The sequence below is a fragment of the Poecilia latipinna genome, unplaced genomic scaffold (assembly GCF_001443285.1).
Source record: "Poecilia latipinna isolate Pla-1442-1.1 unplaced genomic scaffold, P_latipinna-1.0 Scaffold707, whole genome shotgun sequence".
Classification (NCBI taxonomy): domain Eukaryota; kingdom Metazoa; phylum Chordata; class Actinopteri; order Cyprinodontiformes; family Poeciliidae; genus Poecilia; species Poecilia latipinna.
The window spans coordinates 9685-127203 of NW_015113323.1; the positions used below are offsets into that span (position 1 = coordinate 9685).

Genomic DNA, 117519 nt, shown 5'->3' on the forward strand with positions numbered 1-117519 from the left:
ATAGAGCAAATCTAAGCCTTTGATCACCCGACTGAGTCGCCAAATCTGCTGGAAAATGTATGAATGAAGGTGTGTGATTATCTTTCTGTCTTTGTGGGGACCTTTTACATATTTAGATCATAAGTAAAGGACAGTTAGGTTTGGAAATAGAGGCTTGGAATGGAATGTGTCAATTTGAATGTTAAAATTATTTCTTACCTGTGCATCAGATTGCAAAATTAGAGATCCTAAAAGAAACTATTCACTTGGCCTAATATGATGTAATTTTTCTATTAACCTAAAAGGTGTTGTGAAACACAAAAACTCATAATTTCTTTAAAAATGTTATATCTTTATTTTATTTTTTACACTGGATTGAGGCAAGTTTCCTCAAAGTTTTCATGTGCCGTTACGTGAGATATCTGGTGAAACAAATAAAGGTGTTCGGTTTGTGATCCAAATAAAAACCAAGTGGAAGATAATGAAGGGATGTGTAAAGTGACAATGAAGCATCTTTAATTTTTGTGTAGCACACAATTATAATATATTTGTCAAAAATGTCTTGCTTGAGTTAGAAACTGGAGCTCCTTGCAATATCTGTTCTCATTTCCGGTTAGCATTTCCAAGCAGTGGCAGCACAAACACTAGTTTCTCTTCTTCCTATGTTTGGTTCCCTTCATCTTCATTTTCTATGTCGTTTCTGCATCGCATCGTTTTCCCCAATTCAAACTGACAGGGTTGAATGTTATTCATTGCAAAAAATTGCTGTTCTGGCTGGAAGGAGCTAGCATTGTAGCACCTAGCATACATCATCACCCAGGATGCATAGCAGCATAGACAATATGGCAACAACTGTGCAACATTTTAATTCAATTTATAAAAAATAAGTAATTACAGTATTTTTTCTGTACTGTTTTATGTATATTGTTACAAATAATCAAAGATCCCTTTAAGTTTAGCTTAAGTAATTTTGACAACAAAAACGAAATGGAATGGAGAAAATAACCCTTTAGCAACAGTTCACATTCCATAATGGTTTATAAGCATAAATGTAATCTCAAAATAATTGGTTGCCTATTTTGTCCTAATTCATATAAAAGATAAAAGTCAAAATGAACAAATATGGTGTGTCAAATGTTGAGGCTACAGTGTCATCATAATACCCTTAATTGGTTATTAGTAGGAATTTTTTTGCTCTTCTGGTTGGTTGAAAATCTAAAAGTTTGATAAAACAGTAGTTTGTAGTATTATCAGTAGAGGTGAGGTTTGAAGTCTTTCCCATACTACCCACATGAGCACGCATCAAAATATCCAGCTTTACACCTTCATTGATTTTTAACAAATATGTTCAACAAAGTTGTGAGTTTGAGACACGCACCCAGAGAAAGAGAGAGAGACATTAAAAGCTCAAACATCATTTACACTCACAGATCATCAAAACTGAGGATTCGTCCCACTGAGTGACATACACTTACACACTGAATTTAAAAAGCTCACAGCGGCGCACTAAAATACACGCCGTTACCCAGATGCAGAGCCAGGAGCTCCACAGCTGCACTCCTTCAAGTCCCTGGAGGTGGTTGGCTGTTATTTATAGGCCCCACCCACAAGCAGAGAGCCTCCACCAGCTGAGGAGATGGATCATTTAAAGAAGCATGAATTACAAAACTGATTCTCAAATCCTGTCACAATGCACCCATGTCCGTGCACACACCGAGGAAGAGGCCCACATGGTTATAAATTTGAGCAGACGCAACCATCACACACCCGCATTTGTCATCCAAAGAGATCCTCCATCAATAATCAAGGAAGTCCTGCATTAAAGTTTCACCGCTTTATTTTTTAATGGTTGACAAAAGTCCTCAGATATTCATAATTTAGACGACAGTCGCTGTTTCTCGGATTACATTGGATACTCTTAAGTTAGCATGATGATGCAGAGTGAGAGATGAGGAGCTAGCACAGAAATAGCCCACAACCAGCTGGCTCCTGTCCCTGGATAGACCCTTCCCTTCCCTACGCTTTTTAAATGCTCCATAATCCGAGTTACTTGATTTATTTGTTAAAGTGCAGGAATGGTGTAAGACCAGGACGTTCATCAAGTGGAGAAGTTAAGTGACACATTTTATGAGTTACTAAAACTCATAAGATGAGTTTAAATCCACTTCAATCTCCAAATTGAGGTGGAGATTGAAGAGATTGAAACCATAACAACAATAATGATGGTGACCCAAAAAATGATGACCCTAATCTTGGGTCATGATTAAAAGAACAAGATCCTGCAAACACATGATTGAAATGAGCTAGGAGGGAGCTAAGTGTGAGCCACTGCTTCTCCACATCAAAAGGAGTCCACTATTGGACATTGGACCAAGACGCTCTCCCCATAACCCCCCAAATTTCTTCTTTTCTTTGCTAATGCGACTCAAATACATGTTTTTTTTCTTCCCAATTGTGACCTATATCCAGATTTTTCACTGCAGTGAAAAAGCCGGAGCCCGATTCTGAACTTTTCACCCTGAAAAGATACAATCTGTGCCACTTCTATATATGGTACTAATACAGATACGTATCAGATTGTTTTCAAAGTGTCTGCAGTCTGTCTGGTTATGTTGCATTTTATCCAGCTTTTAAGTCATTCGTGTGAGAGATGCATCATAATTCTGCTCCAGAAAAAGCCAGACATGGTAAATCTGGACGTAAACAATGCCTGGAAATTATGTTTATCAAATTATGAAAGAAGCATATGTCACTGAAGTGAATCACGTCACGATCCCACCACTCATGTTTCTGATTACACATCAAACAGACTTTGGGGATGTAAACTGTTCCCACAGAAGTCTCATTGTGATTGCATTTAATTAGTAGTATAAAAAACATGCAAAAAAAGTGGATTTCAGCAAAAGGATCAGAATTGGGCCACAAGATCTTTTGCGTGAAGGCATTCCATGTATTGAGCTGGTGTTCTGTATGTTTTATTGTACCTCATATAAAGTTGTTGGAATGTTTGAGAGGAAATGCCATCACTTAAATGAGGGGTCTTGGAGCAGGGACAGCTACCTGAAGGAGCCACTGGTCTGGAAAGATTTGGTCTAAGATGTTCTGGTTTGTGTTTCTCGTGTTGAGTTCTTTGCATCCTGGATTGATCTTGTTGGGAGTCTTTCTTGTCTCACTTCCATCCTATTGTGGATGTTCTAGTTTGATCTTCAGGTGTAATCCTTATAACCTGTTGTGATTAGATTTTCTTTCCCAGTGATTTTTTTTTTGGTCTTTTTCTCCCTTTATGTTCTGTCTTTTTTGCCATCTTTTCTCATTTTCTTGCCTTTTTTTTCCAACTCAATTTTCTCTTGCTTGATTTTATCAAGTTTGAGCTTGCAAATGTTTGATTTTCCTTTTCCTTTCAGCAGTTTTTACCCTCCCTTTCATGTTCTCTGCCTTTCTAGTCATCTTTTCATCTTCTGCTGTAACTCTTGCAGAACCAATCTCACTGTCTCTCACAAACACAGACACACACACATCAAGTACGTCCCTCCGACTGTTGAAAGCCTTTGTTATTTTTTGACGACGTGTAGCAGCACTCTACCTGTCGACGCTACCAGATTAAAACAAACACTGATCTGGCGGTGTATCCTCTTCTACTCATCACACTTTTTTATAATACTTCTTTTTTCTAAAGAAGACATCAGGAAGATACATTTGTTGTTGTTGATTTTCCCTTCTTTTAACAGTAATTGTGTGCCACTTTTTTCTCTCCCTTGTTGTGTCTCTTGCAATGTTTTTCCTCCTCACCCACCCATCTGTTTTCCCTCCTGTATTATTGATCCTCCCAGCAACCGTGTCAATACAAATCAGGCCTGTGGATCCACTTTTTGCCTGTATTGATTGGACTCAGCGGCCATGGTGCTCCTGAGCAAAAAGCGGCACCCCTCCACCACTCCTCGCCTCCCTCAGGGCTACGCATTCTCCTCCGTGGGAAACAGAGATCCTGATTGCCAACTGGAGCAAAGCTGCGCTTAGTTTCAGCCTCAGCTCACTGGGAATTGAGTGATGGCGGCTGATGCAATGATGTCATCAGCTCGCTCTGTGGACACAGCGGCCATATTTAATTTATGTTGCTTTAAAGTCTCATCTGATCCCCCTTTTGATCTCCAAACCTCTAGTTTGTGTCATTACAGCCCCTGGAATTTTTCTGCATACATATTCTAACCACCCTGCATAATTCAGTACATTGCAACATCATGTTTACATTAATTTTACTTGTTTTCAATTTGGCATTTGCCAGATCAAATAGAATATAACCCGTATAACTTTGTTTTACGAGGAGGATTTCAGGTGCAATCAAGTGCAATCAAAGGAGTTTTGTCTTAGTTCTTTTTAACCTTCTTATATTTTGTCACATTCACACAAAGGTAGATAACTTAAGGCTGTAATATTTAAAATAAATCAGTTAATTCAACTCCTGTATTATTAAACTGGGCTGAAATGAAATGAAGGCAAGTGGTTAAATTGGTTAATTATTAACTCAGCAGCAGGAATGAAATCTGGATCCAGAATATGTTTTAAGACAATCTGAGGCAACTTTAGTTATTAACTCTATGTCATTTAAAAACTCAAAAGACTTTTATTTATTCATTTATTATTTTCACATACAAAACACAAATTAAATTATGAATGTATTAAAGTCATAATTTAATTCAGCATATTCACATCCCACTCTCTGTTCAATAAACTTTGCAGGATTAAATCAACACAGAGAAATGCAATCATGCATACTCAGACTAAAGGGCAACATAGAGTAGTTGATTAACTTAATTAACATGGTTTTGGACTGTGCAGGACCTTCTTAATGCAAAATAATGGTACTATGCCACTTGCTTTTTTTTTTTTGCTTTTTTTTTTGGTATTTATAAAAAATGATCAAATTACTTCTTTGGGTACTGATTTAGAATGATTGAGAAAACCAGGAATCATTATCTCTCAGAGTTCTTTATTTCCTTCTAATAATTTCTAAACCAATCAAAACTTCTTCAACCTACATCCATTTTGGTCTTTTTTTGTCTTTGTCAATGTTGAAAAGATAATGCTGTTGCATTCAACTCATCGCAGATATCTTGCCTCTGCGCTTTTTATTTTTTCCTCCTTCGTTTCCACTCTAACCACAGAGTCCAACTCTAATTGAGTTTTTGTGTAGCTGTTCGCTCCTCCTACACGCCATCCTGAGAGCCCAGACGTCATTTTTGACTCGTTGTGGATTAGGTTAGTGGTCAGGAAGAGGGCACTCTGTACTAACACACACTGTGAAGCAATGACAGATTTTATTCTGTGTTATGTTCTGTAATATAAATTTTATATCAGTTTTGTTTCCATTTATTGCTATTTTAATTCAAGTGAAGTAAAAAAAGACCCAAAGGTATTGTTAATACTCTCACCACAGCTAGCTTAAAAATACAAATCAAGAAAAATTTGAAGTAGCTTTTTAAAACAGAAAATATAAGCCATGCAAAGAATGCAACAATCAAAAAAAACAAAATCAGCTGCTGATAAATATATATAAGAAATTATAAGATTACATTACCAATAAATTATATAAAAAAAGATACCAAACAGGTTAGTTGTTTTAGTTTATGACTAGGTTTATTTAGAAAGCCTGAGTGATGATGAGCAACAAGGTCAGCATCTCTGTTGCAGATTGGTTACAGTTCACCTGTTTCCACCTGCAAAGACATGCAAGGTCTTCCACTCTGTTTTGTCTAAATGAAATAAAGAACAATTAAAAAACTGATTGGGATTCTGTTTACCTTTTACCTTTGATGACTTTTAAATGGTTTTTATCCGATTTGCTTTTTGTGCTCAAAATTAGCTTTTTGTGCCTGACATTAGGAAAGTCAGGATGTGTAGGTGGTTATACTCTTAACATGTCAGCAGATTATAGCCCAAACATTTCTAATGGAGATAATGGAAAACTGAGGATTAAGAAAGGGAAATTTCTTAATCTTAATTTTTCAGGAAATTGTCTTTCCTGAAAAAAATTGATTTGATTTGCTAACTTTAGTAATTATTGCACATTAGTTGGTGTTTTGTACGTTCTGTTCCCAATAGGGACATTTATGGATTGATTTCTCAAATTCTTGTCATGTGTAATTCTCATCATTATCTGCCTTGTTATCTTAGCTCCAAACTCTCTCTCTCTTTCTGTCTCTTCTCCTTCCGTCACTGGTCTTCCTCTTTCATCCCTCTCTCTTCATCAGTAGTGAAAAATGGGGCTTAATTAACTGAGTGCCTGCAGGACTTTGGCTTTCTTCGCATGTGTGTGAGTGTGCTGAGGTAAAGTAGGCCATTCTATAAGGTGGTTAATTAGGATGCAGCAGGCCTCTGTCCACTGGCTCCAAGGGACCAGATGGAGAGCTGGGTTCACCAACAGAGGAGGGTTTGTTCAATGGGTTTGCTTTGACTTGATTGCAGAATGACAACATGGGCTTGAGATTCTTCTGCAGCACATATCTTCTCTTTTAGTTTGTTTTTACATATAACTATAATTTTCATGCTTAGCATAGGTTAGACATGAGCATACTTCTTTCAACTCAATTGTTGCATATACCAGCAGCCATTTGAACTCAGTAATAGCTCATTTTAACTTTCAAAGCAATCAGAATGGAATATAACATACTCTGATGCAAATGGATGGAATCCTTAGAAACATTTTCTTTATAAATTAGAAAAGCTTGGGTGGGAATTCAAACAGCTTAACAATTTATACATATTTACTAAAATGAAAACTAGAATGACTGGTTGTGTATGCAAAAGGTAAATAGACAGAAATTACATACCACAGCACAGTGACAGAAAGTTTAAAGATAAAATTATGTAAAGACTTTGGACGATAGTTGAGGCAAACATGTACCGTTGTGCTCAAGAAACAATAACTGTTTACTCCACTTCCCTCCATCCATCCAATTTATAATTAATTACACTTATTTGTTGTAAAATCAACTAGCAGACTTAGATTTAATCCAATCTTTTTATAATACCGGCACATTTCTTATTAATGTGAGTTTTATTTACATTACCTTTTAGGTTTGGAGCTCTTCACCAGAGATAGTTCATAATAATAAAAGTAGAAACAGATAAAAAGAGATTTGACTGCGGTATATTTTCTAATGATTTTCCAACAGGTTATAAGTAAATTTAGAAATGTAATTACATTGATTTTTAATCTTCTGTTTGCATTGTTTCACTTGAAATATGTTTTCCTATTTAAAGAAATGATTTGACAAAGCAGAAATCTATTTGAGGGAAATAATAAATTGTCTTAACATAAACAATCAAAGGCTGTCAGAAACTCTTCAATTTATCTGTTGAGCTCAGAATAGAAAATCTTGTTTTTTCCAACTCTTGGAAAAAAAGACATTGTGTCACATAAAGTAAAACATAGTTTTAGAAAGTTTTTAAGTCTTCACAAAAGAAAAATATCACAAACACAACAACACAAAGCTGGGGTGCATTCACATTCTGAAAACATAAGTTTTGTTGTCCTGGCAACCAGGCAGCAAGTCACCACAGAAATACATCCCACACTGTCAGTCGAACACGTGCAAGCACCAGCGGTCAAATACACATCAATGTGAGTATTTGCACTTATTAAGGGTAAAATGGATGGTGGCAGACATAGCAATAATAGTTGGGCCTTCACTCTGACAGAAACACAAGCTGAGTGTCATGCAGCTCGCTCTGATCCTTCTCCAGAGCCAACACAGCTGTGTCTCTGTTTGTGTCTAAAGTCACCTGATGCACACAAACAGCAGGCTTTTAAGGAGTACACTGATCTTTTGTCATTCTGTCAAGGAATAAAAACGCTGGCTGGTAATTTAAGTAAAAAATGATCCAAATTACGATAACAGTTATACCAATTTCTATTTTTTTGGCCATTTTTGATTATTGTGCAAAAATAAAAATGACAATCAAGGGGAAAAAGTGGAATAGGCAAATTAAGGGTATTCTCAAACCCACATAGTCATTTGACATTGTTCAATTTTGAATTGTGAAATGAACCAAACCCTTTGAAACACCTGTGCTGGTGCTGCACAAAGAACCAGTGAAGGAAACAAAACAAAAACCTGGAGAAGACACTGAGTGCAACTTCCTTCTTCATAAAAATATAAACAAAAATGGAGTGGCGTCAGATTTTAGCAGTTGCAGGATTTCACTTTTGTTGTTGGTAAAAGACCAAGAGCCATTTCAACCGCTAGCGCTAGACACACAAGTTTGTTTTGATTGCATTCACCCAGAATTCCCTGGACTATAGTCCACTTCCTACTTTGGAGCGTTTTACACTTAGTATTTACATGCATTTGAACCGGACAGAGTTCACTTAATAATTAATCTGAGACTTAGGTTTGTAAGTGAACCAGGGTTCGATTGTGCATTTACATCTCTGCAAACAAACTGAACTTTCTGGACAGATGAACCAGAGTTTGATCAAAGTGGTCTAAACGGGGCTGGTATGAATGCACCTTTAATGATCAAGATGAAAAAAAGCATTGCAAAGCAGCTACTTAGGTCAACCTTGGTGAAATCCAACTCTCACTGGAAACAAGTCTGACTTCCTGCCAGCAACAAGGACCAAACTCTGACAACGTTTGATCAGGGTGTGACTGTAAGAAGAGGCCTCGTCCACCCAGAGGACTGGCTGAGTGACATGGTCGAACGTCATCTCTACGTCCACAAAACACATGTAGACTGGTTGGGCGAACTCCCATGAAGCCTCTATTATCCTGTGGATGTAGAGTCTTTATGTTTGTTGAATAAAATATGCTGTAAAGACCTAAATCTGTTTCATTTTCACTTTTATATTTTAGGCCCAAAAGCCAAAGAGTTTTTAGGAGAATGAGATGACAGCGCTGCATTTAGCTTCGGTTCCTGCGCTCTTTGGCAGCTGATTGCAGAACTCTGTATTTTCTCTTCTTTGGAAATATTTTTACAGCAAATAACCTTTTATTTTTATTTTTCTCTTTTGAAGTCTTCAAAAAAACCAAAAAACAACTTGAATCTCGGAGTTTTGAGGGGGTCGTCATGCTGTTTCTGGTTTATGCTTGCTTTTTCCTTTTATGTGTTTTAGATCTTCTTGCACTTTCCTTCTCATCTTTAATGTCTCTTGCGCGTGCTGATCACAGATGTTTTTCTCCCCCTGTTGCGCTGCTTAGCAGGTTGCGACAAACAGGTTTGTTGAAAGCGCTTTATATATAAACTTGTCTTTCAATTGAATAAGTTTTCATCATCGGCTTTGTGACAACCTGTAGGCGTGACTGTATTTTAATTTAGTCCCCTACATCTTGTTTTCCTCCCCTCCCCTAATTGAGGCGAAGCACTCGCAGCAGAAGTGGTTTTCTATTTTTGAAGCCGCGTTGGTTGGCTGCCACATCTCCTCTTCACGCTAAATCCATCAGCTGCCATTCAAATCAGATACTCAGAGGAGAAAGACAGAAAATAGCTCCTCTCATTGTGTCTCTGTCCCCTCAATTCTGTTGCCTCCCGCTCCAATTCTCCAACGATGGTTGTAACTGATCCTCTGTGAAAAAAATGGAAATTAGAAGACAGCAGATTGGAGTTTGGCGTAAACAAAGCTCAATTCTCTCCCTTTTTTTAGCTTCGTTTTGCGGAACAAGGCGTGACACGCTTTGCATTGAGATTCAAATGAATAAGTGGTGGCTTAAGATGGACTTATCCGCACTTCACTGGGACTATTTATCCGCTTTTGTAAAGGATGTGTCATTCTCGACTCTTCCTGCGTAAAAGGCTAAAGACAAAACAGCGTTCTCTGTTCAGCCCATCTGACTGCGAGGAATTATTTCTGTTCAGAGCTTTATGAAACTTTATTGATCTCTCCCAGGAAGCTAGGCCATCCCCTCAGCTGAACTGATCTGGCAGATAAGCGGAGGACAATCAATTCACAATCAGAACACAGAGGAAAAGCTCAAATCTGAGCCAACAGTTATACACATCAGAGTGTTTGTTTCTTTTGAAATTGAGGAGGAATTGTTCCAAACACGAAGGCTGCAGAAATATTATAACAGCAGAGGACTGAGAGTGAGAGACAGATCAGGGATCGCAATAAGAGGATGAAGAGGAAAAAGATGAAGGGCTAAGTACAAGTTGGACCTAAAACACAGAAGAGAAACCAGATGGGTTCAACAAGTTTTACTCACAGAAAAGCAAATGTGTAATGTGAGCGGCTACTTCTTGGGTTCAACGCTCAGGCCAGACTCAAACTGGAAGTCATCAGGAAATGGAAGTCCGACTCTCTTCTGTAGAGACTTTTAACCTCAACAAACTTGAAACCTCAGGGATGAAACTATTATTTTCTTAAAATATTTAATCGTCTCCCTGTTATCAGTCATAATGTTTGACATTAGGTATGCATTGTGAAGAACTCTGAAGGCTTTATCCCTACATTTCAGTTGGCTTGAGTGACAGCACCTCGATGTGCCTCTTTTTGACTCATTTTGTTTCTTTTTATTAGGATAATAATGTTCATGTTGCTTGACCCATTTTGAGCCAGACATCCCCTGTTGGACATATGACCTTTGAGCCAACTCTAGAATGATTAATGCTGCGTAAAGAAAGGAAATGAGAGGCTGGTTCAATGACTGCAGGCTGATCAGGCGCCATCATTTAACCTCGCTGCCGTTCCTGACGATCTATTGGGACATTTGAAATGTTCCAAACATGGCAAAAAGTAAAAATGAAATTATAAAAATATATCAAATAAAGGAAAATAAACAAAAGTCTCGTGCTTTATGGCAACAGAACTGCCTGTGGTTTGACACGTTTGTGATTCCGTATTTTTCTCAAATTTCTCATCTCTTATGTCTCTCAGATGCATTGATCACCTTTTTGCATTGCTTATTTGTGGATTTTGTTCATCAGTGGCATTCCAGAATAACAGAGTGGTTCAAAGCCTCAATCTGTGTGGTATAGAGCTGCTTGATCAGTTAATTAACTGCAGTTAATTAGCTGCGCCTTCCTGCCCTTGACTCTCTTAATTGCAAGGGAAAGGCTGCAAGTATTTCTTTGACGCTGCTTCTTCATTTCAGTTTTGTTTGCTAAATAAATAGTGACACTGTGCAATATCATTTACTGTTTATCTCAGGTAGTATAAATGTAATATTATTTTTAAACCCTTGTGATGAATTAGAAATTAGTGCATATTAAGTTTGGTTTTATGGTGATTTACTTTGTTTTTCCACTAATTTGTGCCAGAACCTGCAACAACTTGATTTTGGCAAAAAGTTTACCTAACTTTTTATATGAAAACATTCAGTGATGCTGGAATGTAAAAGTGCAAATAGATTTTTTAATGCAACATCTTCCCATCTTCTCACCTACAATTAGCTTGTTTACAGAGTTTTTCCTCCTTCTGTTGTTGGGTTTTTCTGTTTATCTGCAATCAAATCTTTCTTTTCTTCACTCTTCATTGATGTACCTCCTCCTGGATTGTTTTTAAGAGACATGCTGCTGTGTGAAGCGTTTCCCCGCACCCCTCTAACCTAAAAACTGTGCTGCAGTTCAGTGCCAGGGAAAATGTAATCTCACCAATGAAAGGAACTTACTCCAAAACTCAGGGGGATATGAGTTAAAGCAGAGGGATGAAAGAAATCATGGATAAAAAGCTGAGCAGAACAAATTGAATCTCATTCTGAGGCATTTCTTCACGTGTTAGACAGTCCTGAAAGTCTGAGAAAACATCCTACAGCTGGTGTGGAGAATCTGGCTAACGAGAAAGTGAAAAAACTCACTTAAATAGCATCATTTTACACCTGAAATGAGGAAAAAGTTGGACACATTAAGCCATGCTTGAGATATCCATTCAGTGTGAAAAGTGATGCTGCGCGACCCGGGTTCTGCTCCTCCGGAGCCTTGGCACGCCTGTGTGTGTTCGTGAAGCTCTGGCTTCAGCTCAGCGCCTCACATCAGGGATCTCTGCAGCGTTCAAGCTGTGAAGTAAATTTTCTGTGCTGAGAGGGATAAGTGCAAGGATATGAAAGAGTGCTTCATTTAAGAGAAGCTAAACTCAGATGAGACGAATAGCTGTTAACACCTGAAGGCTAAATGGTGGTCTCCCTATTCAGCACAGACAAAAAACAAATCTATAAGACACAGCAAAATAGGTACATGTAATTAGAGCACAAAACCAAGTGAACCTGTTTTTAGGTAATTTTGTAACGCTTTCAGATGAAATTATTTATCTTCTACAGCTCTATCCTTCTGAAAAAGATGTTTTATATTTGCCAACGTGTTTTCATTACTGAATTTAATTAGATTGCAACTTTAATTTGGAGCAGAATTGCTTGCAAAAATTATTTTTAAATGAAGATTTTGATATTTTGCTTTAGTTGTCCTGGATGATGGATGTGGTGAGCAGCAACTGGATTAAATGTCTTACTTTGAGATGAATAAAGTATTCACTTTCCTTCATTCATTTGTACGTCCTTGTATTTATTCTTGCTGCAAACGTTAATATAACATTTTGGGTTTTAAGTGATAGACTGATAGTAGGTTGACATGTTGAAGTGGAAAATCAGGATACGTGGTTTCCAAAATCTTTGTTTTTAAATTCAGATTTAAAAAGTAGAGACACGTTTTTCATATATATCACGCCTTGCCACTGATCCTCAGTTGGTTATCGGACTGGCTTTGGCTAGACCACACAAACACACTGACAATTCAAACCAGATATTAAATATACCAAATAAGTAGACATATGCATATTTTGTCTCACTGTGTGAAGCTAAATCAGACCAAACTTCTCTTGTTAGTAATAACTAACCTAAAACCTTAGCCAAATGCCAGCAGAATTTCTTAGAGATTTTTTTTTACTTTCTTCAGATTTAGGTGTGTACAAACGTTTGGTCAGAATCAGGGATAATTGTCTCCTAACTTGTATGACTTGGGTCAAAGCTTTTGGGTTTCCTCCACACAGTTTGCTTCAGAGACAACTGAGTTCATCAATAATGATTGGTAGTTTCCTGTCAACAGTTTGTACCTGAACTGTGGATCACTGCAGCTCCTCCAGAGTTACCATGGACTTGTAGACTTGCAGTTTTCTCACCCTGTTTCCATTTTTAGGAAAGCTCTTAGAGATAATCCTTAAACTTCTCCGTAACTTTCTCTCTGACCTGCCTGCTGTGTTTCTTGGTTTTCATGATGTTTGTTCTCTAACAAACCCAGAGGCCTTGAAACAACAGCTGGATTTCACCACATGCACACATAAATTTTGCATCCTTAAAGCCCTGGCAACAAGACAGATAATCAATTCGCTTCCATCCTCTGAGTGATCAGGAACCCAGAATGCTTCACTGTCGATATGAAAGGGCGTCATTCTGTAATGACGTTCAGTGGTTCCCCATCCGGAGGGGGAAAAAGTCTTCACAAGTCATTATTCTGGTGTCAGTGACCTCTGATCTGCCTGGAGGCTTGGAGGAGGTTCTGCCAGCTCTGCCAGCTCCCAGATGTTTTGCTTTTTTAAAGTTTGCGCCTCGCCTGATGTCTGCTGTTGACCTGTGGTGCTGCATCTGAATGTGTTAATATTTATCATGATAATGGGACAGATTTCATTTCCCTTTCATACACGGGCCACAGCTTTGCGTATGCTAAACAACCAACAGGAATGGATGTGATTATTCTGGATTTTATGCTTTGACTGAAGAGCAATGATGCATACAGAAAACAGGAATGTGTGCCTCTTCCTTATTATCACTCTGTCCTCTTCTCCCACTGCTTTTAAGTTGATTTGTCCCCTTTAATCCACAACTAATATTTAAATGTCTGCTTTAATGTGACATTCTGTAGCATGTAGCACTATTTTCAGATGAAGATGGCCTTCTTGTTGCCATATGGGAGACTCTGTTATAGTTTAGGATGTTTTTCATGGGTATCAAGGACTTTAAAGAACCAGAGGGACTGAACATATACTGCAGCATCTAGTTTTTACTTAATTAAGACTGTTTCAGTTTTTCTCCCTTATTTATTTTTGTTTTCTTACATCTATTTCTTCCTTTGATATGTTGTTTCATATCCACTTTTTCCACTTTCGATATTGTTATCTGAGGATCAGTATTGGCTGATACCAATACGATACAGAAGAATCCTAACCCCAAATTAACTGAATTATAAATGTATTTGATAACTTTGCACCAGTAGAGCACACTTAAACACACCAATATCTTCACAACTCCGTCAAACTTAAAAAAAAAAAAAACACACACACACACAACTTGTAATTATAAGTATAACAGCCAATGTAAAAGAAATAATAAGGAAATTGAAACTGACAAAAATAATAGGTTTATCTTGGTCAAACATGCAACAATAAGCTAAACCTGATTCTAAACATAACTCAAAATAAATAATAAAGCAAAATGTTGCTCAAAGCAAAAATTATTGAATTCACAGATCAAAACTTTTTTTCAAAATTGGGTTCAATACAGATATTAATGTCGGATTGGTACATTTCTAGTTTCTTACCCATTAATTTCTTCTTCTTTAACTCTGACTCCCATCTCAGTGGATTGATGTGTCGAGGGACCTCTTCCTCCTCACCTCCTCATCATCCCCTTTGTCTCTCCCCTCCCTCTCCTGCTCTGTGTGTTGACACACCTTCAGAGGTGATATAAAAAGACAGAAAAAGACACCGTTGTGTTGGGTTGTCATCTCCTCTCCTCCTCTCCTGTCACCTGCTCATCCTTCCTTTCTTCTCTGCTTCCTCTGAAGTGAAGTTTCTTCTCTTGTCAGGCTGTTGTCTCCCGCGCTGCTGTGAAACGACCCAGGAGTCAAAACAACAGCGAAGCACCGAGGCACCCCCCAAACTGAACAAATCCCCCTTCAGAACCAGGCGACGTGAAATAATAAGAATAAAGATGGAGAGCAGAACCGTAGACATGACAAGCATGTGTGTTTTTAGTGGGCAGGTGGGAGCACCCGCTGTGCTCCTTCCTGTGTTTCCACTCTCAAAAGTTTTGTTTTATTTTGGAGGAGCTGCTTCTTTTTCTCCTTTTTCATCCCTTGCTCCTTGGTTCTTGTCTTCTCGTGCAGCAGGGTGGAGATGAAACACGGAGAAACATGAGAGATGTTGAAGAGAAATGTCACCTTGTCCCCTTTGGCTGAGAGCTGCTCCCCTTTTAGACCACTGCCTGAGCGAGTGGAGCGGGTTTAGCTAACGAGCTACGTTGTTGCAAAGCTGAGACAACAATAGCAGCACAGAAGCAGCAACCAAAATACACAAAATAGTTGCTTTACTCAAAGATATATAGATGTAACTTCTTCTATGGTGGATAATCAGGACAGAAGACAAAACAATTGAAAAAAATCAAGAAAAATCAGTTTAGCGTTCAGTTGTTCAAGTTTACAGACAACAATGTTATATTCTCATACTAAATGATTATCTTCTTCTTTCTTCTTTCTTTCCACATTCAGGTGATGAGTGGTACTTGTGCAGGTTGACTCTGAGCATGCCCAGTCAGGCTGACCTGCAGTGGGGGATGTTTCCGTCGCCTTACCTGGGCGCCGTGGGTCCTGATGCCACATCTGGCTCTGTGGTCTACCGGCTGTCAGCGAGACAACGAGACGGCGCGCTGGGACAAGCTCAGTTCCTCCTACTTGACGGTACATTCTCCTGATACGTTAGCAGAATTAGTTTTGCATTGCTGTTTAAGTCAGGATCATCAAATTAACTCAAAACGTGTGAAATGTATGAATGAACCCCCAGAACTAAAGCAAAAATATCTTATGAAGATGTTAGCTAAATCTGTTAAGAGAGAGTCATCATCTACAGTGAACATCGGCTGAAAAGCCACGTATAGAGGAAGAAGCCAACCAGATTTGCAACTACACTCATGGACAAAGACCTTAGTTATGGATTATCTATCTGTCTGTCCATCTGTTCATCAAGTAATGGGCACCACTAACTAAAATACTAGCTATGCTAACTAACTCCAAAGAACTAATCATAAACATTAGCTCAATTAATGCTATGCTAATGGTGTTAGCCTGCTAAAATGCTAAATTCAACCATTCAACTGTAGGTTTACAAAACAACCAACTAAATTAATGCCTTAGAAATTACTTGGGAAAATTAATTATGCAAATTTTCACAGTTAGCAAAAATGCTAAAGTGGTAAGCAAAATATCAGCTCTGCTATTAGCGCATTAGCATCTATCTATCTATCTATCTATCTATCTATCTATCTATCTATCTATCTATCTATCTATCTATCTATCTATCTATCTATCATCTTGCTTTGTATCTTTTTTCTTTTTTTACCTGTCACAGTCAAACCTTGTTTTCCCAGTCTATTTTTCTCTAAACCTGTCGTGTCTTTGCTTTTATCTCCTGCCTGTATCTGTAATTAGGTCCGCTCCTACTCTGCCAGGCACTCTGTGACAAACCTGTTTTGCTCAAAGGAGTGATTTATAAATAAAGATTGACTTGTTGGATTTCAATTACTGTCAAGAGGGAAATGGAGAAAAAAAGTGCATAAAAAGCACAGAGCTGCACTCTTAATCGCTCCCCGGGGCAAAGAAATGCGAATAATAGCAAAGTCTCAGGAGAGGAAGGTAGCGAGTGGGAGAGTTAAAGGGTGGGCGTACGGGTGCCGGTGGCTGTGGATTTTTATTTTTAATTATTATTATTTTTACATTTTATGAGAGAAGAAGAAGAGAAGAGGAGGAAGAAGAAGGAATGATATTTATAGAGCTAATTTTTAATGCTCCCATATTAAAAGCTTCCCTTTGGGATAATGTGAGCACGTGTGCACTGACGAATAATCCAGTAATTTCAGTTAAAATCTGCGTTTGGCATCATGTCAAAGTGAAAATGTGTAGCCAGTGTGTATGTGTAGCACGGACCTAATCAGTGGCAATAATAGGATTTTACCCAATGTGAACATCAAAAATTTACTGTTTATTATCGTGTTTTTTTTTCCTACTCGCCACCAAAACAAAATAACTTTTAGAACATCACACAAAAATTAGCCATAATGGTAGCTAGCTTTTATTACCAGTAGGATTTTTAGATTTACTTCACTTCTGCAGAAAGTCAAAAGTGATTGCTGGCTTTAAGAGAATCTATTTATGCTTTAAATTTGCTCAGTGCTATGTTTATTAACTAATTAGCAGTTAGTAAAATACAAGAAAGAGATTTTAGCATGTTTTACATTCAGTTAAGTTAAAGTACTTTCTCATCTGGTGACAGTAAGGAGATATGAAATAATGGAAAATCTGATCCACCTTCTACTTAAAAACACTAGAAAGAAACATCAAACATGAATTAAAACAATATAAACTTGTATCCTTATGGGTTTTTATATCTAAAGAACAGAAAGGACGCTCTCTACCTCCTGCTGTTCCTCTATTGCGTTGCACCACAGCACAAAACTCTGCTAACACCTTCAATGTTCCAGTTTTCTCAAAAGATTTGAGCTTACAACACACCTTCATGTCAAGTTGGAGAGGGTTTCACGTTAGCCTAATCAAAATGGATAGCAGCTTTTGAAAATAATGAAAGAGCAGAGCCGTAGGAGGAGATCAAACAGTTTAAGTATAGTTTTATCCCACTGGAGGTTGTTAATTTCGAAACCTTTCGTAATTAGTGACAGCTAATTGGAAACACAGAAAGAGACAATTAAAAAATAAAACATTTTTATAATTGAGACAATCAAATCTTTGAAGAACTTTAATGCTGATTTTTTTTCTCCTCTTGCACACACATTGTTTTTATAGAGACTGAAATGAATCTGTCACAGGAAAAATATCCAAGAAGGAGGAGATGATTGACAGTTGGGCTGCAGCTGCTGCTGCAGAACCCTCTGGTCAACAGCTGGGGATTCTTCTCCTTTTCTTCCCCTCGTCTTCGTTCTCATCTCCTTTTCCATTATTCCTCACTTCCTCCACATCTCTCACTTCCACTCTGCTGGCAGCTTTCCATCCTTCCTCTTCCTCCTTTTCTTCTTTCTTTATTCCTCATCTCTCCATCACTTACTTCCTCCTGCTTCCCGCTCTCTGTCTCATAAACCCAGAGGGACGTGAGTGAAAATGAGCCCACTCTTCTTTTTTTTTTCCTGCGTCTTCAGAGAGCGTTAACTAGCTCATAGAACACACATAAATAAACACACAGCCAGCATGCCTCCAGCATCAATTTGCCTCAATTGGCTTTTCATAATTGGACAGCTGGGACTCCGTCTCTTTATTTATACACAAGTGGACAAGTTGAAAGATGATTGTTTATGTGAAAAAAAAAAAAATCCACAAATGAATGTATTGTTTGAATAATGGCAACATTCATTAAATAGTTAGAGAACTGTAAAGGCAAGTTATTCATTAAAATGCTTTAAACTGAAAGCATGATCAAAAAAGAATAGCTCAGAGTTCAAAGTACAGAAGTAAATATGAAATTTAGTAATAATAGCAAACACCAGTCCTGTGTAAATACACAATGACAATTCAAGCAGGGAAAATTTACTGTATTTTCAGCATGTATATATATATCATTTTTTCTTTCTTTTTTAGGTGGTGAGGAGTGCTTTGAAGTGGACCGTCGCTCTGGGCTGATTAGGACCACAGGACGACCTCTGACCCCCAGCAGGGAGTACCATCTGCGGGTCCAGGCGGTGGACGGACGAGGCCGTAAAGGCCCACCAGCCACTGTTTCCATCCTTGCTGGATACCGACCGCCACAGTTTACCAACTCCACCTACAGCCTGAACGTGCTGGAAAACACGCCTGTTGGCCAACCGTGAGTCCCACCAACACAAATATTATCAGTACCTCTTATATAGATGGTCAAACAAGCCTGAAAATACAAGGCCTTGCATAAGTATTGATACTATTTGAGTTTTTCAACATATTCTTATGCAACACCCACAAGCTTTGATGGAATTTGTTGTAATAGAGCAGCATAAAGTTGCATGTTATGTACTTTTGTTAGTTTATAAATCACTGAATGACTTAACACCAAAATACAATACCGACCCAAACCAGAACCAAAACATGGAGAAGCAGCATTCAGCTTCTATGTGCCACAAATCTGGAACAAACTTCCAAAAAACTGCAAAACAGCCGAAACACTGAGTTCCTTTAAATCACAGCTGAAAACCCAACTGCTTAGAGTTGCCCTTGATTCATAATAAATGAAACATTGATCAAAACATTTGAAGTGTACCTGCTTGATGATTTTGATGATGGTATTTGACAAAATGTAATATTTATTGCTTGCTTGTACAATGTTGTTTTGATGTCAGACACTATGAACTGCATTGTTGCTAAAATGTGCTATACTATTAACTTAACGCGATCTATATTGTTAAGGGGAAGAAAAATGAGACATGTAAGTTTGGGGTTCATATATTTTCACGCCCCTTTTCTTCAACACCCCTAAATAAAATCCGGTTCAACCAACTGGCTTTGGAAGTTACCCGAGACATGGCCGTCCACCTAAACCTACAAGACAGGCAAGGAGATCATCAATCAGAGAAGCAGCCAGTACGGACACTTTCTAATCTCAAATTTGATAATTATGAAAGAGTGGAAAGAAGAACATTCAGTCAGAGCTACTATATTCATCTGTGGCCTAGTCAAAGTCCATGTCTAAATTCAAAGATATTCACAGGGGCTTCTCACTGGTTTTGAGGTATTATGTGAAGAGATTACAAACATTCTAGGGGCTTGTTGCATATTTTTAAAGGTGCTAATAAACAAATATAAATAAGTAAAAATGTCTTGTTATGGTATGGAGAACTATTGTTCAGAGTTTATACTGCATTCAGTGGGTATATACTGCATGCAAGCCACTGTGCACAACGCTATACTGGCATGATATCAATAAACGCTAAATTATAGAGCCATGAAAAGGTTATTAACCCAAATTTATGTTTTACCTTCCACATCTGCAATCCCATCATTTACATTCCAATGCCATAAAAAATGAATGGATTTTGCGAGTCTGCCTCTGTGAGGTTTTTTCTCGTGTGTGTGCTCGTTGTTGTGCTTTGCATGTCATGTGATGCATGAAAAGATGAGCCCCGAAGAGCGAGACAAAAGAAAAGAGGAAGAGGAAGGAAGAGGTAGACAAACAGAAGAGAGAAAATAGAAGAGAAGAAGAGGATGGGAGACAGAGGGATGAAGAGGAGGAGAAGGAAGGGGGTGGGATGGAGGAAGAGGGCCCAGATGTATGAGTGTGGCCTGAGGCTGAGAATTTGAAAGTGTGGCAAATTCAAATATTTATTAAAAGTGAGGTCTGGATAAACATGAAGGGGAGTGTGTGAGTGTGTTGAATCCCCCAGGGCTGCTGGCGCAAAGCACATTGTATTAATATCCAAGTATCCATGCCACCCTCTGAGCGCTGTGTGGGTGTAGCTCAGTATGGGTTTTTTCTGTGTCTCAGCCTTCCATTATATATGTTTTGCATGCCCTTGCGTGTGTCTGTGTGTACGTGTTTCTCTTTTAATCAAATTGATTAACCAGGTCTGAGCATGGCACCTTAGAGCTCAGAATAATCCATGAAGACTGCAGAGTTTAAGAGCAGCACCAGCGTGTCACCAAGTCTGTTTGGAGTCGTACATGAAGAGCAGCTTTCCTCTGACCTGTGCTCATGTTTACCCTGCATACAAGATGAAATAAATGAACAAACACAGCAACATTATCGTTTACTCACATATGAGGTACAGAGGTAACACATTAACACGTTTTAATGTTGGACTTTCTCATTGTCATTAAAATGACCTGAGTCAAAGTTTGTTAAATTAGGTACGCAACAACATTTCTACAGAAACTCAAAAGAATAAAGTCTAATTCTCTATGTTTTCTTGGGCTTTGCAGTGAGAGTATGGCAATGCAAGTTTATTTGTTTTGCAAATAAATTTCAACAATGTTGCATAAAGAAAACATTAAGCACAAAACATAAAAACCTGATGCTGCTTCTTCAGGTTTGCTTCTGGTTCTGGGGATGTAGAGTAGACTGGAGCTAGAAGATCTTATGTTGTTTATCAAATTCAACATTATATATTTTACTATGAATTAGACAGGGAAAATATGTTTTCATAAAGAGGGAAAGACTGACGCTCATCTCGGTGTAATCTCAGAGAGCTCCAGCAGAACCAGCCTACATGTGGTTCACAGAAATAAAATGTGAACCACATGTAGGTTATAATTATAATTTTTCTGGCTCATCTCGAACCTTTCTGTGTGTGTTTGTGGTCAGGGTTGCTGTGGTTCAGGCTGTCTCCTTCCAGAAGAAGAGTCTGTCCTACATGTTACTGATTAACCCCGGAAACCTGTTCAGCATCAACCAGGAAAGCGGCGCTCTGAGCCTCACCCGATCGGTCGACTACGAGAGCGGTCACAACCTGCACACCCTGCAGGTCCGAGCCTCTGAAAGCGACACCGGCCTCAGCGGCGTTGCAGAGGTACGCATCAATGCCATCAGATTTACTGAGTCCTGTTTGTACTGCTTCAGTAAGAAACATCCCAACAACTTCAGCAGAGCTAAATCTGAATAAATTGAGCATTAATTATGCCATGAATACCTTGAGAAGCCAGGGATGTGATGAAAATATTCCAGTCTACTCATGAAAAAAAGTGTATTTTTATCTAAACTTTTATATTGTAGACAAGCTTTTTTGGCTAAAAAATATCTGAGCTCAAAAGGACTTTGGATCAGAAATGTTTTTAATCTGAAGGAAGATTATTTTCATTGTCAACTCTCCCAGAACATAATTATAAGGTTGTAATTTTCCTTGTGTTCTTTGAATTACACGCCTCAAATTGTTGATAGAAGTAATGCATTCAACACTTTGTCATAATTGTGAAATCTGTGTTAAATGTGGCAATCAGTAGTTCCTGTAATGACTTTCAGGGAATCATGTTTTCCATTTCTGTCAGGTGTAAATGCACCGATACGTACTTTAATCCAGTAAAAACAATGAAAAAAACATTTGACTCTACAGTGGCACACACAGCTGCTTTTATTATCTTTCTCATGATGAGCCTGTCAATATATATAACACAACACATGTAATGGTTCATAACTAGTCTTACTATAACAAATCTTACTGTAATGTAAATTGTCCCAGAAGTTATCGCAATAAACAATATTATCTTTGTTTTGAGGCCAACATATGCACCACCTTTTTCATTTTTCTGCAAAAGCTTTTGAATATTCTTCAAAAGCAAACACATTCAAATGTCCGACACATTTTATTTTTAAACTTGCATCATGTTCCAGATGGAAACTACTTGTTTTCACTACCCAACGTGGTGAGTAACTTTCCCAGTGATTCCTCACTGTGACCTGAAGACCAGTGGTGTTCACCTTGTTAAGCGATCTGGTCATTTTGCAGCTCAGGACAAAATGTGAATGTTATCCAGGGACTCAGATGTCGCCATGACCTCTGTGTGTTGCGTATGCATTCACACCTGTAGCTGAGGCTGAGCCTGTGATCAAATCACCCCAGAGGCTCAACAACGTCAGGCGTGAACAAGGTCACAGTTTACTGACCTGTGATGACAGTCACTGTGAAGTGTTATTCTGTGAACGCAGTGTCCCGGCACACTTTGCCAAAGCGCATTCATTTCAATGCTTGACAACTAAACAGTATCACAATTAATTAGACACAAAAAGCTATTGATTCAATAAGTTACCAACTAATATTTTAAGTTAACATTGAAGAATATTGTCTTGCTTTTTCTACTTTCTAATCTATGTTGTAAACAGTGAATACCAAGCCAATAAAAAGAGAGGTTCACATAACAACAGCCAACTGGTTAAGGTTTGACAGAACTGTTTAAACTCGACGGTCTTTTAGCTGGTGTGCTATATAAATAAAAATTCACTACCATCACAACTTATCAACTCTCACTTTTAAAAAAGCATCTGAACGTGCTGACGCCTAACTGCTCTCAAGCTGCTCTCTGATGAAAACACGTTCATTTCTGAATCAGATGCAATGATGCAACCGTTGAAATTTATAACTTACTGAGCATACGTTACGCATACTTAAATTAGAAACAGCAGATTAAGCTTTTTTTATGAAAACCCTCAATTTCAACGCTGTATGCAAAAAAACTAAACATCCTGTCTACAAGCACAACTACAAACTACCTTTTCATCTTTTGGTAAGCTATGCAAATTATATGAAGCAAAGATCTACACCTTCCCGCTAATGCATATTAACATGCAGTGGATGCATGGCTTTTTGCTCCATAAACTCATACTGAAATTAGTGCAAGGACTTTTTTTCAGTTTGGAGTTTTTGTTCGATATTACAGGCTGATTGAAGTTTTAAGTTTCATATTTAGAAATAGTAGCTGTCATTGTTCATTAGTCTGTCAAAATCCAGACAAAATTTATACACGTTATGCTTAAATCTTAGCAACCGAAGACAGAAGGACTTTCCACTCATCACTCATTGGACTTGTGTTCACACCGAGCATCAGAAGCCAAAAGTTGCTCTTTATGATTTGCACCACATAATTTAATAATTGTATGGTAAAATTTGTCAGCTACTCGTGTTTTATGATGACAGTATTTCTTTAACAATTTAAAGAGTACAATTTCCACTTGAGAGCTTTTAAAAATCCAGTTCTTACAGTTACAGAAATAGTGGTGAGATCTAATGTCCTTCATTCAAGTTCCTACGGAAAACAAATATTTTGTTCCTAATGGGAACATATTTCTTTTACAAAGTCAAAAATTGTTACCATTTTCCTTCTCTTTAGAAAGAAATCACAAAACATCTCCTGCAGATAACACAAGGGTTTAATTATGCTTCAGGTAATTACTATTGACAGGTGATTACTGACTGTTCCACATCACTCAGGGTGATTTGTGCTTCACATTTTACCTACAAAGTAAACAGAATAAAGCCGTTTGTTTTCTTTTCTCCTTCAAATTAATCTTTTAAAGCAGAAATGTTCTTTTCTGGAAAAATCCTAAATTAAATGGCTTTAAAATGAAAAGAATACATTTTGTCCTTGTTTACACTAGTTTGTTTTCTATATGCTCTGTGCATACTTGCAGAGGCAGCCACACATCTAAATCCTCTCAGCCTCACCATTGCTGCCCTGCTGCCCAGACTAAACAGGTGGTGTGTTTGAGGTTCAGGACTGCAGAGGAAATCTGTGCTCAGGTGGTCACATCAGCAGCCTCACCAGTTAATTCAGCTTTTATGAGAATAAAAACAAACTATTATGCTTCAGTTCTGGCATGTTGGATGGGGGAACAGGAACAAAGGTGAGATAAAGACACAGAGAGGATTGAGATTTAAGGGCTTAAAGCACGGACAGACAAATGGTCATGAATTAGTTTCTCCTTAAGCATCAGATATACAGCTTTACAGTGGCATCTGTATCTGCAGTTTTTAACACTAGAACATCAAACAAACACCCTGATATCACTATAGAAGGTAGTGAGAAAATCATATTTGTCATTTACCACATCCCAGATGGATTAACAGACACCTAAAGCAGAATTTTGAATTTGTGATGTTTTTGTGGTTCTGTTTGATTTAAAACTATTTTATTTCATGGCCTGATCACAACACACACACAAACCTTTCTCCATATGGATGACAGAGAAAGATGAGTGGTTCTAGCTTTGCTTCTGACTGATCCTCTAGTTCATGGTGTTACTATGAAGATCCATACAATTATAGAAAAATACTTCACAGACAGAAATAACTAGGGATTAACAATATATCTGGATTATGATCAGAAACGGCACATTGGTGTCATTACAATAAGGAAAACTGGGCTTATATTATATGTTATCACAGTGCCAAAAGGGCAGTAAATTATATGTAATATTGGTTATTGGCCGAGGCAGTTTAATTAATATCAATATCGGCTCAGATTTCCACCCCGGTGCAGACGTTACCTGTATTTTTCTGATTGATCTGTGGATCCATACAGAGATGAGCATCTATTTGCATGAGAAACACTAAAACTAAATGAGCTTTTTCCTCCAGGTCATTGTCCACATAACGGATGAGAACGATTGCACACCAGAGTTTCTTCACTCCATCTACACCAGAGATAACATACCTGAGAGCGTCGCACCTGGAACCTCACTACTGCAAGGTAACACAAACTGATGAGTCTGCTGAAGTTTTAACACCATGCATCATGATGAGACCAGTTATTTCCCTTAATCCTGTTGTTTTTTTTCTTTTGTGTGTCCACATTTATAGGTTTTTCCTCCTGATTCCTTACATTCTTTCACTCTCGGTCCATTGTTGTTTTCCTTTTGCTGTGTTTCCATCGTTCTTTTTTCTTGGGATCTTCTCAGTTTTTTTTTTTCCTTTTCATCCCCTCACATATCCAAATCTCTTGTTTACAGGTTCCTCTTCTCTTTTGAGTGGCTTTCTACTTGTTTTCTTCTATCTCGTTCATCCACCTTCTTTTCTTTTTCCTCTCCTTTTGCTAACATAAATCCACATTCATTCCCTTTTAATTCCCTCATCTTTCTCCTTTCCACCTCATTTGTCTTCCTCCTTTAACGTCTTTCAGTTTTTTTCTTCTCCTGTCCTCAACTATTTCTTCTTTTAGATGTTTTTCACCACATTTCCTCTTTTTATTCCCATCAGTTCTGGCTCGCGACTGTGATTCCGGTGTGAACTCCGAGATCTCCTACTTCATCCCGAGTGGCGATTTTGACATCACATCCGGGGGTGTGGTCAGCCCTGCCCGTCGCCTGGACTATGAGCGGCCCAATCACATCTACGAGTTTGTAGTTGTCGCAGTGGATGCAGGGACGCCTCCTCGAACTGGGACAGCCTCTGTTCGTGTCCGTGTGGCTAACACCAACGATGAGGTGCCGGTCTTCTCCCAAAGCGTGTAAGAACCTCCGTCTGTTAGTATCTGATCATCTCAGTGTGGATTTTACTTTACTTAATAGTAAAGAAGTCAGATGTCAGCATCTCTCTTGTTTTTACTCCACAGAGACAATCTGCTAATTGAGGTGTTTTTTAAGTCAGAGTTTATTTTTATTTCTGCTTCCTCCATCTCTTTCTGTTTCATCTTCACTTCAATCAATCCAGGCTCTTTCCTTCACACTACTATGTGTAGTACATTTTTCCTTGCACTTCTTACTTTGTTACTTTATGCAACATCACATCCTACCTTTCCCAATGTCCTCCAGCACAGTTAAAGGTTGTTTCCCTCTTTCTTGCAGCTATAAAACCTTCCTCAGTGAGGATGCTGGTCCCGACACGCTGGTCGCCATTGTTCACGCCAATGACCCTGATGGGGACGGCGTCTCTTACGCCATCACAGGTGGCAATGAGGACAGCAACTTCCAGCTAGACAACCAAAAAGGTGAGATAAAAGCAACAGAGCTTTTGTCAAGTTGAACTTCTGCTGAAACAGAAGATCCAGATCAAGATTTTTGTCTGATGTTGTTCTACATCATTTAAATTTGGAGTGCTAATGAAGATGCTATGCAGAGGTGAAAGTGTGCCCCGCACTGCGTAGAACATTTCAGCAACAAGGTGGTTGAATTTTACATGAAAAAAATGTAACACAATAACCAATTATATTCAAAACAGAAAACAAGCAACAAACATTACATATTAGTCAAATAATTTACATTTTGCTGCACCTCTGTGCACCCTACTACATTTTAAGTTGTTGTCCTATAGATTAACACTTTAATTTTTATCCTTTTTTACGATATGACTGTCGTAATTCAACTACGTCTTTCATTGCATTTTTATTTTAAGGCTATATGAACAAAATGTTCAAAAAAGTTAATATTCTCACAAAAACTCAGACTACAATTGAAGGACATAAAAATAGACAGATTATAAAACTCCCAGAGTGCATCACACCAAACTATCACTCCTTTCTGCTGCTGGACATGTTCCCTCTGGTAACAGACAGCAAGTAAGGCATTGAAATAATATTCAAGTTGATTAAAAAATGCTTAAATTTGGTCTTGAAGAATGTAAATAGCTAACTCAAATTTAAAATGAATGTGAGCAGTAGATTAAGCATTTCTCTAGGCAGTAGATGGTTTTGTTCTGAAAACATTCCTCCTTTTCCAGCTCTGCCTCTAATGGGACAGTAATGAATGTCAACATATTGTTTTTTTCAGCAAGCAGAGCGCTCTGACACACACAAACAAGGGGAACAATCACTTTTACACATGTACACACACAACAGCAGTGTTCAGATCATTTACAATTACACACACACATGCACACAGCAAAGTGGTTGTTTCCATAGTAACAAGTATTTGGGGATAAAGCGTGATAGTATTAACGAGGCCAGTGTACCCCCTGGAAGACACACTCACCACAAACGCATAAATAAAAAAACAAACACATAAATAATCACTGTGTATGCGTGTGTGTGTGCACACACACACACGCATACACACACAAACACAGCTGTCCCTGATGTACTTCACTCATTTGAATATTTGTGCACCTATTTTTGTGAGGACCATTTTATCCTTTTGTGACTGAAAAATAAAAACTTGTTTATGTGCCAAACTAGACACGAAGTATGTGGAATGCACACTTTGCTTTTCCATTTTTCTCTCCAGTGTTTTAAGAGTGACAGTGACAACGGTTGCTGAAGGCATTTTGTTTTTTGGGCTGTGTATCTTTGCTGTTCGTCTCAGCAATGCTTTAAGGGATGCTTTAAAAAAATACAAACTTCTCAAATGTTCTGTTGGACTCCAGTGGCAGGAGCATCATTGTTTTAGCGTCTCTGCAGCATCATTCAGTGTCTTTCATGATGGCATTTTCAATGTTGCCAGTGTATACTTTCTTGCAACATGTATATCTTTTGACCATTTTTGAAAGCTGTTCATGTTGTTTTTCAGTGACTCGCAACAAAGTGTAAAGAAGAAGTGAGCAATGTTTCATGCTACAATGAACACTAGACAATATGCTCAATATACCTGGAAAATTTGGCCAATGAAGGTTTACTGCACCTGTTACAGTGGTCACTTTTATGCAATTGAACAAATAGTCCAAAAAAGGACAAAAATAACTATATAGAATTATCTGAAAGGTTAAATGAAGACAATTAGAGTGATGTTGAGATTCTCTCTCTCAAGCAGCTCTTATTATTTAGGTCATTGAGAAAGAACATCTGGAATTTGGGATCAATTTTCTTCTTCCCTGTTGATTGGAGGAATGAGGTTTGCCCTGATTCCCACAGAGTAGCCTGATCTCAATAGACTGGTTCCCAGTGTGAATTGATGGTGCACTTGACTTGTATTTGTAAGTCCTGAAACGTCTCTTTGATAAGTCAGAAATAAGAAAAAGCAAGATAAATAAATAAAAAAAATAGAGCGACCCCTGAAGCTGAGTTAAATTTTAGTGTGATTTTCAGCTTGATAAAACATTGAATAATAATGAGACATTAAACCAGTGCTGTGCACACTGTTGTCCTTGTACTTTGAAACAAGGCTCTGAATCCCATTGCAAACGACAGAGAGGAGACCGTTCTGGTTTTAATACATGTAAAGGAGAGAAATAAGATGTTTGTCAAGGGCTGCTAAGAACAGTTAGCACCACAAATGTGAGTAAATCCCTTCTATTTTCTGACATTCAACTAGAAATCACTAATTTCTGGTTGAAAAACCAGAAATTAGTGATCTGGGAGTTCAGATCACTCCCAGATCTGAACTTTGACATCCAAGACAATTCATTGCAGCATGACATTGACACACCAGACTCCGTTGTTAATATAGCATAGCTGCAGAAATGCTGCATGTGGGAGTCCACCTCTTGTTGCTCTAGCAGTGCCAATATGATGACTGGTGTCCTCCACACTTTTTTATTTTTGCATTCTGGTTTTCCTGCAGCTTGTTTTGTTTGACAAAATGTGTTTTTTCCTTGAAAATTACCTCAGTTTGTTCCTCCTACTGTTTCTCTCTTTCAAGCCTGGGAAAATGTTGGCACGGCGTTCTTTCATTACATCCCAGGGGTCATTCCAAAGAGAGCCAGCCACAGCGTCATCTCTTTTTACAGTGCAGGTGTTCGAGCTGTGGGCTCTGCTTGGCCTGATGAGCAACACAGGAGGATGTTTTGGTGAATTTTCCTCTGTATTGGAATTTGGAAAAACATGGTCTCTTTTTCTTCAAGGTGGCAGAAATAAAGCAGACAGAACAGACAGCCACAAAGTGGGTTTTCTCTAGAAAAATCTCGTCTTTCCACATAAATGATGTACTAAGACTCTCTCCCAGATGTCCATGTCATGTCAGCAAGAGTAGCAAATCAGCAATCATTAAGATGTTTTTTGGCAAAGGTGAGACAATCTCTCGTGTGGTTTTGGCCTTGAAACTCTTCCATGAATTATATTTTTGCTCAGGATCTCTTTCCTATTGTTGAATTATGAGAACAGACCTCAGGCAAGTGAAGTCTGCAGTGCTTAAGACACCGTCCTGTTTTGTATGGTCTTGTTTGGACATGAAATGTTAGTTTTTGCGATCTTTTAGCCCACTTTGTGTTATCAGACAGGTTCTGTTTAAATGTCTTTTTTTTATCCTATTCTTAAATTTGACAGTAAATCTGTGCAGGGACCTAAACTTTAAGGTGATGGCAGTGAGGCTTGGAGCTCCTTACCAAAAATAAATTGTCAAAATGTCAATAGAAACATAAAAAAAGTTGATTGCTGTCATACCAAAAAATACATTTGCAATGGTTGTTGAAAAAGGTATAAATAACTTTTGCCCTTTTTTCTATACAAATTTCTTTTGAATTGATAATCACTTTACATTATTTTAATATCTCTTAGGAGAGGATTTTATATCAAAAACATTTGCATCACTTTCGTCCCTGTTTAACTTTTTTCTGACTCTTCTTCTTTCCTCAGTCTTGAAGAAAGTTTGCACACAAGCCCAAAGCTTGGAAAAATAATATATACCCTGCTGCCAACCCACTTTTTGTTGGTCAGAGGAAATTAAATGCCGGTTAACTCTGAAGCCCTAGGTTCTGTTGTCCGTTCTTTTCTGCCACTTTAAACTTTATTTCCCCTGAGGCTCTGTTTGAGCATAACTTTTTTAAGGAGGGTCAAAGTTTTGGGGGTCAGTTCTTTGATGTAGCCACATGCACTGCTCCACTGTTCTCATGCATCCGTGCACAAAAAGAAATAAATGTGAACATTTGCACATAAATGTTGTATTAACGCTTTTTTTCACACACTCAGACACACCTCCACACACGCAGGCACACACTCATCTGCACTCATGCAGCAGATGGCCTTTGGCTTGCTCGGATGTTCTGCTTTGTCACTTCAAAGCGTTGTGAAGTATTTTCATGTAGATGTGATCGCGCCCTCTCAGCCTGCGTGTCTATATTCATGCTGCTACCAAAGCTGCTTGTTTGTTTGTTTGCGATGCCTCTCTGTTATGTTAATGCCGCAGCGATTGTTAGCGCAGAAAAATGGCATTTGTTTTACACCTGAGTTGGGATAATGTGAGGGTTTTTCGCACGCTGTTGCTTCAGTTGACAGTCGCTGCTGTTGTTGACCCACAGAGCAGGAAACATCACAGCGCCGCTTTTCATCTCCGGTGTTTTTTAAACTCAACACGTCCGCTGTTATTTATACTCACCAGCAGGATTTTCTTTGTGGATGCTGTGGCTCAGAAACAACCGCAGCAACTTGAGCAGTAGCTCCCGGGTGCTTTGTTATACTTTCTGTTTGCTGAAACATTTTTAATTTTCTTTTTCCTCTAGAGAAGTTTATGTATTGCCATCTGGCACACACAAAACAAACAAACAAACAAACAAACAATCTTGTGATGCTGCTGAACAGGATTTCTAAAGCAAAGACACTTTGTAACAAAAACAAATGATCAGTATTTTTAAAATTTTTGTGTCTAGGCATCATCAAGCTGCGACGGAGCCCACCGCCCAGACTCAGGGGCCCGCAATACGTCCTCAACATCACCGCCACAGATGACAATGCTTCTGGTGGTCCCTATCCACTCAGCAGCGCCGCACAGGTCATCGTTGGGATCAACGACATCAACAACAACAAGCCTGTGTTTGATGAGGTTCCACATTTTATCCCATATTATGGATAAAAACGCATCAACAGCTTTTTCATCTCCCTGACTGTAACGTTTGTTTCTGTCAGTGTCAGAACTACAATGCAGCGGTTCTGGAGAACCAGCCGCCAGGGACGTTCGTGCTCCGCGTGGAGGCTCACGACGCAGACATGGGGGTCAACGGAGAGGTCAAATATGGCATCATGCACAGAGACGGTGTGTCGTCTGGGTTTGATATTGATCCTCACACTGGTAAGCTCTAAAGAGGCACCTAATGTTCCAAAATAAACTAAGAATCAACCAGTTAGATAAAATTGTAATATATACAATGATATAAACTACCAATTATTTTAGTAAATGATTATTCTATCAATAATTTTGACAATCAGTTAAAAAAATGGCACATTCTGTAGATTTTCCATATAACCACAAACTTATTTTGTAAAATATTAGAAATAATTAAACAAATTTTAAAATAACAAAATAAACAGTTTGTTTTTGCCTAAAATGCTATAACATCATTCCTTTAGTGAATACTTAATCATTTGGAGCATCTGCTGCTAAAAATGCTTTCAACATATGAAAATCTCAGCCCTTTGTACTGTATTGACATCAATACAGCGTAGAGCTGATCTAGTGATCATTGTATTGATTAATCAATAAGTGGACAGCAAAAGGTACTAAATAGATCTTTTTTTTCTGAATTTGAAGAGAGTGAAGCTAAAACTACCACTTGAAGGATTCTAGGTTGAGCATAATTACACCTTAAATGGAACATGTATATATTTTGTACAGTTTTGGCTTAAATACTGATCTAACTATGTTGTTCTTTTAGTAAATGTCCTTTCTATTGGGTCTGTATAATCCAGTGACTATTTAATCAATCACTAAGTTAGTTGACATCTTCATCTGATTAATTGTTTTAGCCCTAACATAGTGTCTTGTGTAAATTGTGTCTTATTAGGTGTGATCGCCACAGCAGTGAGTTTTGACAGGGAGCGTCAGAGGGAATTCACGCTTTCTGTGACGGCCACCGATCAGGCTGAAGAGCCACTGATTGGCATCTGTCAGATCACGGTGCTGATCCTGGATCAGAACGACAACGACCCCAAGTTTGAAAACAGCCGCTACCAGTGTAAGTGCTGCTGCAAGACATTCTCTTTCCCAGCAGATGAGCTGGAGGACGTGTGTGGACTATTTGTCCATTTCCAGCTCAACACGAAGCATCATCTAGTCAAGAATGTTTACAGGAAAAAGGTGACGTGAAAGCCTCATGTTTGTTGTCACTGACGTCTGCTAATCTGCATCTTTGTAATCCTGGAAAGCTCTTCATACTGATGAAATATTCGCAGCGAGCCTCCATGGATCTGTGTTTGTTTACTGTCTGTGCAAATATGTGTTTTGATAAGCGTCTTGTCAGAAGTTCTCCGCGTCCGATTACAGAAACGCGCAGAGTGGCTCATTAACTATTTAAGAGGCAGATTTAAATGTTTCTGGGACATGAATTTATTTACCGCTGGTTAGTGAGTGTTTGCATGCTCTCCTGCCAGAAAGCACTTTTATTTAGTTGGCTTATTATTCATATTGTGGTCTTAATACACATGCAGCACCGTGCAAAGGTTCTGGGTTTCGGGGCGGCGATAAGCAGCTGGTGTGTGTTTTCTCCTTACTTTCTAATAGCTCTAACATATTCGGCACTTCCCTTTTCCTGCAGAGAAGTCTGTTTACTGTGAAGTATCCTCCGGCTGCAGAAACGACTTTCAGACATCTGTGAACATGAAAGTAATTCTAAACTTAGGATAGAAGTATAAAAATCCAGCACTTGCGTTAAAGTTTTGGATTTTGCTGCAAACATTAACAAATAGGAGAAGCAAAAACAGCCTCTGCCAAACTTATATTCAATGTTTGTGGCAACTCAAACTCAACTCAGTGTGGATTTGACTAGGCTAGTCCAGAACATGCACCTTGCTGTCTTTGCACCGTTTTTGTATCGTTTCAGCTGGATGCTTCAAGTTGTGGAAATAAATGTTCTCCAAAGCAGCAGATTTCCCAATGTTTTACTGGATAATCTACGACTTCTGACTTTGTACTTCAAATTCTGAATAAAAAGTCAAAATTTGGAGTAAAAAATTCTCCAAATTCTGACTTCTCCAAAGTCAGAATTTTGATTATTTTGATTAGCATTGTTCACCTCCAGTCTTCACAAGCCTTCCAGGGCTGCTGCTGAGAATCATCCCCACAGCATGATGCCACTACCACCATGCTTCATAGTGGTGATGGTGTGTTTGCTGTGACTTGGTGTCCACCAAAACCTGTACACATTGTGTCCAAGCCCAGTCCAACCCGGCTCATTAACTTCAATTATAGGTCTGAGGTAAAAGTGACATACCATTTTAATAAGATTATTTTTTAGACCTTAATTTGAGTAAGCAGTGCAAATTCTCCTGTTTTTAACATCTTCCAGTTCCAATTTGTCGCCTGATATAACCGCAGGTTGAGTCGAGTGCAAATCGTCTGGTATGTGTGATTGAAGGACCTGTACATTTATTGTGCTTGTTACTGTCTAATGAACTTCTGCACCTTACTTTCTTTTCTTCCTCTTCAGGATGAGCTGCCAAGTCCTCCATTAGACTAAATAAGTAGATTAACACAACTTATGCATTCTCGTGTTGTCAGGTGCTGCATGAATTGTACGTGCCATAGAAGACCAATTCCAAGAACTTTCTATTATTTTGTAGAAATCTCTTTTCACTTTGACATCAAGGGGATTATTTTGTCAAAAAGGCTACATTTTGTTGATCACAACTGATTTGTGAAAGCAGTAAAAAGGGTAAAACATCCAAGAAGGTGAATACTTTTCCTAGTATTCACCTTCTTGGTGACATTTTTGGTGCTATGGGGATCTACAGATTGCTTGGATAGAACACCTGCTTAGAAAATTACTATTTTTATCAACATTTCCTAAAAACAACTAAATTACAGTGGAGCCTCACAGTCCAAACTGTTTGTCACAGTGAAGGCTTAAATACTCTATTTTTTATTGGATTTCTCATTATATTTAGCAGAATATGAGGTGATTTTTCAATTGTAATGCTTTCACAGAGACTCCCAAATATGCAAAGGATGAAAAAGCAGCATTTCAGGGAGAAAATGCAGCAGTCGACATCCTTTCTTCTCGTTGTTTTGGTTCTGATCAGCACTGACACGCGCCGCAGTCAGCAGGATTTGAGGTTATATTCATAAATATAAAAATGCATGTTGACTTTGTGGAATGAGACCCAGAAATGACAAAATGAGGTGACACTCTGCTGACACATCACAATCCTGCGTTCCTATTATTATAATGTCTGCTTACAGCCACACAATGTGGTGGTAAACTTTGTTCCATCAAATTTAATAAAATATATTTGTCATGGTTGAGTGAGAATGGGTGGAGCACGATGGTCTACATCTAGCATCTTTCTGGACATTAAACCAAATCTTTTTCTATTTTCAGACTTCCTAAGAGAGGACACTCCAGTTGGAACTAGTTTTTTACGGGCGGCGGCACACGACGACGATCAGGGGAGCAATGCAGCCATCACCTACTCACTGTCCAACCAGAAGCCAGCTTACCTGCACATCAACCCCAACACTGGCTGGATTTATGTCAACCATCCAATCTCACAGGTCAGAAACACAGCAGGAGTCCGCAGGTTCAAACTTAGTCTAACTTCATGCCAGCCTTCAGTTCACTCCAAAAGTATTCATACACCCTAGAGATTTTCCACATTTTGCACAAACTTTAATGTATTCTCTTTCAATTTTATGTGAATCAACAAATGAGTGCAAAACTATTAACTGCAAAGACTTCTGTTTTCGAGTTGCAAATACAGCTGTAACTGAATGGTTTATGTTGGAGCTTATTTGTGTGTTAGAATGGTCTAGTCAAAGGCCAATCCGAAATCCTATTGCGAATCGTAAGTAAGCAGGTAAAATGCTTCCAAAATCCAACCTGACTTTAGTTTTAGCTTTTTTGTGGAATGGGCAGAAATGTTAGTGCCCAGATGTGCAAAACTTTAGCTCAGACGGACTAAATACAACTAACTATAACATTTTTACAGTAAATGGTATGAACACCTGTTGTTGTAATGAACCAAAGTATGAATAAGAATTCTTATGCTTTACAGGCGTATCAATTCTTCTGGAAATAAATTCTTCATTTTTTTCCTTAAATTATGTTTTCTACCTACTGTTTAATGAAACTTAAAGTTTGCCTTTGTAATTGATGACAAAATATATTGATAAAGATTTTGCACATCATCGTCTTAAAATCTAAATCTTACACGTCAATATGAATGACGATATTACTGACTTGTCAATATTTTAACAATTATCTCCTTATGTAAGCACACGTTTGGTTCTCCACAGGCCAAATGAAGAGTAATTTTACTTTGTTTAATCTCTCTACCTTTTTGCTTAAAGACGTCCCGGATCAACCAGCAGATCTTGGCCTCAGACGGAGGAAACCGCAGCAGCTCTGTGGAGCTGACCGTCATCATTACCAACGTTCACAACCAGCCGCCCCTCTGGGATCAGCCCGAATACTGGGTCACTGTGCCGGAAAACACTGTCCGAGATGCTAAAATAGTGGTGAGTCAGAGACCACAACACTTTCAGATTACAGACTTAAACAGAATAAACGATTTTACAACAACTATGACTTTTCATAATCACTGGACAAAACGTAGGGATGATTTTATCCAAGCTGCACAGAAATATGTCTGCATGATTATTTTTCTGTGGTTGTCAGGACTTATTTAGGCATTTATCACTTGCAGACAATGAGTATTGATATGAGCACCCATCAGTGCTACTACACCGTTTGCAATTATTTTGAAAATATATTTCCAATCTCATTTTACTTACTTAGAGCACACTTTGTGTATTTTTTACAATTTTAATGCAAAACATTTTTACTAAATTTGAACATTTACTGGATTTATTTTTTTAACACACTTTTGCCTGACCAGTTAGATGAAGCTTTTCATTTGACTCATTTTCTTTGTTTCCGTAGGAATCCCTGAAACAGTTATCATGTTAACAAGCCTTTTAGATTTTGAAATACAGAAATATTGCTTTGTGGAACGTAACTCGAAAAGTTTTTTCAGCAAATTTGTGAATGCTAAACCACAAATAGGCAAAGGTTAACTTTATAATACATATGACAATCCAACAGTTTGCATTGCTCTTGGTGATGAAAGGTTTTGTTGCAGCTGCTTAGCGATGGAAACCAATTTCCATGAAGCTCTCTGTGAAATGCTGTTGAGCTAATATGAAGGCAGAATAATTTCTAGAGGTCTGTAACTGTTGACTGCAGAAAGTTCATGAACTCTGTGCACCACTCACCATCTGGTGACCCCACTTTGTGATTTTATTTGACCCACCACTTCATGACCACAATGCTGTAATTTCTGATCTTTGTTATATCATCACTAACAGTTGACTGTGGATTTTCTAGAAGGGAAAAAATTTCTCAACTGAACATCTTGTCATGGTACTGAACTTTGAGTAGAGGCAGTCTACAGCTTATGTGCTTGATTTTGTGCACCTGGAGCCATTGAATTGATTGGGTCAACAGTTATTTAGAGCTGTGACCCAATACTTTTGGCAATATAGTCAGGGTTTCTTTGTGATAATTTTGATAACCAAATAAAAATGCAGATTCACATTTAGACTAGTTTCACACAACAAGTGACTGCGACTCAAATCAGACTTTTTTTTTCTTATATTTGACCCAAATCCAACTTTTTCATGACTGTCTGAACGGCCCAATTCTGATCTCTTCACCCCCAAAAAAGAAAAAAATGTCTGATTTGTACCATCTCCACGTGGAACTCAGTATGTTACATATCTGATTGTTTTCAATACGTTTGCAGCCATTTAATCCAACTTTTACTTCATTGACACATTCATCATAATTCTGTACCAGAAGATAAAACAGGACACAAACAGTGGCTGAAAACTATGAAATTATGTATTAAGTCTATTCTAATAGAGCACATCACACCAGTCCTCACTGATCTAAACATCCAAACTGACTTCTCTACAGACATTGCAAAGTTCCACAAAACACTGTTGCTACTTGTGCTCTCTTTTTTTTATTAGCTTCCTTCGTCTTGCTATGATTTTGTGGTAATACTGTCAGCTCCTGTTGCTGAATAAACTATAAGATCAATCTATAAATGGCAGCATCCATTATTACTCCCATAAGCAATGCACAGTTTGCATATTAGTTTAGTTAGTGGTATGAACAACCATGCAAAAAAAAATTTTAAAATACAATTTCAGCCAAAAAAATCTGAATTGAGCCTCAAAACCTGCTTTGTGAACGTAGCCTTAGATCAGTGGTTCCGCCTTAAAGTCTTTCCAAACTGCTGTTTTCTAGTAGAAGCAGTTTCCAACATTCTATCTCTAGTCCTGTTTTCTGTTTTTTCTTGAGTGACATGTGCAGGACTAATACCTTATTTATTTCCTCTTTGAGATGGGTTGAAAAAGAAAATAATGAATATTGAAAGTTTTCGCTTCTCATCCCAGATTTTTAGGCTCTTTTGGGAATATCTTTTGCGACTTCTTCAAAAAAAATCCCAACTATCCCGGTTGTCCCCAATTGTTGCTGATTAGGAAATTACCACTTGTGCTGATCCGAGTTGTAAAGCGACACGTTTTGCGGGGAAACGTAAAAAAGCAGGAATATTTAAGCCCAGTTGTTCTCCTGCAGCAGCGAAACAGCTCTCTTTCATTTCCATCCCTCGTCATGCCTTTGCAGAGCGCCCCGAGGAGGCTGGAAACACTCTTTCTTCCTCTTCATCCTGCTCTCTCATCCGTCCCTTCCTCCTTCTCCCCGTCTCTGTGTCAGCACGTTTAGCCGAGCTCCACCAAGCACTTTTCTGCCGAGTAAACAACAAACCCGCCCCGAGTCTGTCTCACCTGACTCACAGCAACCAACACACACGCGTACAGCTTGTAGACCTCAAGGGTTTCTCTTTTTTTTTCCTCTTTTGATCCCCCCATCCTAATTTGTTCTCTCTTCCTAAGCCTCTAGTTTTGGAGGTGGAGGAGGTTTCACCCTCCAGCTGCTCGATTTCACGGAGGTTAGTCAGTTTTCAAACAGTGTTTTTGGGCGTGTATCGGTGTGTGTTTCTGTGCTCCTTTTAGAACATTTTTTACTGAAAGTCCTGAAAAGTGCTGCTGGTGATTGGAGGTTGTTCCACCCACACGCTCCATCTGTCAGAGATGATTGAGGGGAAGGGGAAAATTACACCTGCTGTCTGAGCATCACAATGGACTCCCATCACCTCCGAAAAACAGACGTTTAATTATTGTGTTTAACCTGACAGAGACGGTGCGAGGGAGGCAGGAGGGAAGGAGGGAGAGAAAGGTGGTGGGAGGAGGGGGAGTCGAAGGAAACGGACTCACACATTGTTGATTTCAGTCTTTTTATAGGCATGGTTGGCAGCATGAAAAATATAAAAGAATATGAGTTTTTTTCTTTCTCTTGGATGAACATAGCAGCCACTGGTTTTTATTGCATTCTTTCTGAGGAGTGAATGTGTTTATATGGCTTTTGGAGTGATGGAAATGTAAGGGTGATATGGGGATTTTTATGCACATTATTTGAACATTTTATGATGTAATCTTTAGGTGAATTTATTGGGACATCAACTGGAACTTTTGTTTCTGTCTTAAATGTTTTTTCATGTTTTACAATGATGAAATTTAAATAGTTTTGATCGGCTCTCTAAGGTCACTGCTGATGTCTTTTCAACTTGGCATTGTGTGACAAACACCTGTATTCGCTAAACCATTAAATTACCAAATGTCCTGCTTTTATAGAGAGTTTCACGGCTCTTTTGTATTAATTAAGAGGAATTTTTATGCAAGGGTTAGTTTCAAACTGCTTTAACAAAATTGTTGTATTCATGAAATCCAGGCAACCTGGAGAAGTTGTGAGAATATTAATGATTGTTTCTGTTTGAACAGTTGTTAAATTTGACCATTTATTACAATTAAATATAATTGAATATAATAATCTTAGAAAAGAAACACTGATTTGAGGTATGGGTTATGTCCTCGATCTTTCAAAATCTTCGTTCAATGTAAAATAAAAACGAAAGCAAAAGAAGATAGAAGTGTAGAAATAATAAGCAATGTTGAACAACTAGCTGCGTTTCCATTACAAATATGCTGAAAAAACACAATTTTGCAATTGCTATATTCCTATTAAATAATAAACAATATTAAAATCACGCTTGAATAAGTTTGCTGACGTGATAAGTCATTAAAAAGCATGCCGTCCCATGATCCTCCACCCACTTCCTCTTGACTACTTCGTCTTTTCCGACAGAAGACGCATCCAGTTATTGATCACATGACTTATTGATGTGAAAAAAGTGTTTGCAGTTTTGTGAAATGCACTAATTTTGAAACACCAGAAAAATCACTTCATCCTAACACAAGAACTTTCTATCAAAATTCTTGTTTGTTTGTTTTTTCAAAATTGGAGTGTTTCCATTAAGTAGATTTATTTTCATTATTACAATTTGCACAATTAAATGATAAATGGAAAAGCAGCTACTATCTGCCATTTAACAGAGAATCTAACAAACAACCACTAAACCTGTACTGAGGTAGCAATAGCCCTTGTGCAGGAAATCAATTTAGCTAATTAAAATATATAATATACCAGATCTGACAACTTACACAAATCACTCAAAGGACTGAAATATGTCCTCATGTCTTCCTCCTTCGTCTCCTCTGCAGTGGGTAATTGCACCAAGGAGAAACTGTTGTTTTAAATTTAGCAGCCTTAATAAGGTCTGTTAATCACTTTGTTAATGAGGCAGAGGGAGAAACATGCTGCAGTGGTGGAAGGTGCTGTGTGTTAAATCTCCATATCAATAAGCTGTTGTCATCTCCCACTCAGGGTATAATAGTCTCCTCATCAGTTGACTTCCTCCTCTTGCTTTCTTCTCCAACCTGTTTGTGTATTCTCATGGAACAGGAACTTTTAGCTATAGCTTAACCTTATAATGTTTAATTTTTGCAGTCCAGTGTTGCTTTCCAGTATAAGAAGCTGACTGCTGAAAAAACTTTATTGTCCCTCAGTGGGGAAACTCAGGTGTGCCAGCATCAAAGTGACAGGCAAGCAAAAGCAAGCAGGTTTTCATCAACAAAGTAAAATTATAAAAAACATAAAGTAAGAATTAGATTGTACAGAGGAGAAAACAGAATTATCAAAGATAATCCTCACTCTACTTCCAGGCTTTATGATTAAAACGTAAAATGAAAAAACAATGAATTAAGAGTCCAAAGCTGAAGTATTTTTGCTATATTTTCCATATTGTCTTGTTGCAGATCTGCTGTGTGAACTTTCTTCACCCACTTCTAAAATACAGTTGATTACCAAAACGTCAGTACTGAAAGTTTATAAAACAGCCAAGTAAATTAGTGCTTTATGATTTATCTAGAGTACTAAATGTCTTCAAAGTTAGCAAAAAAGCTTAGCTGAAGTGCTAAGCTAAAAATTAGCTCTGCTATTAGCACATTAGTAGATTAGTGGAAGTGAGCCCACCATTGCAGAAATGTTGCTACATCATACAGCCATAAAAAAAATTGTTATGAAACACAAAAACACAAAACTACAAAAATACTTAAGCATTTCTACTTTTAGTTCAGTGTTTTTTTATGTTCCTGGAAGTTGACTGGTAGTTCATAGATCATATAGTCACCCATATCTCACTCAGATATCAGCTTTTCTCTTCCATATTGTATCTCCTTCCATCCAGTCACATAAAACTGAAGTACAAATCAAACCAGGACTTTAGGACCAAAGTATTTATTTATTTTTGTGTACTGATACACCCCTCAACAAGCAAAACACGTTACTCATCTGCATGAGAGATGAAACTAAAGGAGAAAATAAAAGGTAAGACTTTAGTTTGACCTCACTTACCTTGCTTCAGCATTTTGAAGCGACTAACTTTTAGCAGTGAAGCTGAAAGGATGAAGTGCGTTCCAGCTGCTGCCTCAGTCCCAGCACCAGCCGCACCAGCTGCCAGCCATCTCTAGCCATTAATCTATGTGGGAGAAGATGGCAGATACTGATCAGTTTAGCTTCAGCACACTGCAGCGATGTCTAATGAGATGATTCCTCATTAACACTGATTCCATGCGCTCCGCTGCCCTGGCCTACTGCAGGGCTGAGCCGTGCTGCACCAACATGTCAGGACACGACTTCTCACCTGGAAACTCAAACACACCTTCAACCTAAATGGTTTTTTAAGAATCAAACAAAAGAGGAAAACCTATTTAAGAATATAAAAAGATGTAAATAACATGTTGGGGGAAGTAATTGAAGCAAATATGGCGTATAGGTCATGTTATCTAAAATAAAAACGCTAATTTATTATTCCACTATGAGCCGACCTTATAACCAAGAATCTTTGTGTTTTCTTACGGCATATGTTTCTCCAAATTGCTAAGTCGATAACAAAGACACAGGAGTCACTGTCGCTTGGAAGGAGAGGGCTGAGAGGGTTTTGGTGTTTAAAGATGTTGACAGCATTTCTCACTCAGGGAAGGCATGTTAACTCCAGGAATATATGGAGTTGCTTGGAGGTCATGTTTTCTTTTTCAATTGAGCAAGCCAGTTTCTCTACGCATCAATTCTTTGTGCTAAAATAGATTAAGCATGCCCTTTACCAAAGTGAAATGATTTTACATCGACTGCACACTGGGGCACCTTCCACAAATGATCTACAGATAAACAAGGTGAAGTGTTTATAATTGGCTTTTTTTCCCACTTTAATTATCCCATTAATCATAAATACATATTGTCTAATGTTGATAGAAGTCATGTTAAATGGTGCTGAGACCTGAGTAAAAGATGTCAAATTTTAATGCAGCATCATCCTTCATCAGTTTTCTAAAATGTTTAGGAGATTCTAAAGTATAATTTTAGTAGAATAATAATAAACCTGTTGAAGGTGTTAAATTAGATGGTTTCTGTGTTGATTTGCTACAGAAGACGTAGGTCTGGATCTTCTCTGGAGTCTCCTCCTGCCAGCCAGGAAACCCTAGAGAGGGAAGCAGGAATAGTCTCATTCAGATGCCCATACTATCTTTATACTGTTTTAATGGACATTTACTTATAAATTATGTTTCCAATGCTCTCAGTGTGTGTGTTGGTGCTGCTTAGATCATAAAACTGAACTGTGAAGTGAGTTGACTCAACCATGGAAAGCATGGATGGAAATCTCTGAAGGACAAAATACTCAAAAGCCTTCTCACACAAATACAAACAGGCACACAGACACAATAATCTGTGACTTTAGGGGCATTTCTCCCTTGAAAAAAAATATAAAAAACAACATGAAGTCATCATTTCTACCTTCAACGTCATTGTTATGAAATAGTCACTGTGTTTCTTAAAGATGCCTCACTCTGCTATCTCATGATTATAGCTTTTAATCTGAAAACTAAACTGAACTTTAATTATGATTTGAATTTTATGATTAGGGCTGTCTCATAATTATACCAGTGAAAATCTAAATTGAGTTTGAATCTCATAATTATGATTTTATTGTGAAATTATGCTTGTGAATCTCAATTATGCCTTTGAAAGTCAAAATCATGACTTTCTATCTCAAAATTAGGCCTTTGAATTTCATTTATCACTTAGAATTTCATAATTATGATTTTATATCACATAATTATGACTTTGACGGTCAAAATTAAGACTTTCCATCTCAAAATTAGGACTGAAAGTGAAAATTATAACGTCTTGTTGAGCTTTTATTTTTTTCATACATGATGGAAAGGAGGGTCTAGATTCCTTGAGACTCTTGGTCAGCCAATAGTTGCATCAATCTAACCTTTAAGCAAGATCAGTTTACCTTCAGTTAAGCTCCTGTGCTAGTTGATGACCAACTTAAGACAATTTAAACTCACAGGAGTTCACACAAAAGCTTACTACATAAAAAATAAATAAAAAGCAAGTGATGCACTCAGGGTTTCCATAAAAGGACTGAAATTCTGCTCTGGTCACTAAAATACTGCATTCTTTGAAAAGTATATGTGTATTTTAGTGATTTTTTTCTGTTGTAATAATAGATCAGGAACCTTTTGGATGTGTTTCATAATGAAGGGCTGTAAAGACGACACCAGCTGCATCGCATCGTCACGAACCCACACAATCCTCTTTGGCTTGATTTTCTTTATGAATTATGTTGAGGTTTGCAGTGGAACTTGTCTCTATTTCTGGACTTTAATATAAACTCAAAGCTTAAGCTGAATACACAGAAGAGAAGCTGAGCCATTCAATGGCTGTATAAAGACGTTTCATATTTTTCCTGAGCACTATTGAATACATTCGGTCTAAGTTAAGGCCCCTCTCCTTCTCTATTCACCGCACACCAAATAATAAACTTTAAATACATTATTTAAACAAGAACAGTTTATATATATCATTACAAAAGACTAGAACCAGCTGATCCAACCTGCAACATCAAATGTGAGGAACTTAAAAGCAGAACTTGGTAACCTAAAAGTGAACTTTAACCCCTTTCTGTGATCACATGTTTTTTTTGCTACTGGCACTTTGAACAAATAAAATCTATTTTTCTAATCAGACCGTCAAGGCAACGTCTCCACTTGGCGATCCCAGGGTGACCTACAATCTGGAGGAAGGCCTGGTGCCAGAGACCAACATGCCGGTGCGGTTCTACATCAAACCAAACCGGGTGGACAGCTCGGCGTCGATCCTGGTGGCCGAGAACCTCGACTACGAGATGACACGCTTCTTCACGCTGAGGGTGCGTGTCCAAAACGTCGCAGCCGTGCCTCTCGCATCCTTCTCCACTGTTTACGTCAATGTGACAGGTAAGAATGGCAAAGGCGAGGCTAACATGAATTGTTTTGCAAACGAAGGATTTTCAGCTGTGTTTTCACCTTTCATCAAATTCAACTCTGAATGCCTGTAATTGATGTCATAGTTTATGTCAGCGATATCCAAATTGTTAATTAAGAAGCCAGACAGCCAGAATTTTTAAATTATGGACTATTTTTACCTTACAAGACTGTTTTATAGTCCATGCATGTTATGGTATTGACCTAAGCAATTTGAGTTTTCTCCAAAAAATGTGTGTTTTTGCCCTTTACAGTGACATTAACGGTAAAAGATAGACTGTTTTGGTTGGTGCAGCTCACTGTGTGGAGATGTTAGCTGGTCTATCATTAATTTCACATTGTTCACAGAAAAGTTTATGAAGCAGCAAAAAAAACATTATTCTTTAAGCTTTATTTGCACATGGTTAACTAGGACTGAACTGAAATATCTTACAAACTTAATGATCAAAATTATGTCAAACCAAAGTAAGCATGTTAGCATTAGCATACAATTTTAATAAATACAAGCAAGAAATTAATTTATTAAAGACTTTGGAGCTGTTTTTGTAGAGTCAGATATATCTCTAAAAACAAATAATAAAGCTATGTGTGTTATGTCAGTGCTTTTTAAGGTTCAATGTCTTCCAAACCACAAGCAGCTAGCATGAAAAGACGCAATAACAAAAACTAAATCTTTGATGAACTCACATGAGCATAGTGGAAATGGGCCAGTTAATAAAATCTATTTTGGTTAATCTTCTGTTTTTAAATCCAGAACCCCACTTTTCTAATTTACTGCAGTTTGAACTACATACAAGTAATTGAATATTCACTTGCATGTGAAAAGTCACAGTTTATCTGTGAAGAGCAGAAGCCATCAGTAGGAGCAGCTCAGACGTAATGAGCGACAGCCCTGGAAAACGACGAGGACTGAGAGTAATGAGGTTCCGTGGTCGTCTGTGGCAGAGAAAGAAAAGAGGAAAAACATCAACGGTGTGAGCTCCATGATGCCTCATTTCAAAAGTGACTCATTTCTCAATCAGCATCTGTGGGCGGGTGGGTGGAGGGAAGAAAAGAGGAGAAAACACTTCCTGACTTTGACTGGCTTTGAACAAACCCACTCTGGATGCTCTAATTGGTTTAGCGGAGCTTGAAAGTGAGCTGACAAGCTTCTTTGTGGACACTTCAGGGTGTTATGAGGATAATTCCTCGCTAATAACTCAATTTTCATTTGCAAGGAGAGACCCATTCCAACTTTCTTTTCTGATGGACTTCAGAGCAAAGACGTTTATGTTTTCCTTGTTTCTCTGTTATTCATTTCTGGTGCTCTTTGATCGTTCTGGTGAAGTAAAATGCTGCAAAAACCAAAAAGTTGGTCTGGATTAAATCCAATTTAATCGGCTTTTGTATACACAACAGTTTGTGTTCTGAAAAATAATAATATTCAGGAAAATTAGGAATAATAAATGTCTCTTTTTTTCGTTGTTTTCTATTACAGACGTGAACGACAACGTTCCTTTCTTCCTGTCATCCACCTACGAGGCCACGGTTCCTGAAGGAGCACAGATTGGCACATCGGTCGCTCAGGTCTCAGCGACAGACCTCGACTCGGGCCTGCATGGGATGGTAAGAAACATTTCCTCTGATCCCTTGGCTGAATTTTTACATCCTCCTCTTCTTACTTTGTTGACCTGTCCTCTGCGTCTTCTCTTCAGATCCGCTATACGATCCTGAAGGATGAGAGCGGAGACTCTCAGTACTTCAGCATCGACTCCCACAGCGGCGTCGTAGTAACTCGTGCTTCTTTTGACCGTGAGCAGAAAGCTTCTTACCTGATCGAGGTGCAGTCACAGGATGGCTCCGAGTCGGCCCGACCGGGCCAGCAAGGCCAGCCCAACACAGGTACTCCCCCAGAGTCATCATCTCATTCACTTACTGCATGCACATAATGAACATGCAGAAAGTTTGGCATCAAAGTCAACACTATGATGCCATTAATATCTTAAAAGTGCCAGTCAGAGGTTTCCATACACTCTTCGTGGGCTTTTATTGACTTATTTGAACTATACTTTTAGGGTACATTTTCTTTTCTAAAAAAAAAAAAATCAAGAATTGAATGTAGACATTTGATGCAGCAACATCCTGAAGGTCCTAAATTCAGTGATGATTTAAGAGTACAAAGACACTCTGTGTTGTTCCTTCATGCAGACACTGCCTACCTCAGGATCTTTGTCACCGATGTCAACGACAACGCGCCGGCGTTTGCCCAGCCGGTGTACGAGGTCAGTGTGGAGGAAGACAAGGAGGTGGGCTACGTCCTCATCACTGTCACAGCCAACGACGAGGATGAAGGTTAGTCTGAATCTGGCTTTGTTTTTGGATCGCTCTCTGCTTGGTTGTGGCAAAGTGACGCAAATTATGTTTTTATTCCCATTGTTTGTTTTGTTCTTTAATATAAATCTTTTTTCTACCAATGGAGTTTTATTCCCTTCATGTTTCACCTTAATCTCATCTGCTCTTCTTTTATTTTTTCTTTTTGTCATTCTCTTCCTACTTTTGTTTCTTATTTATTCCATTGTTTTGTTGTATTATCAGACTTTTAACAACACATTTCTGCCCTTTCAGGTTTTTTTTAAAGGTGTTACTTTTTACTTTCAGACCTTCTCAGAATGAAAGTTGTAGACATGTTTGCTTCCTGTTACCATCATGACCAATAGAAATGATTGCTAGTCCCACTGATCCGGTCATCTTGTCCTGCAGGAGTAACACAGAACCACTTTGGTCCGGTTTTATAACGCCTCTTTCTCTTCTTTCCCATTAAGGTCCTAAACTGATTCAGTGCAGAAAATAAACTCCTCTCTAGCTGGAGGACAGTCAGCGCTCTTGGCTGAGTTAAAAAAGACGTAAACACAGACACACAGCTGTAAAAGCAAACTGACATGTCCTTATACAGCATAAGTTATGATTGTAATAAGACATTACTTGCATGTATGCTATGTTTTTGAATATATACAGTCTGAATAAAGTGTTGCATTACAAGGCAGCACTAAAACACAAACATGTTAATGTAATAACTCTGTTTCTACTATATTCCAACTCAGCTTACGTAGTGAATTATTTAGCCAGATGTGTTGCCAGAGATGACACAAATGCAGCTGATGAACTGGGAGGTGAAAGGTTGAAGTGTGTGTGGTTTTAGTGTCTGACTATAAATATTGCATGTTGATTCTGGGACTGTTGTTGTGGACAGCTGGCCTCATTCTGGTCAGTAACAGGATGATGCATAAACCATTTTTGGTGGAGTTGCAATTTTTTTCTGCTATGTTTATGTTTTATAAAACAGACCTAAAAGTGCTAACTTTATCTTAGTGCTTTAAATTAGCTGAAAAAAATCAGGTTCCCGTTTCTTGTGGTCTTGCCACTCTTTCCTCCTCCTCTCCTCACTTCCTTTCCTTGTTTTCTTCTCCATACCTCCTCCGCGCATTTCCTCCCTCTTCTTCTCTCGCTGTCGCAGCTCGTTAGCGAGCGCTGCTGCTCCCTTGAGGTCGACAGTTTTGATGTTTGTCTCTTTGTTTGTTTGTCCCTCATTCCTCTTCCTCCTCCGCTCTAAACCAATAAGCAGCAGGAGGAAAAAGGACAAAAATATCAGAAAACAAAAGCATATTCTCTCTTTCTCCATACTTTTGTTTTTTACGGCTGTTTGGTGTTGGCTCCAACCTCTGAGATTTTCTTTACTAAGGCTGTCAGTGGAGTAAAGTTGGTGAGCGACTCATAACTTATTTTTTTTTAATATTTCATATTTATGTTTTTCTTATTGACTGCTAGCCACATACACATATTCCTGTTCTGTAGTCCTCAGATTTTCATCTCAACAGTCGTCACAAATATTTGTAGTTTTTAACTAAGTTATTAGATTTAAAAGGTAAAATTGGGTTTGGCATGATTAACACTACTCAATAGTTTCATTTTTATGTGAAACTATTGAGTTATATTTAGAAGGACAGCTTTATAGAAGTCCATAAATTGCATAATTGATAGTAATTATTTATTCAACATTTATAATTTGGAGCAGATCATTGACCTTTCAGGTTTGACTTACCATCAAGCTAGTGAATTTGTTTAATTTACTGCTAAAATTATGAAAAACACACATTATTTCTTATAGAGAAGTGAGAGAGATTCAAAAACAAGTTAAATCCCAAACAGATACTTCTGTCTGACACTCTCATTGCTGACACAGCGAGGATCAGATTTAAGGTTTGAGCTAATCCCAGTAGGCCCACCATCTAGCCACCAGTTAGGAAGGTTTAAGGGGACGTTTGAGCTAAGACGTCTGTTTCTGCTGATGTTGGTCTCTGTGCTCCCGAGTGGTCCAGAGCCGCAGGCCGTTTAATTCCTACATGCCGTCACTGGTGTGATAAAAACACTGACGATACCGGATCAGGGATCGTGAGAGAATCAGATGGAGTTTAATGTTTTTGCTTAATTTTAGTCCCATGTTCATGGTGTAGCTGAGGTTTTCAGAAATAAATTGCAAATAGATAAGAAAAGCAAACAATGTTTAATAAAAGATTATCTTAGCTTCAACCATTTTTTCACTAAAATTAAAAGCTGGAGTCTCAACTTATTGGCTTTGTCAGAAATAAAGTTATACAGTAATAGGAGTTTCCACAGTGTTTTAGTCTTTTTTAGAATAATCTTTTCTTAACTGAAAAATAAATACATCTAAGAGTTACTGTATTCATTTTTTTTCTTGATGCATCCTTTACATAAATATTTACTGCTCCCTTACATGTTTATTAAGCAATCATTCTACATGTTGAATGTTTTGATGGGAAAATATTCTTTCTTTATCTTGGGGGTCAGTGCTGGTCAACAAAGACTCTCAAAACGACTCATTTATTGTGTATTGGTTGTGTTGAAGTTTTCTATGTGCTTCTTTTGTTTGTTTATGTGCTTGACATTTATTCAAGTAAGTTTCTTGGAAAAAAGGGAGAATGTGTGGAGAGGAAGCAGAACTACAAACAGTCTTCAGCCACTTCAAAATAAGAGCATGAATATAAATGTCTAAATACTTGAACAATTCTTAACAGTTGATCATCAAAACCTGAACACAGATGTTGAACTTTATTCAAGTAGAGATATTCAAAACAGCTGGAAAAAGAAATTTACGGGTAGCTAAACGTTTTCAAAGTGCTAATGAAAAACTAGCTCAGGTCCTCCTCTCTCTCTGTTAAATTTCTGTGTGGGATGTAATACTTGGGCTGTAACTTAAAATCGCACTAAAATACAAGGGCATTTGTGGCTAAAATGTTATGAGTGAAAAATGTTCAATGAAGCAGATAGTTTCACAGAGTGCAGTTGGTGTGTCTCAAACTACAGGAAGGAATTTGTTATCTTGTTCCTATTGTGATTAAATTCAAGGTTGCCTGACCAGTGAGGCAGTTTGTTTCTTGGCTTGAGGCATTTCCCATACACACATGCTGATTCTGATGTAAATGCTGGATGCATGTTTTCCTGAAGGTCACACAGGATGAAGAATCAAACTCCTGAAAGAGTTAAAGCCGCACACTGAGACTTGATGAGCTATAAAATGTACTGAAGGTTTTATCCTCCAGCTGTACTGTCACCTTGGGTTCTTCAGTGTGTGTGTGTGTTGTACATTATGACCACAGTTTGTTGTTAAAGCTGACAGGTGTTGAAGGACCAGTGACCTTTCAGCCCTGGTATAAACTAGGTACAACAAACACATTTACAGCGGAAATACACACACTGACACTTTAGATCAAACTCCTGCATTCATTTCAGCTTGATTCAGTGTTTGTTGGAATTAGCAGAGGTGAGGTGAAGGGGATTCGAGGGGTGGGTGTAGATCACCCCTCTTCACCTCCCCACTCCCCATAAAGCTGATTAGATGCAGCAGCTTTCGTCGCCCGTCATGTTTTCTGGCTTCATTTGGTCCTCCTAGTGGAAAATGTGCCGAACTAAGAGTGTCGGGTAATGAGATCAAGAGGCTTTTTATCAGTTCTGCTGAGTTCAGTGTTTCAGTTAAGTGTCGCCTCGGGGTTTAGTAAACACGAACAAGCATCTACCGCAGCAGAGAGGTGGAGTGATAATAAGGGATGTGTGATTGGAAGTAACTGGTCGTGTCATGCTGACCAGAAGTCATGTCACTGTGTAAACATCTGCCTCACAAAAATCACTGTTTTTAGTTCTAATACAAAACAATTCAAAGAAATAAAACTGTAATAGATGAGAAGAAGGTCTGCTATCCAATATGACTTCATTATAGCATCTACTTCTGCTTCAGATTCATCTAACACATCTTTTTAGTCAGTTTATAAATGTTGCTTTCACGTTGCTCTCCAGTGTCTTTATGTCACACAACGTGCAACATAAGAGATTTATGGGAATTTTATTGTGAGTTGTTAAAATTTTCACTAGTTCCCCACCTGGACCATACTGGGTTCAGTATTTCTTTTCAGAAAAGAAAATTCAAAACTTAAGAATGAGTAAGGTAATATTTCTGCAGTACATTTCTGTGCACTTTAAAAACTTCAACAACTTGTATGCACAAAAAGTCTTAAATTACTAAACCTTAATTTAAGGCCTTAAAATGTCTTAATTTCTTCTTTAAAAAAAATTAAGTTGGCCTTAAATATGTTAATCACAGGTCTTAAAATTTGTCATTGCAGGACTATTGGAATCTTATATGTAGTTTTTTCTTACTCTTGTGAGTCTTTTCTGTCAGGCAGTAGTTAGAGTGCACACAGGCATCTTCACTGCGTTCTCTGATTTGAGGCGGACGGTAGCTAGCTGCTAATATACCCTTGCTAGCTAAGTAGCCTTTTTTGCATCTATCATCGGTAAGTGCAAGTGTATCATCAGTTGGCTGGACGACGTTCGTTTTTACCACTGGTTGCCAGCCCATACAAGCCCCTATATTAATAGTTTTTTCTGTTTTAAAATTCATTCAAGCTGACATTGAAAAGTCTTAATTTTGACTGAAACCTGCAGACAGCCTGGTGAAGAATTTCTGCCATTTGAGGTAACTTTCAGTTCAGAATTTTCTTACACAGTTTTAAAGTGGAGAGTTTAGTTTGTCAGAGTGTTGACCTGCAGTCGGTGCTCAGGGACGAATTTCCCCTCCGGTCCACCTCATGAGAAGCAGAGATCTGACCTTAATCTCAATTTTGGGTCCTCTGCTAGGCTGTGAATTAAATCAACCCTGTCCCCTAGTGTGCATGTGTGTGTGTGCACATGTGCTGTTGTGTACGTGTGGGGAGGGCAACACCATATGGCCAGGCTGATCATTAGGGAGGCTGCCGGAGGCGAAAAACCGCTGTAGCTACTCCCCTTACACACATTTACATGCACTCCCATTTACACACGCACACCGAGCCGCTCGCTCAAATGTCACCACAGATCGCGCTTCGAGGCTGAGATGGACCGGTGCACTTAAACTTTTCCTCACAGACACAGAAGCACACGATGTTGTAATGAAGCTCTTCCATGTCTCCACAGATGGTGTTTGTCTCCTAAAGTCTCCTTGGTGCCGGTAAACAGAGAGCAAGCTGGACCCAGACAGACCTGCCTCTGGGCTATGAACATGCTTCTGTGTGTGTGTGTGTGTGTGTGTGTGTGTGTGTTTACCTCATCCGTGTGTGTTGGCATTTTTTCACTTCATCAGGAGAGAAGACGAGAGGCCAATAGAGGGAATGAAAGAAGGGATGGGGAGGAGAATAAATGGGAAAAGAGGGGAAAATATGAGAAAGCTGAAAATGGAAAAGAGATAAAAGGAAAAACAAGATGTCAGGGGAGACACGGAGAGCGAAAGGATGGGGAAAAGAGGAGAAAAAGCTGAAGAAGACAGAAGATGAGCTAAGGAGGATAGAAGAAATGGTAATATAAGAAATGTAAATGTTGAGTGGACAGAAAATAGTTAAGGAAAAGAAGGAAATATACATAAATAAAGAGAGTAAAAGACCTAGAGGGAAGGCTTGGAAGATAACAAGGAAGTCAAGGTAACAAGACAAGAAACCAAGGACAAAAGGGAAGAATGGGAGGGAGTAATGCCTGAATAAGGAGGAAGAGAGGGATTTATTCATCACTCAATAATGCATTCATCTTTAAAAATAGCAATATTTAAAGAAAAGAATCACATCACCTTAATTTTTTTCAGATGAACGGGTCTTTGTGGGTGAACTAGTGCTGCATCCATCTCAACCTTTTTTATTTGTAACGTTAAACTGATGACTGACATCAATTTTGTGTCATTAACCAACTTCAGTTTTGGAGCAGATTTTCATTCAAATATATAGTCTGAAATGAGACATTTAGGACATTTTACTCACATTCAGAGACATTTATTCTATTTGGAGAACCAGCATTGATGTGGTCCACTCACTACAGATAGCTGACATTTTTATTTTTAAAGTCTTTTAAATTTTCTATAAATTTTTAAAAGCAAGACTTTAAAGTTCGTTTGAAAAGCTCTGTGTTATTGTGTTTACTGAAGTTTTTAAAATGACTCCTCCATCTTTTATACTTTCCTGGAATGTATGGTCATTAATTTTCCCAAAATTAACATTTTCTAAAACCTGTGGTGGTTTCCTGGGATTTTGTTCAGTCTTGTTCCTTCTATGAAACTTGTATCACAAAAGCCCTGACTCTAATAACACCTCAACTGAAACTAAGCATTTTCTAAGAAAAGAAACTAAGAAAAAATAAACTAAAGCAGCAGACAAATTGCTAAAAATAAGAAGTATAGTAGAATGGACAATCTGAAGTCAAAACTACATAAAAATCAAACATTAAAACCTTCGTCTCAGTTTAGGAAAGAAACTCTAAGTGGTCACATAATAGGTAGTCAAAGCTTGTATTTGGTAAAAAGCTTGTATTTTGCGATTAGGTTAAGGGTTAAATATCAAATTCATGTGAAATCTCCAGGAAAATAATTTCAGCCAAGGTAACATTCTCTGAAGTACTGCATCATAACTCGATGAGCAGGTCTGATGCAGACAAGATGTGAAGGCGTGAGCATCTAATGAGCCCCACTGTGAGGAAGATGCTTGTTTTCTTCTGAGATGTGATATCTGCTGCTGCTGTCCACATGGGTCATCAGTGTGTGTGTGCATGTGTGTGTGTGTCTGTTTCCTCTGCCAATCAAAGATAATCTTCTTTTGCCAGCAATTCCTACAATACTATTCAAAAAGTAAAGTTTCAGAAGAAGAGCTACATACAGCTCAGGTTGTGTTATAGCAGTGATGTCCAAACGGTGGGTGGGGGGCCATTTGTGGTCCTCAGTCCACAATTCAAGAATGTGGTGAAATTGTGATTTATTTGTATAGACTAAATAAAAATCTTAAAATCTTCCTCAAACATTTATTTATTTCGGTACAAAACTAAATATTTTTTCTTCAATTAATCCCAAAAAAGTTTTAAAATATTTACTTAGCAATTGTGCAAGTTTGTAGTGTGTTTATATTTTGGATCGACAATGACTTATAGATTCCTTTACTACAAAATTTTGACTACTGTGCTTTATTAGAATATTATATGTTTAGTATATTATTGAATACATAAAAATAACAGAAGTCTGAGACCCATGACTGTCATCAATTTGACATTTTTGCCCATAATGGCAAAAAGTTAAAGGTTGCGTTAAAGGTTAAAGGTTGTTTTTTTTTTTCTGATCATGTCAAAATAATATATTAACTGCCTCTTTTTCATCAACTGACATTTGAATACGCAGATAATAATAAAATGCCAGGATGGAAAGTTTTTAGAGCAGAAACTGAAACAGCTCAAACTGACCTGGACTCTATTCCTTCCATCCAGGCGCCAACGCTAAGCTGCGCTACCAGATCACTTCAGGAAACGCCATGGGGACCTTCGACGTGGAGCCAGAGGTGGGCACCATCTTTGTAGCTCAGCCGCTCGACTACGAGATGGAGCAGCGCTACGAGCTGCGGCTGGTCGCTTCTGACGGGAAATGGGAGAACGAGACCCTGGTGGTGGTTCAGGTGGTCAACCGCAACGACGAGGCGCCGGTGTTCAGTCAGACGGAGTATCACGCCTCTGTGATGGAGGAGCTCACACAGCTTCCTGTGTTCATCCTGGAGGTCAGAGAATGTGAAGGCTTATTTGTTTTGGGTGTATCACATGGACAATACTCAGTCTTATTCCACTTATTCCGATTTTATGAAAGATGCTGCATTTGCTTTTCCCCTTCAGCAACAATTATGGTTAAAATGGAAGAAAATAACATAGTGCTTGCAATAAATAATACACATTAAAATAAAAGCTACATATTGTTTGAGAGAGAAATTAGAAATTGAGTTTACCAGACTATTGGGTGTGAAAACAACCTAAGACCCTAATGTACCTGATCAGAAAACAACGTATGCAGCATATAATACACTTTTGCAAGTAATCTACTCTGACCTTGTTAAGTGTACAAGCAAGTGAGGAAATGAATGAATGTTTGGATGGTGTTTAACATGTTTTTATTGTCATGCTAAATCATTTAGCCATAACTGGAGATCCGATGTTCACTCATTCCTAATCAAATTATTTGAAATGTAAACCTGTATCACCTTCGACCAAACATACATAATGTACATTATTGTTCAGATGTTAATGTTTATATGAACAATATGTGAAAATGTATCAAGTTTTATGGAGGAAAATGTAATAGCATTAGTTATGCTAAAAATTAGCCTAGAGACCACTAACACATTGCACATGTATGACGGCATCTAACACAAAAACTGGTAAGAGAGACTCCAAGGTGAAATATTAGGTCAAAAAAAGTCTAACAGGAAGTAACCATCGTCCTCAAAGTTGCCTCTAAAATGTTCGTGTTGACCTCATTCTCCTGTTGATCTCATCCACCTTTCGTCACACCTATCTCCGGTAATTCACAATAATTTGCATGTGCTGCCAAGCTAAATAAGATTAAAAAGGTGGAAGCTGGGAGGGGAGGGAAATAATCTCCGTCAGAGGCGCATGTGTCACCCAGTCCTCAACCTGGGCCTGCTTCCCCTCGCCTGCTGGAATTGATTTGATGTGCTTTTGGTTCCTCTCTGACGCTTTCAATAGTCTTTCTGCTGCACGACGGACGGGTCCTCCCTCATCGCGCCGCACTCTCAGCCCTGTGCACTAATGCAATTCAGTAGATAGCGAACGGAAAAGAAAATCCAATTTGAAATGAATATTTTTTGACTTCACCTGCCTCCTCTGTGGTGCCACCGCTGCTCATCTTCAATATTGTGTACCTGCGTCACGTTGTCAGAGGATGCAGAGAGGCGACATGGGGGAGGAGGCTGCGGGGAGGAGGACTTCAAAGGGTTCAGTAAACAAACTCTGGTGACAAAAGAGGAGAAGAAAGGGTAAAAGTGTACTTTTTTTCTTGCCTTTGTCTTTGTCTATTAACTTTTAATTGCATTGTGTGTCTCGGTGACAGATGTGAAGGCTCGACTCATTGCTGCTGCTCTCGTCCCCTCGCTCAGAGAGATAGCAGGAAGGCAGGTTAATTAAGCAAACAGGACAAAGCAGCAGAGAAATGTTTATTCCTGTGTTGTGAAGTCCCAGCGCGCGGGGCCAGCTGCTGCAATCACTTCCCCGCTGCATGTCCTAGTTGCTGGGCTTGACATTTCTACATGCTGGAAAAGCAATTTACCTGTTTTGATAAGAAATACGTGATGAGGAAAGAACGGAACGAGATGAAATATTTGCTTATTAAGGACGGTGTTATTGAATTGTGATGAATGTACTGCTGTTGTACAAATTGTCAGCATAAATAAAAGGTGTGCCTCTTGCTACAGTTTTGATATGGAAAGCAATTAATTTTCAAGAGAAACAAACGGTGTTTTGCAATTATTCAATACCCATTTGAAAGGCTATACGTCATAAAAGCAATCACTCAGAGAGCAAAATGCTTCTCAGAGGTTTATTTTTAGACAAAGCTGAGGTCATCCAATTATGGTGGACGTCTCATTTCTTAAAGCCAACTGCGATCAAGTAAGGAATGTTCCCACCAGTCCGGTTTAGTCCACTTTAGTCGAACTCTGGTTCGTTTGGCTAGAAAGTTTGGTCATTTGGGGAGGAGTGAATGAGCATCAAACTCTGACGCGACTCAAAAAGCAAACTCTGGTCCGCCTAAAAATCTAGCTATCGGTTCAGTTGAAGTGAACTGTGGTGCGGTTTGAATGCATATGTGAACACCAAGGAGACCGGAAACCGCTCCAAAAGCAGAAAGTGTACTACAGCACAGGGCATTCTGGGTAAATACAAAAGAAAAGAAGAAGTGGGAAGAATGATTTCCTTGCTCCTTTTTCACCTTTTCCCTCTTGTTTTTTTTGTAGGTGTCAGCAACAGATCCCGATCAGGAAGCGGACCAGACTGCCCTCCGCTACTCCCTCCATGGCCAGGGTGCCGGTGGTGAGTTCACTATCGACGAACACACCGGAAGGATCTATGCCCAGCGCCGCCTGGACCGGGAGGAGCGCCCCGCCTGGAGATTCCTTGTCCTCGCCACAGACGAGGGCGGAATGGGGCTTACAGGATTCGCTGATGTGCTGTTAGAAGTCCGAGACATTAACGATAACTCCCCCTTCTTTCCGTGCCCCGCCCTAGAGGTAGACGGATGCTTCATTGGCCAAGTGCCTGAAAACTCCCCCGCCGACACTTCCATCATGGAGATGCGTGCCATGGACCTTGACGACCCAAATGAAGGCAGGAATGCCATGCTTACCTACAGCATCATCAAGAACATTCGCAATGAGATCAACCTCAACTTGTTCTCCATAAACGCCACTACCGGGACTATCTACACAGTTCTCCGCTCACTGGACCGGGAGACAGAAGACAAGTATCTGGTTGTGGTGGAGGCCCGGGATGGCGGTGGTTTGTCTGGGACAGGAACAGCCACTATTATGGTTTCAGACGTAAATGACCACCCACCCATCTTTACTCAGAGGGCTTACACCACTCAGGTGAGTCAAACTCTTCAAAGACATCTGATCTGTCGTTCTCTTCCAATATTTACATTACAAGGTTTGTGCAGGTCCTTAAAAACATCTCAATGAATTTCAAGCATTTTCAAGAGTTTTGAATAAAAGATTTTAATTAACGTTTAATTAAAATCCTAAATTTGGAAAGCTTTATTTACAGTTGAAACCAGATATTTAAAAACAATTTTTTTCTCACTGTCTGAAGTCAAATCAGACTAAACGTTTCTTGTTTTAAGTCAGATACAATTACTTAAAATATTTATATTTGCTAAATGCCAGAAAACATTTTTTGAGATTTTTTTGTGACTTTCTTTGTGTATTGTGTTTAAGCAGGAAGGTCAGACCTAAACACAATTTGTTTGGATTGGTTCAGTGTAATTATTATTCCTAATGACTCAATGACTTATTGATCTGTGTAATTGAAATAAATGCTGGCTTATATTTTATATGTTTGACAACATTATTGAAATTGGGGGATTTTCTTATTAGTGTTTTGTTCTCACACCAGTCAGGTGCATAGGGTGACTGAAGGAGAGAAATTTACAAACTTAAAATTTTGTTTACCTTGTCCCTGATATAGAATGTTGAATAGTGTCAAAAAACATTAGTAATAACAACTAATAAAAGACGTCACCCTATATTGAATTGAAACTGTCTTTTTGAGTTTGAAAACGCTTGAAAAAGTACTTGAATTTCACTGTGGGAAAAGTGTACAAACCTTGACATTAGTTGTCATAAAAAATGCCTTTATGTGTCTTCCAGATGAATGAGGATCTGGAGGTAAACAGCGAGGTCCTTGTGGTCTCTGCCACTGATGGAGACGAGGGTGAGAATGCTGTTGTCACCTTCAGCATCGTTGGCGGAGACGAGGAAAGGAAGTTCTTTGTTGAGACGGACAAAGTAAACCGACGTGGCGTGATAAAGCTGAAGAAGAAGGTTGACTTTGAGAAACTCCATGAGCGGACCTTTAATCTCACGCTGAAGGCTGAAGATGCTGACTTTTTCAGCCTGGCCTACTGTCTCGTCCAAGTAGAAGACTCCAACGACCACGCTCCCGTCTTTTTCCCGCAGTTCTATGAGTCGGCTGCCATGTCTGAAGACGTCCCAGTGGGAACGATTGTCGCTCAGGTTACAGCATCTGATTTGGACTCTGGCCTAAATGGACGCTTCTCCTACAGTATTTCGAAGGAGTCCGACCCTTACAGTCAGTTCCTGGTGGATCAGTCTGGTTGGGTGGTTGTCGCTCATTCTCTGGACAGAGAAAAAATCTCCCAGCACAGGATCATGGTTCTCGCAACAGATGCTGGTATCCCACCGCTAACTGGTACCGCTATTGTTATGGTAACTGTTCTCGACATTAATGACAACGGGCCAGAGTTTGAGGCTGCCTATAAGCCTGTTGTTTGGGAGAACACTGCAGCTCCACAGGCCGTGCGAATGAATGAAACGTCCATGCTTCTTCACGCCGTCGACCGAGACACGTCCACCAATGGCGGTCCGTTCTCCATCCGACTCCTGCTTCTGACCTCTGATGCCACAAACTTTAACCTGACAGATTTTCGGAATGGCAGCGCAGCCATCACTGCTCTTCGCAGCTTTGATCGCGAGCGCCAAAAGGAGTACCGCCTTCCCATTCTCATGATTGACAGCGGTTCTCCTCCAGTGAGCTCAACCAGCACGTTGACAGTTGTCATCGGTGATAGAAATGACCATCCGCACTTACCTGGACACACCCATATTGTTGTCTACAGTTTTGAAGGTATGTCCTGCTTTTTTTGCCATCTGATTTGTTGTAAAATTCACGTTTTATACATCCATTTGGATTTACACTATTTCTAAAAACAGCTCAAGTGCTTAAAAAAAACACCCAACCATATTTTGAAGTAAGTAACTCATTATCAGATTTTAAGAACAATTTTGTGCAAAAAATGTAATGAATATGTTTTGTATAGCCTATATCCTAACCTGTTCCATTAAGCAAAACAGGTCACCTTTAAGATTTGTTTTGCATGGTTTTAAATTTGCTTAAATGCTTTATGCTGTTGTAGATTTTATTAGTACAAGCTTTGGGTCTAAATAACCTTTCAGTGTGGAGTTTGGGTGTTCTCTCTGACTTCCCCACTTTCATTCCACCATTAGGAAGTTAATTGAAAATTGCAAATTGGTGTGAATATTTATGTGAATGGTTGGTTGTCCTGTGTCTTTCTGTGTTGGTCCTGTGATGAACTGGCATTTTGTGCAGAGTGCATTCTTCTCCGCCACTAAAAGTGCGAAGTCTTGCAAAGATATATTTGTGTTTCCTTCCTTAATCCTTCCTTTAATAATGTAAACTCTTTTCAAGGTCTTGTATTGACTCAGTCTGTAATTTTTAATACTTTTTAGCAGACAATTCACTAACATTCAGCAAAGACTTTCTAATAATTTCTCAGGAGGGTTTTATAGTGTTTAGTCGCTTTAAGATCTCAGTTCTGAGTTTAACATGTAACGACAACCCCCCTGTTTATTGATCCTTTTATCGTTTACATCATTCAAGTCGATCTTCTGACGTTGTGTGAGCTTTTAGAGCATGTAGCTGGGATCAAAAAGGCTTGATGTAGTCCTGATCAACATTGATCTGAGCAATACGCATAAGTTGTCTGTCAGAAATTTCCCTTATATTTGGCAGAGCTCTGTGTTGCAATCCTCATGTGGGCTGTATGCCTTCCACAAAATGTTATTAACTGCATCTGATTCTGCTGGATGACACATTTTCCAGATCAGACAAACGCTGGAGGATCATAAAGTGGCTCTGCTCTGTTCGCACCTGTAGCCTGTAATACTTCTGCTGCTGCTGTCTTTGCTTTGCATCCTTAAATCTTATATTTTAAGTAACTCTATGATTAGCTCCTGTGGTGGATCAGAGGTGTAATATATGCTGCTCTATTCGCTGGCTGTAATACATAGCTACTATAAAACTGAACACAAGTGTTCAGTTCTGTTCCAATAAATCTCTTTCTGAGACACAATCAGACAGAAAATTGTGAAAGAACAAATTTGATCCTGTAGAGCACACTATACTTAGTTGTAAAGCATGTTGTGCTTTAGCATTAGCTTCTAAATAATAATGTTAATCTAACACCCAAGTGCTAGCATTGCTACTGTTTATAATTAGTGACTTAGTGTTAAGTGGAACTAACTTTTCAATTGGATGGGTGTTTTATCACATTAAATGCATCTCTGTGAGAATGTACCAACCAAAGTTAATAAACAGACAAATTGAAATTATATTATGTAATATAATATTATCATGAACAGCATAAAAATATTACTATCTATAGAGTCAGAAAATGCATATATATCACAAAAGGGAAACACAGTATAAATACAGCAAAAGTGTTGCTGTTAGAAAGGGGTCACAGTACAGTTAGCATGTCTAAAAATGCAGCCACATAGTGATGCATTCATTCGTAGACACACCAACAAAATAAGAGCCGTTTTAGAATCGAGGGTTTATTCTTTGAGATTCTGTTCCACATGTTGTCCTCAGTGCATTATTTTGTACCTAACAAACTCCACTAGAAGAAAGAGAACGTTTGTCCCTCACAAATTATAACTGATTGTCATAGTCAGTTCAAAACCTTCTGAGCCCTTTTTGCTCACGTTGCAAGATCTGTACATGACACAGTCGACTTCTCGCAGCCTCCCACTGCAGCCCCATCACTTATTTAGCATTTCGTACCATCTGTCAGCCTGCTGTAATTTACTGGAAAACTAAGGTTCTCCGTAGTGTATTTTGATGAATTTCCTCTCTGGGGCTTTTCCACATGAGCAGACATTAACCTCCTAATAGGAATCCACCCTGAACCTCGAAAACATGTCATGAAGCAAACAATTAACTCCAGCTTAAGTCCCAGCTTTGATAGGGACATGAACAGGAAGTGAGTTTAAAAGGCAACTTATTTCATGGATAAAGTGATTACATTACTGCTCCGGGGAAAAAACAGAGTGAAAGTTATTCTAATGAGACTCTGTTCCTGATGCGCTATTTAACCATGACCATGTGTGCCAATAAGGTGTCACCTGTGCCTGTACCTTCTGGTGAAGCTTTCAGCCTTTACTCCTACTATTTGGGCTGTACCACAGGGATGCATAATGCATTTTAAACTTTTTCTTCTTGCTTTACTTTCTGCATCCTCACAGGGATTCTCCCAACAACAGCTCTTGGACAAATTCAGTCCCCTGACCTCGATGACTGGAGTGAGAAGGTGTACCGCTTCGATGGCAAACCAACCAGGTAATTTGATCGCATTTGATGAAACACTGAAAAAAACTGCCGAAAGAGGATTTTCGTGAAAGTTTTCCAGTAGTTTCTGCTAGTTAGTATGGAAGAGTCGAGGGACATTAGGAAGAACAAAGTGTAGAAGTGATGAAAATGTCAAGAAACAGCTGAAAAGTCTTCAGTGAGTAGCTTTGATTCCCGTTGAGTAAATGTTCACTAGTGGTTCAAAGGTTTTGAATGCTTGAAGGCATATTAAATGTTAAAACTGACACGAATCAGCAGGATTACAGTAAAGGAAAGTTTATTTATAAAGCACTTTTCACATACAAAAAGTCACAGTGCTGTACAACATGAATCATATTTAAGTTATACATAGTATAAAACCAAGCATAAGTAATGCGCAGTAATAATAATCAGCAATAAAAATGTATACAAGTTAAGCTCACACTTAGGATCTGTCTCTTTTACACTAATTTTAACATTACCAGCTGATCGACCAGCATTTAACTCTTGGAACAGAACATCCATGTTGCAGCTGATGCACAGAATCACCATGAATGCCATATTCAGTTACAGATGTGCAAAACGTCTTAAATGAAGTCAATTTTTAATGCAATAAGATAATCTTTGAGTGAAAAACATGTTTATTTCAGTCTGGAATTGTTTCCCACTTTCCTTTCCATCTTTCTGACTGTCCTTTGTGGCAAAATAAACAGATTCTTCATCAGTTTTAACTTTACTTTGTCTGCAGAAGAATGACATTTTAGGCATGTAGCTATTCTCTTGTAGACATTTTTTGACTAATCTGTCTTAGTTTAATGATAAGTTCAATGATTTTATTTGTCGGAGTTGATTAGAAAAGTGCAGCTGTGTGTCATTTCATATTAGATACTACGAAAACAATGAGTTATTTTTTTATATATTGAACACTATCCCAACACTTATTCAATTAAAAAAGCAAAACATTTTATTTTTATTCTATTAGAAATGAAATTAAAAATCTTTTAAAAAAATATCATTGTTTAAATTCCATTTGCATTAAAGTTTTTTTTTTTTTTTTTTTTTTTTTAAGCTTGATTTTTAAAAATACTTTTTCTATATTTATTTATGGAAATGTTGAGGCCTGCCAGTTATATGTACTCAAATTATAGCATGGAGTTTTTGAAATGTTTTATGTCTGGCATTAGCTACTGCAATAAAATCTGAAACTATTTTGACATTTTATTCCTGGTTAGGCAAAAGGTGAAGCAAAGAAATTAGGCACCAATACAGGAAAGTAAAATAAATAAGTTAAACAGATAGAAAATTATAGGTACAAAAGCGAGAGAAAGAAAGATTAAATCTACACGTAACTTTAGACATAATAGATTCAGTTTGGTGTCATCTAAAACCAACTGGTACAAAAAGATTAAGATGCTAACTCCGTCACTTAGAACATCTTTAGTTCAAGCATGCAGCCTGTTGATGAATTGGATAAAAGAAGTCAGAGGATGGAAGATGTAAAGCAGTTCTATCATGGGAGTAACTCACATGAAACAGATTCTTGGGTAAAGTTTCCCTTCTTATGTGACACAAAGCAGGAAGAGCAAAAAGAAAAGGAAAATAAAAAGTGCACAACGAGTGACAGTTTTGAAATACAGAGGATGAGAGAATACAAAGGTGCAACAGAAAAAAAAGAAACAAAATTGGGCCGTATAATACAGGCAGTTTGAAGGAGGAAACAAAGAGTGGAAGAGACTGAAAAGGGAGGAGAGAGATAGAAAAAGAGATCTTACTTGTCAGGAACAGTGCTATTAATACTTCATAACCAGCGGTATTGAAAATTCCCAGTGAAGCACAGCGAGGGCGAGCTCATTTTGTTTGATGAGACGCGGCTTCACGCGGACGCATTGAAAGGAGAGTCTGATTGCACTCCCCGCCACCTTTTCTTCTAACGAGATACCTACAAGGGGGGACGACAGGAGACGGCCGAGAACAAAAGAACCACTGGGGACAGCATTACCATAGTTACTCGTGATTCACATCCCATCATCTGCGCATCCTGCAGATAGCAATTTGTTTCACAGAATGGTTTAGGTATAGGCTGATGGTTATTTACATATAGAAAAGATAAAACTCGGAGCAAAATAAGAAGCTCAAGGAGTACAGATGAAAACGCATCACTTGGATATTATTAATGTCACCTTGCAGGGACTCAATAGAAGCAGCAGCCTAGATGTAACATATGAGGATATCAGCTTCAAGTCTCTGCAAACAAAACTGTTATAGAAGCAAATAAGCTGTATGTGTTTCACCAAAGTTAACTTTCAGTCATTTTTACCATGAATGTTGGACTTTTAATCATTTATTTGTGCAGCTGCTTTTTCTGGATGGAACATCATACAGCTTCAATTATTATTATTTTTTTTTATAAAGAGTAGTGGGTAGAGCTTACTAAAAAGTTAATTGGGATAACCGTAAATGCCAGTCATAAGTTTTAGTTCTGCAAGAATTTTTACAGCCAATAACCACAATGTCATTACAGATTAACTGAAAGTTTACAAAACAACCAATTAAGTTAACGCTTTTAGAAGGTGTCCAGAAAAATTAAGCTAAGACTGCTAAAAGTTTTTAAAGTTAGCAAAAGCGCTAAACGAATCATCAGCTCCACTATTAGCAGAACAGCAGAAGCGTGCCCACCACTGACACAAAATAAAAGGAAAAATGTACATTTTGCCTCTTTAAGTATCATGAGAAGGTCCAGTCTATTTTAGTTTCTTGAGACAATTACTTTCATGATGTTTGACAGATAAACGCCTAATGATAATATAAATGTGTTCCTGTTGTAGGTTGTTCGGTCTGAATCAGAGCTCAGGTCAGCTCAGCATCAGGGAGGGAACTCCTCCAGGCACATACCGCCTGCAGGTGCGTGTGTCCGACAGCACATGGCCTGATGTCATCTCCACCGCTCAGGTGGATGTCACAGAGCTGCACCAGGAGGCCCTGCAGCGAGCTGGCTCTGTTCGCCTCAACAGTGAGTTCCCACAACATGATGTGTTAAAAAGAGAGCTATTTTACCACTAAAGGCTGTTGAGAGATGCACATTAAAAATAACTAACTTCAGTTAGTTATTTTTAGATATTTTTTCTAAGAATAGTTATCCAACTTTTAAACCTCTAAGGTCACCGAAAAGCAAAAAAAAAAAAAAAAGCAGCTAATATAAAATAAGACCTCCCTCTTCTGTGTTGTCATCTTTGTTCCCAAAGAATATTTAAAATACAAGCAGGAACATCTGCTCTTCTTCCAGATCTTACAGTAGAGGGCTTTTTCCAGAGTAGCAGCGGAGGTCAGGGGAGTCGGTTTTCCCGTCTGGGGCAAATGTTGGCTGAAATCCTGCAGACGTTGCCAGAGAACGTCCAGATATTCTCTGTAGGCAAAGCCGACCAGCTGAGTTACAGAGCGCTGGATGTCTGGTTTGCTGCACACGGCTCACCGTACTACAAGGCGGAGAAGCTTCATGGATATGTGGCGGCAAACAAAGCCAAGGTAAGACTCAAAAATCACCTAAAAACTACGTCTATAAATATCGTCCTTATTAAGACACAGTTTTTCAGAAATATAAGCAAGAATCATCATTTTAGATAATTGAGATTGAGATAAACAATCATTAGTTCCAAAACTCCTTCATGTTTGATGGCTGCTTTTCAATTCCTCTAAAACAAAATTAAAAAGAAGAGAGTGGAAGATTTATTTAGACTCCTGGTGAAGTTTAAACGCACTTTAAACTGTTCACACTTGGACAAATATGTAGTTATGAAAATAAACTGAACATGTTGTGTAAACAATGATTTAATTTTGTGATAGATTCCAATTTTCCATGCAAACAACATGGAGATGAATATTTAACATGCATTAAAAGCTGCGGAGCTGCATCTGACGTTTACTTCCACGACAGGCAGCTCATCATGCCAGTTAGTGAACCAGGCATAAAAACATACAGAACATGTGTGCACACGTTGACTGGGCAAGGTCATATGCAAATGTCTTACTCTGGGCTGCCTCACTGCTCATGTTTTCTTAATGGAACCATTAAAAGGTCATAAAATAGCAAGAGGAAAAATTATGTTTATATCTTTAACAAAAATAAGGTTTTAGTTGAAAGACAGGCACATTAAAATATATTGTGTTTTCTTTTAATTCAAAGTGGAAGAGTTTTTTATTTTTATTGCAAACAGATTTATCTAGAAGTATGTTAGAACGAAATGATCTGATGAGATATTTTTGGAAAAAGTAATCGCAGTTCAGAATACTACAATGAAACATAACATTTTGAGATTATAAATTTAAAAACTTAAAATATGCATAAATGCCGATAAAGTTACTTAACTTTATCGGCTGCATACAGACAAATAATGATGTTAGAAAGGAAAAAGTTTCCCATGTTTTCATACCATTGCAATGAAGGATGTATTCCTAATGGTTATAGGAAGGATGGGAATGTGAAAAGTTTGAGCAAAATAACTCTTCTGATATTTCATACTGATTGTTTTATTTATAATTGGGTCTTAGGACTTAAAAATTCAATTGTTCTATCCAAACATGTTGCTTTTCCATGCATAGATTCAACATTATAGGAAATTAGCAAATCCAAACTCATTACTATAACAGTAACTATTTCAATGGGAGCTATTTTGGTTCTTCTGACCTGAATAAATTGACGCAGCCTGGTTCAAAAGAGTATTCAACAACAAAATAAGGTCATCAAAACAATAAAAACATGTAAAAATCAGTTCAAAGCACACAAAAAATAAAAACAAGCTAAACATCAAATACCAAAGAAGAAAGTGTGCGTTTAATTGTCATAGGCTGGAAAGAAAATTATTTTGTCTAATCTATAAGATATTTATAAGATAATTCATAAGATATGGACATTATAAGATATTATATCTTCTACCTGCTCCTTTTCGAACAGAAAATATAAAATTTGCATGTCACATGGGCAAAATAATTTGTTTTACATTTTATTTCTTAAGTTTCTTTCATTCTATTTTATTTTGTTTTTCTTTTTATCTTGATTGTCTTTTCTGTCTGTTTGAAATAAATAAATACATTTAGAATAATAAAGACAGAATATGAAATTAAAAGATTATGTAGACATTTTGGAGCCATACGTTGAAGCTCTGCATGAGGAATATCAAGCACTTTGAATAAAAGTATCAGATGGATCTTGAAAAACCTCAAAAAAGCATAAATAAATGCAGAGAAACCCTGAGGGACTCTGATTGGCGGGGAAAACGCTCTTTGAGGCAAAATAAGAGAAAAAGAGTCCAAATGACAAGCAGAGAAAATGAGTGAATTTGGCAACAGAGGGAGGAAATGACAACAAAACAAGAAATGACAAGAAAAGCACTAAAGTGCATAAATAATATTACGGGAAATGAATCAAATTCAAAAACTGTTGATGCGGTTTAGACATAAGATCAAAGTCAGATGCTCTTATTTTTTGAAACTCTCTAATTTATGTTCAAACAATATTCATGTCACTTTATCTTGTTATTCTAGTGTTGCATTAAAATCCCATTTGTCTTCATTTCAGATTTATTCTTTATTTGCATGTTGTTTGCATAAAAGGCCACTTTCTGAGTGTTCAGTTACATTTTGGGATGTAGTTTAAGTGTCTGGCAAAGTGGAGCTTTTTCTACATTCTGTGTTTTAAATTAGGATATTTTTTTAAGTGGATAAACTCTGTATTTCACTTTATTTTTTGCCAATCTGGCATTATTTTCTTTTAGCCTCACCTTTATGTGCTACTTTATGTTGCCATAGCACCTAAAATCCCAGTAAAACACCTTAAATATTGTGTTTGTGATGTGAATAAATTTGATAAACGTCAAAGGATATGAATGCTTTTGCAAACCACTGTGATAATTTAAATATTTATTCCTACATTTTGTCCAATTTTTGTCCTATTGAGAGCAAATAAAATTATATAAATCAAATAAAAAAAATATATTTTTAATCTGTTTTCATCCTTATTTCTCCATCCTGCCCAGCTGGAGGCCATGTTGGGCGTGTCCGTCAGCCAGGTGGGCGTGGATGGCTGTCCGTACACAGACTGCAGCCAGTATGGAGGCTGCAGCAGCGAGGTTTCATTCAGCCAGGTCCCTGTGGCTCTGAACTCCGGTAACGTCTCTCTGGTGTCGCTGTCGGCCTCGACGACCGCGCACTGTGGCTGCCGAGGGCGAGAGGCGACCCACCTGACATGCTCTGCCTATCCCATCAACCCCTGTCTCAACGGAGGCACCTGCCAGGATGGCCCTCTGGGATACCGGTATAAAATTTAAGACAAAAATACACCTTTAATCTATAAATCTATTGTCTGAGCTTTTATAAGAACTGAAATTTATTCCATTAGATAATAAATCGTATGGAAGTGATTAGGGTCACTGAAACAAAAAAAACCAGACATATTCTGACTTTTTCTTTAATCTCACAATTCAGACTATAAATTATGTCATTATCTTGAGATCAAATACAGAATTCAGAGGAAAAAATAATAATTTTAAGATTAAAGTCAGAAATTTGAAATAAAAATCTGAAATTTCAGGGAAAAAAATCACACTTTTGAGATTTTACCCAAAATTTCAAGATTAAAGACCAAATTCTGAGAAAAGTCATAATTTTAAGATTAAAATCAGAAAGTCAGAATTCTGAGTTTAAAGTCAAAAGTTTGAGAAAAAAATCATATTTTTGAGAGTAAATTCAGAATTAGAAAATTATACTGAGAATTTTGACTTTAATATGAGAATTCTGAGAAAAAACATCATAAATTTAATATTAAAGTCAGAAAGTCACAATTTTGAGATTAAAATCAGAAGTTTGAGGAAGAAAATTATAATTTTGAGATTGAAGTTAGAATTCTGGATGAAACTTTTTTTCGCTGACCCAGCACCCTGTACCATGAAAATGTAAATTAAATACTGGATCTCCGCCACATTGGCATCGTTTATTTTCTCTGTAGTTCTCCTGATTTTAAGCATGTCTGTCCTTGGCAGCTAACAGGCGTCTCAAACTGTTATCGTCACGGTTTGAAGCTGGTAGAAATTTCCCATTTGTTAACTAAAGAACTCAGGCGAAATCTGTCAAACATGCTAAAAGATTTAAGAAGCGAGCCAGCGGTTTCCATCTGCAGTAATAATACTCTGAGGCTCCGTTTTTCAGCTGCTTGGACTGCAGCTGACTTTGAATTGTCACATAACTATATTAGTTTAGATTGGAGCTGAAATATTGCAGCTGCTGAATCCCGACAGCTGGTTTCTCTTTCAAAGGTTTATAACTTTGGAAAAGAAACTTTCAAGTTGATTTCAGTTAAAACCAAGAAAACTCCTTTTTGAGGATTTAATGATTTCTTTTCTTGTTTACGCTTTCATATGTTTTTCTTTTTCTTTTTAACATGACAAGCCACAAAAGAAAACTACACTGGGGGCCTCAGAAGTTTACATTTTTTTTAAACTTTCTTTTTTTAGCTTCACTTTTAATTTTTTGTTTGGCGTATTTAAAAGAAGAACAAACACCAATCAAAAATTACTGAAATTTTCAAAAGACTTTCAATAGAAGATAGAAAATGTTACTTTTGTTACCATAATTTTATGCTTTAAAGAAAAATATTCTTACAAAGTAGTGAAACAGTCCTCAATTAATTTCTCTTAGCTTCACTTGTATTTATTTATTTTTTGTTTGTTTGAGGTATTTAAAGTAAGAGCAAACCACTGACAAAATTTTACTGACATTTACCAAAGAACTTCAATTTTAGATAGAAATGCTACTTTTGTTACTATAGTTTTATACTTTAAAGGTAAATTAACTTACAAAGTACTGAAATAGTCCCCATTAATTGCTTTTATGTATTAAATATTCATTAAACTTTGTCCTGGAGAAGATAATTTATGTTCTAAATCTGTAAAACCTTTTCTGCAGCCCTCCAGACTCATAAACATTCACCTTTTATCAATCAGATTAAAGCAATTTTGATCTGTATTGTGCCAAATTACATCAATGTGAAAAGAGGTTCACTGTTATTTAATTTTGGAGAAGTACTTATGGAATGGAGACACACCTATTTATTAATAATAAAACAGTTTTTTATAGAACATATTGATTATTTTCTTAACCTATCAGCTTCTGCTTCCCTTCAGATGCAAATGTCCCCCTATGTTTGACGGGCCGGAGTGCCAGCAGACCAAACACAGCTTCGGAGGTCAGGGTTACGCCTGGTTTCCTCCCATCAAGCCTTGCTTCCAGAGCCAAATATCCCTGGAGTTCCTGTTCGAGTCGGCCAACGGGCTGCTGCTCTACAACGGGCCGCTTGGCCTCGTCCAGCCTGGGGAGCCGGAGGACTTCATCGCCGTCGGTGAGTTTAATGTGTTTATGTCACTAAAGCAATCTGGACTTAAAAAAGAAAGGAGACACTCACTTAAACTGAAGGGATTAACCCTTAGTGTCACAATACATAATTCTCATGTGACGACACACTTCCGTAAACTTTGGAGCTGACAGCCATTTTGGTAGACAGTTGCTATGACAACAATAAACAAACCACAAGCTTAGAACAACCTCTAATCTCGTTCTTATCTAACTTACAAACAACATAAGTAGATTACAACTATTACTCGATTATAATTTTGGAGTACTCTACCCACCTCTGCGTAATACAAAGATAAATATCCGTGATATTTACTGTAAAACTTGCTGCTGAATTAGCAAAGTTAGCTTAGCCAATGTAGCTATTATCTGCAAGCTAGGATTGATATGTAGCCTACGTGTATGTTACTACATGTACTCACTTTGCCAGTCATAAGAACCTTGTTATTCACATGGAAGGCTTGTGCGTCCTTTGCAAATCTGTTTAAACATTGATCATATTCATCCATAGATTCCAGGCCGCAAAACTCTCTTTGTCTTCATGAGGTAGTTAACTAACCATAGTGTGAGTCCTCATCGTCGACATATTTTCTTTCTCCGTCTCATCCGGTTCGATCCTGATGGCAGCCATTTTATTTCATTAGTCCCAAAGCCATGGGTCCAGAAAGCAACGTCCCCTGGGACTGGTGCAAACTATGTATTGACACTAATGATGTTCCTTAAAATGCTAAAGTTCATTGAGTGATTGAAGCACAGATGAGGAAAAAGAAGAAAGAAGAAAATAGGTAATTATGGCAACTGATATTGTCATTGTTATATTTAGTAAAATTATGGCTGTTCCTAGATTTTTCAAAAATCTAGCAACAGCCCACAAACCCCCTGTACTTTTAATAACATATTCTAACAGGATTATTTTAGCAGACATGTTTTCTAATATTTATCTTACGTTTACTTTTCCATCAGTGTTATCTTTAAATTAAGTGATGATTTCTAGTGATTTAGAGTCAGAACTAAAGCTAGAAACCTAAAAGCTTAACAAGCCAATAAAAGGTGAGGAAGAGCATTAATACTGATGTTTTTTCTGCATATCTTCTCTGACTCTGATGCTTCTTGGAGATTCTAGGTATTCTCTCTCCAACTCCCCCGCTTGCTGCTTTGAGACTTCAATTTGAAATGTGACAGTCGTTTGATTAAAGTCAAAACATTATTTTAACTTCTAAGCTCTCTAAGACACAGTGTGATCCAACGCTCCCAGTGGGGAAGCTTCATCAGCTCGTCCTTTTCAACAAACACAAAGCGTTCATCAATCTGCTGCTGTAGAACAGCATCTCAGCGGAGGAAACGCTTCATAAACTCTAATGTCAGCTCCCGGCGGTTCTTATGTGGTGTTAATGGATTAGCCCGCCGATGGCCTTTCAAGCGCTCCTTGCATAATCTTGTGGCATTAACGTTATGTAATTATCGAACCCGGGTTGTTGCCGAGCGGATCTGGGGAAATAAAAATCAAAGATGACGGCAGCATTGATGTTTCTGAGCCGTTTTTCACTTAGATGTTCAATATTACGACTGATCCGGTCACAAACTCACACACACACACACACACACACACACACACACACACACACACACTTTGGCATGAATGCACACATCTGACTGGGACAGAAGGTGATAGACTGAGGGGATTTCTGCTGCCGTTGATGGGATTCAGCAGCTTACACAGCAATAGTCATGATGGCATGCATCAACTTTTTAGACCCAACAAACAAAGTCATCCTCCATCTTTTGTGCTTGATTTGATGTGACGATAAATTAATACAAACTCACTGTACAGGATGCTTTTATTCATATCTATTATATTTAGTGATGCATCAGTGAGAATTTTCTGGCTGATTTCTGATCTCTGGTTTTGTAAAGTTTGGAGCCACCAATCCTATATTTCCCTTTAAGAACTATGAGAAGGTATAAGAGCAGCAATAAAAATGTATTTTCTGCTGTGAACACTAATAGTTATGTGTCTGAGAGAGAATATATTACCCACAACGAAGTATCAGGGCCAGGCTAAGAAGAACATATTTTAAATTTTGACAATAAAGTAATAATATTATGAGAATAAAGTCACAGTAATAGGAAAATAAAGTTATAGACGGCTAATATTACCAGAATAATGTTGTAATAACACAAGAATAACATGATAATAATGCAAGAATCAAGTAATATTATCAGAATAGTCATAATAATGCAAAAATAAAATTATTATATTACCAGAAGACAGTTATAATTTTACCAGAATAAGGTTGTAATATTAGAAGAATCAAGTAGTAATTTTATGAGAATACTTCCATAAAAAGATAATAAAATATAAAAGGAGCAATGTCTGTGCTTCCTCTACCCGTTTCAGTATTCAACTCTATGGACTCTGAGATTTTTATAGGTTATTCTTGTGGTATTTAACCACAAAATAAAAGTTTGCAATCTGAATCCATATTTTTTTCTCCACTTCATCCAGAGTTAAGGAACGGAGTTCCAGTTCTGAGCATAAACCACGGATCGGGAACGCTGACCCTTCAGCTCCCACCCAAAGCTACGATCAACGACCGGCGCTGGCATCGCCTGGACATACTCAGCGACGGAAAGGTGAGGCAGAAAAACAGATGGATGGTGATAAAAAAAAACAATACCATGAGTGTACATATTAATTTATATGTTTTACTGAGTAATGACTAGAGTATCGAAAAAATACTCCTATGTTGAACGAACATTGATAGTTTAGCATAAGCTAAATATTTAGCTCAGAGATAAATATTTAGTTAGCCAACAAAAATATTTATTTTGAAACTTTGACATTTATAAATAAACAACATGGTGAAAATATGTCTTTAAATATTTAATACCTTTTTTAAAATCTCTTTAAAAATGTTGTCTCAGTTGCTGATGATCAATCAGTAAATCAACAGTATTTGATGAGTAGCACCAGGCTTCTAATCAAACACCAGTGACTGTTTATGTCCCTTTCACTCTCCGTTCAGCTTGTGCAGCTGATCCTAGACCAGTGTGGAGGGGTTCCTGTGAATGAGATGGAAGGTGTTGGAGGGGAGACCCGAGAGATCGATGAGTCCGACTGCAGAGCTGCAGGAGAAACACCCGGGAACCAGCGGTATGAAATAACCTGCAGCAAGTGGAAAGAAATCTCACTTTAGTTAATTCTGCAAAATTTACATTTGTGTACATTTACCCTAACCCTAACCCTAACCCCATCAATGAAACAGAATAGCTTACCTTTGCCAAATACTTTATTTTCTAAACCTCCTTTAGCCTCTGTGTTTTTTTTGTTTTTTTTTGCTGATATATTTCTTTAATGTGTGCTTCCTGTCAGGTATTTAAATGTCTACCAGCCTCTTCAGTTGGGAGGAGTGAAGGAAATGTCTCCGTACCGCCGTTACCGAAGTTTTACTGGATGCATCCGAAACCTGGTGGTGGACAGCCAGGTAACACAGCTCTGCATGTTTCAGTGTGTACTTTAAATATTCATGTGGTGAGCACAAAAAAATCTGTTTATGCTGTCACACTGAGGAGGGAGTGAGGAGCGGTTAAAATTTGAATAACCTCAGGTTATATTTAACGGTCAGAAACTAATGAATAGGATTACCCATCATTCTCCTCCAAATGGAAATGAGTCAATAACAGAAGTGAAGGAAACACAATGTGTTTGTGTGTTTTCATCCTAGGAATCATTAGCTTTTCCTGGATGTGTTTCTTGCCTTGAAACGCAGCTGCAGTGTGTGTGTGTGCCTGCATCTATCTGTTTGTGCATGCATGAATTCACTCCCACCGGCTCCTGTGTGTTTGTGCTCGGGCGCCGTGGGTTTGGTGGTCGGACAGATGGTGGTCTGAGCTCGGCTCATCAGCCAAGGCCAATATAACAACATCACAGTCCAAAAGGTAATATGAATGAATAGAGGCTCTCACTTCCCTGCAAGCTGCTGCGGTTCCTGTGCTGCTGAAGGAAAAACCTCAACAAGCTCCCACAGATCCCAGAAATTTCCCCAGGAAAGAATTCAGTCCGCTTTAAAATGAGGAATGTGGAAGTTCAAGATGTTAGCATCAGCGCTGTTATTTTTCCCACAATCCCCTGTGTTTTGAGGCTGTGTCTGAAATTTGTTGAGGTTGTTAAGATGAAATTTTCCCTGTTATTACACTTTTTTCTGAATGTGAAGGACAGCAGAAAAGTGTCATGACAACAAATTGTGAATTTCTTTATTCGAATTACACAAAACATGACATCAGCATGTGGGCTTGGAATTAGCTCTGAAAATAAAGTAGAGTCCTGTGCTACTTCAGCATTTCTTTCTGCAGAGGTTTAGGTCCTTTCAAAGAAGTCATCTGCCAAGAAATGTTATATTTTAACTAATTTGCTATGATCTACTCATAGTTTACTGAAAACATGAAGATGGACATTTGAATTCAAGTTGAACTTAAGTGACAAAAACAACCATTTGAGACTTAGCTACCAGCATTGGCTTTTCATAATTACTTCTTTTGCATTTAAAGCTCTACAAACATAAAGTAGAAACAGAAAATTCATTGTTGTAGTTTTAGCAAATTAGGACATTATATGGATTTAACTGCCAAAGACTAAATCATTTTTGGCAGTGTATTAAATTCTTACATGTGTTATTTGTTAAGATGAAGGTTTTCTAAATGTACCAAGATGAAAAGCTAAAACTAAATTGATTTATGATGTTCGGCTCATCCAATCCAGAGGATGCCCACAACCAGCAAAATGAGCTGTCTTTAATTAAAGGTCACGCATGATGAATGTCCTTTAATATTCTCTTAAACATGATTCAAATCAGCACTTTTCCTACATTAATTACAATTTTATTAGATATGTGAGTTGATAAAACCGGCCCATGGCCCATCTGTGCTTTCAGAATGGTGAGAACCCCACACTCCATTATGATTAGTTAATTAACTTCAATTGAAATTCACTTTTTACAAAAATTGAGCACATTTGAACCTTTAAAGTAACCTAATTCAGAAAAACTGTATCCTTCATTTGATTTAGAATTAAAACTATTTATTGTGCAGTGATAATATCAACTCCTTATGGTAAATGTACTGATGAGATATTTACATATTCACACTGAACCAGTGGATGGAAGTACAGGTTTGGAAAAGGAACTGAGTGTAATTTAAAAAAATAACATGTCCTGAATGTACAGTATATATTAATTCAACTTGAATGGATATTCTTATGCATAGCTCAGTTGGGTAAGTTTTAGGTTAGTGATCTAAAGTGAACTGGGTGATGTCGCTGTTTTTATGAGCTAGCATGTCTTTGGTAAAACACATCTGCATTTAGGCATCTAAAAGTCTGAAATAAATTCTGGATGTCCAACAAACGTTCATTTTTAAACCAAATACTTGCCAACTATTTAAAACTACACATTTATGAACCATTTAAGCCAATTTTAGGTGTATTTTGAACAAGTAAAGGTGTTTTTCTCTGGCACAAAGATGTAAAGGTTCCTCAGAACATTGTGACGAGGATGTTGTGACATCCTTGCTTCTAGAAATGAGAAACCTTTTGAATTTTAGAAACTTCACATCCCTGCCTCACCTTCATTTCCTAAGATCTTGTGTCAATACAAAGCTGCTTTCTAAACCCCAAAAAAGAGAGAAATAGTGAACTCAAAAAACACGCTTGTCATTGCTGTGTAATCAAAGCCGATTTCCCAGATTCCTTTAGAGGAATTCAGCTCACATTTATGTGTTAACACAGACTGACACACCACAAAATGCTGCCGCAGTGCGCCTGCCAACTGAAACAATGGGCTTGTGTGAAAATTTAGTGCATGTCGAATTAAGTCTTATTGCATTCTAAACTCAGGGGATCAAAACAGCGGAATTAAAACAAAATCCAATCTAATGTTGGCCGTGAATACAGCCTGGAACTCTTCAGACGTCACGTTTTATGTTTCAATGCTTTTGATGAAACGTTGCAGAGGAAAGAAGGAATGTCAGCGTTCTTGTTTGGCCTCAGGTGTACGACCTGGCGAGTCCAGGTGAGAGCGTCGACAGTGCGCCAGGATGCAAGCTGACAGACGGCGTGTGTGTGACGGCGGCCGGTCCTTCGTGTGGCGTTCACGCCTCCTGCCTCGCCGACTGGGGCTCCTTCAGCTGCGAGTGTCGTCCGGGATACAACGGACACAAGTGTGAGAGAGGTGAGAGGAGCTTTGTTGTAAAAGCGCAGTTTTAACTCAGGGTTATAATACTTCTGGGTTTTTTGTTATACTTCAGTTTTATTTGATTGTGACTTATTGTCTTGTTCAGTTAGCTTTAGTTTGTTTTTATAGGGTTTGCTATATTTTATCAGTTAAATGTTTAGTTTTAGTTTAGTTTTTATTAGTTATAGTTTTAGTTTTTTCTTACTTTGGTTAATTTTCAGGTGTAGAATTTCAAAAATGATTACCGTAATTTGATGTAAACTGCTTGTGGGAGGGGGAAAAAGTCTATTTCACAGCAGCTGATAAATACATTCATAAAGACAAAAACGAATGATATTATATGTATAATTAAAATATGTTTTAGATGTATGAATATATGATGTAATTCTAGTTAACTATAGTTTTTATTTATGTCAGGTAACACAAATGTTTTCTCCATTCCAGTTTTGGTGGTTTCATTAGTTTTCGTTAGCTTGTAACCTTGCCCTGTTCCCTGCTCAGCTGTGCAGGAGTTCTCCTTCGACTCGGACAGCGTGATGCGTTTCCAGCTCAGAGGGGGCGGCAGCTCCCGTCGCACCAACATCCAGATGCTCCTCCGGACCAGAGCCACCTCGGGGACCCTGCTCTCCGTGGCATCCCGGGACTCCAACGAGTACATCATTCTGGAGGTCAGCCTGACTTTCAGCTTCAATATTTACCTACTTTACTGCTAAATGACCTGTCCATGCCAACATAAACAACAGCTACTAGTTACTGGAATCCCATCCTGAGTTTTAGTGTCATTAATACCTTTTATAGTAGACACATAAATCACGGATTGGCCCTTTTTCCTACAAGAGAGGTCTTGTTTTCCAGATAATTTGAAATCAGATTGAGTCAAAACTGGTGGTGGAACGCTATTAAGATGTTTAATTGAGGTAATTTGATGCTAAATTATTGAATAAATAGACATATGAGGTCAACAACAAAGATATTAGTTGTTTTTAATCTGTTATTTAGATTATTCAACCATAAGAGTGGTGCAAAGTGCTCTTCTACCGATTCAACCTTTGGATGTTTCAGGAACTTCTTTGAAAAAATCTGTTTTGCTTTTTAGGCTTTAAAGCTGTCATGATTAACTAACTCTTTTTAGCACAACTTGATCACAATAGTCTTTTCCAGCGCCCCATCAGATGATTTTTTTAACCAAAACTTAACGTCCAGTCATAACATAACAATGTGTTTTATCCTGAATAGTTGTAGTTTGTCAAATTTACAGACATACCAGAAACACACCAGCACAAAGGTTCTGCTCTAAGCTTTTGTATTTTTGTGTCGTTTCTTCAGTAGTTCTTGGTGCAGCGCCACCAGTTTGTTTCAGGAGACTAGGCGTTATCCTGTTGCTAAATGAGAATTGTACAGGATATTAAAGAACTAGTGAATGTAAATGTTTTCTCAATTTTCCACACACTAAATAATTGTAAATAAATTAAAGACTAGTTCTTATCAAGTATTCCGTGTGCAATTGTAGTGAAACATTAATGTATTCTATACATAATTATTTTTTACAGGTCTTTATTAGTCTTTTCCTCCTCTAACTTTTCAACTTTTCAGATCAGTGACGGTCACGTCTCGGTGCGTGCCAACCTGGGAGACGGCGCTCACTCTCTCCAGCTCCCCGGTCACAGAGTGGACGTCGGACAATGGGTCCTGGTCAGCCTCGGTCGCCACGACAACAGGTTTACCCTGCGACTGGAGCAGGGAGGGGGCTCCCGGGAGGTTCAGGCACAGCTGGGGAGCCGCAGGGAGATTGTGGTTCATCCGGCCAGCCTGATGGTTGGCAACAGACCAAACGCTGGAGAAAAGGCTGACTTCCAGGGTGAGATCTTGCTCTCATCAGTATTCATCTGTCAAAAGGATTTTATTTAACTTAAATTTAAAAAAATCAATGCAAGTTAAATAATTATCTTCACGTGTTTTGGGTCTCTACTTTCTTTACAGAGTCTAGGCATAAAAATAGATTATTTTGCAAGCATTTAATAAACCAAAGTTTTCTTTCCCTTTGAATTGTTTCACATAATGTTGCATTACAACCTGTCACTTATGAGTCCAAAGAATCAGAACTGAGCTGCAAATAGTTTTTAGCTGAAATATGTTGTAAGTTTTGGACTCTGAATGCAAATGCATGATACACTTCAATGTTTTCTTTTAAAAAAATGCTGTAAACATCTTACATTTTCTGTCTACTTAAAATTTATGCTTTACTCCATGGTGGTCCATCGCATAAAATCTTAAGAAAACAGATGATGAACAGTAGGAATACTTTTGCAGGGCACAGTAACTGCAACACTTGTTAAAACTGCAATTTATACTTTACTAATATTCAGACCTTATTAGTCATATTGAACAAGTGAGAAACAGTTTTATTTTGGTTTGGAGAGCAGCAGAACTACATTCTGATAACAGTTTGACTTTCAGATATTTAGTTTTTTTGATAGACCTTCATGATTTTACGTGATATACTGTTCACACCTTGTTCAACAGTTTGTTCTGGTTGGTAATGTGTTAAAAAGTCATCAAAACTTTGGTCTGATACCTCAAATAAACTGTGAGTTTGTCTTTTCAATCGGATGTTTCCGTTTTTCCGTGCAGGTTGCCTGCGGGACGTCCGTTTTAACGGACACATCCTCCCTCTGGACGGCCAGAGCCGGGACCTGGTGACGCTGCTGGAGAGGCGGGGGGTCACCTCGGGTTGCTCCAGCGACGCATGCAGAAGCCAGCCCTGTCGCAGCCCGCTGCGTTGCATCGACCTGTGGAGAAAACACCAGTGCAAGTAAATAATGCATGAATGCAAAACCACACAGAATAAACTGAACTGAGTTAAACATATTCAGGTTTGATGAAGCTTTTTTAGGGCATTTGTACCAGTTGGTGCTCATCCAGTCGTCTCTGCTGGACTCTGACCCGTTGCAGGTGTCCAGGCCCTCAGGTGACCGTCACCGATGAGTCCGGTCTCCAGCGCTGCGTACCGTCACCCTGCAGCTCGTCCTCCTGTCGTAATGGCGGCACATGCCATCCCCTGTCAGCCGACAGCTACCAGTGCCGCTGTCAGGAGGGATTTAGGGGTCAACGCTGCGAGCTGGGGCAGGTCAAAGGTCAGAGGATGGCTGCTCTCAGCCCCAGCTCCATCCTCGCCATCAGCATGTGCCTGCTTGTCTTTATTGGTAAGAACAAGTGATTGTTAAAGTGAATTTTTTGTGTTTCTTTATGTGACCTGAGTATACGTTTTGCCAATATCACACTCTTGTTCCTTAAAACTGCAGTGTTTAACTTTTACAAAAATATGTTTTTTTCCCTATTTGTTAAAACCTTCACCATGTTGCGACAGTTTGATATGAGAAAGATAATCTGTGAAAAGATTGATGTCTGCCGTCTGAAGAAATACACAAATTCTGCCCAAAAACAATCAGAGCCAGGAGGAGGGGCTTAGCGCTGTCCATCAACTTCATGTACTCACTGCTAAATATTCTAATGGTGGAGAAACAATTCATCGTTACAGGAATGTTTATCAGCTGTCATCGGTGGCTATGCTAACTAACCTCAGCATTCGTGGCAGGCTATGTTGCATACACACGGGTGATTGATATCACTAAGACCCTCCTCCTGGCTCTGATTGGTTGTTTTTGACCAGGAGCAGTGCATTTTTGCAGACAACAATAGTAGCACTGGGAGGAGATGAAAGAACTTGATCTTTTCACAAATTATCTGTCTCATATTATATTGTCAGGATATAATATGAGACATATAAGAAATATTTTTATTTTTTTCAAATAAAAATATTTAATTGAAAAAAATATTTTTTTTTCCAAATATGGAAAAAAAAATATTTTATAAATAATTATTTTTATAAAAGTAGCATATTGTAACGCTAAAGCAAATGTCTGGTTGTTTGGTTAAACTGTAATGCTTTAAGGTTTGAATATGTTTCATTTTGACAAGATGCTCTGTTAATTTCTTCTACCACCTATATCTGTCAATGTGTGTGCGTGTGCGTGTGTGTGTGTGTGTGTGTGTGTGTGTGTGTGTGTGTGTGTGTGTGTGTGTGTGTGTGTTTAGTGGTTTTGGTGGCGGTGACTGTTTGGAATCAGAAAGGCAGCCGAAACAAGTTCAGGAAGCGAGGAGTTTACCACATCCCTGCTGAACACCAGAGCTGGGAAGACATCCGAGAAAACATCCTGAACTACAACGAGGAAGGAGGAGGAGAGCAGGACCAGGTACCCAGTCACACACATACACACACACACACATACACACAATGCTAAACATGTTCAACCTTCTGCTTTTAAAGTTTATACTCGCCTGCTCACAGTCAGAACATTTCAACAGAGAACAAGTTGATCCAGGAATCAGCAGTTCATCCTCTGGGCTGAATTGTTCTCTTGCACACAGCTGTAGGAAAAAAGTGAATAAGCGTATTGTGGCTGTGGGTGAATGTTAAAACATAGAAATAATGACAAATTAAGGGGAAGTTTTATGTGTTTTACAAGCACAATCAAGAAACTTTGTTACCCTTAGTTGTTTTAGAAATGCTGTATAAACTGAAAAGAAGTTTGACTTCACAATTTGATCCCTTGAAATTGGGCCTCTGTCTCTTTAAGAAGCTCCTACTCTTTCTGATAATCTGGAAGTCATCACAACATCTTTGCTTTATAAAAGCTTTAACAACATTTTTATCAGTGTTATATAATGAGCCTAGCAGATGTGCAGATCCACCAAGTGCTTAATAATTGCTGCCGCTAGTCTAGAGGAACTGAATGAAGGAGGTGCATGGGAGGAGTGATCTGTGAGGCAGAAGCTTGAGAAGGATCTATATGGAAATAGACGGCGTTTAAAGTTTCTCAAACATCTTACCTGGTTTTACTGCTGTATGTATACAATGGCTGCTGGAAAGAATGAGAGTTTTTTTTATTTACTATCCAGAAATCACTTGTTGCATTCGTGATGGTTGTACATGAGGCTCTACTAATGCTTTTCAAAGATGTACGGTATAATTGTGCATCTGTTTGCAGCCTTTTCCACTTATGAATGTAAACACTGAGTTGGAGGGCGTGGCCAACAGCAGCTTATTTGGATTTAAAGTGAGAGAGGCCTTAAAGCAGCTCAATCTGAAAGAAGCTCAGAAGTGAGCAAACTCAAATCTTGGAGTCAAAGAATGATTTTGTGCAATGAACATGTTTTGTATCACCCATAGACCTATCCTAACCTGTTCAAGGACGCATAGTAAAATCTTGGTTGTTGAAGTGCATCCAGAAACAAGCTCATGTCTTCAACAGAGCCCTGACTATAATGAGATCTTTAATTCATGGACTACATGGTTTTGGTTTCTTCCCTTCAGAATGCATATGACATCACGGAGCTGAAGCGTCCTCTGTGCTCCAGCTTGTCCCAGTCGTCCTCCTGCACCACCGCCCCGCTCATCAAGTCCTCCCCTGGCTCCCAGGAGGAGGTGCATCCGTCCGGCTCCTCCTGCAGCTCCGGCGCCCCCTACCTCAGCATCCCGCACCACCACCATCACCACCACCACCATCAGCACGCAGCCGGCGCCGGCTACAGCAGCGACGCCACCTACGCCAACTATTCCTCCCACGTGGGCAGGGACACAGAGTTGAGTGACACGGGCAGCTGCGTCGACGCTCCGCCCGCGGCGCGCTCGCATGTGGACTTCAAAAGCTACGTGGAGCGAATCATCTGGGAGGCGGACAACGACAGCGGTGCGTTTCCAGCCGACGCCTACCACGTCTGGTGCGTGGAGGGCTCCGGGTCGTCAGCAGGAAGCCTCAGCTCTCTGGGGTCGGCCGTGTCCTGCAGAAGAATGGCTGCCGGGGACAAGAAGGAGGAGGTAGAGGAGGAGGATGAAGGAGGTTTTGTGTGTGACAGGCTGTCACGGTGGGGGCCAAAGTTTCAGGCTCTGAGTGAGATGTACGACCGGCCACAGCTGGGCCTCACATACAGGGACGCGATAGCCTACATACAGAGGAGCCACAGCCATGACCCGCTGCCTCAGCACCACTAGGGGGAGCCACTCAACCCCGACCACACAATTCTACTTTGTTTATGGGGTCTGGAAGTGCTGCATTCACACAACGTCAGAAAACAAACAAGACGTTTTCAGGTTATATTCACTGTTATGGTCCTGTCAGGGATATTTATTCAGGGGAATAATGGCAGGGCAATATGGCTTCAAAATAAAATCCTTTTTTTCATACCAGATCAGATTTTCAATTTAAATTTTTTTCTCACTTTGTTTCTAAGAAAAAGAAATAATAATTCAAAAAAGTGGCTTTTATTTCAATCATCTCTTCTGTGAGTTGTAATACAGAGTATTAGGACCAGCTTAAGATAATGTTTTGTTGAATTATGAGAATATAGTTGTAATATTGGCAGAAAAAACAATTTTATTAGACATAACATCTTAAAGTTGCAAGAAAAAAGTAATTTTAGTGAGAAAAAAGCTTTGATAATTCCAGAGATCTGACGTGAATACCTCAGTCAGTGTGGTTCTCTCTTCCAAATATTCGGTTGTTTGAACAATCATTTCAAAGTCCTGTTAATGATAATGATTTGATGCTGATATGTAAAAGATTAATTGTTTTATTAAGTGAAACCGATACAAAAGTATGATTTCACAAGATGGTCAACATTCCTCATTTTAATTTTTGGGTTTTTGTGTTGGAGTTCTTATAAGATTACTACAATATTCTCCTAATATCATGGCTGTGATCTTGTAATATTATGACTTTATTCTTGTAATAAAGTCATTATAAAATTGTGGCCTGGCTCTAATATTCTATCATAGAGTTAACCTGAGTTCAAAGTTCAGATAAATAGATGCTGTAAAACACGCTTATCTGGCAAAATGGCAGCCGTGGGCGCACTGACATCACTACGAACTATGAAAACTCAAGGAGTGGTGAAAAAAAACATCACAATTTTCCAAAATAAACTCATCATAAACCAAAAATTTGATTAATCATCCAGCTGTTAGTTGTGGTATTTTAAGTCCCCAAATCTTTCAAATTTAAGACCAAACATAAACAAGAAAACCAAAGAAACTAGTTTATAAGTAACCAAACAGATACAACAGGGCTCATTTTAAAAGGGATAAAAGACTATAAATGCCAAATATTAATTCAGTTACAAATGTCTATAACAGACTTTGCTTTAATTTGTTCATATTGGTGGGGGTTTTTCTTCAGAGTTATTTGTGTATTTTAGTTGAGTTTAAATTATGTTCTGGAAAATTTTTATCAGGGCTCATCTGATGTTGACGTGATAATAGCTAATAACTTAGTTTCATTCCTTCAGTTCTTAGGTTTTTTCTGCTGGATGTTTACTTCTGTCTTTTTCTTGTCAGAAATTTTTCCATTTCCCGCTAACTAGCTAGGCTAGCTTAACGAGCAAAACAGCTTGAGAAATTTGACTGATATCAGAAATAGCAAATATTTGTTGTATTTTATAATAATGATTGTAAAGCAATTTATAATCAACTTCTAATTACATTTTATTATTTTTGCTTTTTCTTCCTCATCTTCTTTTCAACGTTCAGAAGCCCCTAAAGCGCCCCCTGGAGGCTCCACCTTAAAAACCACTGATAAGGAGATGAAGGTCTAAGCTGCTCTATGCAGCAGGTTTTAACAGCAGATTTAGCTGCAGAACATCTAATCCAACAAAAAGGGTTTAGATGGGATGTTGTGTGAATGCAGCAGCTCCTCTCCTGTGTGTTCACCAGTGTTGGGAGGAATTCAAAGACACATTCAAGGTCGGAGGTTCATTGTGTCGCTTCTCCTTTTTTCAGAGAAGTTGTGATTCAGAAGTTTGAGGGAAAAAAAAAGCACAGAAAACTCGTTACTGGTTCATTCACCAACTTTACACTGAAACATTCTTCCTCTTCCATTAAAATATCTTCTTTGTTATGTTGTTATTCAATTTGTAAGAGGCTTCTGGGTCTCTGTGCTTTGCTGTTTGCTAAATGGGACTTTCAGGGTCAAAGAGTGTTTTCTCTGAAGCAGCACCACCATCAAATGATGTGAGAAACTTTCAGTGGCTGGAGGTCAGAGTGGAAGAATTACACTGCTACACTTGAAATCTCAGAAAACATTAAGGCCTTGAAAATGACTTAAGTTGTTCTTTCACAGCATTTTATTTGAGAATGTTTGGATCGGAAAGCTTTTCCTTTGAAATTTATATTCACAATGTCAAACATACTAAATGTCTTTCCAAGGATCTTTGCAGTTTTTTGTAAATAAGCATAGACAAACTTAGATTTTTAAATTCCCATGTTTAAAAGATGTGTAAACACTCAAAAATAAGCTTTTAATTTCTCTTTTCTACCTTCCTATTGCACTAGAAGAGGATTCAGTCTTCATACAGGACAAAACAATCAATTTGAAACAACTTTTGTAATATTGGAGGGTAAAACACTTTTTCCACCTTGTGAAATCAGCTTTACTGGTACATTTTTAAATAAGATTATTTTTCTACTCCCTTAAAGAAGTTCATTGATGATCTTCTTTGATGGTTGTTGGTTGTGCTCCGTTGACATGCTGGTTACTTCACTTTTTCCACCCTAGAACTCACCTGTTTACATTCAGATTTGATCTTCAAGCTGTTTTGAATTTTCTATTCATTGAAACAAAATCGTAGCAAACCTAGTTTTACATTTATTTGCAGTTGAAGATGAACTTATTAGTCTGCTTAAATGCTTATTGACACAAATCTCCGTTTTGGTTTTAGCACATCTATCAAACAGACACTAGGTTGTGCTGAAGAGGAAGAGAAGAAAGAATCTGCTGAGATAAACGTGTTTAAATGAAAAAAAATAGAAAAATGTGAGGCTGAACCAGATAAAAGTACAAATAAATAAATACATTTTAGAAATTGTTAACCTTCACAAACATGTGATTAATAATTAGATTTAAGATAATCAGTGGGGATAATTATTCATACTTCTTAAAATGTTATTTAAATAAACACAAGCTTTATAGTTTATATATGGAACCCTTGAAATTTGAATTCATGACTTCTTGTTCCCAGGAGGTTTAAATTTGATGTGACAACAGAGCTCTTTTATTTTAACTTTAGCTCTTTAAAATGTGAAAGACAAGAAAACATGTTATTCAGAGCAAATGTTGATGTTGACAACATCAACATCAATCTGTTTTTCCACTATTTGATGAATTTATTCACAGTCCCTTTATTTATGGTTCCAACAAACATAATGACCACATATATGTATAGTTTTTATTATTTTTAGCATCTTTGTCTTGTATATTGAACTGTAGAAATTGGTTCAGTTCTAAAGAATGCTTAATTATTCTCATATTGTGATCTTACACTTTAAAAGTCCACATTTGTTGCATTTTCTTTTTGTTTTGCTCTCATCAAAGTTTGCAGATACAATCAAGCAAATCCAGAGTTAGACAAAGGGACTGAAAAAAGCCAGGCTACTTCCAGCCGCCCTAATCTCCTATCGACCCTTCAGAGGTCATTTAGTGATCACTTCAGAGTCTTTTCACGACTCAGCGCCTGTAAATTCAGCTGTTATCTGGGCTGTGGTCGTTTGTTTCACCTACATTAAAGCAGACGGTAAATTTGTAGTCCTGAAAGTGAAGAGATAAAGAGAAACAGAAATAGACAACTTTATCAGAACAATTGTTTTCTGCACATGACCTTTTAAAGTTTCTTTGCTATCAAAACAAAAATGGGTGATTAGTTTAACCCGAATCTATTATCTACCACCTGGTTTTCATTATTCTGTCTGATGAATGTAGATCTACGTGGAGAGGAGGAGAATCAGAGTAAAAAGGTTTATTTTAAACTAATCAACTCAGATGTCTGCTGCCAATTCAAGGTTTCGTGACACAGCCACACTCTCCATTGTTCTATTAAATCTTATTTTGCATTCAGATGTCAGGTTTGTTTTGTTGTTTTTTTGTGCAGCTGCCAGTATGAATTAGTTAAAGTTCTTTCCTTCAGATGGTGAAACAGGTTTTGTGTTTCTCTTCTGGTGCCTAAAGTGAAATAGAATAAAAGCAAAATAAACCCTGAAAGAACTGTGCTCAAAACTATGCATCCAAATGGAGTAACACAGGTGTGTGTGTGTGTGTAGGTGTGTGTGCGCGTGTGTGTGTGCATGTGTTTTTATAAACTGTTTATGTGAAGCAGATACTGAGTGAGTTTTGGCCTCTTCAGTGCTCAGTATCTGTTGTAAATCCAGAGCTTTTCGAGGCGGAGGTGTGAACGTGTTGCATCATTCCTGTAGGTTTAAACCGAACAGAGATTAACCATGTAATATGATGTACAAATAAACATTTTATAGCTGCCTATCATGAATTATTCCTTTTGTATGTGACTTTTAATAAAAAATAAATAAAAATGCCTTTTCCCCATAAAGTTTGTCCTGTGTGTAGCTGATTATTTCTGTCTGCTTTGATGATTATGGCTCTCTAATGATTTCTTAGCAAATTGGAATCATTTTCTTCACAATCTTCTTAAGGCTTCACCTTTTACGATCATACTTTTTCCTTTCACTTAATTTTCCATTGAGATATTGCACATAGGAAATCTTCCACAGAAATATAAGGTAAGAAATAGGGTAAAATTACTTAAATCTGGTTCTAAACTGTGTAGGCCATAAAACTATTTCTGTGATAAAAAATCATCTGGTCTGACTTGATATTCTAATTTCCACAGAAACTGAATTTTGATTGGCTTAGAACTCCATGAAACAAGAAAATAGCAGCTTTGAAATAAATCTCTGTCACAAAATCTTAAATTTATTTTTAAAAATTAATAAAACAACTTCTGGGGAAAATAAATGCTGGACAAGCATCTGTGCATGTATAAAATTCATGTTCTGTTTCTAAAATATGATAAAACATTTTGGGAAACTAAATAGAAGATGAATAGCAATAAATATCAAAATGCATATTATTCAAAAATGGTAGATTTGAAATACAGCATTTCAAATGTTAGTTGATATACTATTGTCTAGTATATGAAAGTAGGTTTTTCTGCCCTGTATTTTATGTATTTTATTTTAGGTAAAAACTGTTGAAAGTCAGGTGTTGTTTGCTCATTTGATTACTTATAATTACAGTTCAGTCCTTGCAGAAATTTTACATAATATATATTTTTAATACTATGTGTTAAAATACACACAGATGGAGTCCATTTACTAAATAATGACCTTTGTAGGCGGTTGATTTTGATGAATTTTATTTAGGTTAATGAAGGCGATTTCAGATTTTAAAATCATGTAATTTTACTCCCTTTTAAACATTTATGGATATTTTTGTTGTGGTGCATCACAAACGCCCAGCAAAATACAGTGAAGTTTTTGGTTGTAATGCGTTAAAAAGGTTTTGGTCAACAAGGGTTGCAGCGCTTGCTCAACATGCGCTGAATATCTGAAACTTATTGAGCTGAACCTGAAACATTCTCACACAGATTTGAGTCACAGGAAGCCGTTTTTTCACTCGTGGAACATCAACGTGTCGCATCCGCAGAGTTTTACTAAAATACTCCTTTAGCGCATGAGTATGGAAATTAGGAGCTGATGTCATGAATCATCTGACAAAAGTGGGACAGAAACTAATCTCTGTACTTGAGTTTGTAAAACTGTGACCTTCACTTCTTGCATTTTATGAACTCTTCTGCCATCTTTAATTTGTGCTGCAGCAACATTGTTACGCAGGATTTTATTCTAAAACTACTTGTTTAAAAAGCCTGTAACTGGGTCACTTCGAGCTGCAGTGTGAACGAAGCCCAACATTCATGTTTCTTCTGCCAGTGATTTATTTTTATTTGCCACTTTTTCACTCACTGGAACAGCAGCCTTTAAATGGTGGGATTGTTCTATTTGGGACTTTACAAATTCAAGAAAAAAAAAAAAAGGAAGTATGCATTTCTGTAAAGCTTTTAGAAGTCATGTCCAAAACTTATACATTTAGATTTACAGTAGGCCACAAAATTCATCAAAATTAAAAATGCTTAATTAGTTTGTAATTCCTATTCAGGTAGAACTTTAAGTACGAACTGCTCAACAATATTTTTTTAAAATTAAATCTGCATATTAAATATGTATAAGGCTTTGGACTGTTTATTAGAATAAATTTTTACAATAGTTCATTCATCATTTTGAAACAACCTCAGCTTAGAAGAATCAATCAGGCATTTTACTTCTCAAAAAACAAAGACCAAAAACTCTTTCAACATTTATTTAAAACATTAATACAAAAAGGAAATTACAATTTTCTCTGTTTAAATTGCTCTATGTACAAAAACATTCTTTAACATTTATACACAGTTCACATGGTTTATGTGTTCACTGCGGAGGTTTACAGTCACAGGTTTGATGGATTTCCTTTTTTTTTTTGGCTCACTCCATTTTAAATTAAGTTCATGTACATATTTTTCTCCCTCGTTCCCATTATATAAAAAAGGCACTGAAGACATCCTTATGTACAACATTTAATGCTGAACTTCAAATGAACAGATGTTATGGAGCAAAACTCATAAATACCTTTTTGCCTTTGGCACTGAGTGACCAGACTAAGTTCAATCAATAAAAGATTTTACATATGAACATGTTTCCTTTACTTACGAAGGCTTATTAATAAATACAAGCACTTAAAATGAAAAGGCAAAAAAAAAAAAATAAAAAAAAATAAAATTTGCACAAAGGTCAAGTTTTCCAGGAACGTAACAAAACGTTGCAACTTGATTGCAACAATTATACAAAATGTAAAAAAAAAAAAAAAAAATTGCCACAAGCAGGTCAGGTGCATTAAACACCTAAATAGGAAAAAAAAATTCCTGTAATTCTTGTCGCTATAAAATGCTTCAAAAAAATCAAGCTGTTTGCTCTAAAGGTGACAAGCCTCCATCAGGACAAATTTTTTTTCTAAAAAAAAAAAAAAAAAAAAAAAAAAAAAGACATAAAAGGTGGTACATGTGTAATTGTACCTGTTTAAAATGGAATGACTGTCGTAAGTAAGAACAAAAGCAGGTTTTTCTCATTTCCTGAGAATCAACTGAAGCACCATCAGAAAGCATCAAAGCTTCAAGTTTAAGATCAGCACCAGTGAAACTCCCAGATGACGGCTCACATGGGGCGAAGACCAGTTGAGTGAAAACTGTTGTAGCAATGCAGCTGCTGCTCGACACCACATTCATTACAAAAAAAAAAAAAAAAAAAAAAGATAAAATCATCGATCACCAGGTTGATGACTTAATCAATCTGGTGACTGATTAAACTGATCAATCTGAAACTGATGAAGGAGCAGATCAGTTTCTTGTCTGATCTGTTAAGGGTGCCAGAAGTCAGAGCTTAGTGTTAAAACAACCTAACATAAAAACTTTTGTTCTCCACATCACGTGTCGCCATGGCGACTCAACTGTGGTGTCAAGTTGTCCTGAAGAGAGGTAGTGGGTCCTGCTGATGGGGTCCAGCTCAGGGATTGGTCGACTTTTCTGTGCTGCTGGGCGGGGTCAGAATCTTCCCCATGGCAACAGGTGACTGCTGACAGCAGGGGCTGTTGATTTGACGCTCCTGAGCTTTTTTCTGCGTAAAGATGGAGGAAAAAATAAATTAAAAATGTGCTAACAATTGGCTAAGAAAAACAATTTATAAAAGCAGTGCCTACATTAATAAAAATAAAAAAAAAATCCCCACTTAGACATTTTATTGTTTGATTTAAGTACCAAGCAATCAAAATTATAATTCTGCTGACAACAAAAAAAAGTCAAAGTGAAAACTGATTTCTACAAGATATTTAATGTAAATTAGACTGCATCAATATAATACATGAACACAAAGCACTGTTTAATTAGGTTCATCTCTTTAAAGGAGTGAATATCCAAGTTTTTAGAAATCAATTTTTCCTTTTGATATTAATGTTTCTGTCAAAAAAGCAAGTTTTAAATGCTTAATTGATATATCCTGTTATTTATTGTAATAAACAGGGTTCAAGTGGTCAAAAAGCACTTCAGGATTGTGTTGTGCCTTGGTTAGTTAGGACAGATGGTAAAGCTTCAACAGTCCAAATTATTGTCAGTTTCTCATTCTGAATATTATCACAGACTGATGAACAGATGCGTTTCCTCACCAGCAGGTCCAGATAGGCCACATGCGTCTGGATGTTGTGCCTGTCATCGGTTTTGACTTTGGGGAAGTTTTTCAGCTGCGGTTTGGGTTCAGAGCGCAGCGTGTCCATGAAGGGACTCATCCACTGATAACAGGGAACCACGCTCTCCCAGGTCAGGCCTGCCAAACAGAGGCAGAAACTCACTGGTTACGGCCTGGAATATTCATACACCGAATGCAAAATGTGCAGAGACCGAGTGGAAACCCACCTGAGACTTTATGAACAACGTCAAACGTAGAGAAGTGACAGAAGGCGGCAGCAGCAAGAATGCTGTAGCTGTAGTCCAACGAATTGATGTCCATCATACACAAATCTAACAGCTGAAGGAGATGAAGGCAGAGGTCACACTCTGAACATTTAAAATATTTATTAAAGAGTCTGAGGAAGCAAAGATACCTGTGTGATCTGGATGTAAGTCTCCTGAGAAAACTGCGGCTCCAGGAAGTTTTCTCCATCCTTCTGGGCTTCCACCTGAACGTACAGCTTGAGCCAGGAGATGGGAGTCTCTGGACACAAGTTCCAGTCCAACGCCTGCAGGAAGACCATCATGTTAGAGCAGAAAAACAACCTCTCCATTCAGAAGGGGGATGGAAGCCGCTACCGTACCTTTAATATATGAAGCTCTGTGCACTGGATGTCCCACACGTCACACGCTTTGTCTGTGACGTACGCAAACTCGTAGAGTTTAGGAGGATAAATTTCCTAAAGAAAGAAACATTTCAGTGAAAACTATTCTGCTAGGATATAAACACCAGAAACAACAGGAAGTGAAGACTAACTTCTATCTTGGAGGCGATGAAGAGGGCTGTGATGCCAATGAGCTGCAGGTAATCTTTGTTGACGTTCTCCTGAGTCAGCATGAAGCGGTCAAAGTAGTCCTGGGCCAGGTATGCTGTCTGTCTGTGGAGGTTGTACACCTCACTCACCTGCACAAAGGCAACAGCATAAAAATCCCACAGATTCACCAAGAATGTGTTGACAAAAACACTGCTCTGCTTGGTACTCACCTCCAGCAGCCAGTCCAACAGGATCGCCCTCATCTTGGGCTGCAGTTTGGGATGCCGCTGCATGTAGCTCTTGTCGTGAACGTACTTCAGCTCCTTGTTGAGCATTTTAATCCAAACGTCGTCTGAACTCGCCCAGCTGGGAAGAGAAAGAAACCAAAACTGCTCAGTCATTTGCAAACCAAAGCTTAAATAGCTTGGCTCGTACCATGTGACGAAACTAAGAGCTAAACCATTCACACTCCCATCAAGTGACCCTGATTACATCAGATCTTACAATGACATTTTAGATTGTGAACAAACAACCATTTCAGTGAGAAGTGTTGAACTACAATGGCCTCATTGATGTGCAAAACCCAGGCTTACCTGAGACAAGGGATGGGGGAGGCCTTGATGAAGAGGTTCTTGAACTGATACTGCTTGAAGCTGGATGGGTCTGAGGGCTCCAGCTCCTTGTGGGGAGTTTCAATGAGAATGCACGGACTGGCTCCATCCTCCGACCAACACGTCTGGAAAAGCAGGAACAGCAAACTTTAGATGCACACATTCAAGTGGAAATCAAAATATGTAAAAAAAAAAAAAAAAAAAACAAGGTATTAATGTCCAAAGCGCAATCTAAACAAAAATACAAAAGAAAAAATATACATGTATATTTTTATAAACTCATAATTTGAGAACAGATATTTTGTTTATATAAATGTTTATAGATTTTGTTTTTAAAAACCAATAAAGCGTCATGTGAATTCTGGAGACGTTATCTGTAAGATTAAAGCCGTTACAAACCCAAAACTAGGTATACCGGGAATTTAATTTTTAGTTAACTTAAATAGTGACCTCTTCTGGTAAAGAGGCGGTACTGCATCATCACAGCCTTTCCCAAGTTCAAAACGTATTCCCTTCAGCTAATTCTGTTATAACAAAATCAATAAAAAAAATAAATAAATAAAAAACACAATAAAGTTCTTTATTATAATCTACAACTTTATAAAAACGGACGTGGAGGAAAAATATGCAGTTTACTGATGGGAGGGTGCTGCTAAGTGAAGATAAAGTAGTAAAACACATCCTGGGCAGAGCTCTTATCAGCGATAAACACACAATCATCTGGAGCTGACGTGAAGCAAACTGACCTGTATTTCATAGTTCTGCTTCTTGGCTGAAGGTTGAAGTTTCTTCTTTGGCTGAGGCGGAAAGCAAAGAAATGAATCCATGTTCAAGTAAGCCAACTATCACTTACTAACTGGACACAAACAAAAACAAGACAAACCTCAGACTTTCTTTTCTTTAGTGGTTCTCGGACTGCGGGTTCATCTGCATTTGAATCCTTGGCTTGAAGCGTGAGGCGACCACTGCGATGAAAATGGATATTTAAGGTCCCTCTTCTTGATATATAATTAATAAAAACTATTTAAATCTGAAGACAATCTATTTATATTCAGATTGTCCTTTTTAGCTTCAAAGTTTGAAAATAAAACTGTGAACTTATAGGTGCTTACCTGCGTCTAGACATGGTGCTGATTTATTCTTATGGCTCTCCTGGAAATAAAAACAAAAACAAGTTAAGATTTGTGAAGAATTGTAAATATATTTACAGAAACTACAGGAGAATTGGACGCTGTACATAAAATTAGGATCATATTAGGAAGAAATCCTAACAACAAAATAAGCATGGAAACATCTTACAAATACTGAAACTTTGTAATCTTTCTCAGATAACTGGCCAAAAATTTAAGGGGGCAATTTGCTCTTGATACTAGTCAAATTCAATTAATCAAATTCCTCAAAAATAAGAATTTAAAGCATTTCTGGTCTCCAAACACATCATGTAGATGTTATGACACAATTTTTGAGTTTGATAAAAATCTAATCAGGATTAGAGTTATGCTTTGATGAATAAATTAGGATTATATCATTCACTCCAATGCCTTTTATAGTTATTTGAAAAACAGGAGTGGGTCAAAACTAAAAGGGCAGACCTCAAAGAAAAACAGGAAATCTGCTTCAGCTGGTAAAAGACTAATCGGTGCATCTCTACACGAATCACTGATAAGGCTGCTAAAGGCTTAAACTGTCTAAAAATAAAAAAAAGGTAAAAGTTATTAAAATTATGTTATATAAAGCTTGGAAATTCTTGGTTGAGCAGGAGAAGGTTTTTTTTAGAAGATGCAGGATGTAGGACTGCTAATTTGAATAGTCGAGTCTGAACTTGGTGTATAATCTGTAGCTAACTTAGGAACAGTAGGGCTAGCTTGTGATTAACAATACACCCAGTAACCAACTTAACAATCCATCGTTAGTCTACTAGCACAGGCTGAAGAAGTATATGGAGCTACAATGCCGATCTCCAGCTCATTGAAAACACATTAAAGTAAATAAAAACCGATGAAAAGAGAGAAACTAGCCGGCCAGGTTCTGTGAGCCATCATGGTAATGCCTGGAAGAAGGGGGGCTGACAACTCTCTCCGTTTCAGACAAAAAAGCTCAAAAATACAACATTTCAATTCCAGTTTCTCGGCTTTAATGACGACGCACATGTCTCTAAACATGTTCACTAAAGTTTTAGTCGATAAAACATCAAAATTATTGGGTTTTAGAGAGGTTTGAAACTCAAAGACGCGCCAATTTCTACAACGGAGAAGCGGGAGGATTTGAGCCCTGCCTCTTCGAAACTACCCCCAAATCTGCGAGGGAAAACTGCGAACGAAGACCCCTAAAGGAGGCTGTTATTAACCTTAGACAATTACCAACTGACAGAGAGGGGGTACAAGAACCACATATCTGAATACGATGAGTTTTATAACCAATGGAGCGCCAATAAAGTCGGGTAAACTGCAACCAATGCGAGGCTAATCTGTGGAGGGCAGCTACTGTACTTAGCAAACTAACAGCTAACTAGGTCAACAATAACCGACTAACCCTCCAAAATACAGATAAATTATCAATAATCAGCTTCAATCTGAAACACTGGGAAACTATTTTTTATTTAAAATGGCCGTTGAAAGGTCAGATGACACTCAAAACCTGCTTTTAAACACACCACCCACTGTTCAACGCTCTGAACTTGCTGTACTTTCAGGACAAAAATGTTTAACCCAGCAGTTATAGAGCAGATATAACACGATTTATGAAGTTCGTGTAATGCAGCAAAGCTGGAGGAAAAACTAAACGATCAGTAGTTCCTCTCTCGGCCTACTGGAAAGCCACTCAACCTAGAGCTTTGCTATAATAATGCAATTTTCCAGCTAATCTGCCAACTAAAAGTCCCAAAAGTGACTTAGCATTCCTGAGTTTGTCGTAAAATCATGTAGATGTATCAGTAGACCTGCTCAGAAGTTCGGGGACCTTACCTCCTCAGCGAAGAATGAATGAATGCATCAGCTGTGGCGCCGGCGCCAATCCTTATATCCGCATCTGCCTGTCGACGCCAGTGCGCATGCCCGTTCCCGGTTAACACAAACGCGCTAAATGTTCAAATCTGAACTGTGATTTTTTGCAAATGGGCAGCACCGAGCGGGTAAAACCGGTTGCTCTTGCTTTATTTTGATTTATAATGACCAAAAACGACCCCAGAATGAAGCTTAGCGACCGTTTCGTCGTGTTTTTCCCGTGCCTTCATTGGTTTCTAACGGTCACCGAAGCGAAGCAACGTTTTTAAGAGGTAAACCGGACTTCCCGTTTATCGCGGTTGAATTTTAACGACGCAGAAATCCTTTATGAAGCGATACACATAGGAATGAGTCAGTATTTCTTGAATTTGACGGAGTTATATTAGATTTTTAAGCGATGTAGAAACTGCTTCCGCTCACAGGTCCCGCCTGTGGGAGGAAGCAATGTGACGTCAAGCCAATGAGAGGGCGAGTAGTGACAACCGCGTGGACTCTGTGCAGAATGTAAACAAAGTGAGCACGTGGGGCGGCTGTCAAACAGAAGCTGTGTATCTACTACTTCAACATATTTTATCTCAAGTAAAAGTATCTGTCCAAGAAATTACACAAGTAAGAGTGAAAAAGTATTTTTGTATAAAAAATTAAAAAGTACCGTGTCATTATCAATCACTTAATCATCAGACGGACCAAAATATAAAGTTATGTGTAAGTTTTGGTATTTTAAATACCTGAATGAAAATGATTCATATAAATGACATAATTACAAAATAACAAAATTTGACAAAAGAAACATTTTCCTAAATCAATTTCCTTTTATGAAAATACCTTATGAAACAAAACTACAAATGTGTATCTGTGTCTGGTGATTTTTTTGTTTAAAACAAACTTTTTTCATTCAGTGAAATTAGTTACAGTGGGTAGATCCATCCATCCATCCATTGACTTTCTTCTGCTGTAAAAGGTACATTGTAGTAAAAATACTCCTAAAAGTATATCTTCCAAAAGATTACTCACGAAAATGTTACTAGTTATTACCCAACTCTGTGTTTGTATATATGTCAGAATATTTGGCTTTTGGGTGGACTTTACAGGTAAACTTAATGTGACCTTCTGAATACACGTCCAGCTGTTCAGTGTTGCAGTACCATTGGCACTACTTACTGTTCTCTAACAAGGAGCTTAACAACAAAATCCAACGCAGGTGTTTGATACATGAACTGACTAATAAATTTGGTTAAATCAAAACTGATATTTAAACAGGCCTACTTATCCTGATGTTCATATTTCGACATTATGAGGCTGAGACCACACCTAACAACAGTACACCAAACATTTCAAATTCAGTTTTGTTAAGAAAAGATTTGTCCCAAAGGGAAATTAAATGTTGTCATAACTCATCTCATCCAATTATCTTCGAAGAGTTATTGTTGCTCGTCATATTCAACAGTAACATAACTTATTCCTCTTATTCAACTCAATTCAGAAATACTTTATTGCGAAGAAAAATGAAATGTTGTTGTAACTCATATCATCCAAGTATTTTCAAAGTGTCGTTGTGAGTGGTGATTCTGTGGGCAGGAAGGATCTCCGGCAGAAGTCTTGCAATGAAGCTTGTTGTATGACAGTCTCTTACTGGAGCAAAAATGAATCACACACAAACATTTATTTATGAAAACATTTATTGTCGGCTAATGAGAGATCACATGTATTAACCATTACACTTCAAAAACAGATGACCCCACTTTTTATCAGCTTTTTTTGTTTCTGACATCAGAACAGAGTGAATTGATCTGTTATACATCCAAAATACGAGGAAGGATGACAGTTATATCGATAAATAAAACATTAGCTCCTAAAATTCCTACAATTTTTTTTTTCTTTTTGGCAAAGTGCTGTATTATTCCAGTAAACTACATATAAACAAACATATCTAACACTCGATGAAAAATGAAAATGCCACAAGATATTTTTCACACTTAAAATAAAAGGAGAGAGAAAAAATTATTTGCTACATTGTCATTCTGTCAAAGTTGTACTCAGGCTGGGCGGATGGTGGCAGCGAGAGCTGGAGCCTCTTCAAAGTGATGCATAGTTTGTTTCTGATGTCTGTGTTTTTATCCATTATGTCCAATAAAAACATTAACAAAAAAAAAAGAGTTCAAGTTCTTCATCGATGCATTGTCATTACAACATTCCAACCTGGAAGGCACGTGATCCACAAATTTCAAGGCATTGAACAAAAATACTAGAAATCCCTGTTAGTTGGTAATAAAAGATGAGTTGAGCTCAAAGATTTAAGCACAGATAAAACATTTCAGGCTTCTGCCAGCAGGTGGAGCCTTAAACGTCGACTCCAATCCCTTCTTTCTTTAAACGTTATCTTCTTCAAAAATATCGCAGTAACACAAAATAACACCAAAAGTGAACACAAAGGTTGAAAAGTCAAGAGTTAGATAGCGTAGATCTAAAAGACAAGCTTACATAGGCTAAAGGCAAAGTCCACCATTGTAATATGTACAGAAACCATAGACACTCAACAAACATAGATACAGTCCTATCAAAAACAACCAGAGAGCCTTCACCACACTGCAAAAAGTGTTCTGAGTTTGTTCAGATTAAAATCTTTAAAAAAGAAAACATACTGTATCTGAACGAGTCAATGGTAAAAAATGTTTTAAGTACATTTTTAAAATTGTTTCATAAAAGGCATTGATCTGCATCAAGATTGTTCCAGAAAATGCAAAAAACAATGGTGTGTAAAACTTATAAGATGCAAAGTTCAAATACATTGTCAATTTAGTTGAATAAGAACAAAATACATTTTTATAAAACTTTAAACATGGAGATTCTGACATGTCAAGAGAAAAAAAAGAACATTAACTTACAGTTTCTGGACGCAAGAGCCTTCCATATGTTTTGTTTGTATATAAAACTGTTTCTTTCTGCAGTGCGGGAGCTCATTCTGGTTTCAGCTTTGCTTACAGCAACACATTAGAACATAAAACTGTCTACTATTTCATCCAAAAGCATTTAACAAACATTTCAATATTGCAAAAACAGAACATAAGTATTAAACAGTAGTGAAAGATTACAGATTGCCGCTACTTTCTTTTGGTTTAAATATCAGTTGAACAAAATGTAACTATTATAGCATAGAGATTAGAACAGTTGAACAAACATTAAGTACATTTCTAAAACCAAGTCAGGTACACTTGAGCAAAAAAAAAAATAAAAAAAATAAAACATATTAACAGCTCTGAAAAGACAGTTTGTCTATCTTGATAGATTCCCAAAAGTGGGTGATGGTTTGTTTTCACAAACCAGGGACTGAAAGAAGCTTTAGAGACACTAATCTATCAGGTAATTATTTCTCACACGCATTTCAGAGGCGGGAAAAAGTCCAAGCGTGTTAAAAGAATCATCATCCGTCAAGTAAATCTGCATTTTCCTAAAGTGTAAAAGGTGATTGGTTGTGACCCTGAGAAGTGGACTGCAGATTTATATCAGAACAAACCAGAAAACCCAGTCCTTTTCCATTATCTTTTCTATTTTTTCCAACATTGTGATACTAACACAACATTACAACCATGCAACAAACAGCACACTCATTACCAAACATACCAAAGCAAGAATCCATCAATGCGTACAACTTCATACTGATATGTAATTTGCTTTTTTTTCTAATTTGGAAGTATATATATATATATATTTTTTTTTTTACATACATGTTTTTTTTTTCTTTTTTTAACATTTCTATTCATCTCAAAGCTACCATTAAAACAAGGCATTTAGTGATATTGAACCCAGTCATTTTAACTACTTGTATTTATTTTTTTCTTCCAAAAAATATGGTGAACTGAACTGAAAGTCAGAAGCAGGTTCGGCTGGCACAGCAGGAAGTCCTGAACTGTGCGAAAAATAGTGGTGCTAAAGATTTCAAAAAGGCAGTAAATATAAGAGACAAATTCCCGTAGAAAGGCTCTTTAGGTCAATGAAATTACTTGCATTGAAACTAGAGTGTGTTTGTAACGAGAAAATGAGAACACAAAGAAAACCTGAGATCAAGTATAAATGTTGATCATCTCTAAGAAAAAAAAAAGAAAAGAAAGAGGCGATAGTCCGGGGGTGTGCTTGAGGATAATTTTGTTAAAACTCTCTGTTCTGTTTCTCTATTTTCAGTTACAACAGTCTACAGTTTCACAGGGTGATCTGTAAAGTAACATCCTAATGTCTGGATTTACTTTAGGTTTGTTTAATGAGAAGTAAACAGTAAAAGTCCTGTAGAATTTATTTATTTTTTAATCCAGCAAGAAAATAAATACCGTCAAAGCCTCCTCAGAAAAGTCCTGCACACAAGACCTTAAACTGGAGATGCACTGAGAAATCAGCTGTGGACCAAAATCCCCTAATTTTTAGCTTGACTAACCCTAGATTGACAAGAATCTGGCCAGAAACTCAAAAATCCAATAATTTTTCCAATCAGTGAGCTGCCTGATGATAACACTCTTCAGATTGGATGTTGTTACTGAGTAAAAAAACTAAGTGAGTTACTGATGTAAGAAGCTATTTAAAAAGAAATGAGATTTTCTGCAACATGCTGGAGTCAAGATGAAAAGCATTAATGAGCATTGACAAATACATGTGGTGCATTCAGGGTGTAAGAGAGAACAAGACTAGAAGAAGATACCATGTAAGTCATGTTTAACCTGCTGACCGTAATTCCTGCGTGTCAGCTTTGAAAATGATTGTAATTTCTTTGTTACATTCTTCAGGGAATACAAATGGACATAGCAGTTTTAGCTAACAATGCTCATTGTTATTGCAAAATGTAAAAACTGTTTTAAATGGACTGTTTTAAATCAGTGGAGAGCACGCTTCCACTGATCCGCTAATAGCAGAGCTATTATTTTGTTTGCTAACTTGGAAAAGCGCTTAGCCCAATTAACTTCTCCGAAAAAAAGTTTTCTGGATAAAATCTAAAGCGCTAATTTACTTTTAGTTTTGTAAACTTTCAGTTGAGTGAAGCTTACCAAAATAAAATAATTGAGTCAAAGACAAGATGTGGTAGGCTGACGCAACGAATCAATGGTGGTTAGCTGAAGGGATTCAATTAAAGCTCTCCAGATCTCCTAACATTAACTAAGATAAATTAAGGTTGTTTTTGAAGAGGAATTGGTATTTGCAGTTTGACATTTTACAAAACCCAGAAATTGGACCACAAAATTCAAATTAATGCATCTCTACACACAAACAACTAATTATAAAGTAAATGTTTAAAGACTCAGTAATTTAGTATTGCACTTCACAAAGATATCAAATATGAGCTCAAATTGTTTTAACATTTCAGAAATTAAATGCCTCCTGCCTCCTTGTAAAAGAATAGCTAAAGTAAACAAGAACATGTTGCTGATTATAATAGTGTGGATGAAATGAGTGGAAATGCCCCTTTAAGGATTTGTACCCAAACTGTTTGAAGCTTCATCCTAACAGTACTGCAATGATTAAACCGAAGCACAGCCCTGCTGGACTGTACATATTCAAGTGATTTAGGATCTGCAATGTCTCCTGCTGCCTTGACAAAGTTACCTGTACGTTTGCAGGCAACCAAACCATCACCTTGTGAGTCCCTGAAATAACACCACCGGACCATCCTGCCACGCTGTGAACCTGCCTCTGAATAAAGTGACCTACAGCGTTGTTTCTACACATTAAGTTGCCCATTCAGAAACAAAACAAAAGTGAGAAGGAAAGAGAGTCATTTTGACACCTCTTTCTCTCTGATTGGATATAAAGTAGTCAGAAAAGGTAAGGGGAACATGATGAGCTTTTTCTGCATCCCTTTCTCTTCTTTTTAGAAAGAATACATAAAGAGAAGGGCGAGAATGAAAGGAGGAAAGTGTTTAGAGTAAAAAAAAAAAAAGCCAGCTACTTTCCCCATCTCCCTGTCCAGTAAGGTTTTCAAAAGGATCAGCCGGGACTGATGATGTAACTGGCTGCTTGCTGGTGTTTGCTTCTGAATTATAACAATGAAAAAGAAGTGAGAGTTTGTGAGCGATTGGCCGGTGTTGACATTTCCATCCTGACTAACTGTGATGCTGCTGGACTCCATCAGAAGTTGAGGTGCCTCTGGGTGGGCTGATGCAGATGGAAGTGGAGGGTGCCGGGCTTTGTGGGGCGCAGCAGGTTGAGGCGTCGCAGGGCCTTGCGCGACAGCAGCTGGGTGCGTTGGGTGACGTTACCCGGCCGCTGCTGCAGGAGTCCGGGTTTGGTGGTGAGCGCTGCAGCGTAGCAGGTAGAGTGCAGGCTGGAGCGGCGCTGCACCACCTCTGGTCTGTAGGAGGCAGAAATGACAACAACATAGAACAGATGAGAACAGTTTCTTAGTCTTAGCTAAAATACAAATTATTACCTGAATGACACCATCATGTCTTATATTTCTAAACATTATAATTTGACAAAATGATGAAAATCTCAGAGTTACATTCTCTAGGGGAAACACATGGTTGTAGCAGTTTTTTTTTTAAAAGCCATTTCTGCTTGACTTAATATCAATATCTAGAGCTGATCTGCTGATTAATTTTTATATTAACCAATTAATAATGCGATGCAAAATAGGACATTTTTAAAACATAAACTGAACTAGGGAAGCTAAAATTATGCAATTTGAGGAGTTTTGAATAGAATACATTTACAGACAAAGACGGGGCTTTTTTTATCTCAAATGCAAAATTTACATATTTTTATTCAGATTTGGCTTAATTACTGCTCTGATTATATTGTTCTTTCAGTAAATTGTCTTCTTTAGAGTCCAGTTAACGATGCCTCCTCAGCATGTGATCAGGTTCTGAAGAGGCCCAGTAATGAGCATCTAAAGGTCAAAGGATAGTGACCATCGGTGACTGGTGTTGGTGAGAAAATCCAGAAAAATTCAAGGGACATAGATGCTTGTTTATTCATCATGACTGAGTGAAGACAAACTTCTGTTAAATCAGAGATCATAAAAAAACATTCATACCTATGTCGAGGTCCTTCAAGGGTGGGTCTTGCCTTCTCTTTTCCACCTGCAGGTGTTTGGTTTGCAGACGGATTTCCAGACAGGAAGTCCATTTCCCGGTCAAGCGTGTGGTGTGGTATCGGGTCTCGGGCGAGTCGCGGCGGGCTGTGGTGGGCGTAGACGGACATGCTGGGGTGTTCGATCAGCAGGTTCTCCAGCGGGCTGGTCTCCAGGAGCACCGGCTGGCCGCCATGGCCGGTGAAGCAGGGGGGAGGAGTCACGAACCAGCTCTCCTCCAGAGAGCAGGCGTCCAGACGCAGGAACCCACCTTCCTCCTCCTCCTCCTCCTCCTCGTCCCCATCTTCATCATCCTCTGCACCGCCATCCGGGTCGGTGTCGGCCGTGGAGTTGAGGGAGGTGCACGAGGGGTAGCGGATAGCGGGGCTGGCAATCGGAGAAGGGATCATCACCAGGTCTTCCTCTTCCTCCTCCTCCTCTTCGTCTTCATGAGGGATGATGGTGGAGTCAGAGAGGCCGTCACCACAATGACTAGAGCAAGCTTCAGCTGCAGAGGAGATGCAATTATTTCACACATAAGTTCAGTAAAATCAGAAGAAAAAAAATCATTTCTGCTCATGTTTTTTAAAATTTCTAATGACAATATCTGTAATAATGATAACACCTAAATGTGGTTATGTAATGACATTTGAAGTACAATTGTTCTGTCATATTTGTCCAAAGAGCTCTCAGCATGTCCAAAGTGCGGCTCGGGGACCATTTGTGGCTCTTGGATTGATTTTGTGCGGCTGCCAACTGCAATTCAAGAATGATACAAATTTGACCCATCCAGCACCGGTGGTTGATCCTAATGGAAACCTTTTATTTGTAATCAGGGTAAAATTATATATATTTTTTTCTTTTACAATGAAAAATGTCAAGTACAGCACAAACTATTTATCTTTTTAAAACCAAGCTTTTATAATAAGGAACACCAGGTTTATCGGGAGACATTTTTATGAAAAGACGACTTTGCAGCGCCAAATCAACTTTTATTTCATTTTTTTAAACATGGCTAAATTCAAGCATTTTGAAAGACAGTGACCAAAAATCCTGTTCTTACACTGAAAATAAATTTGTCTAATTGAGCCCAAAAAAGAAGAAAAAACTAGATGGTTTTCTTTTAATTCAGCAAAAGTGAAAAATCCTTTTCAAGTTTTAGATCTACAGTGAATAACACTCCTTTCCTACCAATTGTAAAATAAAATCGACTATTTTATTTGCACTAAGTTTTTCTTAATTATTATTATTTCTTGGCCTATAAGTATCTTTGACTCTGTGATTTAACACTAACGCTGAATTTAGCCCTCCAGCAGGTGGCGCTGCACGCCGTCTATGCAGCAGCTGAACATCTCCACATGTAAACAATCATTTTGAGAGTCACAGTCAGGCCAGCAGACCAACATCTCCTCCCTGCAACCGAAACCACAACCTGCATATGTTTCTGTTTGAGAGCAAACACAACTAAGACCTGCTAAACCCGTCTGAGAGTCTGGGAGCAGGCCTCATATCTGCTCCAAACCGCCTGATCCATGTTTCCTCCACAAACTGCTGCCAAAATAACTCACTGAGCATTCTTGTGCTCTTAAATCACCCGCAAACGCACCGACATCCTGCACCGCAAGGTGTTTAGCTGTGCAAAAGGGGAAGCTTGCTGAAAGCTACAGATCAAGGGGGGATTGGCTTTGTTTTTACCCCACTTCAGCTTTTAATGATTGACCAAGAATCAGGAAGTTCTGAGGTGGAAACATGATCTAATGAAAGCAGGCTGGATGTTAAAAATAACTGTGTTGACTAAGCAGATGTCCCAGTTTGGGTCTGGTTCTGTTTATGGAGAGACTATTTTCACCAGCACTCAGTAAAGATTGTAAATAACGAAACATATTTGAGCTTTATCCAACTCCTCGACGTGCACACCAAACACACATGCACCATTATAGGAATGGCTCAGCTTGAAGACATCTCCATTGTGCCCCCGCCTGACCTCTGGGCTGTTATTGCGCATGCATCTCAATACAAAACACTTGTGAGTGTCTGCAGCTCATTTCCACATGTGACACGAACGCCACTCCTAAGAGTTCACAGAGGCATTCTTGTTTACCCACAACAGAACAGAGAAGTTGCAGCGTGCTGACTCAAAGTCCGAGAGCTGATGCACAGATATCACAACAGCTCAACGTTTTAACGTTCTTCTTCTGAATCCATCTACTCTGCTGAATCCATCTAGTGGAGGCTTCATGTGTGCTGGGTTAACGGGGCTCAGCTGGGAGAACAAATGAACTCGTTGACTCGCCCAATCCTCCTCCTCCACAAACAAAAAGATGCTCAGAGTCTGCAGGTTTTTATGGGGCAAAGCTCTAACTTCACTGGAAAACATTGTGAAACTCTGAGTCTCTGAACTGTGCACTGTTGGCATAACTGGAAACAAAAGCTTTAATACCACATTTTCAGACATCTACAGTTAGTACTTTCATGCTTAGCTAATCCTGTGCTGTTTTTTTAAACAACTTGAGTCAGACAGTGCCATCCAAAAGTATTCTTTGTCATTTAGTGTACTTTAGTGGTGGTGTGTGTGATCGGCTAACACAAAGTAGTGCGTAGTTGTGAAGTGAAAGGAAATGACGGATGGTTTTCTGGATTCTTACAAACAGATAAACAAATATCTATGACCAGCAAATCTCAAGACTTGCCATAGATTCTCAGTTGCATTTAGGTCTGGACTTTGACTAGATCTTTCCAGTGCATTCTTTGCTTCTATTGTAACTCTGGCTGTTTGGCGGTACCAGTTTTATGCAGCCTCAAACAGCCACATCATCTACAATAACTCTTTATTTAAACACGTTACAGCAACGTTTAATTTCCCTTTCAGATCAATAAAGTATTTTTGAATTGATTTGAACTGAATGTGTTTAGGGCAGAATAATGTTCACTTATAGTGTTAGTTATTTTTAACAATTAGTTGATTTCTGGTCACACTGGATTTTCTTAGGGGCATCACAGTGAAAGTGACTAAATGCAAATGCATGCCACACCTGGCAGATTTTATGTGTTAAAAATGTCGAAAACCAAGCAAGACTTAATTTCATCTTTATAATTATTCACTACTTTATGTTGGTTTAGCAAATAGATCTGAAACCTGCAGCTCTGGAGCCACAAATGGATCTTTGGCTGAAAATGATAAAGAATCAACTAATGTTTTTAAATATAGCAGCTTATTCATGAAAAAATGGGATTGAAATTTCACAACAGAATGACATAATATATTTTTAGATCCATTTAGATCAAAGCTATGCATCCACACTCTTCATGCTCTTTATATAAGTAACTTTTCAACAATATATAGGAATTTGTTTTAAATAAATGATTCTTAATATTAACAAAAAATTACGAGTTCCACTATTAGATTAGTAGTACTAGTACCTTTATAAATGAATATTAAGGAATTATTTACTGAAAACAAGCCACTATCTCTTGCTGTTCTAGAACATAAAATCCAAATAAAAGAACACAACCTACAGTTTGTGTTTTTTAATGTTACATAATGCAAAAAAGTTAAACTAATTCATATGGATCATGAAAAGTCCTGAAAAACTTTAACCTTAAACCTACAAAACTGTGGAAGGGAGCCAGAAACCAAACATGCTCACCTTCACTGGCTTGAAAATTAGACAACCAGGGTCTATTTTTACCTCCTTTAGTTCCTTGGATGCTTTTGTTTGGCCCGTTTACAGGTTTACTTCTCCATTAACCACCTGATGCCAGATATCCTCCATCACCCACACCCCCGTCCTGCCTCAAATATTCACACGGCTGCAGAATCGGAGCCTGGTCAAGTCGTGGCTGGACGGAGAGCTGAGGTAGAACCCACTCAGATCCATTTGGGAGTCACGGCTGCGCGTCGCGTTGCCGTATAAAGCGTGGGTGACTTTGTGAGCTTCTCTCTGCCTGACTTGTCTGTTTTGACTGGGATCTGTTTTGGTCTCAGACGGCTCTGGAAACTTGGCCGGACTTCTCCTTGCCATTACAAAATGCTGAAGTTAAACAGTATCTTTATCTCCAGCCTGCAGCTCCGTGTCAGATCGTCTTTCTGCACATTAAAAAGAACTCTTCCACACAACCCCTGGGTTTTATTTAACTGATTTTGACATATATTTTCTAAAATTTTAAGCCGTTTTCTCACCACACATATTGACATATTTAAAGCATCACTTTAAAAAGTTTCCAATATTAGTTATATCAAATAGATATGTCATCTAGAGTGCTGGTCAGAAGTTTACATACACTCATCAAGGGCATAAATTTAGTTTATTGGCGCTTTTATTGATGAATGTTTTTCATTGAGAGGTGATTATTACACAAGACAAAAATTTCGATAAATATAAAATAAACCAAATCAGACAAACGACTATTAATTTACTGCTGCTTTTCTATTTTCTGTACATAATATAGAAGCTCAAATATATACATACACCTCATGGAAGATAGTCTCTGTTTTATCGTTGGTTTTCAAATGCTCTCAGGAGAAAACATTTTGTCAGATGACGGAAAAATTGACTTATTTGGCTACAATAACAGGAAGCATACACTATCAACCATGATGGTGATGGTAGCAGGCCATGGTTTTATTTTGGTTCCAGTAGATCAGGCAGGCAAGCGTTCCACTTCCAATTGAACCCAACCATACCCTATTAAAATGGGTATAAAACTAAAATCTGACACCACTCCATTTTTGTAATAATTTTTTGGGAAGAAGGTAGCTGCGCTCATTGTTTTCTTCAGAGGTTTCGGAGTCGTTTCCTTCAGTGGTACCCCCACAGGTGAGGGAGTGAACAGGTTTTCAAAGTATTGGGATCGTTTTACACAGTGCAGCGTGAAAACAAATCATGTCTACTAAACATGTAACAAATATCACAATTTTGTTTCCTCATGGAACCCAGTCTACCAGACTATCAGGTGTGAAAACACCCAAAAAAGCCTCACCTGCCAATTTCAATTTTAGCTGATGCAGTTTTATTTTGCCTGAAAAGTTGCTAAATATAGCAACTAAGTTGCTAAGTTGGCAACGGTGGTTGACAGACCACTGTGATCTGATGGTCTGTCAAGCAGCTGTCTCTCATGGCAGAGAAAAAGGGTCAGTGGCTGATTTTCAGGCCTTTGTGGAGGTAGATAATATTGGTTGCTCATGTAGGCATTGGCCAATCACCCAAAATTAAGGATATCTGGACTAATTTATCCGTGCACCTCTACTTTAGGCTCAACTTTTGAGCTCAAATACATCATTAAAGCTGAGAATTGGTTATATTTATGTCAGTTACGAGTGAATGCAAACCTCTGACCTGTGTCCTACCAAACGTTTTTAACTGTGCATCGGGTTTACCCAGGTAGTTCACTAGGATCCAATCTTCTTCATCCTCCTCCTCTGCCTGTTGGCCGTCTCCTGGCTGGCTGCCTCGACTCGGCTCGTTCCCATCGTCTCCAAACAGAGTGCTGGCGAACCTCTGGAACATGCCGGGACGTCCTGAAGGCGCGTGAGGCCAAAGGAGGAGCAGAGGGAGGAGGCACGCGGCTCTGGGCGACGGCGGGGGGTCGGGGTGGTCCTTTTGGTCATCAGCTGCAGGGGGCACAGCGAGTCGAAGGCTCCAGAAAGGTGCTAAAGTGCATCAATGGGGTGTGGTCACCTTAGGGCCAGCAGGGACATGCTGGACATTGCTCAATGTTGAGTGCAAAAGTAGAGAAAGAGCCCTGAGAAAAGACATAATGAGTTGTTTTAGTGACTGTTATTTGTATGTGTGTGCTTTTTTTTAAAAAAATCAAAGGTTACAGCAGATTAACCTAAATCTGCAGCAGAATCATGAACAGGAACAAAGATGGAGGAGGTTATTTGAAAAGAGTGAAAGATTTTTGTTCACACATAAAATATGGGTCAGGTGGGGCTTATGAAAGCAAAGACTCTATGCAGCTTGCCAAGTGATTATTAAGTTACCCGTAACCCTATCAAGCTCAGCACATACTCCGTATACTGTAAACACTCAGTACTGCAGGGCCTCTAAAATACACTGAGCCGGTCAGCATTTTCCCTGTCACAAAACATTCTGCTGATGAGTTTTATTCTCCTGTAACTAGGAATAAGATACAGATCTGCAGAGAATCCATATTCCATAACTGGCAGCTGTGTTTACTTTTTGTTTGTCTAATTGCAAACATTAATAAATGCTGGTTTTATCCGTCCAGATTCATCCTTCGATGGCGCTTAAATATGCAAGGAGGAAGCTAAAAACAGCCACATGAAGACGTTATTAACTGGCTGGTTAATATTTAGCAGCGGATGGACACTTATCAGGCCGTAAAGCGCATCAACTTATATGTGCTGTCAGGGCAGATGGATGCGAGCAGCAGCTGGGATATATCTGATGGAAGCAAACACAGAGGAGCTCCTCTGTCTGTGTCTTTCATAGTGGCTGGGACATAAAGAGCTGCAGTGTCCTCAGAGGACACGCAGACACAGCTGGCCGGCAGCCTGAGCTCTGGACTTCACATTAGGAAAGTAGACAAAATGAAAAGTGATCAGTGTAGCTGTGTCCCGCTGCAGCTGCTGGGGTAACGACACCCGCTGGCAAAGTGTTGGAGGATTTAACAGAACAATGCTGCACCTGCCCTTTTAACCCATGCCTTTGTCTCAGTTTGCAATTTTAGTTGAAAAAATGTCTTTCAAAAGCAGATCTTAATAGGAAATAATAAGGTGCAAAAATCCAATGAACAGAGTTGCATTTCTCATCTTTTGTCTCTAAAGCCAAATAAAAGGGCAACAACATTGCAAAAAATAAAATAAAATAAATAAAGTAAATGAAAATATGTAGTTATTGGTGTGTTTGATGAATCAGTAAGTTTACATCAACATCAGCACTGTAAATAACTAATTAAATGAAATTGCTAACAGAAAAATTCATGAATGCTGACAGCGGTGATTCCTGTGCAAGCACCTTCACTTAAATCACACACTTCTTCATTTTAATATATTTTTTGCTTACATTTCTTACATTGCATAACTTATCAAAAACCTGAAAAACTAGACAAAATAATCATCTGATTACCTTTGGTTTTGTGTTTTATAAAGATTCTTTGAAATATACAATCCAATACTTGAGGTTTTCACATGTATACGTTTTATAAATCACAGTCTCTGAACTGGAGAGGAATATTTTTGATCAGGTATAACCAGATATTTCCACAGTCTAAGCAGCAATTACTGTCATTAACATTCTTTTACCTTAGCAAGGACATATAAATTAGTGTCTGTCTCTTCTAGTATATTATCAACAGACGTAGTCAGGGATATAATTTAAAATGTCATACATGTGCTGCTGCCTGTGACGTCTTACTGTCAGATTGACTTTATTATTAACTGGAAATATTTTTAAAAGATGTTGAAGTTGACAAGTAGGCACCCTATTAGCTACCAATCAAAGCTCTGTTGAAATTAACAAAAAAGTAGATTTTATTTACATTTGAAATATGTATTTGTAAAGAATAGAGTGGAGTTTTAGCTAATAAAATGAATGTAAGCAATAAAACCTATTGAAAGTGGTTTTGAACATTAATACTCTATTATACGAGGTGTACTTGAATGTATCATGGGGTTATTTTAACAGTTTACACGCAGGGCATGTCTATTTAGAAAACTGACGGTGAAACGTAGCTATATAATGCGAATAATAACTTTGAATCCCAAATGTCCGATTTTTCTTCCAGCAATTGAAAGCGTGCCACCATTATGCAGATCGGCTGTGGTTCGTTCAAAGAATCCCCGACGAGCTCGTATTTCCCAGCTATCCCCCTCGCATTGAACAAACAAGAATAAAATCGAACGTGGGCTGCAACGGCGAACAAAGGTTTTAAAGCTGTCGCCACCCCTAACAGCAGGCTGATAATCCTCTTCTGCACCTGTTTCACCCCTACACTCATCCTCCCTGAAAGCAGCTACTTTTAATGTTAAATTCACGAACATATATAGCGCTTAACTGATTGGAATGATCATACAAGGATAGCTCCACCTCCATTTTCTTTTGACTGATTAATTTTCATAAACTGTTTTACTATCCCATATTCTGGTTAACTTTATTGCATCTGACTATTAATTCATAATATACAGATGGAGGCTATATAGGGTGTTCAAATCTGTCTGTCTGGGATTAGGAATGAACCACAATGGATGCCCCATAATCAGGGATATAGCGGGGATAGAACACAGATTAGGCATGTTTTAGTTACAAACAGGGATTTATAACCTATAGAGCGCTGCAACACAGTCAAACTGAAAATAAAATATTACTGTTCACCTTTTTCCTGTTACCATGCTGTACAAACATGTTTTATTGTAATAAATAAATAGATAAATGGTTTTAAATAGGTAGATTATTCTGCCTAAATAAGGGCCTTTTTTATTTTTCTATTAAATAAGTCCATAAAAAATAAAACTGAATAACATTTTTAAATGTGGCATGTTTTTGTGTGTTGCAAAACTAATCGGCTTCCAGCTCCTGCTAATGTGATTTGTCAACCAGTCTGCAGGGGGAAATAAAACTGGCCCAGCGGTAATGAGGAGCTGCAGCAGCAGCAGCAGCCTCTGTTGGGCGCTTATTCATGGTTAAGCAAGAGGAAGAGGAGGAGGAGATTGTAATTCTACACTCACAGGGCTGAACCGCCTGGTAAAAACTTTTCATCTTCTGTATTATGTAATAAAATATTTTCCAGAACACAGCACCCAAACTTGAATATATCAGATGTAAAAGCATTAAAAACAGCATTTTGTTTGAGAATAAGAGGAGAAAGACCAAGCTTCAGATGTCGATCAGAACCGTGATCGCTTTGCAATAAAATCATAAATACGTGCGTTAACAAGTCAGTTATAATTACTTAACTAATAAAACAAGACGTCCATCTACTGAAATGCACATGAATATATGATTAACATGAGGACAAAAAAGCAAGAGACGCGTTAATGTTCACCAGGAGGAAAACAAAGAACCCACCTGCGGCAGAGGGAGGAGGAGATGTAAACGACGGTTGAAAAAACAAATAAAACAAAAATCCTTAAAACGGAGGTAGATTCGTTACTTTTCGAAAAATAGAAAAACTTGAGCTTTCTTCGCGGAAGAAATAAGTTATAAAAATGTTTAATTTACGGGCTGTACATGGGGAGTCACAGTGAGGTTGATCGTCTTTTCTCTTTTCAGCCCCGTTTCCTCGTCGGGTCCCAGTACTGCGACTTCTTTTGTTGTTGTTGTGGAGCTCTAACAGCTGATCGTCGTGACGTCACCTGGGGGACAGCCCATCATAGGGGCAGGGCCAGGCGCTGCTCATCCAATCGGAGCGCCGTACGAGCACTGTCACTAACCCACGTGACTCTGCTCCCTCCTTCTTGGAAAAAGGGGGAAAAAAGGGACATGACTGGGCAAAGCGCTCAGCTGAACGGAACAAAAATGTTGGTTTCCCTCCCTAAAACAGGCAAATGTTACATAAACAGTCCTGCATCCGGGTTAAGCTGCAGAGCTTCCTGTCTTATTAGCATCCACCCAACATATCAAACTCTTATTGCTGCAGTCCCATAAGACAGCATAAAAGAAGTGTACACCCTAATATATCTAGGTACATAGGTTTAGTTAATTTACAGTTTAAAGAATGTAAATACATAGCCAAATAAAGCTGGCTTAGTGCCGCAATTGTGTGGAACATCAATGCAATTATTCCAAGTACAAAGTGAAAAACTGTTAAAACATGCATATGCTTGAGTATTTTTGACGACTTATTGTGTTTGTTACATCTTCATTTAATTGGGCTCTTTATCATTTTTAGCTAGTTATTAAGGGCCATTATGTATGAAGGCTTTTTAGGGGCTTTGCAGATGGAAAAATAAATACATAAAATTGGAGGAATAAATTATTGCCAAAAAATCAGATATTTTCTGGAAAAAATGTGGCAATTTTTTTTTCTAGAAAAATGTAGATTAATCTGAAAAAAAAAATGTAAGCACATTTTCAAATTTTTTTAAAGAATATTTCTGAGATTTTTTGTGGAAATGAACTTATTTTTTCCGTATCTATAGGATCCCCTGTTTTATGGGATTCTCAAATGATTTCCAGGCCAAAGGGGAAACAGGTTGCTTTCCCAATGGGACATGTGAGGAATGCCTCGAAACTGATGTGCTGTGAAAGCCTCAAAGATTTATTAGGCAACATTACTGAAAAAATAGCTACAGATCTATCAAAACAGCAGACAGGCCAGGAAAAAAAAGTTTTGGAGATCCAAATGAGATCTACAAACCAAAACATTTTCTTGACCTGTGAGTACTTTTAACTTGATTTTAGGCCATGTGACAAAAAGTTTGGACACCTCTGCTTTATACTGAAAAAGATTTGAGACAGGCGTTCACGTTCCAGCAGGACGACGACCCTGAACATGCAACCAGAGCTACAACCTAATGGCTTAGATCAGAGAATGTAGATGTATTAGAATGACCCAGTCAAAGTCCAGACCTAAATCCAAAATGAGAATCTGTGAGAAAACATGAAAACAATATTTTCACAGATGCTCTTTGTCCAATCTGACTGAGATTTTACAAAGAATAGGCAGAAATTTCAGTCTCTAGTCTCTCTCAAAAGCTGCTAAAGACAGATTTAAAAAACATTTTTGAGCTGGTATATCACTTTACCTAACAAAAAGTTAAACAACTTTCTCCTTTTTTTGCTTTGTAATGCAAGGGTTAGGATTGCACAACTCTAGGGTTGTTTTGCATCTCTCCTTTCAACTTTATGGGTCATAATGTTACAGATTGGGATGCAGGTGTTCTCTCGTACAGCAGCGATGTGAATTTTCCCAGCTAACAAAACAGAAACTTCTGCAAAAACATCCATGTGGAAAAATTATCCCATGCTGTTGAGGCGGAATGGAGGAAAAGCTATTTATCCCACATTTTTCCATTGCTAAATAAGGAACACCTGTCCTCTCATAGCACCAAAACACTGATAAGATGTGCCCTGCTGCTCATTTCCTTTGGTGTTTTTTTGTTTTCCAGTGTTGTTACATCATCACTGTAAAGATATTTCACAATGTTGTATAAAACACCTGTAAGTAATAAACTAATCATTTGAAATTAGACTTTTAAATGTCCCATAAGGACATGAAGAAGCATAAGTCTTGCTCTTAATCCACAGACCTACACACTCATGCCACCATACACTGGACCTTGTGCTGACATATGGCATTGAGTGTGAAGAAATAACTTCTCTATACCAATATCCCGTCTTAAAGGGAACCAAAGTGCATTGCTCTGAAGCAATGAACTTTATTCCAGATTCTTTAGTTCCTTGCTAAGTCTGTAGTCCTTAGATAATAATACGACTTGAAATTCTGCTTTATCAATGCTTGTTGAATTCTCTGAAACCCTATATACCCCAACAGCAAGTTCTAGTACATTTTGTCCCCGTGAGTCATAAAAGTTATTGTTAAGACAGTATTAAACACCCAACCCACCCAACCCTTTGACTCACACTGTCCAGCTACCTGAACATGAACGACTAATCTGTCTATAAAAATAGTTCCCAAGGAGTGAAATTGTACATCACTCTTCTTTAAAGTCCAGGTAACTTTCCTCATTTTTCAGAGATAACAACCTTAAACAGAAGACACAACATTAAAGGCAGAAATGTCAAAGAGTGGGCAATGACTCATGCACGTTTATGATCTGTTTGTTCCCTGATAAGTGTTTCTTTTCTATTATGATATAATGAAATAAGCAACATCTGACCATGTGTGGAAACCTTTGCTCCTCATCGAGACAACAAATTTCCCATGAACCCAAACATAAAATTATTGCTTTTGTTTTCCACCTCTCCAGCTAACTTTAAAGAAAGTTTGCTTATTTAGGTTTGTAGGGATAACAAACTTGAGAGATATTCTTAAACAGAAGATAACATTGTGAAAATGTCAGAGATTGGGCAATGATTCATGTACTTTTACGAACTGTTTGTTCCCTACTAAGTGTTTCTTTTCGATTATTATCTAATAAAATAATAAAATAAGCAACGTCTGATCACGTGTGGAAACCCTTGCTCCTCATTGACAACAAATGTCCCATGAAGAAAAAAATAAAATTCTTGGTTTCCTATAAGATTTGGATCATTGCAATGCCAGGAAATGTAAGTAAATCAGTGTTCTGAGAAGAAACAACTATGTCATGAGAACTAAAACCTACATAACAGAACTTACATTCATCCGTCACAACAACGCAGAGTTGCGCACCTTCTGCTTCGCCTTGTGTAACATGGCTAATGTTTAAAGTCTGGGTTACACAACTCTGTTCACCATGGTCAGATAGAGAGATCAACAACTCTTCACTGATGAGTCACGGGGGTATGCCGGGAAAATGTTTGTCTAATGGTGGTCATCTAAAAGTAACATTTGCTTGTTATTGATATAAAAAGGCGCCAGAGAATGTTTATTTGGCTGTCAATGGTTGGTGAAGAGCTTAAAAATGATTTACAGCCACCTCCTGAAATCCTCGATATGATCCAAGAAGGGTCTTTTATGGAGCTTTCCAATGTCAAGTCGGTAAATGAATTACAGATCGACTTACTTCAAAACAAAATGTAAGCCTAAGTATGTAAATACAATGTATTATGGTAACTTCTTTCCAGAGACTATAATTATTTTCCTCATTGTAGAGTTCTGGTTTGCAGCTAGAATCTAGTTTTCAACAGGTTTTTTTAAGCTACTTACTGTAAGTTATTTTAAATTATTTGGCTTAATGTTATGTATTGGACCTAAAATATCTATGACAAAACATCAGCCTGCTGTTATCTCCTCCAACAGCTGACTGTTGCTATAGAGACATCAAGTCATCCGAGGTTCAAGTGTAGGTTTGCACTGCAGTTCAGGTCAGCGTACTGAGAGGAATGTGTAGCAGGTTGGGAGGGAGTAATGCACCGGCCTTTGACAGTTCAGCTACAGACATTAGAGCAGGGGGTTGAAGCTTTTTGCAAGCTGAATTTAACTCAAGGACAGACTTTTACATCACGTTTCTGCTTTTCACAGCTGTAAATGAATAAAAACCTTTTAAAAAAGCTGTCAGCAGACCTTGTATAGGTTCAGGGTTGCATGTAAAAATCTGCATCCAGTGTTTTTGAGTGAAAAAGTGCTCAAACTTTACTGGCATGCCTAAGTAAATTGATAGCAACACTTCTCAAAGTAAGGTTTTCAGGCTAATTTTGTATTTATGGAGGTCAATAGTCCTGGTGAAAGGAAGATGTCCTTTTCTTGAAGAAGCAAAACAGTTACAGCCCATTAAAATACCATTATGTTTGAAAATCAGTCTAATGTTGTTCTGAATGTAATGTAATGCAGAATGTTCAAAAATGGCCACTTTTGTTTCATCAGTCAGCAGAACCTTTTCCTAAAGGTTTTGGGGTTTATCAAGCTGTTTTTTTGCAAATGTGAGATGGCTCTTTGTGTTGTTTTGACCTTAGATTTCTCTCATGGATACTATTTTTGCCTAATATTATTGTTGTTTAATGACCTCTGACCTTAACTGACAAACGATAATTCTGCAGAGCTTCTGAAAATTAAGTTTTATCATGCAGACTTGCTCAGTTTCACAACAGCTCTGATGTGGACAATAAAGATTATTAAACTTGAACAGGTGGAATGAAGTTTTGAACTGTTTTTGATAATGAAGGTATTTAGAAAGAATTTTGTTTGCTGAAGTGGTTCTTGTTATAAAAGTTTTAGGGTTAATTTCTTTAAAAGTTAAAACGGTAATTGCTTTTTAATCGGTGTGCAGCCCTCAATTGCCCCTGTCTGTGACTAACTGTGTCACACAATGTTCATTTTGTTTGAATTTGTTCACTTCTTTGAGGCAAAAAAATAAATACCTACTTCTATCCTGTATTTGTACTGATAGGGGAAAACAGCATTGTTTTTATCAGAGCAGCTGGATAAAGATAAAGTTCACCATTGTTTTGGAAAATAAGACAACTCCAGGAGTTGAGTGTTTGATAGCAGACTGATTTTGGGTGGAGTGTCACTTGAAGTCACGATAAGCTTTGACACACGTCCCCAGAAGTGCAAGAGCACACCCAGAAAAAATGTGCAGTGAGAGAGGCAGAGGGTTTGATGAACTGATATCTGAAACAGACGGTGCAAAAGCTGGACCTCTGGGAAAATAAAAAACTTCCAACTTTTCATCAGATCTATTTTTGCTCCAGTATGAAGGGGAAAATCCTTTCACCTTAGCCTGGACAGTCTGGAGGGAAAGCAGAAAACGTCATCTGTTCCTTGAGTTGCATCAGCTGAGCAGACAGAGAGGGCAGGGTGATTCAGCGACGCCATTGGCTCTCGCTCTGTCAGTCATTTTTCTGTGTTCGCTCTCTGCTGGCTGAACTGTTTTCCTGTGGCTCATAAAGCAAGTTAATAATAGAAGGTTATAAAACACAGGCTGTTTCCGCAAGTTGAAACAGGAGAAGGCTAAGCTTAATGTGGGGAAAAATTATTAACTGCCTGCAATTAAATTGGAAAATAGACAAGAAACGTTTCAGGTTAAAATAAAGAAGCAGCAGCTCTGCAAAAAAAGTCCAAACGATAGGAAACACTTAGGATGCTTTTTTAGGCTGAGACAAACCAAAAATTTCCATCTGAGTAAGAACTGAGAAAGAGGGAAAACAACATTAACTACAATCAAAAGAAAAATGATGGACAATATACAAATTGGAAAATAAAATCTTCAGCTAGAATTAGAGGGAAAGATCTGGAATAAAGTGTGTTTATTTGATTAGATCCACAATTTTTCCAATTTTTCTTTTGACCCGGAATCAGAATGCTGTCAGATTTTTGGAATGAAACATTGCTTCCTGTGCTGAAATGAGTTATTTGAAGCAAATAGTTTTACTGCGTTAATCAGAGAAGAGGCAAAGCAAGCAAAGCACATCTCTTGATAGAACTGCCTAGTCAAAGTCCAGTTCTAAATCCAACAGAACATTTTTCCACACCTTCTCATCCAATCTGACTGATCTTGTATTTTCACCTGCTGATGCTGAAGTAGTACCTAACTATAGGTTATAAAGCCCTCCATGTCTTAATAAAACATGCAATGAGTCTTGATCACTTAATTATATAATAAGCAGTATTCAAAGAATGTTTTTCTTAATAATAAAAAAAAGACGATTAAGAACAACAAATATATTATTTTAATGAGACAAAGAGGAAGAGGACATTCAAAATATAATAACAGATTTAATAACTGATAACTTATGGGAAAATGAGTGGGATCAAGTATATATTTCTTCCCTATGTTTTACAACCTAAATCAACAAAGTTGGAGCCACATATAGATTTTTTTTAGCTTTATTTGTTTTAATATTACTTTTACCAATTTTATTTTTTTACCTAAACAACCTGCTTTGATTTGCTTAGCTTTTCAAAACAAATTTAATAGCTATAATTCCAACTAATATTAACAAAAGCAAATAAATTCAACTTTGAGTACAAATGATCTTGCATGTCATACATCTTGCATGTCATACATCTACAAACTACTTGTTTGTAGTTTAATACAAACAAGGTTCGGCTTGAATTTAGCCAGAGGTGCCACAGCCAAAATGCAGTGACAACAGTAAAGCACGGTGTCGGCAGTATGATGATGCATAGCCACACGTTGCTGGCAACAGGACAAAGTTGCCTCCCAGTCTATAAAACTAAGATGCAGCACAAGGCCGCCCTGCGAGCTTTTAAAGAGACAGAACCAATAAATTCCTACAAAGGGCGGCAGAGAATACTTTAAAAGGCACCATACATCTTTTTGAGGAATATGTCCAAGATTTTTTTCATGTCAGCTGATGTATAAGCAAATATAAGGCAAAAAAACAAGGTAATATAAGCTGAAATAGGGAAATCTACAAAGACAACAGAAGTTGTTTTCTGAAAACAATGCCTTGTTTTTATGAAATAAATAGAAATGTGATGAAGAAAAGGTGCAACGTGACAGCATT

General features: G+C 38.0%; 3 protein-coding genes across 3 annotated transcripts; 1 reads left to right on the top strand and 2 right to left on the bottom strand.

Annotated features, from left to right (window-relative positions):
- The first annotated feature begins 13323 nt into the window (after positions 1-13323).
- On the top strand, positions 13324-86283 carry LOC106955114 (neural-cadherin). Its single transcript, XM_015045092.1, has 34 exons — positions 13324-13486; positions 15448-15636; positions 18538-18763; positions 21227-21431; positions 24990-25101; positions 25608-25857; positions 26195-26337; positions 30861-31033; positions 31117-31279; positions 31992-32162; positions 34524-34696; positions 35492-35659; positions 43699-43948; positions 45453-45580; positions 45670-45856; positions 46163-46306; positions 53795-54078; positions 56323-56952; positions 57733-58729; positions 61150-61243; positions 64057-64241; positions 64515-64753; positions 67261-67538; positions 69403-69617; positions 72135-72262; positions 72655-72782; positions 73002-73113; positions 75672-75852; positions 76357-76523; positions 77449-77713; positions 78487-78667; positions 78808-79058; positions 79951-80108; positions 81230-86283. Exons 1-34 carry the CDS (start codon positions 13324-13326, stop codon positions 81905-81907), a joined length of 8016 nt encoding a protein of 2671 aa, XP_014900578.1. The 3' UTR covers positions 81908-86283.
- A 1813-nt stretch (positions 86284-88096) lies between these two features.
- ccne2 (cyclin E2) lies at positions 88097-94872 on the bottom strand. Its single transcript, XM_015045081.1, has 12 exons — positions 94393-94872; positions 92542-92581; positions 92313-92394; positions 92176-92226; positions 91412-91554; positions 91049-91184; positions 90821-90967; positions 90648-90743; positions 90438-90572; positions 90250-90361; positions 90003-90160; positions 88097-89458 (listed from the first exon to the last, which is right to left on the bottom strand). The coding sequence occupies exons 2-12, from the start codon at positions 92553-92555 to the stop codon at positions 89348-89350; spliced, it is 1185 nt and encodes a 394-aa protein (XP_014900567.1). The 5' UTR covers positions 92556-92581; positions 94393-94872; the 3' UTR covers positions 88097-89347.
- A 1224-nt stretch (positions 94873-96096) lies between these two features.
- On the bottom strand, positions 96097-110773 carry tp53inp1 (tumor protein p53 inducible nuclear protein 1). The gene is made up of 4 exons (XM_015045082.1): positions 110512-110773; positions 106860-107224; positions 101447-101990; positions 96097-100762 (listed from the first exon to the last, which is right to left on the bottom strand). Exons 2-4 carry the CDS (start codon positions 106987-106989, stop codon positions 100540-100542), a joined length of 897 nt encoding a protein of 298 aa, XP_014900568.1. The 5' UTR covers positions 106990-107224; positions 110512-110773; the 3' UTR covers positions 96097-100539.
- Between the last annotated feature and the right edge of the window lie 6746 nt (positions 110774-117519).

Excerpts from the sequence above, each read along its gene's own strand:
- LOC106955114 (XM_015045092.1), top strand. The coding sequence starts at position 13,324 with ATGCTTCACTGTCGATATGAAAGGGCGTCATTCTGTAATGACGTTCAG. Across the intron at positions 45,857-46,162 it reads GCAAGGCCAGCCCAACACAG|ACACTGCCTACCTCAGGATC; the intron begins GTACTCCCCCAG and ends TCCTTCATGCAG. Across the intron at positions 64,242-64,514 it reads TGGCTCTGTTCGCCTCAACA|ATCTTACAGTAGAGGGCTTT; the intron begins GTGAGTTCCCAC and ends CTCTTCTTCCAG.
- ccne2 (XM_015045081.1), bottom strand. Across the intron at positions 91,185-91,411 it reads TCCCCCATCCCTTGTCTCAG|CTGGGCGAGTTCAGACGACG; the intron begins GTAAGCCTGGGT and ends TTCTCTTCCCAG. Across the intron at positions 90,968-91,048 it reads TGTTGGACTGGCTGCTGGAG|GTGAGTGAGGTGTACAACCT; the intron begins GTGAGTACCAAG and ends GCCTTTGTGCAG.
- tp53inp1 (XM_015045082.1), bottom strand. The coding sequence starts at position 106,989 with ATGTTCCAGAGGTTCGCCAGCACTCTGTTTGGAGACGATGGGAACGAG. Across the intron at positions 101,991-106,859 it reads GATCCTAGTGAACTACCTGG|CTGAAGCTTGCTCTAGTCAT; the intron begins GTAAACCCGATG and ends TCTCCTCTGCAG. Across the intron at positions 100,763-101,446 it reads CTTGAAGGACCTCGACATAG|ACCAGAGGTGGTGCAGCGCC; the intron begins GTATGAATGTTT and ends TGCCTCCTACAG.